This window comes from Dryas octopetala, chromosome 2 (genome assembly GCF_963921425.1).
Source record: "Dryas octopetala chromosome 2, drDryOcto1.1, whole genome shotgun sequence".
In the NCBI taxonomy this organism is placed as follows: Eukaryota; Viridiplantae; Streptophyta; class Magnoliopsida; order Rosales; family Rosaceae; genus Dryas; species Dryas octopetala.
This window is the reverse complement of record NC_141367.1, coordinates 15,017,865-15,139,849: the sequence shown is the minus strand read 5'-3', so window position 1 is coordinate 15,139,849 and position 121,985 is coordinate 15,017,865. Positions and strand designations below refer to the sequence as shown.

The following is a 121,985-nucleotide window of genomic DNA, read 5'->3' as shown; positions in this document are numbered from 1 at the left end:
AAGGGGATTTGGGTTCTGGGTTCTGGGTTCCTTTTCACATTAAGGGGTTCTAGAACTCTTTTTTTTTTTTTCCTTTAATTTACTTTATTAAATTAAATAGGTATATGTTTAGTTGGTGGGTTTAACAAATTGATGGGCATATTTCAATTGGGTTATTTTTACTTTTGTATTGGAACTTTTCAAAAAAAAAAAAATATATATATATATATTACTTGGAGGCACATATTAAATTTTTTTAATATATATTATGTAAAGGGTTATAAAATTTTGGGGCCCTTGAGATTGGGGTCTTGAGGTTACGGCTTACTCGGCCTCCCCTCAGGGCCGACTCTGATGTGTTCTTATTTCACATAAAATTTACAATTTTTTAAAACAAATAAAACACATGATGCAAAAATACTGGGTGATCGTACCATACATATGGTCAAACGTCCCATTCAAAACATTTTCCTTACATGTAGTACATATTGATCTTTGTGTCCTTAACCCATCGTATCTCATTCTAGATTCAATAATTATGTGAGTTTTGTAGATGATTGGTCTAAGTTTTGTTCCACCTATCTAATTTCTAAAATGAGAGACTTTTATTTTATCTTTGTTAGACTTAAAACTCAATTTGAAAATTGTGGCTTGAAAGTTGAAACCAAAAATTAAAATCCCAAGGTCAGATATTCAAAACTCCTTTCCACTTTTCTTTCTGAGAATGGCATTCAACATCAATTTAGTTGCCCCCACACTCAGACCAAAATGAAGTAGTGGAAAAGAAACATGTATAGACACATGATTGACAAATTAAGGCATGCTCTCTTCACTATATATATATATATATATCATGGCATGTTATGTTCAATGAAGAAGAGGTTCAAATTAATTTCCAAATAGCACTTCCTTTTTATTTTTTCTAATAATATGATCTTTACCTTTCTAACCACAAATTTTATAAAACAATTTTGAAAGAATTGGAAATTGAGAGTGATGCCCAAGATGTTATATGGGTCTTTAATGCTGAAAAGAAATTAGAGAATGATCTAAGTACGGAAGGCATGATGATTGAGGAGATCAAGCATGTCTTTTACTCACTGTATGATGTTTGTTGGTTTTATACTCCACGTATTTGTGGTAATGTGGCACATGTACGTACACCAGCTTGCTAGAAAAGCTCTTAGTTTGCCTCATGCTTTGTTTTGGCTAGAAGATGAGCCTTCTTGGCTCCATGAACATCTTATTGCTGATGTAACTTCTACTTCTTAAGTAATGAAAGTCTCATTTTGATTAAAAAAATAAAATTGGAAAGCCTTAAAAAAGAGTTGAAAACCTTAGTTTATTTTAAAGAGTGTTGTAAGGAACATTTGTTACAATAGAGATTACATTTATTGAGCTAATGTCACATTTATTAAACATTTAACCATACAATTTTGCTACAACAATGGATGATATTGGATTTTTTTTTCTGTATCATGCTTGCACGTGTCTATCCTGATTTGCACCTTCCTGTGAGTTCTCATTCTCTCCCCATGTTGCAGCATGCTGCTCCAAGTATTCTTTGCTATTCATCTCTGTTAATCTGCATCCATCAGTGCTTTGCGATCAGAACTTGCAATAGAAAGAAATAAAACCGAAACACCCAAATTCACTGCTCTCATACAACACTACAACAGGAAAGAAAGAATAGCATAGGTGTCAAGACACATTCTTACGCCACCAGTTTCTAGGACAAAACCAAGGTTTCAGGAAGGATGAAAAGTTAAGTACTCGTACAACCAAGTACAAAATGCTAATTCGACTTATTCTTCATTTATTTCCTTCTTTTCCTTTCCTAATTTTCTCGGCCGTGACTTTTTATATGGAAGATTATAGAAGTAGTAAGTCTGTCATGATACTATTTATGACACTCAGTATACATCCCCAAAATAATGGATTAGAGAATTCTGGCTCGATGTCCAAAACCTTAGGCAACTTATTTTCAATTACAATTATACCTAGCTGCATGAAGATTGAAGAGTGCCCATAGGGGGGCAAGTAGTTACATGCCAAGGTGAGCATCAATACAGTCCGATCAGAAATCACAGGTTGTATAAGGTTTTTTTTTTTTTTTTGGCCACTTCACAGGTTGTATAAGGTTTGAATGGGGGAAAAGCATGCCAAAAGAGATCAAGAAAAAATCAACCCAAAATGATGTATTTTTGTGACCCAAAGTTTCCAAACACATAAGACACACCAGACTTTCTTCCATGTCCTTCAACCCAAACTAACAGAATTTATTGAAAACTTACCTGGACAATTCAATCCAATTGAAGCATTCATATTTATCAGAAAATATTTAGAGTTTTCATTTACTTGAAAGGAAATGTTAATGTGCAGTATAAGGAAATGAGACTAGAAGAAAGAAAGAAAGAAACAATAGAATTCTAAACTCATTGCTAGCAGATTAAGAATCATATATCCTATATTGCATTCAATAATATTTCATACTACTGATTCTGCAGAGGAGCATACCTACTAATGGTGCGGTCTTTAGCAAAACCCAATTCATTATCCACACAGAGATCAGAAACATCATTTTTCCTTGACCTCGAAGACGTTCTAGGTGCCATTTGTTGGGCATCCGAGATTGTCACTATCCTATCAAAAAGTTCAAGCGGAGTCCCCTCAGCTGTACACAACAGTCTGGCCTTGTTCTCGTACATCACCTGTGACCACATTGGTGTATAGCATTAATACTGTTTTGACTTCTCAAAGAGAGGAGGGAAGAATGAAAAACGAATGACAGCATAATCACAAATGTGTATTTAATGCACTTGTTGAGGAATGCTCATAGCATTATGTCTTGTTTCAAATTAAATAAACTCCTGCTGGCAAATGAAAATACAGTATGATTCTTTTGATAAGAAACATTAATGAAAATATAGTATCAAAAAATAAAAAGGAAAATATAGCATTCCAAATTGCCAAATGAAACACAATCAAATGTGTCAATTCAAATTTTTCTACTAAGGGTTTAGCAGGAACTCTTCAAATGTTGGTGGCAGAGAATGGTTGCTCTCTTACACACATGGGAAGAACCAAATCAGGGAAAAATAACTTCTGCTTGCTTATATAGAGCGATTGTTGTTTGGCTACATGGTGCGTAGTTTACTTTTCCACGGCTTACAAAAGTCAAAGGTATAGTTAATTTACTTTGAAACTCTAAGAACCAGAGAGGAGGGGATAAAGGAACATTTTACAAAGCAAAATGATATAACTTTAGCCTTTAGGAGATTTTTGATACAAGAATGGTGATAAAGCCATAATTCAAATCTTCTTTTATCACTGCTTCATTTCAAATTTCACAGATGACAGTGCAATACCAATTAAATGAGTATACAAGAGATAGGGACAAGAGACAACCACAGTTAGAACAATATCCTGAGAATGACCAAAGCTATGATAAATCCTTTTTCCAAATATTTTGGTTCCAGAAGTATGAAGTCCAAAAGCAAGTTGTAACGAAAACCAGTCGAGCTAATTATGAAGAAAAGGGACATACATCAACTAAAGTGACAAACCGATATGCTGCTGTCCTATTGTGGAGTCCGAAGATTGGGACCCCGTCCAATGCCAGGGTATGGAAGTTCTCTGTAAAGGAAAATGAAAAACCTTTATAAGAAATTATTCTTGACATACCAAAACGGACATTAGGGTGTTTGCCAGTAACAAAGGCAAGATAAATCCACAATTCGGGCAGCTCCTGTCCTATGTCATGTTAGCAGTTTTTCAAAAGCATAAGACCAATATTTTTAAGGGAAAGATGATTTCAATCCAAATCCTTGTGCAGCCAAATAAAATTTTCTAAAGGTTCACAAAATTAGAAATGCACTATCATCCAGATTTGTCTTGTCAGCTCCTATTGTTAATTATAGGATTGTAGGAGAACTGAATACAAATTTGCACCCCAAACTCAACCCAACAATGCCATATGCCAAATATCTAAAATTAATTTAATATCCTAATATGCATGTCAAAATCCACTCTGATAGATTTTACTTACTGCACAATCCCATATAATCTGCAGCTCCCAGAGGTCTGTCACAGAGTTCTTCAAAAGGAAAATATGCACATCCATTAGCACCTAACGGAACCTGATAGGATTAAATATATAATCTCAGATTCAAAAAAGAATACGACTCTGCACATGTCTCACCAAAGGATAACCAAGAAAATACCCTTAATATCCTTCCCATTATTACTTCTGCCTCTAGTGGACCAGCTTTGTGTTCCCCAATCAATTGTTGAAACTTTTCCATAAGAAAGCCTGATAAATCTTTTCCAATAAAGTAGAAACCTTGCTGAGCCTGTGGTTCAGGTGCAAACATGAAATAAGAAACTTATAAACATAAGGTAATATCACCTAAATATGTCGAGGTAACAAATCTAAGTGGATTTGATATCTTACCGAAGTCAATCTCCGATAGTCTACTGACGAACCAATTTCATGAACTACACATCTTTCCTACAACCAAAAGGTTTCCTAGTTATGAAGTGCAGAATACATAACAAACTAGCAGGGCATGATAATTTTTTTTTTGAATACGAGTATTGGAGTCAGATGCAGTGCTCCAAAAAATTCCTCACACGAGACAAAGGTTTGATAGCACCAAATAAAAACCAATAAAAGGTAGGTCACATGAGAAATGTCTTGGCCACATCTTATCTTGTTTTTTGCCAAACATATACTAAAATCACAGGGTTGAGCCAATCTAATCAACCAGATATCATATCCAGATACATACCTTCAAAGTGGCTATGAAAGGAAGAAAAAGATCTCTCTGCAATCCACCTTCATAGAGGTTATCTGGAGCACGATTGGAGGTGGAAACAAGAATCTATACTTGTGTCACACCACAAAAACAAAGCAAATAGTATGATTCTCAGTATAAATTGCAAAAAATCATAATGTATAAAAGGCTAGTAACACAAGAAAGTAAATGAAAATAAACTACGTACAACACCGTTGCTAAATAGATGCCCAAATAGACGGTTTAACATTAATGCATCAGCAACATCAGTCACCTACGATAGACCACAAGGAAATCAGTACAAAAAAAAGTACAAGAAATCAGAGGATTTCTAATCAAAGATATAAATACTAGTGCTCTACCATGAATTCATCCAGACATAACAAGATTGCCTCGTCAGATATCTCTCCTGCAACCACTTCAAGCGGGTCTGACACACCCTTGTGCTTCTGAAAAATTATACAGCATCCATGCTAACCTTAATCTGATATTTCTATAAGACCTAGTATGGTATTTTTCAGTCCATGACAAATGGAAGTAAATTCATAAAGAATTGCATTCTTACTCGCAAGCACCTATGGACATTCAACATAAAGTCATGAAAATGAATCCTCTTTTTCCTCCAATTGCATTGCCTGAGAAATGAATCAAAGTATTATTAGGAAGGAGATAAAAAAGCAATGTATGGTAAAAGAAAAGTTGAAAATCTAGAACAGAAATAAAATTAAAATTTTGATAAACGCCAATTATTTTTTGTATCTAGTAGAATATTAAATTTACAAGGAATGTATCCCAAGAATCCCAATGACAGCATGGAATATCTGGAAATCAAACAATAACCGAATAAACAAACATGCATTTCAGACTTACAGTTGATCGAAAAACAAGTCCATCAACATTGTTTTTCCGGTACCCACCCCTCCATAAAGATAAAGACCTTTGACGGGTGAGAATGAAGACTGTGGTATGAAACGAGACCACAGCCACCTACTCCTGCACACAGAAAATGGGTGACCAAATTGGTAACTACTCCTACATGGAAAGTAAAAATTCAACACCAAGAAAATGACCTGATGTATCAGCATACAATTTGAAATTAGATCACAAGTGAATGAAAAACCATATGAAAGGTTACCTTCCAGCTTTTGCAGAAGTTGTATACCTATCCAACCGGCAGGCATGAGCCGACTGAACAAGTTCATCATAGAGCCGTTGAAGTTCTCGTATGGTGTCTACCTGCAATATTTTGTCAGAATACCTTCCAAAAAAAAAAAAAAAACCAAAGCAGACAGGCATCGCATAAGAATTGCCTTATCAGTAATATAGTTCATTCAGCTGTTATCCATTCAGTGTACCACACATTTAGCACTGGATTTACTAAACAAGACATGAATTGTGGAAACCAAATCAAGGGTGAATTCAAACTAAGCGAAGTTTCAGGTAACAAACACTATATGAAAACGTAAAGCTGAATTGCAAGGTTAGCATTAATGCACCATTACTGGGCCATTTAGCATTATCAGGAATGAAACCAAGACGCCCAATAAGCTTTCATTCCAATTTTTCCTCATTTACTTCTATGAAAACTGATAAGCATGCACCCGCTGATGTCATACCTGGCAGGCATCACCATCAAAAAGTTCACCTGCAGCAATTCTTCGTTCATACTCAACAAGTGGCCCTGCTCTGTTCACATCTGCCATTGAACCCAGAACCAGAAAAACTGAGGAAACTATGCTCCTTTATAAACTAATTACTAAAGAAAGATATAGAGGACAACACAAAATAGAAGACTTACCTCCATTAGTATCTTGAACAGCATCTATTGATAGAGCTCTTGAGACCATAAACGTGGGGTGTTGAAATCTATCCAATTCGGCATTGTTAGCGAATTTATAAGCAAACCCAGAATAGGTGTTTATCAAAAGATTTCGCCTTCTCACAAAACTGCTAGAGTAATTACATGTTTGATGCCACAAAGCTGATTTGCATTGGCGAAGAGACCGAGCAATTGCTCTCATTTTCAATCCAGGACTCCAACAGAGATTTCAAGAAGCTTAAACAATCAAAAATTATACAGAGCCCTGAAACAATGGCATCAAAAAATTAATATGTGAAGTCGAATATATTCTTGATTGTGAAAAGAAATTATATAACAATAATAATTACAACATAATAAATCAATATCGTTCAAAAGGTATAGAATAACATGACACGATTGCAATCTTCAAAATTGATTAAAATCTAATAAACATAGGTCCTTTTAAAGATGATGTTTGAATCTAAGAAAATTCACAGCACTAAGAATGGCATAAATTACAAAACCCATTTCAATTTACCAAAAGTTATTTGTAAAGAAAAAAAAAAGGACACCATAACATCATCATCTTGTAATCTGCATGAAACCCAGTTCATTCCAAAATTGTCATAAAAATTAACAAAAGAATACATTAGAAGAAAACGAAACGAAATTTCATACAAAAAAGCAATGAGTCTATAAACTGAAATAAAGTGAAAACAAAAACGCACCTGAATATTAAATTTTACAAAGAAAAATTGCCCAAGAACTGAAAATCCCAGAATGGCGGAAATTCAAAGAGAGCAAGCTGACCCTTCACTAGGAGGTGAAAAAGAATTGGAGATCGACTGCAGCTCTGGTTTGAGCAAAAAATTAAGAAAGCAAAACAGATTTGAATATGTATTAATCGTAGAACACAAAAGACAGAGGTCTTATGATTCAGGGGGGACCTAGAAAACTGAGAGAGACTCCGATTTCTTTTGAGGCTTTGAGGTTTGGCTTTGTTGGGTTCAGCACGTTGGCTTTGGCCTGTGTGCTGTTTGACTCGCAATGCAATAATACAAATGTGAGTCATCTCAACGTCATCATCATTATCATTCCCAAGTGTTCCTTAAACTCTTCTGTTCAGATATAATTCGGAAAAAGTTTTTTTTTTTTTTTTTTCCTTTTTCTTTTTCTCTAAAAAATCGGAAATATTCGATTGATTTTCCCGGGAATAAAAGAGCATGGGATGTGGGGCCAACTAATAAAACCCCATGCCTCTCCCCATAGCCGATAGCATGTCGCCACAATTTTTAGTTTTCTGAAATATGTGGGTCCCTTTGATATGAAAAACAAACCTGTGGGACCCACCCAACTATAAAAAATACGTGAGGACCCTAAGCCGTATGGTTCTTTTTTTGTTTTTAAAGCCTCGTGGGTTTTAACTTTTTTTTTTTTAACTTTCTTTCTGGAATGATGATCCGCTGGTCCGCTAAACAGCCTAAACCCCCTCTGGATTTCCTTTGTTGTGCACAATTATATGAATGGTTAGGATAAACTGGATTAACGCAAGAGGAAATTATAAATTTGATCATCTTATTTTATATCTAGCTTAATTTTGGTTTATAATTTTTTTTTAAATTTAATTTTGGTTCATTTATTTTATACCTAATTTAATTTTGATCAACGATTTTTTTTTTAAATTATGATTTTAAATCTTTTTTGTTGTGTTTTCTTTAATTATAATTGAAGTATAAGTTATATTTCATCATTTCTTAGTCATAAGAACTAATTTAGAGTATTATAATCAAAGAAAATTGAAGTTTGGTGAAGTTTGAAAAATCTGAAAATTTTCTAAGAAAAATTGGTAGTTTCGGGTACCCTACTTTGGGGTCAATTATCCTGAATTTTAGAACTCCGATTTTATTGATCTTTATATGGTTGTAAAAAAGAGATGCATAGCTTTAAAACAAATATATATTTACAGAATTTGGCTGAAATTTGATAGGTTAAAAAATATGACAAATTTAAGAAAACAAATCTGAACCTTTAAGTAGAACAATTAGTAGACCAAAACGGAACTTAAAAAAATCGTGTACCAAAATTGAACTAGGTATAAACTAAGTGGACTAAATATGTAATTTCCTCTTAACGTAATGTTAGATTATCAATTAATTATTGATTTAGTTTAGTAATAATTCTCTTTACAATGTTTAAAGAGATTTAAAATTTTTTATCTCTCTTCTTCAAATTACAAAATAAAACATAATAAGAGATTAAAAAGTTTGACCTAATTAGCTAAGTGAATGGGGTAAGTGTTAGAATTAGGTTAGGTCAAGAGTTCGAATTCCTCCAATGTAACAAAAAAAAAAGGTTGGACCTAATTCTTTTTTAGGTCAGGAACGTTAGACTAATTAAATAATATTATATGTGTTTTGTGTACAATAGAATTAGATTAAATCGAACCAGATGTTGAAGCCGTATACCCCACCCTCAAAACTAAACTTATGATCCCAAACTAAAATTTGGAAGTGCGATTAAGATCGAAACCTAAGACCTAAGACCCAAACCTAAACCTTGGACACTGGATCTTAAATTACAAACCGGGACTCGAACACCAAATGCAAACCCCAGATTCCTAGCCCCAAACTTCAAACCTAGAACCCTAGACTGGGAGCTTGAACCCAAGCACCGGATCATAAATCTAAGACCTATGACACAAGAATCAGACCCCAAAACCCAAACATTGGATTCCATACCTAGGATCCCGAACCCTAAATCCAACCCCAAACTCAAGACCATAACTCCGAACTCTTAACACGAGACTCAAAACTAGGAACTAATCACCTTAGACTATGAACTCATATCAAAACCCCAACACCAGACGTTAGGTTACGAGTCTAGGGTTTGGGGGTCTCTAGTCTGCCTCTTGAATCTCGAGTATGGGTTTCAAATGTAGAAGTAGAAGTTTGAGCATGAGGTATAAGTCTAGAGTTAATTTGATTTATGAGACACATGATTTTAATTTATCTTGGGTTAAGTTATCCCAACCTTTTTGTTGCTACAAAAAAATAATAGGCTGAGTTATTTACTCTCACATGTTATTCTACCTAACAAACATGGCCTAGTAGATAATCATGAAGATTACGTATTTCTTTGATGCACATTTAATGGTCCAAGTTTCTTTAACTAATTAGGCTATTGGCCAAATAACACTTTTAGTCTGTGTAGATTTATGGATTTTCAATTTCATCCCCAATAGTTTAAAAATGTACAATCATACAGATGTAGTTCACATTAGGTTGCAATCAAGTCTAAATCCCTAACTCTATCTATGGAATTATGAAATGGTCATCATATGCGTGCCACGAGTAAGGATATTTTTACCATTTAGTGTGCTTTTAAAACCCCTCAATCTGCCATAAACATGGATTTTAAAGGATGTCTTTTAGATAATTCAAGGAAGGCCAAGTCATGATTTGGTCCATTCCATTGACATAGTTCAAGATTTGAGCTTGATTGCAACCTAATATGAACTACACGAGTATAAGTGTATGTTTTTAACCTATAAAGATGAAATAGCACACTATAGGAACTAAAAATGTAATTTAGGCTAAGGTATTTGCTGACGCTAATTAAATTATGTGTTGGCTGAAGCGTATAACGTAAAATCTCCACCTTGATGATAAGACATGGGAAAAACCTTGGAGGTTAGGGGGCATTGGTTTGGTGCCGACCCTATGGGTTGTTCTAACTCATTCAGACTTTCTTATGAGGCTAGGATTCATTATAATTAAAATCGGTCACCCATGTGCCCAGGACGTTCTCACTTGCATCTTTCATCTTTTTCGTCGCGGCAAATAACGTACCTCTGACTATTCGAGACTCCACACTTATGCACACCTCTGACAAATGTTTATTCAGCGGACCTCTAGAACCTTCCTATGTCTGTTATGAAGATTTTCTTGATGCTTAGCAATTCCAGGGGTCCTGGTCTTTGTTTCTTTGCGATCCCAATGATGCAAAATCAAGGGTCCCACATTGTCCATTTATGTATTGGATGACTTATTTTCTTACAATTTAAATATCATGAATGTTTGTAATCATAATTTTCTCAATAAGAAAAAATCAATTGGGTTTGGAATTTTTCACAAATGGATAAATATATAGTCAATTAATTCATCATATAGGTTCACAAAGTAGTTAGAATGGTTATAACATATGATAACGTCACAATCAATTCAAGGTAGGACAATAATTAGATGTCATCATGAATGTCCATGATTATAATTAAAAATCTTGTCACAATTCAAAGTTGTCACTTTTGCTACATGTCATCTTTTTTTATCGTTTAATTATAAGTCTCTAGCATATAGTTTTCTTATATGAATGATATTACATTAGTATAAAATGTACCACTGAATGACGGTTATACTTGAGTGTTGTCATCGCCGAGTGCAGGCTTCTGGTATTGTTTATTATCACTAGTACCATTGAACTAGAACGAGATGATCTATGAAATCAATTCATCATTGAGATCAATCGGCATCGAAATTAATAATAGTAACACGTGCCATTGATAAAACCCACTTCTTCTATGATCACCGGTCTCCATCATCATGCCTCACTATCCTTCACCACTGGCACCAATGAACTCAAAAATAGCCAATCTACAAGTTATGCCAATCTCTAAAGGCTAAGTTGGGGTAAACTTTAAAACAAATTTGCAATGGAAGCCTATAGAACTCAACCATAGCAGAAAATCTCTATAATAATGGGTGTTGTACATGTAAATAAGCCAAATCCTTGCACTATGGCCGACCACCACTAGAAATCCTCGTGATTTGGTTTTTCCACTCTTATTATAAATATGATTGTTATCCATTTACTTAAGTAAAAGAGTGGTGTAAGTTTGGGTGGGTTATTCCTACTACGTTCTGAAAGTTTAATTTAGGTGATCTATTCACTCAATTAACTTGATTAATTTCACTTTCAGTGATCGGACCCCAATTTTTGGTTTATGTGATCACTCACGAACTAGTCAACCAAACACAACTCTGACGGTCCTGTAACAAAAATGTGAAACTCCACATTGACTTCTAAAAACCAAAAATCACTTCAGTAAACAACACAAATCAAACACACCAAGGATCAAGTGACATCCTATACACTCAGAGGATCCATCACAATAGGCATCCCAGTGTTATCCACAACTACAGTGGTGTGTGATTAGCTAGACAATTAAATAAGGCATATATCAATTTCCAGCATATAGCTACAGTACCGATTTGTGTTTAGATGTTGAGTGAATCAGTAATCATAACAACACAAACAAGGAAGACAAATGCACACAAGATGTTCACCCAGAAAAACCACAAAGGGTAAAAACTGGGGGTCTATCCAGCTGACCAAGCAATCCACTAAATCAGAAGTTCAATACAAAAGGGAGCACTCAGCACACAAGCTCAATCACTAAGTCCTAGACTAAGTGGCAGCTATCTTACCCCTTTGTGCAACTTCCATTAGCAAGGCAATCGGTCATTCATGAAGAAGGCAGCTCCACTCCAAGCTCATCAACCCATGGCACCAATTCGCACCAAGCTCAGTGGTATCATCAATGCATGAACATGATATGCAAATGTAGGATTCACAAACAAAGATCAACCTTCTCAAGCTATCGGCATGAAAAGATCAATATTGAATCCTTCAACTTAAATCTAAAATAAATGTGTTTGAAGAATGTATGAAGACATTTTAGCACTCAAACCCATATAGAATTTTAGATTTAACAAAACAAGTTCAGAAAATCTCTTTGTGATTTTTCAAGAATTAAAAGACCATTTTCTGAAAAATGTTGAAGATGAGCACTTCACATGAGAAATACCCAGACGTGAAAAACCAAGAATGCACGCTCAAAATTGCTCATCAACCCACCAAAAAGATCTGACCAGCCAGCCACTTAACCCCGTACACACTCACGCAAGAAGCATGTTCGCCCATGCCACGTGGAAGCCAATCAATGGCTGTCCACAAGAGACGGATGAAGGGCATATTCTCTTTGTCCTAGAGGGGTATCCTAGTATTACTAAGGATAGGAATAATCAGCTGTAAAAAGGAATTTTTCTTTAAAAATCAGAAATGTGAGGAAGATGATGAATAGTGCTGATGTGTGAAGGTGTGTGCGTGAATGGCAAAGATGCAATCAGATCTGATTGCTACAGTAGGGGAAACAAGTCATGTGCAATGCACATGCATGTCTAGTACTAAACAGAACATGGGCTTTCAAGAAATGGGCTTAAAAAGCAAAGACCCGAAATGGACCCACTGTAGCAACTGTGACTTAAGTAACAGTCACTGTACGTGAAAAACAGTGTTCTTTATGATCAGTGAACGACTAGTCAAATAGACAAAAATCTGTTAATTTCATGAAATGAATGAAGTGCAGTATACCTTGTGTCTTTGATCATTCTTGACTTCTTCAAAGCAGTAGAACTTGTCCTAAATCTAGCCTAGAGCTTGTGAGTGATTAAATACAAATTAATACAATTGTTTTGACAAGGAACATAGCCAATATAACAAATCCTAAGAACTAACACGTTCTTTTGAGTCTTGGGAGAGTTGAAAGAGCCGAAAAATAAAACACACCCATACCCAATATTGTTGTCATCGGCCATAGCTAGTGAGAGAGAAAGATGTCTTGATCGTTGCTAGCACTTCCGATCATCACTCACATATTCTTACTTGATTCACATTTGTTGTGGAACATTTTTAAAGGCATTACAATTGTAGTGCTAATGTGAATTGTAAAAGGAGAATTAGAAGCCGTCATCAACTATGAACAATAATAGCTCCATAGAAGAACAGAAGAAGGTAACTTTCTTATTTGTTCTTATGTTGAATTTCATATATGTGTATGATCGGGTCCTTGGTTGGGTTTGATTGAAGACAAATTTTAAAAACTAGTTATGTTGCATTTATGTGATAAATATATTTTCTTATTATCATACCTGTAATTTCCAACACTACCATGATTTTCTATTCATGCTCATGAATAATAATATTAAAATTTATTTATTTAATTAATATTATGAAAAATTATTCTTGAAGACTAATATTTCAACAATTAACCGATCTGAGATTTATTATTATAAAAAATAGTTAAATGTCCATGGCCTTTTCACAAGTAGAAACTGTCTAGTTGTTTAGAATCTCGTCTTAGATGGAAATATGTCTTAGCCTAGCTTGTAATGACATAACTACTTTCTATATTGGTTCTTCGGCTTTAATAAAATTATACATTAAGCTTAATTATTTGGAATGCTGCGATTATGAAACTTATATAATTTAAGGTTTCATCAATAAAGACAGTACTCCTAAATATGGGGTGTCTTGAACTATAGGTGGATATGGTTGCAACTATATTCGATCTAAAAAACTAGGAGCCTTTGATGGTCTTGAAGGATGACCATGCTATCGTCATCGTTAATGATTAGAGGAATTGGACTATGAGTTCCATTCTTCTACTTCGGTCTAACTTACGACAATAAGAAAGAGAGGATGGAGAATCATGGGTTTAAGTTCATAAAATCAGACAATCAAATCAGTATTGATGAGGTGGTGTAGTTGACACTGGAATCTAAGCTAGTTGCGAGTGAAACCTTGCCACCATTGGAATCCGCTATGTTATATTTTGTGTGGTACTTTCTAGAACTAATCGAATACCAAAGGACGTAGAATTGGAGCTTATATTGGCTTTCTTAAAATCAAGAAATTGATAAATTATTTGAATATCGTAAAAACTTATTCTACATAATTGAAGATAATGAAGCCTGGTTTGCCTGGATATGATCGATCCAAACTCGTGACAATGCCACAAGCTTGAATACTAGAAAATTGTATCTACTCTACAATATTTTCATTAGGTGGTTTGATAGGGTACTCACATCATTTTCCACGATTGATTTTTGCTATTGATTTTACACAATTGATTTGGTAGGTTTTCACTATTGATTTTTGCTTGCTTTGTCCTCACTCAACATAATTTCTTTATTATTTTTTTGTAAATTTTTTATATTTTTAGTAGATTAATTTGCTAGATTTTCACCCCTCAACATACTAGAAACTACAAATTCAGTATTAACAAAAAATGGTATTGTCATTCTATCAAAATTAATTAATATTAACATATATAATTGTACTAATTAATCAAAGTGAAGCAACCTAAATGCATAAGTTTAAGGACAAATCATTTGATATTCTAAGACTTCTTAAAAACAAAACAATATACTTTAAACAATAATCGGAAGTTAGAGATATTAAGGGTGGGCCACCCCTATTTGGTAGGGTTGGTCCTTAATGTTGAGGCTTGCCTCTTTTCATAACCAGTTTCCAATTTTTGAATTTATCAAAATAAATTGTAAATAATTGAATTCAATTTTTATTTTATTTCATTATGAATTAATTTTCTTATTGTGGGTTCTTTTTTTTTTTTTATGAGTTAAATTTGTTTTATTGTTTTCTTTCATTGGAGCAAGCAAAAAATGACAAAAAGGGGCCACTTAAAGAAATCTACCCAAGCAAAGAAATCTTGAGTAAATCTCGCGAATACCCTTCTAGTATATGCTCGATGTCCTGCACCACATAATCTCGGGGATTATATTGCTGCATGTATTAGAAATTCTTACACATCCAAGACATGCAGGAGCAGCTCCTCAAACATCTTCTATAACACATGCATACACTTCCTTTGTAAATGTAGTAGGACATGCACAAGCTCCACTTCGGCGATTGTGGTGAAAGTAAACGACGACGAAAGGTAGAGTAGATAATGACGGTGATCAAAGTTAAATATGAAAAGACTATAAAGATAATAAGAATAAACTTTTATGGATATTATGAGAATAAAGTTACAATGATGGTCCAAGTTTAAACGAAAAGATAGCAATTGTGGTGACTGTTGTGGTGAATGCGAATAATGGATCAAATAATATTTGAAGGGGGAGAATAATGTATCGAATGCGAAGTTAAGTTTTAAAAAGTTAAGGTCTTTTAAGTCTATCATTTAGGATGTTTAGCTAAAACATGTCTTTAAAATAAGATTAAAAGAAGACTTTTAGAAAATATACCATCCTTACTAGCAAGGCTTTAGGATGGAAGAAATTCTTTACGTCATAAAAAGAGTATTTATGACACAATTAATGGTTAAAAAACCATCATAATTATTTTTTTCTATGCGTCTTTTAAGTGTTAATTTTGAGTAGTGCATACACATACGATTTCTATCTAGAAGCATTTCAAGTCGATCGAGTATGTAGGCGCTCTAAAAACCAAACTTAGTACATATCCTGTGGAGCTAAAAATTTGCTTAACTATAGGTGATTTCTTGTTTGTGTTTGACGATAAGTATATATTTTTCTTAATTGCTCTTATATTATTTTGGTTTAAGTTATTTATCAAATATGTTATGTACTGATTTAAGTTATTCATCTTTTCTATGTTTGATCAGTTTGAAAGAAACAAGTAATTATTCAGAAGTTTTGTTTATTCTAAACTCCATTATGTGAAGTGTGTCTATTGTTAAGGTCATATAACAAGAATGAGAATATAACACAATTACCATATCATTCAATTCTTGCTTTCGTGTGAGAGTTGAGACACGAGATCCTATATATGCTCGTTATAGTATCCTTTTGAATCCATCATACATTAACTCGCCGAAAAGTTTGTAAAATGTGCTTTATGTAAAACTCTTAATTCTTTTTTAATGCTCGTTATAGTCTCATTTTGAAGCAAATACTTTGCGATACAATAAATATTGCACTTAAACACTATATTTTGAATCAATAATGCTAGGGATCCCAAATGATGTGTCGTTATACATGTCAGTGTTTTGCTTGTTATAAAATAAATAATTCTTAGGGTGAGCCATATATAAATTAATAAAATACTAACATATCATTTGAGATACAAATTTGGTATCCTTACACTACTACAAAAACTGTCCATTGTGGCGGACAATGCTGGCGGATTAGTTTTATCCGACGCGAATACTACTCTATTCCTGGCGGACACATAAAACCGCCAGCAATACTCATACGTGGCGGTTATATCCGCCAGGATTAATTCAGAACGCGTGTTGAGAGTCGAACTCAATCCTGGCGGAAGGGACCGCCAGGATTACTCAATTGTGGCGGATTAAACCGCCAAGATTACTCATGCCTGGCGGTTGTATCCGCCAGGATTAAACAAGCGGGAAAATTCCCGCGTTCAGAAGACCCGTTGACGGTCAAACTCAATCCTGGCGGATTGGACCGCCATCATATTTAATCCTGGCGTTCCAAACCGCCAGGATTGCTCTAACCTACTTACGCTGTGCAGCCTCCCCCCTTCATTTCTCCTTCTCCTTCGCATTTTCTCTCCTTCTTCGCCGCGCGCCTCCTTCATTTCAGTTCACAGTAATCTTCTTCTTCACAGTGATCTTCTTCTTCATTTCTTTTTCTTCTTTTCTTCTTCTTCCCTTCTTCTTCTTCGTAATATATTCTTTTTTTCTTTATTTTCAGGTGCATCCTTTGGAACTCGATCGGCTGGGGTTTGATTTGGGTCTTCCTTTGTTTGAACACGATTTCAGGTTGATTGGAGTTTGATTTTGGGTATTTTTGTGTTGATTTTGGGTCTTCCTTCTTTGATTTGAGTTTCTGATTTATTAGATTTTGGGTTTCAAACAGATCTGATTTTGGGTTTTATTTTCTCTTTTTTTTTTTTTCAGGTTCGATCGGCAAAGGTGTAACAAAGATCGATTTGTGTTTCATTTTGTGCATCCTTGGATTTTTAGGTTGAGTTTTCAGTTTTGCCTTAGATTTGGGTCTGATTTTTTGTGTTTGATTTGGATCTAAACTATGATTTTTTGTGTTTTATTTTGCAGGCCTACCATTTGGTGCAGCAAGGTTTGGGTGGAGATTTTGATTTGGCAACAAGGTTTTTCTGTCTTGGATATTTGTTTTTTGTGGTTGTATGTTGATGTGTTGTAGTTAAAAATTTGTTAGAGCTAAAAATATGTTAAAAATTATTTATGTTTAATTTAATTGATATATATGTATGTGTTAGATTTGTGTTTATTTTGTCATATATTGCATGTTAGTGTTAATATATTATTAGGGTAGTATGAAAATATTAGTTATTTAGCTAACATACTATTTAACTTTAAAAATTCATGTACCAACCTTAAAAATAAAAATTATAAGAAAAATTAATTTATTAATTTGATCATCCTAATTTATTAATTTGTGAATTTAATTTATTAATTTCTTCTTGCTAATTTGTGAATTTAATTTATTAATTTGTTGCTCCTAATTTATTAATGTGTGAATTTAATTTATTAATTTGTTCCTTCTAATATATTGAATGTTTTTTGAATTTAATCTAATAGGTATGGATATGTACGCCTACATAATAGGGATTGAAAGATTGTAGGCGTTAGAGTCTAGAGTTTTCATCTAAGAGTCGCGTAATATATTTTGATTATTAGGAGGTAAAGCATGGATAGGAGTTGGTTGACGATACCGCGACAGTTAGAGGCATACGTAGATGGAATCAATTTGTTTTTGGATCAAGCGGTTGCGAATGGTGTTGGGCCAGATAAGTTCAAATGTCCTTGTAAAAAATGTTGCAATCGATATACCTTTGGAAGACAAACTATTGTGGATCATCTTGTTTGGCATGATATGGATAAAGATTATAAAAAAGCTTGGTGGCGTCATCATGGAGAGCCTAACATTGGAGAGCCAATTTTAAGGATGATAGAAGATGATGTAGGAGGGGAGATGGATGGTATGCACGATTTTCTTAATGACATATTTGTTCAACCAGTAACGGGAGAAGAGGTCGGGTCGTCGACACAACCCCCTATTGTGGATGGGCGTCCAGCAGAGGCTGAAAGTTTTTTCAAGTTGCTTGAAGAGACAGATCAAGAGTTGTATCCTGGTTGTAAAGAATTTAAGAAATTGGAGGCTGTTGTAAGATTGTACCAGATTAAGTGTTTAGGGAGTTTGCCAGATAGTTTATTCACTACGTTACTAGAATTGGTAAAAAGAATGTTGCCTGATGAAGATTGTTTGCCTGAATCTTGTTATAAGGCAAAAAAACTTATAAATGGGTTAGGTCTCACGTATGAGAAGATTGATGCATGTCCTAATGATTGCATGATATATTGGAAAGAAACCTCAAAATTGACTGCATGTTCGGTGTGTGGCAAATCAAGATATAAAGATAACAAGGAAGATGATACTTCTGGAAAGAAAGTCTCAGCTAAGGTTATGTGGTACTTCCCTCTAAAGTCGAGATTGAAGAGGTTTTATATGTCGAAGCATATTGCCGAACATATGAGGTGACATGCAACTGAATGTCCCAAGGATGGGTTTATGAGGCATCCATCAGATTCTCCGGCATGGAAGCATTTAGATACTTTGTACTCTGAGTTTGCGTCAGAAATTCGAAATGTGCGTTTAGGGATGGCAAGTGATGGATTTAATCCTTTTGGCCATATGAGCAATGCCCATAGCACATGGCCTGTGGTGCTTTCTGTTTACAATTTGCCTCCATGGATGTGTATGAAGCAACCAAATTTATTATTGTCCTTATTGATTCCAGGACCGAGAAGTCCTGGAAATGATATTGATGTGTATTTGCGACCATTAATTGATGAGTTGAATGAGTTGTGGAGGTTGGCTCTACCACGTATGATGTGTTTTCAAACCAAACTTTTACGATGAAGGCTGCTGTGTTATGGACCATTAGTGATTTTTCAGCTTATGGAATGTTGTCTGGATGGAGTACTAAAGGATATAAAGCATGTCCGCATTGCATGGATGATAATGTATTAGAACATTTTCCTGTGAGTCGTAAGATTTGTTATTTGGGGCATCGAAGATTTTTACCCATTGGGCATAGGTTTTGAAGGGAACAAGCAGCATTTAATGGTCATCGAGAAGATCGTCATGCACCAAGACAGTTGAATGGGTTACAATGTCTTGAACAACTATCTAATTTGAGGTTCACTTTTGGAAAGCATGACCAAAATGCTCTTGTTGGACAAAGAAGACGCAGACCTTCAATTTCTAGAAGTAATTACGGTCAGTGGAGAAAGAAAAGCATAGTTTTTGAACTACCCTATTGGAGGCATCTTTTGATTAGACACAATCTCGATGTCATGCATATTGAGAAGAATGTATGTGATAATGTGGTTGGAACATTGTTGGATATTGCGAAGAGGACAAAGGATGGATTGGCTGCACGTGCAGATCTTGAAGTTTTGAATATAAGACATAGTCAACATCCTCGCAGAGAAGGTGATAAAACATTTTTGCCCCCGGCAATATTCACATTGAGCAAAGAAGAAAAAATCTCATTTTGCAAAGTGTTGTCTACTATTCGAGTTCCTGATGGATATTCAGCAAATTTGTCTCGATGTGTGAATGCGAATGAGAGAAAAATAAATGGGTTGAAAAGTCACGATTGCCATGTTTTAATGCAACAATTACTTCCGCTTGCAATACGTGGTGTGTTACCCAAATCTGTCACAATGGTTTTACTAGAGTTGAGTGCAATCTTTAGACAGTTGTGTAGCAAGAAGGAAACTGAGGCATCATTCAATCAACTGAACTCTAGAATTGCATTAACCTTATGTCAGATGGAGAAGATTTTCCCTCCTTCATTTTTTGATGTCATGGTGCATCTCCCAATTCACTTGGCAAATGAAGCTGCCATTGCAGGACCAGTTCAATATAGATGGATGTATCCCATTGAACGGTAATGGTCTTTCCTTATGCTTAATTTGCATTCATTTTAGTTTTGATTTTCTAATTTATTTTTGTCATGTTAAATATTGAAGGTATTTGCAAACACTGAAGCGGTATGTGCGAAATAAGAGTCGTCCTGAAGGTTCTATTGCTGAAGGGTATTTGGTTGATGAGGGTTTGTCTTTTTGTTCCATGTACCTTAGAGATGTTGATACTCGTCGTACTCGTAAGGGTCGAAATGCAGATGGTATTGGACGTGGAATATGTGGTGGGTTATCAATTTTTGACTCCACAGGTCAATATTTAGGTTCAGGTGAAAATGTGGAGCTTGATCTAAATGATAGGAATCGATGCCACAGTTACATTCTTGATAATTGTGATGAAGTAATCCCTTTTAGAAGGCAACATGAGGACTTTTTGAGAGATAAACATCGAAGGGAAAAGTTCACTAGGAGACAAATCATGGAGATAAGCAAGAAGGAATTTCCTGAATGGTTCAAGAAACATGTAAGAATTCAATTACTAAGTTTTTACATCATGTCTGTAATATTAATTTTTACCTAATGTTTCTACATCATCTTTTTCCCAGATTAATGCAAGGTTTTATGCTAATGATCCGTTGATATCCGATGACTTGCATTGGCTTGCTAATCCTCCTCGCACACTTGTGACGAAATACAAAAGTCACGCTATTAATGGTTTTAGATTTCGAATAAAATCAGTGGATGATAAGCATAAGAATCAAAATTATGGTGTATTTGTACCTGCAAATATTCCGGGTGGTGTTGGACAAGTTAATTGCTATGGTGTTGTCACAGATACGTTTTTGGTTAGATATTGTGGTCCCACTGAGGCAGAAGATATGGGTCGTTGTGTGATGTTGTTTAAGTGTGATTGGGTTGATAGTGGAAGTCCTAGGGGTATGAAGACAGATCAATATGGTTTTACCTTGGTGAACTTCAATCGATTGGGATTTAGGGATGACCCTTTCATACTAGCTTCACAAGCAATGCAAGTATTTTATGTTGCAGATTCGATTGAAAAAGATTGGCATGTAGTGGTCCGAACGCATCCGAGGGATTTTTTTGATGTATTAGAAGATAAAGATACAATTGATGATTATGCCATACCAAATCTAGATGATCGGGTACTTGACAATGAAGATATGCAAACAAGGGTTGGCGTGGAAGAGACACCTTTTGATGAAGCATTACCTTTGCCTACTGAGCTGGTTAATTCAATTGCTGACGATGAGCTTGATGATGATATGGATGTTTAAATTAATTTTTTTTTTTGTTTTGTAATTAAAAACTCTTATGTAATACTTTTTTATTAGTGAATTTTTTTTTTGTGCTGGACTAGGTCCCGTGGTTTTTACCTTTCGAGGGTTTTCCACGTTAAAATATATTTGTGTGTTTATATATTGGTTTCATTGCAATTTAGTTTAATTTAATTAATTAATATTTATGTAGTATGTATTTGATGGTGTATATATATGTATATATATATAATTTATTTAGATGAGTAATAATGAAGAACATATGGACGAGCACCACGATGAGCAGGTTGAGGCTAGTTCAAATGGTAAGCTATAGTTTGTTTATATAAAGTTTTTATTTATTCTATTATTTACAATATTTTTGTCATTTATGTATATTAATTTGGATTAATATGTAGAAATGCCCCAAAGGAGAAGACGTGGTCCTGGAAAGATTAAGTGGGCTGGTAAAGATCATAGGGGGAAAGAGTATTGTGAATTCAGTCCGAGCGGGAAGTGTATTTCCCAGAACAGTATAGAGTTTTCGAAGTTTATATCTTCTGAAGTAAAAGATCCCAATAATGTTCCTCTAGTGCATGATTGGAGATTGGTTGACGAAGAGACAAAGAACACTTTGTGGGACAGAATACGGGTATCAATTTATTTTTTTGAAATAATCTTAAAAGTAAAATACTTGCAAATATTTACTTATAATTTTTTTTTTTTTTTATGGATGTAGGGCATTATCACTTTTCGTGATGAAGATTTGGAAAAAATGCCCGTGATTAAGACCATGACCTTGGCAATTGCTGAACATGCTTATAAAGAATATAGAGCATATTTGAAAGGGAAGTACTACACTGGCAGGACAGGTCAGCGGCGGTTGAGATGTCCCAATAATATAGATCCTGTGCAGTGGGCGAAAATGGTGGAACATTGGGATAACCCGAAAACTCAGGTGACACTCTTTAATCAAATATTTAATAATACTAGTATGTGTAATTATGACTAATTTATATTATGTTTGACTTTTTAGGAGATAGCTAAGAAAAATAAAGCTAATCGTTCTCAACAAACGATGAGCCATACATCAGGATCGTGGACATTTGAACGTCTTCGTGAAGATTATGTGAGTATAGTTAATTTTTTTCATCATATTGAGATACAATTTTATTTAATTAGAGCACATAAATATGTTCTAAATTATTTTTTTTTATGGTTTAAATTTTTAGAAGAAGAAGCATAGAGTTGAACCCGATCCTGTTACTTTCTTTCGTGTCACCCACACACGCAAAGACAATAGTTGGATTGATGTGCCATCGGAGCAGAGAGGGGTATATATTTATATATATATATATATTTTTTCCATAATGTGTATTTTATGTTCTTACATTTTACTTACAAATTTATCTAAATATTTGTTTATTAGATGTCCATGGAGAGTTCCGTTGACTCACGAGTTGAGTCAGGAGCGGATGACACTTCTGAACTTCGTACAGAAGTGTATGTTGAGGAGATGGGTCCTGAGAGGAAAAATAGAGTTCGGCTCTATGGACATGGGGTGACACCTGAAATGGTGCCTTATGCTAGGGCTCAATCTAGTACTTCTTCTTGGAGATCATCGAAGATGAGAGAAGCTCTTTTGGAGGCACAGTGCCTTGAATGGTAGAAGAAGCATGAGGCTGTGCAGGCTAAGCAGGATGCCCAAGATGAGGCAATTGAGCTGTTAAAGACTCAGCTATAGCAGCAGCAACAACATATGATGATGTTTATGCAGCAACAACAGCCAGTGATGCCGTTTATGCCTCAGACACACCCGCAGAGCTCGCATCAACAACAACCTTCTAGCCAGAGTCAGCCTCCACATTCTCCCTATGGAATGTTCCCGATGCATCCTATGTACCAGATGCCGTTTATGCCGCAGTCACCTTTGCAGATGCCTATGTATCGGCTAGAGGTACCTTCTCAGCCATCTCCTGGTGGGTCACATCATTCTACGGGTGTTGGATTTTCCGGATTGCTTTCCGGCAATTTAGGTGATGATGAATTTATGAGACAGTTTGGTCCGCAGGGAGGATCAGGGTCACATTCAGCTTCTGGTTCGGGTTCTGTTGCTGGACTTGAGTAGATTATTTTTATTTGCCTACTTTATCTTATCTCTATTGATGAAACAATATTATTTGACATGTATTGTTAGTTGAAGGATTTTATCTTTATTAGTATATAATTATTATTTGAAATGTTTTATATTAATTAATTAATTTTATATTAATTATTTCAAATATAATTTTATTTATTTATATTCAATATTCCTGGCGGTTGTATCCGCCAGGAAAGAATTTTTCTAATATATTTTATTATCAAAGCCGGCGGATATATCCGCCACGAATTAATTAATGCCGGCGGATATATCCGCTAGGAAAAATTGAATGCCTTGTCAGCGTGAAATGGTATTCCTGGCGGATTTGGACATCTGTCCGCCAGGAAAAGTGAGCCTGCGGTTTTAATCCTGGCGGAGACCCTATCCGCTATTGTTGTATAATTCTGGCGGATTTAGCTATTTGTCCGCCAGCAAATTCTTATTCCTGGCGATTTAGTTCCGCCAGGAATAAGTGATTTTGTAGTAGTGTTAGCACTGCTCATTTTGAATATATATAACACAAACACTATAAATAACAAAAAAATGAGCCACTATGAAGAAGATGACGACAAAGAACTATTTCGTTACGTCTTTAACAACATACGAAAAAAATGAGTCACTATAAACAACACCTAACTGCCTAACATTGGTGGAAATTTCGGTAAGTAACCACCGAATGGAAATGAAAAAGACATTTGGCATATATTCGGCTGTAAGCTGTCGAACTCTTTAGTATATTTCGATGGTATGCTGTTAAATGGGTCTGGGTGATTACATAATTTTTACAAGAAAAGGTAAAATAGGGAAAATTTGTCCAAAATATGTTAGGGTGGTCAACTCAGCAATAGAGAGTGGTCGGAATAGTCTCCGCCATAAAAATATTTGGGCCCCCCTTGAAGATGGGCCTTAGGCGGTTGCCCCTCCAGCCCATGCTCAGGGACGGCTTTGTTCCCTCCCCTTCCAGCCCTGACCCCTTCCACCACCACCCAACCCCGTCCACCCACCTCGTCCCCCCCGAGACCACCACCGCCGATGTCGAGAAACTCGAGAAGCTCTTCTCCAAGCTCCCCGTCTTTGACTTCTTCACCAACCCCACCATCGACCTCGACCAAAAACGCCAAGTCCTTGACGACATCGCCAAGTCCTCCACCCTGTTGTTGCTGGAGAGAGGAGCAGAGATGGAGGTGGTCGGTGCCGGCATGGAATGTGCGAAGGAGTGGGGAGCGTGGTTGGTTGCAGTCGTAACTGGGTTGTGGTGGTGGAGTCACGTGAGGGCCATGGGAGGTGGTTGTGAGAGAAAGGGAGAAGGAAGAGAAGAGAGACGAGGGCTCGTGGGGTGGGGGGGTAGACGGAGGTGGGGGAACGAGTTGAGTGCGTTTTTTTTTTTTTAAATTATTATAGTTATATTAATTTTGGTTATTTAAATATTAATTAAATATTGATTGTGGATGAAATGACAAAATTACCCTTCTAATATTTGATAGATGGGTCATTTTGCATGCTTTCGTTTAGTTTATGTGTTCATTTAAAATATTTGATAGTACATGGACCAATTTGAAATAGACCCTATAGTTCATTGATGAAGATGTACTTGAGCCAAAGAAAAATATGCTAGGGCAAAACATCTTAATAGGCATGAAATGTTGATCACCTTATTAACATGTCACTAATGAAGCAATAAATTAAGAAACATCTTATTTATGACTTATGTGTCGCATGCAAGGTTAATTAATCAGTATTTCGTCAGCTTTCCTTATAACGGAATTTAGTTTTTTCTGTATATATGCCCTTAATTACTACTCTTATTAATTACTTGTCATTATATCTCCAAATGGCACAATATAGCCCCTTTTTCTTCTTCTTCTAGTATTGGACTTATTAGTGAGATATATATTTTTTTTGGCCAAGTTATTAGTGAGATATATATAGAACAACAAAGCATGCGTGATACTGGTCATATATATACGCTAGTGCTTTATACGTACCTTATAGTTTGCGAGTTAGGAACTTATAAATTGCTATAAAATAAAGAAATTAGTTGAATTTTTTATGTATAGTGATCTATACTATTGTTAGAAAAAATCTTATTCTTTTCCAATTGAAAAATACAAATAAAATACAAAAAAACAAGTTTAATAATTAAGGATAGGATATATATTAAAGAATGGTTCTCGAGTACGCCTTTAAAGAGAGCTGCAAAGTTTCACCCATTTTTACACAAATGATCATGATCGAATAATTAGTCAAGGTCTCTTAAGTTTGAAGTTGAGATAAGCTGTTTGTTACTTCTTTTGCATTCGTATCAACACTATAAAATAATCTTATTAATTATTACTTCTGGACCTTCTAGTTGGGTGTACGTGCAACTTTGCTCATTCTTTCCTCTTGATTGTGTGAAGTCGTTTAAAAAGACTACGTACGTATTTATTATTGCAAACTGATGATCATTAAGCTAGTAAATATTTGCAACAGGCACTTAAATTACATAGAAATATAAAGAAAACCTTAGATAGCAAGATAAATATCTAGCTTATTAAGCCTAAACAAAGCAAAAACAAACGATAAATAAATGAACTAATTAAGCAAGCTAGCTTTGGAAGGCGGGCGGCTTCCACAAAGAGATGGAGCTAAGCTGACTAATTAATTAACCACACTGTTGTCTGATGGCTTGAAAGTCAAGACGAGCATCATATTGAGGATCAAAGACGTTGCCATAACACTCGTGAATCTTAACACAACAATCTTCGTTAACATTGCTAAAATCATTCTTGAAAAATGAGTTAACGAGGGTGAGAACACACGTGGGAATGGATGCCCAACATTCATCTGAAGGTGCATTCCAAGTCAAAGCTGGCGGCGATGATGATTGGTTTGGGGCGCTTGGTGGTGTTGGCGATGATCCAAACGGCCACCATGGTTGAAAATGAAAATCAAACCAGAAAGCTTGAGTAAAACCTACTTGGAACAATAATGTTGAGCACAATAAAAGCAACACAACGGAATTGCCACTCCTCATATTTATGATATATGATGATCACTCTTCTAAATTCTTAATTCCAGTACTAAATTAATGTTGTTTCCTTTTTATAGCTATATATAGCTGCTCAGAGAAGTAGAGTCGGATTGAAAAACAACCTACAGATTTGAGGGGAGAATTCAAAAATTAAAGATACTCCTAAAAACTAAACTCAACCAGAACATTATTTGAATGTGTACTTACTTATCACTTAACATTAGTTATCTATCTTTATGGTAGTCCGATTATATACTTCACTTTTATCATCCATTTTAAATTATGCTATATTGTTACGTTTGAATCACAGCATAGTAGATATTCGGGGTTTGTTTTTGCTGTTTCACACACCTATATACTGGTGTTGTACTTATCTTTTTATTTCTTTTTTCAAAATTATTATTTTAAATTGCAAATTTGAAAATAGCATGAAAGAACATTCCTATTTCAGTTTTCCAATTTTGCTGGGCCTTGCTCCTAAGTCGGTCCACATCGGCCATCATTGGTATCTTTTTCAAGGTCTGGGGAATCTAGAAATTGGGCCTAAGCTGTAAACAGTGTGTAAGCTAACTAGTATACGTATATATTATTCTATATATATTGAAGTTTGCAGTTTGTATTAATTAAGTAGTCAACTTTAATCATGACCATTTACTTCATCAAAGAAAATATCATGACCATTTACTTGATAAATTATTATTATTATTAATTTTTTTTTCCATTTTAGGGTCATAATTGAAAAGTTCATAATGTTGTCTTAGGTGCTAAGTGCATTCCTCAAATTTTAGGGTGTATTTAGAAGTTCCTTTTATATCTAAATGAGCCCATCCGTCATTCCCAGCCCACACACAGCCAATCTTCCGGCCCAATTTCCAGCCCATTACCCGCCCACAAAGCACACACCCGTCCTCTCCACTCCTTCACTCGAAACTCATCAGTCTCAGTATAGCCTATTCATTCATTTCTCCAATCTCTAACTGGACAGCCAAGCGACCAAGTGAGTGCTCTTCTTTCTCTGACTCTTTTCTTTGTTGTTTCTCTCTTGCTTTTCCTTGATTATTATTTGTTAAATTCTTATTCATGATGAAGATTGAAGATGATTTATTCAATTTAGGTAATTTTCTTAGATTCTGTTAGTTGGTGGTGATGATGATTTTTGGAGCCTTTATAAAATTGAATTGGGTGGAGGGTGTGGGTTAGTTGAATTGTAAAAAATTAAAGGGTGAGTTGGGTTGCTGGGGTTAAGCATGGGCTTTTTTGTTTTTGGTCAGGAGAAACTTCATTAAACAAACGGAAAAGATACAGCAAGCTGAGCAAAAGAGCCAGCAAAGAGAAACAAACTTACTGAACTAGAAACTACTAGGAAAATAGACGAAGGCAGACTGCCAATGTCACCCAAATGGCGTCTGGCTCACAATATGGTTTAATGAAGCAATACTTCAGAAGTATTCATTGCTTGATGAAATATTATTTTCCTTGTCCTAATATGTTGCATTGTGTTCTGAAATATTATTTTCCTTATCCTGGTTTGTACGATGTATGATTATGCAAGTACCGATTGCACCAATATGAATCAAACTTTGCAGTCAAAAGAAGAATGGTCTGCTTCGTCCTGCTTGAAAATCTCTGTACAGCTGATTGGTTAAGCTTATTAAAATATTTTCGTCTGGTTCATCATATTGTTGTCTAAAGGCAATAAGTGAGAAGTATTCTTGTTACATAAAAGAAAGTAGCTCAACAATTTACCATAAGAAACTATTTAGAAGGTGGGCAGGTTGGACATTAGTTCAGAAAGATGAGGGCCTCTGGGCTCAACTTCTGCTGGACAAATGCATCGCTTTTTGGTTTTTTGTTTTGTTTGGTCGATACAAATGTATGTCTCAAGCAAAATGATTTACCAATGATGGCAATAATCTTGGTGATGAATGAAGTTAATTAGATTAGGAACATGGGATATGTTTTATGAGTTTTCTTGTGTTCTATTTGGAACATGGTTTATGTTAGTTTCTAATTGGAACATGTTTTATGTTATGTATTTTGGATATTTAGATTTTTTATATGAATTTTTTTAAGGATAAATATATATATGTATATATTATTTTATTTGAATTGTTGGAGCTGTGTCGTTTCCTAATCTTTGGGAACTTTGTCATATCATCGTGTCATGTTGTGTCCCGGTGTCCGGGTCTGTGTTCGTGTTTGTGTCTGTCTGTGTCTGTGCTTCCTAGGTCACACCCCTGCTTTCTACTCTGCAGAGTCATTTGGGTGGTTTTGTTTTAACCCCTTATTTGCTTAGTTTGCCCCCTCCTTTTTTGTAATTTTTCAAATTTTAATAAAATAAAATAAAAAGAATGAGGGTAAAGTAATAAGTTTATTAAGTTTTTCTTAAAGGGGATAAAGTGAGCAAATAAGAGGTTCAAATAGAATCAGCCAAGAAACAGAGCCTTTATAAAATGTAAATTAAGGCCCAATCTGTGGAGGGTGTGGGTTAGTTGAATTGTAGAAAATTAAAGCTCATTTCTTAAGAAAAATTGTTGTCATGATAGGGTGAGTTGGGTTGCTGGGGTTAAGCATGAGCCTTGAGTTGATCTACTTTCAAAATGATTTTCTATGGACCTGTCCATCCAACTTGTTAAGGGTTAAGTCGTCCATTTAATATTGTCTTCCTTCCTCTTCTTCTTCAGATAGGATTTTGCTAGGGTTACAGTCTTCCAGAGGTTGGATTAGAGAGAGATGGCAAATCAAGGAGCAAAGAAGCGCAAGGAAGAAAATTCCCGACACATGGCGAATCTCCGTCGCCTGATCATGGCCTGTAATGTAGGCTTTTAGTGGGTATTGATAATTTTCTTCAAAGCTTATGTTGAGCAAAGTGATGCTGATGTTCTGCTGATGACTTGATGCAGGTTATTTATGTGTTGGTAAGGATGCTGGTCTTCCATTCTACTTTCACTTGGAAAAATTGGGTCGGGTTGCTTCTCACATCACTGGCGTATTACTTTCCCTATCAACAACTTGTTCAAATGGCAAATCCTGCTTATGCTGATAATGGGGAACTTCTAGATGGCGGCTTTGATATGTCTACTGGTGGAATGTGTGGGTATGTCTATATTATAAATGATGTTTCTTATTATTTACTAGACCTTTTCTTGTTCATTTTTTTGTAAACAATACTATAGGAGATAGGTTAGAACCAAGGGTTTGGAGGTGTATCATGTTATAGGCATACTTTGTTACCATGTTGACTTTGGTTATGCTCTTCTCTCTTTGGGCCCTTGATTAAGTATGGTACTCAATTATGTAATTTATGTTCATGTTAACTTCCCAAAGTGAAAAATCAATTTGTTTCAACATTAAGAGCAAGTAGGTATTATTTGGAAGTTATAGAATTTGAAGTGAGGCAACAGTTGGAATACAGTGTGTTTTCTCTTCAGTGGGAAGGCAGACATCAGATCAACAAGTAAAACCCATATAATTCAGTGTTTCATCAACTGTCTCTGTCCTATGCCACTAATTGACATCTAAACAGTCCAGGCACTTTTACATGAGGTAGAAATGTGACATGTATTTAGCATATTGTAATAGACTACAGAGGACAATAATGTTGTCGTTGAATGTTGGCCATTATGTCCATATAGTATGTTTGTTTGATTGTGGTGTCAACCTACACAGGCGCATTTACACGTGCACAGAAGCACACTCATATACACACTAACACATTTGGTTTATGGTAATATCTTGACTTTTCGTTGGTCATGCTTTTCAGCTATTTACATGATGTAATCTACATTACGTGCTTCGTGCAAGTCATGTCCATAATCTCTGGAAAATTTTGGTACACGTATCTGGTGGTAAGATCTGATTAACCATTTTGCTTGTAATCATCCATTCACATGCTTGTATATTTTCCAAAGAGGTTGGTGCTTATCACCTAGTAAGGGAGGCTACCTATATATACCTTAATATGACGTAAAATCTTCTTGGTAAAAGGCATCAGAAAGAAAGATTAGTTGCTATACTAGCTTCGACTTAAATAGGAAATTACTTGGTTTAATTAGTCATATCTCTCATCTGGTACTGACGCACTTTGGTCCATGAGGGTTTAAAATGGCTCATGAAACAGATTATTTAACACAAAACTAGGGCCTTGATGTTTGCCCTTGACAACTTTATTGTTGTAGGATCTTCATCTGATGGGTTTAGAGTCTTCAGACAGTGTCCTTAGAACATTCTAATTATTTAAGTACTAGAAATATGTATAAGAACATTTTAGGCTTGAAGAAGTTACACTAATAAATGCCTATAGGATGAGGATACCCTTTTTTTTTTTGTCGAAAATTTTCAGATTAACTTTCTTAGATGTGACAGAAATAGGTGGTAGTGCTACTTTGTTTTGTTGGTTTTCAGATACCAGCTTTTGGAGGATACAAATCATTTGGTTTCATTAAAGGATTTATGTCACAAGGTTCAGAGGTACCCTCTCTTGCTTCTCTGTATTTGCATGGCAGTATACAGTTTTAATATTCTCTGTATGATTTGGTATGTGGTTGTGTATAAATTAGGGAGGCGTTGATGATGAAAAGACTCGGAAGAAGAGGGAAAAGATGGAGAAGAAGGCTTCAAGAGGTCAGTTTGTCAAGGCAAGAAATAGATAATCTACTTTCACAACGAAACAACCACCTGTTGTTGAAAACAAAGCTCTCTTGAAATAGAAATGGGCTGTTCAAACCCAGGAAAGAGGTGACTAAGGTGCACTCATGTTTGAGTACTGCTAATAGCTAGGGATTGGATTGTCTGGTCTGAGTACAGGAACCGTATAATACTGTTTTGGATAGCCAAGATTTATTGTTCCTTTGCACCCAAGAAAAAATTTGTTACCTTTCTATGTATTCAAAATGAGATTTGTTTTAGCTGATGGATACAGATACGACTTCACAATATTTGGGCTAGACTGCTGCAAATCAATTGGAGAATAGGGTTCTGCTGTGGGTTATTTATTATTATTTTTTTTCTCAGTACTTTGCAGTGCCGATCTTGCTTCAACGTTGATATAAATATTGACACGCACAAGATGAAAAATAACTAAAATGTTGGCATTTCACCAGGAATGTGATAGCTGCCCCAAACGTTGTATGGGTGCAAAATGTCAAAATGGTTTATTAAGTTTCTTCTCTTTTGTGCCGTTTGCCTTCATAATTAACTTGCTCGTAGCTATCTACTTCTTAGTTCTTATCTCTCTCTGCCTATAAAAGATCTAAACAATATACAGGTAAATTGATATTCTTTTTTTCTAAATATCTGACATGGTATGCTATTAGACTTTGAATTGGGATTGCACGTTCAGGTATGATTATGCATAATCTGTTGTAAACAATCGTGAGGTGGCTCCCAATAGCTAGTGAGGTGGCTGTCCACCATTTCACTTATCATGTTTCATGTACAAGTGTCTTTACCATGTACATGTGTTTTTACCATGGTCTTTACTTACTAATGTAAACAAGGTAAATGTACACCACCGCCAAGTCTACTTTGCCTATAAATAAGCTCCTCATTGGTTGAAATAATGATAGCTTACTCAAGCTTTATACTGCCTAAATTCTCTCTCTCTCTGTTTAGTTTTATACTTAATATATCAAACATAATCAATAGTTTTGATTCACAATCGGACGGTTGGACAAAAGAAAACTTTGTACAACATACATTATTTTGCTTGGTAAGAAAAGCTACTATATACACCCATCATGCATATATGCTTATATAGAGAAAATTCTGATACTAATATATATGTAATTGGCAGCAGAGGTGCATGTACTCATAAAACTCTAAATATCACATCACTTATATATATATAATATAATATGAGGAGTGCTCTAAAGCTAACTAGTTAGCAAGTTAATACGAAGCTAACCATGCTTTTGGGTCCACCACATCACTAATCTCATAATCCGAACCATTAATTATTTAGGCTCTACTTCAAAGATCATCATTGCAAAAAATCAACTAAATTGAAAATCATGTAGTCATCTAATTGAGATCAAATAAATAGACGATCAGTATTTTCGATAAAAGCATAGAAATAGTTGTTATTATAATCAAATGGCTAAATGACTTCCAATTTTGAAGATTTTTTACAGGAATGATCTTTGAAGTAGGGTCTAAAAAATAAACGATTCGGATTTTGAAATTACATTGTGCAGTGGGCCCAACATGGTAGTTAGTTTTGTATTAACTTACTAATTAATTAGTTTTAGAGCATTCTTGTATATATATATATATATATATATAAGATTTGAAATATATCAACAACAATTTATTAAGGATTTTGAAACTGATTAATGAATAAACAAATATAATCACAATATTACATAAAAATTAAACACTTGACTGGAAGATTAAAGATTCTGATACAATTAATTAATTAATGTAAAAACCTCTAATCTTTTCTAAAATTAGCCCGAACAGAGACCACTATATTGGTAATTAATGTAATTACCAATATATATATATATATATATATACTTTTTATGTTAGGGCCATTATAACATATATATATTTTTTATATATTATAAATATATATTTTTGCAAGGTTGATTTTTTAAAAAATAAACGGTGCAACTTTGACATCAAGAAAATATTTTAGTGGTCCGAGATCCTGAATCCGAAATTGACCATTAAGGAACTGCTTAAGATCATTGATAGCCTTGTCATTGTTCCATGTGATGATCATATCATCAACATAAAGCAACACAATTGTAAATGAATTTCCACGAACCTGTGTGAACAAAGAATAATCAGCCCGAGATTGAGTGAAACCAATGTCACATATAGCGGATGAAAATTTCTGAAACCAACTCCGGGAAGCTTGCTTGAGGCCGTATAGAGATTTGTTGAGTCGACATACAACACGCTCCCCCTGTCGACGATAACCAGGAGGCGGGAGCATGTAAACCTCCTCATGGAGGTCACCATGGAGGAAGGCATGCATTTTGCACATCCATTTGATGTAAAGGCCACTGACGAACAGCAGAAACGGACAACAAGCAACGCACAGTGATAAGTTTAGCAACGGTAGCAAAAGTTTCTTTGTAATCGATACCTTCGCGTTGAGTAAATCCCCGAGCAACAAGGCGAGCTTTATGACGTTCAAGAGACCCATCCGATCGATACTTGAGTTTGAAGACCCATTTGCAGCCAATGGGATGATGACCAGAAGGCAGAGGGACCATCTGCCATGTATTGTTGGCTTCAAGAGCCTGTATCTCAGAGTCCATGGCTGCAACCCAATTCGGATCATGTCGAGCTTGCTCATAGGAGTGGGGTTCAAGCAGAGCAGAAACATTGTGAATAAAAGTCTGATGAGCAAGAGATAAATTGGAGTAGGAGACGTACCGATGCAAAGGATACCGAGTCCCAGACGTGGAAGAAAAGGCCACGGCATGAGGACTGAGCAAGGTAGCATGATGAGCCGTATAATCTTGAAAATGGGCTGGAGACCGGGAAAGCCGTTCAGATCGGCGAGGCGGTGGTGTCGGTGGGGATGGGGGAAAGTATGGGGAGGCTGAATCGGGAGATGGCGAGGAAGAAGAAGATGTTGGGGTGCGAAGTACGCAACCTGGAGAGGAAGGTGCTGAAGTAGGTGAGGAAGTTGGGATAGCAGATAGGGTCGGGGGGCTATGGTTAGATGGTGATGGAGCTGGGCCAAGAGAGTGGGTCGGTGGGTTGGGAGTAGATGATGATGGACTGGGTCCAGGGAATCTATGCGAGGAATGGGGTCGGTTGGTGGTATGGGTAGGACAGGAAAATCATTTTGATGTTCTTGGGGTAAAGTAGCAAATGGAAAGGTGTTTTCGTGAAAGATGACATCACGGGAAGAGAAAAAATGATGAGTGTCAAGATCATACACAGAATATCCCTTTTGGCCAAGAGGATAACCAAGAAAAAGACATCGTCGAGCCCGTGTGTCAAACTTATGTGCGGGAAGAAGATTGGTGGCATAACAAAGGTATCCAAAAACTCTTAAGTGAGAATAAATAGGCGGCCGTGTGCCATGGAGGGGTTCATAAGGAGATTTATGAGACAATAAAGGCGTAGGAAGACGATTGATGAGATAGCAAGTGGTTTGAACACTCTCCCCCCAAAATTTTAAGGGCAAATTGGCTTGAAATCGTAAAGCATGACCAACAATGAGAAGATGTCTATGTTTGTGTTCGACAACCCCATTTTGTTGGGGAGTGTAAGGGCAAGAATGTTGGAAAACAGTGCCATGAGAATCCAAGAAAGAACGTAAGGAGAGAAATTCACTACCATTGTCGGCACATAAAGCCTTAATGTCTCTGTGAAACTGTGTTTTGACCCAAGAAAAAAATGATTTTAATAAAGATTGTGTATCTGATTTAAAATGCATAAGATGCACCCACGTAAAGCGAGTGAAATCATCTACAATGGTGAGAAAATAATGTGCTCCTGAATGTGTATGAACTTTCTGAGGCCCCCAAATATCATAGTGGATTAAATCAAAAGGTGCAACAAATTTAATTGAACTAGAAGGAAAAAACAATCGAGTCTGTTTAGCTAAAGGACAAATGTCGCAAAAATGTTTGGAATCAAACATTATTTATGGAATAGTTTAAGATAACAAGTGAAGAGGTGCAAATGATGGATGCCCAAGACGTTGGTGCCACATATTGGAGGTACGGCTTACATGATTGGCGACATGAGGGTTTTGGCTTGGTGTAAGATAATAAAGCCCATCAAACTACTTGCCCAGGCCAATCATCCTCTTCGTATCCACGTCCTGCACAACACAAAAATCCGAATAAAATGTCACTATGCAGCTCAAGGCTCGAGTCAACTTACTCACATATAACAAGTTCACACGAAATTTTCGGACATAAAGGACCCCATCAAGGGGCAAGTCATGTGTCAATTTTACTGAACCAATGGTCTTGATTTCTGCTTGACCTCTATTAGGTAAACCAACAAAATTATTCTAAGCATCAATTTTGCTATGTGTGAGTGGAGAACAAGATATATGATTTGTTGCTCCACTATCAACAATCCAATATAGTGTGGAATGTGGAGCATGCTGTACTGTGTTGCATTGAGATATATAAATACCTATCGCATTTTCCAGTGATTGATCATTACCGTTCCTGTTGCGAAGCAGCATTAGAAGTTCATTGTATTCCTCAGTAGTGAATGTGGGACTTGCTGAAGTCATCTTGTGGACTGAATCTGCATTGTGGGCTGCGGTAACGATCTTGGTGGGTGCCTCTACATTGTGGACTGTGGCTGCCGTCTTGCCTTTGGGTTTAACATTCTTGCCATGCCATTTATGGCCCACTGGAAACCCAATAATGAAATAGCATCGGTCCTTGGTGTGTCCATCGCCATCATAATGTGTACATTTCAAAAGTTTGCGCTGGTTCCAAGTGCTCGGACCTCCTTTCGCTGCTGAAAAATGGGAGGCTTGCATGGCGTGCGAGTTGATCTGATTATCTCGCCGTCCTGCAACTTCCATCTGCCTCTCGTGTTGAAGAATCAAACCGTGGACCTTGCGTGTGTCAGGAAGAGGATTCATCATCAAAATGGATCCTCGCACAGTCGAATAGGAATCATTCAACCCCATCAAAAATTGCATCACTTTCTCCTTTTCTTCTCGACTTGCAAGCTTCTGCAGTCCTTCACAGTCATAGACAAGAGGCTCTTGATAGGATGACAACTCATCCCATAACACCTTCAATTTGGTGTAGTAGGCAGAAATAGATTGCTGCCCTTGTCGATGCTCGACAAACTCCTGACGAATTTGGTAAATCTGAGAATCGTTGCCTTGAGAAAACCGATCTTCAAGGTCTTTCCACACGGCATAAGCCGTTGTGCAGTAGAGTACACTCCCTACTATGTCTGGGTGAATTGAGTTCAAGATCCATGATAGGACCATGTCATTGCATCTCTGCCAAAAAGGAAATTTTGCATCGGTTGACAGAGGTGCCTTGATTGATCCATTGACCAATCCAAGTTTGTTTTCGGTGCTGAGGCTAAGATTCATAGATCGGCTTCATTGGCCATAGTTGTGGCCTTCGAGTTTTATGTTAACCAGGGAAAGTCCTGGTGTGTCAGAATTGTGCAAAGCAAGTGGGTCAGAGAAGGTGAGAGTCGTCTCTGTGGATTTTCGTTCAGCCATAGTGGCCATTCAGATGATAACTAATATGTGTATTGTGTGTTTGGTGTTTGAACGTATGTGTAGCGGAAGGTGTTTGAGCAGAGTCACCAAGATCGGTGCTCTGATACCATGAAAAAACTGTATAAATATATTGATATATTGATCCTGTACAATCAACTGATACAGAGTCTTATACACAAGTCTGAGGCTATTCTAAGTAAATTGGAAGCTAATTCCTATAATTACTCTTGATCCTACAATTACTCTAAACCATATCATTGACTTATTTTCTTTCCTTTAACGTTTTCAACAGCTTCAACTTTAGCCACACTCGGAATATAAGATAATAGCATAGGTGGTGGTCACCCATAAACAACCTCAAAAGGAGTGGTTTTGATTGTGGAGTGCCAGCTTGTGTTGTAACAATACTCAGCCCATGATAGCCACTTACATCATGCTTTTGGCTGTGAATGGGGGTGATAGGCTAAACTTTAGTTGAAACTAGTGCCATTCAGACGAAATAATTCCGCCCAAAAAAGACTTGTAAATGTTGGATCTCGATCGCAAACAATCAACCTAGGCATGCCATTAGGGATGGTCATTTTACTCGTGGCCATTTTACCCACGGCTACCTACTCTATTAGGGTAGTGTGGGTATGGGTAATTGGGTAATGGGACGGGTATGGGTATACTTGTTAATACTCGTATAAAAACTGGGCGGGTATGGATAATACCCGTGGTTTATCCAAACCCTCTATTTTAAAATTTTAATTTTTTTTTTTCATTAAATTCAAGTATAATGAACTTGAAATTTAAATTTAAATTGCAACTAAACTAATAAATGAATAAAAATAGGAAAACGGAGAAATCAGATGGATCAATTAAACTGAAAAACATAAACTACTGGATCAATTCTTTTTTTTTGGTCGAAAACTAATGGATCAATTAAACTGTTGCAATATTTGATATATTGCAACATGATTGAAGTAGGGAACGGAGAGAGGAGAGAGATACGTTATATAATTGTAATGAACTCGGTTGTTCATATAATAACATGTAAGAATTGATCTTTATAAAAAAAAAAACTGGAATAGTGGGTTTTTGGGTTAGGTTTGGATAACCCATTACTTTGGTGGGGTGGGTAAGGGATTAACCCATTATACTATGGGGTGGGTATGGGTTTGACAAATTTTTTGCGGAATGGGTTTGGTTTTGTGGTATCTGCCCGCTGGGTCAAATGGTCATCCCTACATGCCAAGCAACCTGAAAACATTGTCAAAGAAAATTTGTGCAACTCCAACAGCAGTATAAGGATGAGATATTGAAATGAAGTGTGCATATTTGGAGAGCCTATCCACCACCACAAAGATTGTTGTCTTGCCATTTGACACTGGTAACCCATCAATAAAGTCCATTGAAATATCTTCCCACACTTGTGAAGGAACCAAAAGTGGTTGAAGTAAGCCAAAAGGAGCAAGTTGTTCAGATTTGTGTTGCTGGAAAATATCACAGGCTGCAATGAATTCACAAACTCTTCTACACATTCCCACCCAAAAGGAGCAAGTTGTTCTTATTTGTGTTGTTGGAGTGTTTTTTAGTATCCTTCATAGGTACTAGAGTTGTCAAACGGGCTGGCTCGACCCATTTAAGTTGAGCCCATCGTGCTTTCATGCCGTGCTTGGGCCGGCCCATATAGTTAAGACCTAAGCCCGACACGGCCCATGCCCCGCGGGCCATTCGTGCTTGTGTCGTGCCTTAAACGGGCCGACCCACAAACTTTTTTTTTTTTTTAGGGTGATAAAACTAATCTCATGATATTTTTTTTCTTATTTATAATTAAATATTAACATTATTTTTCATGAAAATTGAATATTTTTGTTGAAAAGTTATTTAAAAATGAAAAGAATAATATTAAAATAGTCGTACCTAATTCGGGCTCATTTGGTGCCCATGCTCGTGCCGTCCTTGGCCCATGTCGTGCTCGTGTCATGCTGTACCTGATGGGCTAAAAACTTCGGCCCGGACCGGCCCATTTAATCGTGCCGTGCCGTGTCGTGCTCGAGCCGGCCCGACCCGTTTAACACCTTTAATGGGTACTGTGTGGAACTGCCCAATGATGTCATTAATAAAGGGAGAATTTTCTCCAAGATAAATGCGAGCCTTGAAATAAATAATTCCATATTTGAAGTCCCATGGTCCCATAACTTCTCCCTTTTTAATACGTTGGATTAGCTCTTGCAAATCTAAAGAAGTTCTTACTAGCTTCCTCCTTGGCAGCTTTTACCCAATATGGAATTGGTTGACTTATAGCAGCAAGGTGACCCATATCACTTGATATTTTGCCCGCTTCTTCTCTCTTTGAAAGCACATCAGCCACAATGTTTTCTTTTCCTCTCTTATACAGTTATACTCAATAACAAAGTCAAACCCCATGAGCTTATAAAGCCATCTTTGTTGAGCTATAGTTAAGATTCGCTGGTCCCATAAGTATTTCAAACTTCGTTGGTCAGTCCGTACCAAAAATTTTCGCCCCAATAAATAAGGACGCCATTTTTGCACAGCTAACACAAGTGCTAATATCTCCTTCTCATATGTCGAAAGCAGTAGATTTTTTCCTTGTAATACTTGACTGAAAAAAGCTATTGGCCTTTCTTGCATTAAGACTGCTCCTACACCTGAACCGCTGACATCATACTCCACAATAAACATCTTCGTGAAGGCAGGTAGAGCTAGCACCAGGGCATTTATCATGGCTTCCTTCAATTGGAGAAATGCTGCCTCAGCTCCTGGAGTCCAAATGAATGAATCTTTTTTCAACATTTTTGTGAGCGGAGCTATTATCTTTCCATAATTTTGAATAAGGGTGGACATGGTTTGATTTGGTTTTGGGTCAAAACCATCACTAAACCGCTATGGCCGGTTTGAGAAGTGAGTTTTTAATGTAAGTTTAAGACATTATACATGATTGTATATGGTGCATACTACCATATAAATTAATTTTGTTCCAATTATATAATGCCACATGTAAAAAAATTATTATTAATTCATATAATTAGTTGGTTTGGTTTGGTTTAATCTGTGGTTTAGGATAACAAAATCGTAACCAATCCAAAATTTACTGTTTGATTTGGTTTTCAAACCATTCAATTAAAAAAACCAATCAATTAAACCCGTCAGTTGAACCGAATGCTCAGGTAATTGGAAAAATAATATTTAATCTCAACAAGTGTTTTAATATTCTTAGGGGTTAGCAAACGATTTTAGCTTTCTTTAAATGTTTACTAGTTCCTACTTTGCCTTTTTGATTTAGGAACTACCTTTTTTTTTTTTTGGAGAATCCACTTAGGAACAAGTAATGTAAGAGGCTGTACTATTTATTGTTAATTTTAGAAAAAAGAAAAAGAGGCCAAGATCGAGTTAAAATATTGACGCAAGTAATTAATGTATTGGGAAAAGATTATAATTTTTTTCCTAAAAGAAAGAGGAATCCCTCTTCGATTGGGAAATTAATTAATTAAAATCAAAGTAGAATTCCCAAACAAGGTAGGCATCACTACTAGTAGTACCAATATATATGTGACCCGCCCTCAGGTTTTGTTTTAGAAAAAAAACTCCACTTACAATACTCGACTAGCTAGCTTTGGCTTAATCTTCTTTCACTCCTCTCCAATTAATGGCTTCCAAGTTTGCACTTTGTTCTCTTCTTCTTCTTCTCTCTTCAAGTCTGCTTACTGTTCAAGCTGCCCAAACATATGACGAAACAAACAAACCTAGAATCAACGTTGGTTTGATATCAAGCACACTTTCTGACAAAGGCTATAACGCCATGGCCCTTACCCTAGAGACAATTCTCAAGGCTATAACCCACAACACTACCACCCTTACCCTCTTTTGCCCACAAGACCAAGCTTTCTTTTCCCCCAAGTTTCCACAGCCTCCATTGACTCTCCTTAAGTACCATGCTGTGCCATTCAAGCTCGACAGAAACACTTTTGAGGCATCTTTTTCTCATGGTTCCAAGGTTGACACTCTTCTTCCCGGTCATCCTCTCGCTGTTACCGGACACGATTCTCTTAACCAAGTCAAAGTCAATGATTGGGATCTCTACAACAATGGACGAGTGATCATTCATGGGGTGGAGGACTTCTTCGATCCGGCTTTCCAAACCCTCAGGTATCCACAGTACGACGCCGTTGCGTCTGTGAAGGAGGACTCCATTAACAAAGAGAATAAGAAAGAATTGGTTGGTGGATTTTCTTGGGTGAAGGAGTTAACAGGGATTTGGTTTCTTCTGTTAGCTCTGGCGGCAGCTTCCATTTGTCTGCTAATTCTTTTCTTTATTTTTTGTCATGGGGATAGTGTTGAATATTCTCCTTTGCAAAATTATTAGGTTCATGGTGGGCGTTTGAGTTGAGCTTAATTAAGGTTTAGGTAATATTATGTACTTGATGTGATCCTTTTGTTTTCAATTTCTTTATTTGTGGAAGGTTGTACGTAACTAGCTAGCAAGTGGTACATGACTCCTTTGTTTACAAAAACAAAAACCTTTAAATCAATAAAATTGCAACATTAACTGTTTTCTTTGGATAATAAGCAATTTTGTACATACTAATGATCTTTCTTAGCATATTAGACCATAAAAAAATAAAATAAAATAAAATATAAAAAAAAAAAGAGAGAATCGTGGGCTCTAACACCGCCTACTCTCGTATTAGACCATATATATAACTTAATATGGAACTCGAGTACAAGATTTCAACTTTCCTTCCCACGTTATGGAGCTTCATACAGACAATCATGGTGCTAACATAATAATGCTATTGAATACATATCATGTTATGAACCTTAATGCAATATATAACTGCTGGAACACAAAGTGATTGCTCTTGATCAGATAAAAGAAATTATGACCGACCAAACAATTAGCTTCTTTTATTCATAAGCTATACCCATCCACTGTGTTCAATTCAGATATATACATACTTTAGGGAGGGTCCAGCTCTTGATCCTATTCATATATGTACATAAGTAGAAATCTCCACATTTATGAACACTACACAAACTGTATATTAATCATGCTACATCACAATACGATTCCGCATGATATGCCTAATACTAACAGACTAATTTCGTGTCGGTATCAATTTGTGTTATCGTGTCATGTCAACAATCAATACTCCTATCCTAGTTTGAATGCTAACAGAACAGAGATTAGTTTAACTGGATTGATTCTCTGCTGCTGGAGAGCAAGCGGCTTAAAGCCTTAAACAATAGGTTATAGAGACTTTTTTGGTTGAAAGGTTTTAGAGATTATACATTCAACATTTTCTAATTGAGTGGATGGCATCATCTGAGATGACAGTCAGTAGTTTGAATTCGCGCTCCAAACTCCACAAGAAATCATTCTGATTGTTGATGCTTAAGTTGTACTCCTGGAAGTACCCATTGTAGGTTATGATGGAAATAGTTGCCCTGAAAACAAAAATCCAAATTGGAAGAACTTAAGCCAACAGAAAGGTAAATAGAAAAATTTCTAAAATTATGATAATAAAAACTAGAAGTAGGCAAACTTCAGTAAACCAAACATTACCAAAAGAGGAGTTATTCAAACAGTAACAAAAACCTACATCACTCGACAAAGGCATGAGGAATTTGTTATCTCTATATGTTTCCCAAGCGTGCATATTGGCAAATGATGTATGTTTACTTAAAACTCAGAGAGATGGCACCTCAAATTTATTTGGTCATTCACCGTAAATGGATCACAAACTAGACATATAAACATGAGAGGTGGCATCTCAAATTTATATAATCATCCATGGAAACCTGGTGGTATTTAATCATTCACGTGAAAAATGTTTTACATAAAATACTTGTACATTTAACTATTGTTGAAAACTCTATTCAAGTGGCTAATTCAGAACTCAATATTGTAGAAAGGGATTGAGAATGGGGAGGGAAACAAAGGAAGACTAAAGAAGAGAATTAACTTTATAAGACCACACACACCTCCAGAAACTTACCTACAAGCCACAATTTCTGAAGTTGATGTATCAGCAACCTTGTCAACCTTTCGAACCACTGCATAGCTGCAAAACAAAAAAGAAAATTAAATAAAAATATAAACTACACTAAAACTAAACTAAACTGATTTTGTGAATTAACAAGCTAAAGAGAAAATAATAGCAAGAATGAATTTTATATCAGAAGTGATATTTGAATTACCATGTGTCCACAACCCAAGTTTGGTCTCTACCAACAAAATGAATTTTATATCAGAAGTGTTATATGGATTTATATCATGTATGACTGAAAGATTTAATATAACAAAACTTGATCTTTATGAAACTTAGAATAAGAAACAAAAGACAAGGCTGGCCAGGGACTAAGGGTGCTGATCCAGACTATTGTGTGGGCAAACCGACTGGAGCACCTATATCATATATTAAAGATGTTTTAGTTGCCAAAATTTTAGGTCACACATAGATTAAGGGAAAATTGGAAAATTATAAATGCAATATACTTTCCCCTACAAGGCTAAAAGTAGAAAATAAAGTTTGATATCAAACAGAATTCAACTGATTTATCAGGATCTGAGCCATGGAAATGCCCAGATAGGTCTCAAACCATCCATACATCCATACTGTATATGCTACATACATAATGTCATGTTGTCAGTATACTGGTAGTAAAAATCTACTAATAGATACAGTATACGTTTCAAGCTGGTTCACCTTTTAACTCCTGCGGGTGCAGCATTATGAAGTACATCATGATGTGCCGGATCCAGTGCATCAGTAACAGAGTCAGGTATAATTGATCCAAGAAAACTTCCTGTTCTTTTGGTTCTTCTAAGAGAGAGAAAAATAACAACAGATAACTTTGTAAATCCTTCATTTGATTTACAAATGTAAATAAGGATGAAACTTACTCTCACCTATTGGAAAAATCTTTCATGAACTCCGTGAACATTGCGTATACAAAAAAAAAAATGTAACTTCATGAACACAAGGAATTCCGTAGGTCTAGAATTTTGAAGGTTCATAGCAGGAAAAAGAAGCCCTATGATATAATAATTTACCTCTATAAGGAGTTTCCTTTAGTTAATTTGTTCTGTCAAAAGATGATGACAAACTAATCCTATACCATTAAGTGGGCATAGAGTTTCTACATACAACAATTTGAAGTTTCAATACTTATTCTTCTCCTAATAAAAAATACAACCGGTGCTTGCATTTATTCAAGAAATAGGAGCAGTGTTTGGTCCACATGCCATTTTGTAGTTTGCAGAACATAATTTTAGTTTTCCTTTCTCTTTCAGGTCAACTTCGATTGCAACTAGAAGAAAGAAGATAAATGCCAAACAAAAGAAGTAGAGCTTTAGAGTTGTCTAAAGACATGGGAAAAGTATGCTGTAATGCAAAATAAATGCCAAAGGAAAGAATGATGCTACAAATGACAAACTAACAGCATGTTTTTCTTTTAAATAGTTGGGTAGGCATAGGTCCATGATTAACACTTTCTTCCTTTTCTTATTTTTTTTTTTTTACAAAAGAAAAACATTTTGCTTTTGGATCAGGTCCTTGAGCTAGTTGACTAACCAGTCCTCAATAAAATGTGATTTGTCCAGTTTAAATGGGATTTTAATTATTGTGTAACGTAAGTTCTCAAAATGCTCTTACCGACAATTAACGGTTATTAAGCTCAAATTTACATGTTCATTTTTCATAAAATGAGTATTTTCAGAAAGCATTCGTCGATTTTTATCAAGAACAATGATGAATATAAAAGGAAAAGTAAGGATAATGTATATGTGGAACAAATACATGACCCTGATGTGAGAACAAGTGAATTATGTTGCATCATGGCATTATGTCTGTGATCAAGATAATGTATCTATGAAAGTCATGATATTTTAAAGTCCTTTAAGAAAAGATCAATGGCATGTTAGTAATTTTTATTGTCTTTTGGGTAGTAATATAAGTTAGTGTTTGACTTTTCTACTAAGATTACATTTAAAAAAAAATTAAACATTATTAGCCCCTGACTAATAAAAAATATCTATTGGTGATACGGATCTAATAATCGTTTCCTTTTTAAATGAAAAAAAAAAAAACAATGAATAAGGGAGAAGGGAAAAGAACAAAGAAAAAGGATTGTAAAAAGATAAGAGACCCAGATGACCACTTCATGGTATAAATGAAGATTATGGTGTGCAATATCATAGGAAAGTAGGATTTATTTGAGTCTGTAAGATATAAGGAAGCAATATTTCACATGTTCAACATAAAGCGTGCTACAAGTGAGTGAGTTTCCGTATATACTAGGCTTAATAAGCATATGCACTTAGTGTGATGAGTTAGGTAGTATTATTAACAATATATGTTGTTCAGTTGTATTGCTCACCTTTGATGAATAGAAAACCCCAGAGAGAAAGCATGAACTGAACCTGAAGAACTTGTGCCCACAAGAATATCTGGTAATTGCATAGATGGTCCAAATGACAAGGAAAATATAGTTGATGGGTATGTCCCTCTTCGAAAGCTATAAGACTGCCAAGAAATATTAGTTAGAGTTGCACTTTTTTGTAAAATATTACAGTCAATTCGAGGTAGTGCCACTTCTTGCTTCAGCGGATGTAGCTTATTATGAGTCAGAAAAGAAGATTATGTCTAGCGCAGCAACTATTATGCTGTGTGTGTGTGTGTGGTATGTTAGCTGATTGCATTGTTCTTAACAAATATTTTTTTTTATGAGAAGCAAAATCACATTAAATGAAAATAACAGTGCAATACAGTGAACATGATATCTACTGAGCTTAAAGAACTAAAACCCTGCTTGCACCAACTAACTAAACCAGATACAGCATCAGATACAACATCAGATATAAGCAGTTACTCAGTACAATAAGACTAATAAACAGCCGCATTCCAATTGAGAATATTGCAGAAAAAAGAACTGTCCCTAAATTCTGAATAAACTGAAGCCCAAGCCCAAAAGCAAAACCTCTCCCACAAGTAGTCCAGATCCTCTCCCCTCACATTTTTAAATATTCTTCTGTTCCTCTCATCCAAATTACCCAGAACATAGACATCAATGCAGTCCTCATCACCCCAGCACCAGGCCCCTCCAAGATCTCGACTACAAATATCTCTCCATCACTGCTTAAAAAATATTATTTCATACAACTATTTTGACTGGGTGGAAAGGGGGGGAGGGGGGGGGGGGTGTGGGGGGGAATGCTATGAAAAAGCAACTGAGCTAGTGATTCTCAGGAATTTAAAAATGAGGACCACAACAGACAGCACACATTCCTTTTCTTCTTCTCTTTTTTGTGCTATAAAAATGTGTGATCGTTGAAATCAAGATTCTTAGTAGGGTTCAGGATCAGATACACTTTGTAAAGTTCTAAAAACAATGGGGAAAAGAAAGCTACTAATAAATGGTACACACTAAAAGCAAGCCCAAATATTATTATAGAACAAACATAAAACTTAAAAAAGGAATTACTGTAGCATAATGAATTATATTAGCAAATCTTTCGCTTAACTTATTGCAGTTTCAACTCTAAATACTGTTAAGCCCATGGTTAAACCTCATCCTTGAAAATCAGCTTACAAGGAAAGGATGCTCATGTGTTCATACTTTCTACACCACACATCCCAAAGGTGCTCAGGCAATGTAAACTATCCTAACAAACATCCTTTCTTAGAGGTGATAATTACAAATTATAAGGTAAATGCAAAAATAAGATCCTTGCATCACTATAATCAACAGTGGTCACAAATGAATAGGTCTATGTTTCCTATCACCGATATTATATTTATACACATAATACATATCACTTTCTTTTCTCCAAAACTATTACATTCACAGACACAATAACACCAACAAGTACCAAAAATCCTGACAATTTATGAGGTTGATATAGGAGATTAACTGCATATTTACAATCTTGTGGAATCCAACATTATAGGTGTAATTCTATGAGACTGCAATTTTTTGGCTGACTACAAATAGATAATCTGTCAGACTTGAACTTGTTGAACCATATGATCATATGACCCATACCACAACATTAAGTATGCTCTATTTGCTGTGTCATTGACAACTTACTTTAAACAATTAAAAACCATATAACTCAACATAGAAAATCCCATTCATGTATAATTTGCTATTCTTCACCTTAGTTGCTTCCGAGACTAAATGGACTCTGATAATGGTTCCCTGTTCAGATGCTGTTGCTATGTACATCCCATTGGAAGAAAGGGCAATTGCAGCAAGTGGGGCACGATGAGCATCAATCTGTAATTAAATTTCAAGAGATATAAATAAAATGAGTAGAAGATGGAAAGAGAAGTATCATTTACTCCGTATCTGGTATAACTAAATAGAGGCAAAATTCATTAATATTCATCCTTTATGATAAAAATAAAATTCCAATTCAAACAATTGCTCTGTAAATATGACCACAGATTTTCCAATTGCAATTGCAAAGCATTGTGATTCTTGAGGCTTTAAAATGAAAAATGCATCGCATATCACATGCAACTTATGTAATTAGTTTTTTAGTTTCTGAAAAAAAAAAAAAAAAAAAAAAAAAAAATCCTTTGTTCTAATCTGTGTGTTTCCTGTACTGCATACTTTTGGGTATACAAATGAAACAGAGCCATGACAATTGATCAACAAGATAGAAGAGGAACAGAACCATGAATCTTTCCATTACTAGTAAAAAAGTACACTCCCCGACATATGTACACAAAAGCTCTCAATTCACTTTGAAAAAACATGTTTCAGAATCTAGTTAGACAACAAATGACGTGATGTAATAAACTTTATCATCTTTATGAGAATAAGAATATATTATGCCATAACCTCACAATGTAAATGCAGGTCCATGACATTGTACAATAACACAGATCCTTTGGAGATGCTAGCAGGAAGAGCCAAGAAACAACCCTCCAAACTTGGAGAGAATGCACAAAGCCCTGAGGAGAAGAAAAAAAAAGAAAAAGAAAAAGATAATGATGTTATGAGACTAGATTTTGTGACGAATTGTTCGTCGAACAGATTGTGAATGCTGGTATAGGTACAATAAAATGTGAGCCAATTTCACCTTTTATATTTGGTACAGTATCAATAGTGTCCAAGATTGCAAGACTATTTATGTCATATACATATGTTTTGTCCTGTAAAATGACAACAAGTCTGCATTTTCCAAGAAAGCATATCATCATCAACAAGGAGAAAGAATTGAAGTTTTTATGGATTAATAACCATATCTAATGTGCTGAGTGAATTCTGCATCACTTAAATTATTTTGCCACAGTATCAAGAACATAAAAAGCTTTTATATTTCTTATTAATGTAACAATGTCAATAGACATAGGAACATCAAAATCTATGCACTTCTCAGTATTTGCACATACTTTTTGGCATGCAAAGACATAACTATATGTTTACATATGTTTGCATAGATGCATGTACAAGAACCATAAAGGGCTACAAAATGTAGAAATAAGAACTTCGAACAATTCTTTATATTAACAAAGGGGAGCATGATAACAATATTCCTGAAAAAGAAAAATGTATACAGTCTGGAACACAATAAATGTTTAACCAGCGTCAACAGGTGCCAAACATGGCAATTGTCTTCACTATCATATATAGACTCGGAAATTATATTTTGTTAACAATAAAAGCATAGATTAGCTTGGAACATAATAAAAAAATAATAATAATAATAAAAATAAAAGATTACTATGACAACCAAGACAAATTGGTAGCAAAAGCTCATGATCAGTCATCAGTGTATAATACATGGTTTACCTTTTCTTATTCATGCGAACCGCAAGTATTGAAGTTAAGAAATTTAATTCTCGAAGAGCAGTTCCAGTTGTTGTATTGAACAAACAGAGACGCCGTGGGGATAGAGATGGCTGTGGCAGTCAGAATGTCACATAGAAATGAAATGGGTGAAATGGTAAATAATCAGCAAATATTTCATGGTAGAATGCAGGAGTAACTACTATAAGTACATACATACCTCTTCACCAGCTCCAACAATGGCAAGAAGACTAGAGCTAAATAGCATTTCAACAATAACGAAAGCTCCAATGGCTAACCAAAAAATAAAACAAAACAAAATTCAATAACATAGAAGATTTGAGAACAACCCATTAAAGAATTAGCTACAGAAACCCTTTCTACATTATTCTCCATATAAAAAAATTAAAACAGAAATCGAAAAATCAAGTTTTCTACTTCTTCATTTTCTTAACTCGATTCATTACAATTTACAAGCAAGAAATTATTTCGATGACTTGCCTCGTTCATAACAGAGTCTCCCTGTATTGGAATCGAATATTTTGAAGCCATCCTTTGTGCCAATTGCAAAGCAACTGCCAAACTCGAAAGAATTACACACTTCCACGAAAAGAAAAAGATAAAGAAAATCTTCAAGATTGAGAAAGTGAATTTTTTTGGGTACCTGGTGTCTTGGTTGAAGGAGGCACAGAGTATTGGGTAAGATGAGGAGGAGTGATTGGCCATTAGTGGAATTACTGCTGGGATTTTGGAGCTTCAAAGCTCAAAGCTTCAAAATTCAATTGAATTTGTAAGAAGCTTTGAGAACTCTTGGATTGAAAGACACGCGAAAATTGAAGTTGAAGAAAGCGAACGTTGGAGGAAGAAAGCATAGGTGAAGACGGTCCCACTGTGACCCGCATGGGCCATACTGATTGAGCCCATCAATAAGAAAATGGGAATATAATTATTTATTGGACTGGGCCTACAATTTGATCTAAAGAAAAAACAAAACAAAAAGTCAATTCAGTTTTTTATTTGTTAAAAATTATGAAAATTTATAAATTGGATTCTATGCCTTGCTTCCCTGAAAGGCTGGTATTGGGCTCAAATCTGAGCTTTTGAAGACAATTTCTTTCTTCCTACTCTTTCTTTTTCTACTTTGTCTTCAAATGCTCATATTTTGTTGTTAGATTTGGCCGCGGAGAGATAGGATGGAAGCCAATCTCTATCATGGGTCTGCTTGTGTTCTTCCTAAACGCACATTGGGAACTGATGTTACGCCCCGAGACTGGTCAATCACATCAGCACCCATTCTAAAGATCCCAAGAATATAATTAATGCTCAGACCTTGAGCATCATAGCCCCAAGTCTCTTAAAACAAATTAAGCCCTTCTTGTTAGAGTCGAGTTGGACCATAGTCAAAGTTTACAGCGAGGGTCATTAGTTCAACACATATAACTCGAAGAAATAAACATAAAAAAGATGGTGTTTATAAACACGAAACAAAGATAACCTATCTATGTCAATAGTGATTCAGTTAAAGTTATGCAATAAATTGGATACCCATGTAACTATGCTAAACTGAACCACCTATAAGAAGACAAGGAAACACCACCACCAGCTCAAATATAGGATCTAAACCATATGGCAAAATGCTAAAGCTGACAAGATACAGATATCGCGCCCACTTGATCTCAGCCCAGATCATTAACCACGGGATTATCTGCACTCACAGAGTATAGTAAGGAATAAGTATTACATAACTTTATAGTTTCCCTTTAGGGATTAATATATTTAAGGTTTGTTTTAGTTTTTTATTGTCACTTAAAAGTTTTTTTATTTCAAGTTATCACCTGTAACTTACATCCGTGTCCCAATTTACTTTGTTTCGTCAATAATTTCGTAAAAAATGCTGACGTGACCGTTAATGCTGATGTGGCTCGCTGGATGTGTGCCACGTGTCACATCTTTTCTTTTATTTTCTTATTTTTATCAATTTTAAAAATTAATTAAAAATAACTTCAAACTTAGCAAAATATACGAAAAATTCTTACTAATCGGTCTTGACCAAAACTAATTTACTATAGGGTCAAAATATCAATTTTCCCTCGAAGTACTACTTCACTTCAAGAGCTCACTGCGAAGTCATGCTTTTGCTGCTGATGATAATGTTGATTTGGTTTGAATCATGCAAGTTGTGATTTTGTGACTAAGAGGGAGTTTAACTGTAAAAAAAAAATTAGTTTTTTGGGGGGAGGGGCAAAGTGTGAACCCCTAATAGTTTGGGGGATGAATTATAATTAACCCCTTTTTCTAAGCAAGTGAGACTCCTCAGACCGCTCACCTAAAATTTTCTCACCCACCCTCAGACCGCTCTCACTCTCAGACCCTCAGAGCCTCTGACCTCTCACTCTCGCTATTTCTCAGTTTTTAGTCGATGATTTTGTGATTTTCAGGTATGGTTACTCCTTTAAGTTTTTCGACTTTGTTCCTATATTTGATTCTGCGATGTCTATTTTGGTTTTGCCATTTGATAATTTGGCTTTAACGTTTCAATTTGTGATTTTTTGTTGCTTTTCTTTCTTTCTGCTTAAGTCCATATTAAAAATGGTGTTGATTGATTGACAAATTCTCTTTGTTCAAGTAGTTGCTTGATTAGAAGTGGCTACGCCGCTACCACATTATTGAAAATGCAAAAGGGTTGTTTGATATTTATAATGATGCACCGGAATATAATTTTTTGAACATACTCATGGACTGGGAATTTTACTTATTGAGAGAGGCGAAAGGTTTAGGAAGTTAATTTCTTATAACCTGTTATATATCTGAAATTTGTTGTCTAATCCTAATTTTGATAATTTCAGACATGAAGTAATTGTTTTTTGTGTTTTGACATAAGGCGGTATAGAGATGCAGAAATTGGGTGATTTCAAGCTGCCCCACTTCTTCAACTATCCGCCATACTTCACGTAATTTCCTGCACTCTTTGCACCTTGTTTGCTTATCATTTATCTTTTGTTAGATTTTGAGATTGGAATATGAACAGCAACACATTAGAGTACTATTCTTTTAACCCTCATTTGGTGCATAGGATTGGATTGGATTGGATAGGATAAATGACTAGATTAGTGTGTATTCAAGGAAGAAGATGGAGGGGGTCTTCTAACTTGTAGGAAAAATATGAGAAGAAGATGGATTAGCCATAAGGGGAAATTTATCCCCACTAATCCCACCATTTTTGTGGGGATTGGAAGGAATAAGTTTCCCCTTATGAGTAATCCATCTTCTTCCCATCTTCTTCCTTCAAGTATAAGCTTCTTCCTTCAATACACATGAATCTAGCCATTTAACCTATCCAACCCAATCCTATGAATCAAACAAGGCCTTAGTGTTGTTTGTGTATAAGTTCTTTTGCCCTTGTTCAGTCTCAAATTTAAATATATCTTCTCTTGTCAATATCTATATCTTTCAAAAGGAACAATACTCTTTATGGAAGTTTGCTTCCATGTGTATTCTATAGTGAATGGGGGGTGCCAAGGGGGTGCTTTTAACAACTCTAGCATTTCTAGGACCATGTTACACTGTGAAGTGGAATGGTTAAGCCCTTCTAAGGTTTTATTTTATCTTAATTTTTTGGGGATGGGGTCCACACCAGAAGTATCTGTGTCTTGTTCACAGTCAGTACTCTTTTTCAGCCAACGTCTTCAATTTGACAATGACTCGTCTAATCTGTTCCATCTATTCGATGCCTCTTAGACAGTGACTTTAGTCTAGTAGCTCGAAAAGGAAAGGGTGGAGAGGGAGGGTAAGATCTTTGGTCATCTTACTGAACCGTTACAATTCCTTATAAAGTTATAACTTCTCTTCATTTCTAAATAAGGTAGAATCCATTTACATACCCATAGCCTGATATATTATGTGTGGATCAAGCAATTACAGAATCTATTTTTTAATAATCATGGTACCAAACTGCTGGGTGTTGTCCCCCAAAATGTTTTGGAATTAACTCCTATATTGATGCAAGCAAAAGTAATACTCATTTTCCTCCCAATATGATATTTTATTGAAAAGGGAATAACGTTTATGGTTGAAGGAATTATACATATCCTCTTATGCTTATAAAGTTATAATTACCTTTTGGTCTTGCTTTGTATAACTATTTTTTTTTCTATTCCTGATTCCTTATTTTCATTTGGTAACTTGTGATTCATTTTGTTACAAAATTTGGTGTATATTTTCAGATTACAACCAGTAAGGGATACCCGTGAGAAGCAAGTACAACTTTGGAAGGAGCTTATTATTGATTACTGTAGGACACATAACATCTTTGTGATTGGACTGGAAGAAGAATTTCCCCTGTTCTCAAATCCTGTGATTGAAAGTAAGCTTAATGTGCTTGTGGTTCTAAATAACATCAAATATTGTGATTGACTGTTTAAATTGCTTGACATGCTTGTGTCAATCCCATTGTGCTTTTAACTGAGCTTCATGAGTGGTGCAAAAATAACAGTCAAATGTCTTTCTAATCGTAACTGCAGGTGCATTATAATTGCAAGAATAACCTTCCTTTTAGTGGCATATTAATATTCAGGACCTTTATGTGCCCATGCATTTATGCATCTATTGTGTGCATTTAAACTATTGGTACTTTCATAACTATTTTTCACTGTCTAACCTTATAATGTAATACCTCTCTATATACTAAGGTCCTTCAGTTTAAAGAACATTTATGGACATCGGAAATGTTCAAACTGATTACATGAAGATGAGACTGAATGTTAGGGCCAATATTTGAGCTATGAGATTACTCCATCTGGTAGTATATCGATTATGAGTCATTTAATGAAGGTTCTCCGCATTTTATAATTTTTATTAAGGGGCATTAGTTTTTGGTCTGCAAATCATTCTTCTAACATAACTAAAGATTATTTTTATGCTTAAAATGTTGACTTCAGCATATTTAAGTTACTGTTGATATCGAAAGGTTAAGCTATTAGCAGATAGGCTCAACAATATATTTTAAGCTTAACAACACACACATATACTCCTCACGTGTAGGACCATGCCACAACTGAACCCAATTGGGCCTTACACATGCACAACTGAAGTTGCAAGAAATGGGAGTAACCTTGACTCAAACAAACAATCTAATGGACAACCATGGCACCATTGTCTGTACCATACTAAGTTATCGTTGATTCTCTAACTTTAGGATTTTTCGGAAACGAGCCAAACTATGCATATTAAGCTCAACTCAACAACATATATAACATATTCAATCTTTTTTGAAAGGTGAAGGAATGCATATAATTTAGAAAGGTTGTAGATTTTAGTCTGACTTTTGAATCCAACTAGGTTAGACATCAACTGATAAGCTCAAATTTTAGTGGTTATTCTATTATATAATAAAAGGAAAATCAGTTTAGTATTACTCGTCGTCTAATTCTCGATTTCTTTGGATCTTGTTACGTTGTAAATTATGAGAAATCGAAAGCCTACTGAATGATTTTTTAATAAACAAAGTTGTAACTACTAATGTGTAAAAGTTCTGAACAAACGTTATTTTTTCTTAGGGTTATATATTCTCTGTTTCTCACCAGTGTATACCTTCCAGCTTAACCAGGGAACATCATTTTAGGACATATTTTTCCTCTTTCTTGTCAATTTGTTGTCTAAGATAATAGAATCATTCATCTGTTAATGTGGAAGGTTTACCGCACCATTTATATTATAAGTGATCAAATGAAGCCCTTAAGTATCATGTTGTTTTCTGTTTATAACTGTGAAGTGCAGGATCTCTCAGTCATGAAGCTAGAGAAGCATTCCTCTCAGCTTTAGTTTCAGAAGGTTTGTTTTGGTTTCTCTAATTTGGATTCTGTGTTACTTTTTTCTCTCATCCTTGGCATGCTGTTGATCAAATTTTGTTTTTCTCTAACAGGACGTGCAGAATGGTTAGATAAAAGACACAGAAAATGTCTTATCCTCTGGCATCGGATTCAAGAGTGGGCTAACATTATTCTAAACTTTGTGAGTTAAAAATGAGGTTTTTATAATACAATTGGAAACTAGCAGTTATTAATCACTTATTTATTCTTAGTTCATTTTTCTTTATATTTGGTTAGGTAAAAGAAACTGGGTTGGAGGACAGTGTTATGACGGTTGAGGAAATACGTTCCGGGACTGAATCAAGAGGAACAGGTACATTATATATATATTTTTTTTGGTGCTTAAATGAATCCTGGAATCGATTGAAGAAATTGCTGCTTCATGATGTAACCAATTTAGGAGTGGGAGAGAATCTGATAACTCCATAATTTGGAAAGTGATATGTGGAGAGACTAGTAAGATGAATGATAAGACGACTTTCTTTAATTTGGATTGTATAAGAATTGACCTTTTTGAAGGTTTAACCTCTGCTTCAAATACTGTAGCAGTGGGGGGAATCAAGGAATAGCCGTGGAACTAGAACTCTATTTTACTTGCATTCAAAAGATGAAAGTATCTAGGACTAGCAGTGGAACTGGAACTCTATTTCCAAACTTTACTCTACTTACATTCAAAAGATGAAAGTACTGTTGATTCTAAGACTAGAAAATAATGCTTTAAGACCAATTACTTCTGCTATTCAGCTCTTTGCTGGAACCAAGGTTTTATAAAGTGTTTATCGGCAAGCCTGTCCTACTTTGCTTTGTAGCTTTAAGAATCTAGCTTTGGGACATACAGTTTTTGTCTCAACCCATGAGCTGGAAGCATGATATGGACGCAGATATGGGACACAACATGATAGGATACATGGATACAGAAAATTTCTAAAAGCTAGGATACAAGCATGGCAAGGATACGTCATTAAAATATTATTTATATATATATATGCATATTTATGATTAAAATATATATATGTAAAATATAGTTTAAATAACAAACACAACATATATCAGGACCACTGCTTTATTTCTCCACTGACTAGTGACTTTTAGATTTCAATCAAACTATTCACTAGACCACTACTTTATAACATAATAAGGGAAAGCAAATGAATATTAGGATTATAGGATACTGCATTTCCCCAATTGGTGAAGTACCCGTGCTTCCTAGCCCATGAGTCATACACATATGGAAAGTAGCATTACTTTTTGAATTGTGAAAGTAATCATTAACAGTTACAGGAATAGTACTTTTTAATTGATAGAATATAACATAAAATTAGGTCATTTTGTGGTTCTTCATAGGAGAGCATGTTGTTGCTCTAGGGAGAGGTGAATGAAAGCTATTAAAAATTTAAAACAGACAATGATTTTTTTTTTTTTTTATTTGGACATTTTAAGAACTGATTTTCATGAAGCTCAAGAACAGTTGTAGTGAGAGAAATTAAGGACTGTCAGTGGAAGTGAATTCACTACTTACATTCAGAAGATAAAGTTAAATGGTGCTAAGGTCACTGAAAACGATGCTTCATTAGAAATTTATTTCTGCTGTTATTATTATTATTTTTTATTATCAAGAATAGGGTTTATGAAGTTATTTTGAGGCAAGCCGTGAATATCTCAATTCCTTTTTTCCTTTGTGTTGGGATACTGGTTTCCACAGAAATTTAAACAACTTTGGAGTTGATGAGCTTTCCTTATTACTTCCCTTGTTTGCAAATTTTACGTTGATTTCATCTTGACTGAATAGGAGAACTTAGCAATCGGAGTCCTTAGGGGCCTTTTCTTGTAAATCTTATGCAAGGCAGTGTTTGACAATCAATCTCTTTCTTTTTTCCATTATCTTCTATGATTTAAAAGGTTGAAGTGTCATCCAAAGTATGAGTAGTAGCTTGGGTTATTGCTTATGGTAGAGTTAATCCTTGTGATATGATTCAGAGAAGACGACCTTTTGTTTGCCTTTCATCACAATGGTATATAATGTATAAATGAGGGGCCGAAAGTGCTGATCACTTGTTTTTTCATTGCCCAATTGCATTATACTAATGGTTAAGGCTGCTTAGGGAGGCTGATTTGAGTTGGGTTATTCCAGCATCATGTTCTGCTTCATTTTGTGAAAGGATCAAGTTTTTAGGTGGTGGGAATAAGGAAGAAGTTTTAAGAGAGATGATGATTATATTTCTGGTAGTATGGTTCAAGAGAAATAGGAGAATATCTAATAACCTTGGGGTTAGGGGATAGGAGGTTGAGTTTTGTTTTTGGGCATGATTATGGGTTTCAATTTCTTCAAAATATCGGAAATAAATTAGAGTTTTTTGATTCCCTTTGTACTTTCATATCCAAATATATGAAGGACATTCCCCTTAGTATGCTGTTTGAGTTTTGGGTGTGGGTTGTTACGCCTTTTTTTGGGTTCTGTGGTTGTTCTGGGTTGCTGCTTTGTTGGGGTTGTTCTTGGTTGTTTGGCATATGTTCAATTCTTTTTTTCTCATTAATAAGTTCCTACTTCTTATAAAAAAAAAGTAACTATTAAAAAATAATTTATCATCAAATGATGCTTTGGATTAAATTAATTGAATTGAATTCAACAGTGGTTGACCGCAAAAATCCTTGGTCCATGATGACCAAGAAAAAATTACTCAATACATACGTACATACATATATACTGTTATGTCATAAAATAAATTATGTTTGTCGTGTTGGAAAAAAAAAAAAGAAGATGATAGTTCAATCGAAGTGATGCAGACAAATGATAATATTTATTTATTTTTTGTTTGGTCTGAAATGATAATAGTAATAATATAGAAAAATGATCATATTTCATAATATAGATAATGATATCAAAATGTGGCGTTTTCAATCCTTGTTCATTCTGTTTTCACACAGGAATGCCTGTATGAATTGTACATTTGGAATTATAGTTGCATGTGTGGCTAATCTTTTGAACTTTATATAAGTACTGGATAGAACCCATTATTATGTTTTACATGCCAAATTCTTACAAATTGTGATTAAGAATCTAAGATCTCACATTCCCTCCCCCTCTGTGTATGCCTCAGAGCTTCATGGTATTGACCGCACAGTTCTGATGCGTGCTCTGAAACTACTAGAACAAAAAGGGAAGCTTGCAATCTTCAAGGGGACTACAGCTGATGATGAGGGTGTGAAATTCTCCATTTGACCCTTTGACTCATAATCCAGGATAACTGATCTGTACTGTATTTAAGTTTTTCTGTTTTTTTTTTTTTTTTTTCTTTTCATATTTTGCTTGTTTTGCTTGAATGATAATGCTTATCATAATAATTATACACTAGTAGTCTATGGAGGCTGGCTGTCACTAATGTTTGATTTTATCATTGACATTCTGCCTGCAAATTCAAATGCAGTCACTTACTCTTTAATTTCATGTTTTAAGATCTTGTGAATTAGTTCAATGTTGTTAAATATCGCACTTTGTTCTTTATTGTTGGTGTATGGTAAAAATGCGGCCACTTTGTAAGCCACTTAACATGCTGCCACTTAACAATGCATTTGGCGAATAAATTGAACCGGTATTTGATTAAAAATCAAAATTTGATAAGTGATAATCCTCAAATCCCTTGTTCGGTATATGTGTGGGAAACATTATGAAATTTAAAAGTCATAAATTTTGATTTTAAATTTCAATATGATAGAATTTTAAGAGATGAGCTTTTAAAGTCAATACAATTTGTAAAATTTCATGTGTGGCTGATGAATTACAGCATATTGGAATTTAAATGTGGCACGGGTAGTGATGGTGGTGGCTGTAGTGATAATGAAAGCGGGAATAGTGGTGGTGGCCACAGTGGTATGATGGTGGTAATGGTGGTGGTCATCAAGATCCAGATCAATCTTCTTTCCATAGAAATCGATAAATGAAGGTAGCACATCGGACTCCAAGGAGAAGGAGACAAACCCAACATCTCAAACTAGTTTCAAACCGTGGCAAAAAGCCATAGCTTCAGCTTGTTGAGGGGGGGAATGCCGGAAAGGGGAAGGGCAATATCCGCCATGACTTCACCTTCGCTATTACGAATAACAGCCCCAACACCACCCACCCCATCATCAGATGAAAAAGCACCAACAGTACTAACAAAACCCGAAGTGACAATCGTCCCACAAGAAAGGCCCAAAACTTCGAACAAAAGCAAAACCCAACAAAAACACCACGAAGAGGCAAACCCTGCACGCTAAAGTAATTCAGATAATACAAAAAAGTCACGTATTAGCAGGCATATCGCATTTTTAACAAAGATTCAATACAATCAAATTTGCAGTTAAAGATTCCCTAAATCCCCCTACCTCAAGCTTGGGCTTAAACCTCCTTTAGAAATTGTCACGTGCCTCCTGGTCGTCCTTCGAGCTTACTCGCGTCATAAAAATAACAAAAAAAACCTACAATTAAATAATGAACAAAAGTTATTCACTCTCTAATTCTAGTGTGTAAAGTTAAAACGCTAAGTTAGGAGTCTCATATCGCAAAATGGAGGCCACTAACGGACTTGGAATTGAAAAATCAGTGGGGAGGGACTTTTCCTCGGTGATCAGAGCCGCCAGAAGCTGCCACACTCGCAGATGGTGCGAGTGGGGGAGGCCGGAGACACTGTTCATCATCTTCAACCTTTTTTCCCTATTTTTTCCAAAATTTCTAGAAACTTTTTCTCAACTTTGTCTCGTTGTTTACCCTATCACACCTCCACCAAATCTAGCAAACGTATACTCATTTTCAAGTTATGTATTGGTTCTTTACAACTATATAAAAATCACTTAAAATGAATGGGTAAAACGCCAGATAATTTGCCCCAAAGTAGGGTACTCGAAAATTGTCAACTTTCCCAGAAAATTTCTAGATTTTCCAAACTTCATCCAACTTCAATTCTCGTTGATTTTAACACTTCAAAACAGTTCATATAACTAAGTAATGATGAAATATAACTTATACTTCAACTAAACTAGAAGAAAACACAACCAAATGAATTAAAATTATAAATAAATTATAAATTATAAATTAAAAAAAAAAAAAAAAAACCAAAATCTGAAAATTACTCTCCACACCCAACCTGAAAATCATTTCAATTTTCCTTCAATTCCTATGGTGTTTGAGTATCAACCTCTCTAATCACTAAGTGAACTCACCAAAATCAGAAATGAACATCAAATTTAAAGTCTAAGAAAAACATAGTGTATGAGTTTAGCCCTCCCTCCCTCCCTCCCTCCCTCCCTCTGCTAACTAACCCAGCCTTCTAACACACTCACACACACACACACACACCACCTCCCTCCCTCTCCTTATTAACCCAGCCTTCTAACACACCCACACACACACACACACTCTCCACCGCCACCGAACACACACACACACACACACACATTCTGCACCCCCCAGCCACCCTTCAATCCAATTAAAAGCTTTCCTCCTGCTGGAGGAAAGTTAAGTTAAAATAATTTTTTTTTTTAACTAAATAAATATAAAACTGAAAATAAAAATAAAAATAAATTTAAATATAATTACATAATTAATTACTATATAATAACTTAATAAGCATAGTATAAATATAAATAAATGTTAATAAACAAAAATTTTTATTTTTTTTTTAAATCTAGGTTATTACAGTTTGAGTATTTAAAATGATTAAATATTGTGACTTAATAATACTAAAATTCAACGTATCTTTAAAAATAATCTTTTTTTTTTTATTAACAAAGCATGATAATAAAAATATGAGCTAATTAGAGATACATTCATTTCTGAGGCCCAATTTAATATTACTTCATCTTTTTGATATACACCCATTTTTTAATTTGCCACGTAGGATTATTTATTTTTTGCAGAAAATTCATTTTGTGAATTCCACTTTTACCCTTTGAGTTGAAAATAGGTATATTTTAATTTTGACAATTAATGTCTTATTTCAAGGTATTGTCATTTAAAAATGTTGTAATTAATTGCTATTAATTTCTGAAGTTGAATATTATGACTAACGTTAATTCAAAATTAAGAAGAAACGTCATTTATGTTTTTGAAACATCATTAAGCTTCCATCTTCACATGTTCTCTAGTAACGTATTATTTTGTTTTGATTGTGTTTGTGGTTTCTTTGATCTTCTTTTTCTTCTTTTTCTTTTATTTTCTTCTTCTTTGATCTTTATTTTCTTTGATTTTTCTTCATCATCAATCTTCCATCTTCTTCTTCTTCCTTCCATCTTTTTCTTTGATCTTCTTCTTTTTTTTCAACACCAAGCCCTCCATAATTGTTGGTTTTATTTTTCTTTCACATTTTTCTACCTGAGTAAGAGGTGACGAAACCATTAGTATATATACCTCAAAAAGAGGTTGGATTTGGGGGGATAAGTATCTTCTTCTTGACCTGAGTGATAGGTATCTTTTTTTTTTTTTTTTTTTTATGTACCTGAGTCCAATGTATTAGTATTTGTATTTATATATCTTAGTGTTATATTTGTATTGTGATGGATTTGTTATATTTGTATTACATATTTCTATTTTTTTTTTTAACCCAAAGTGGAGACTTATTGTATTCATTTTTTTAATCTATATTATAGGTATATTATATGTATATTGGGTGTTTAATCTTTTTATATTTAAGTGTTTATATATTGATGTGAATTGGTAACAAATGTTTTTTGAATTAGAAGCATGAATCATGAAATTTCATCAATAAAAACATTCAAAATTAGTAGTAATAAATGCCTTAAATCATGGATCTTTAAATATTGGTCAAATTGGAGCAATGTCTTTTTGTAAATATCCACAAATTCATGTCTAAACCATTATCTGACGTGGAAAAAAACCTCACACACGTTTATTTACCTACTGGCCACCTACTCTAAAATGAAGTATTGAAAATGAAAGTATATCTAAAGGACCCAAAAAATATTTAAATTTAAGTAAAAGCATAATAAAAGGAATTATTGAGCCAAAAACTGTTGGAAAATCATCTCAGGTGCATCCAATGTAGTAGGGTGATTTATGATTTAATTTAATTATGAATCAACACTTGTCATTGGTTTATGAGATTTAACTCAAGACCTTCTCTCACAAAGAAAATACTATGTGCCACCATCTTGTGTATTTTATGTTTTTGGACTCATAATGAGATGGGTTATATTTTGGAGTACATATATGTGGAAGTACTCACTCTTACGGTCTTACCCATAGATAGGTGTTATCATTATGTGGATTGTTTAGCTAGAGAGTAGTCTCTCTACATGCACAAACTTTCTCTCGTGTTGTTGGCAGCCACCATTGACAGGATTTGGAAGCTCAACCATTCAACCATACGCTATGAAATGATGCGATATATTGTTTATTATTTGGGTTTTATTTCGGATTATAATTCGTGTGAAATATGGAAAAATGAATCGAAAATTATATATTGATTAATTAACTATCATATATACAAGAACCAAGAATATATTGATGGCATTCCAAACAGGTTTAGCACCAACAAAACAATTAGGACGAAACTCAATTTTCCACATTACCAGTTTAGCACAATCAATAATGATTCTTGCACACTTAAGGAACTTTTAACTCCACTGTTATTGGCAAAAAAAAAAAACTCAAGTGTTGATCAAAATAAAAAATTTAACTCAAGTGACATTGAGAGCGATGAATAGACGTCTAAGTTGTTTGATAAAAAAAAAAAAGTCTAGTTGTAAATTGGAGTATATATGTAAAGAACAATGTTTGGGTCCTCAAGTTTGAGGACCAACCTTGTCCTCATAGCTAATGTCTACCATGATGAGATCCACTATGAAAGAGAAGATAGTGGACCCCATTATGAACTCATTTGATTGGTCATGAGAACAAAATTGGTCCTCAAACTTGAGGACCTAAGCATTTTCCATATGTAAATTAGAGAAAAAACCTCTTGTTGAAAAAAAACTTTGGTGCGGACATGCATGGCATGCAAACACATTTGTAACTTTTAGATTCGATGGGTTCACTTTTTTCAATTTTAGGCCTTCTACAATTGTGAGAGCCAAAATTTGTGATCCAAACTCATTTTAGGCCTAGTGTCAAAATTTAGGGTTTGAGCTTTTGCAACACCAATGGTAATGAGGCTCAAATTTGGGTATCAGACTTTTATACCCAAATATGAGACTAATATTAAATATATTTAATGAGGTATATATAGAGTTTTGAGTTTTCTAGCAGATAGAAATTTGGGGGATTTTTTAAAAAAAAATTCTGTAATTTTTTGGAATCTTCTGATATATATTTTTTTTTTTTTGAATTTTTTATGATTAAAAAAAATAATAATAATACATACGAGATTTGGGCGTTGATTTGCAACGGTCCACACCGGCCCGTTGGTGTTTGTTGATACCCAAATGTAGCCCAAAAATGGGTATGGACAACATTTCAGGCAACCATGGTAGAAGGCCTTAAGATATAGTTTTTTTGTCGTCGGATATGTCCGCACCGCCCCAAAGACTGTCTTCTTGTTGAAAATAATGATTTTACCCCAGTAAACAACGAAGACGGTCTCCATGTGACATTGAAAGCAATGGGTATACATTTAAGTTGTAAATTTGAGTATTGATGTAATCAAAATGAATATAATGACCTCTTTCGTTGGTTGAAAATTTTGACCGGCTACAGATGGAAATTATGAACTGTCAAATTCAAGGGTAAAAATGCGTCTGCATGTTAGCATTTCCATTGAAAATACACCAGAAACAAAGTATAAAACTGAAAATATCCATTTGAAATTTCTCACTTAACTTAGTGGGGGTTGGGGTTAGGGATGAAGTTAGCGAAAGCCTGAGGGACCAGTGGAATCAAAAGAAGGAACACTGTAGGTGTGTGATACTGCAAAAGCTTCAGAAAGAAAACGACCCCTGAACAGTGAACAGCTCATCACACTTTACTTTAAACACTCTTACTTTGACAGTTTTCTTTCACCATCATAAATAGCTAGAAATTATTTCTGGGGAGGTCTCTGTCTGGCACTAGGGAGCAGCATAGCAGAGCATCTGATGATGTTCTCCTATATATCTATACAAAACCCACTGTGCATACTGTGCCTCCCCCTGCTTCTTTTCACTCTCCTAACACCAAACTAGAGCATACAAAAAACAAAATTAAAAGGGTACAAACTACAAAGTCATATTTACATAACCCACAAAGCTGGAATAAGAAAAGTTGGCTTCCCAAACAGAACCGCCTATCTTTCTTGGGAGCTAACTTCCATTTTGTCTTGTAAAGAATTCAGGGAAAAAAAAAAATTTCAATTTTTTGTTTCTTCTATTCTCTCTTTTTACTTTCTTTTCTATCTTGGACCAGAGAGTTCCATGGCATAGGAATCCAAGGAATGCTCATCATCATCCTCATCCATAGATGTGCCAAACATGCTTGCACGATCTCGTTCACTGCCATCATGTTTTGATGCATTGCAGGTGGAGTGGGACGTGCTTCTGTTACTGCTGTGAGTATGGAAGAAGTCCATACTGGAAGTACTATGATTATGTGAGGCTGCCCACTTCTCGGCTAGGCCATCGCCTGCGAGCATCCGGACCACTTCCGACATCTTGGGGCGGTGGGCTGGTAGGTATTGAGTGCACAGCAGAGCCACTTGCAGCATTTCCCCCACCTCAATCCGGTCATAATTGTTCCCCAGCTCTCTGTCCACCAAGACTTCCACTTTCTTTTCTTGTTGTATTTTCTTCACCTGTGACCAGCAGCATGGATAAACTTGCTCACTAGCTTTTAAACATGCAAATGCTATGCTTCTTATTTGGGCTTACTCAGATAGTTGTCTTGATAAACATTGTAAAACTGTTGTTCTTTTGATTTGGGCTTACTCTTTAATTATAATGATATAGGAAAAGAGAAAACTGACGCCAAAAATTATGACTGCACAAACTATGACTGAGTGGTAAGTGGGTGCTCTCAATCAATATAGATAGTTCTTAGTGATGTAATTGATGATCAGAAATGGTACATTGTTTATTTGCTTGTATAACCATAAAATAATAATAATAAGACAAAAAAAAAAAAAAAACTTCTCTTCATCATCAATAAATTCGTAAAAAACTATATGAAATGCTACTAGATTAGAAACATATATATATATATATATATATAGCTTATCCTAGTCACAGAAAAACTTACCCACTCAAGCATGGCTCCCTTCTGATTAACTGTTTTGCCAAATTCAAGAGCTCTCATTCCAGTTATGAGCTCTATCAAGAGAATGCCAAATCCGAAAACATCAGTTTTTTCAGATGATTGACCAGTGGAAAGGTATTCTGGTGCAATGTGCCCGACAGTCCCACGGACGGCAGTGGTGACATGAGAATCAGCATGGTCAAGGAGCTTTGCCAGGCCAAAATCACCAACAATAGCCTCACAGTCGTCATCCAGGAGCACATTTGCAGCCTTCACATCTCTGTGTATTATCTTTGGATCGCATTGCTCGTGTAGATACAGTAGACCTCTCGCAGCTCCAATTGCTATTCTCTTCCTAGTGTTCCAATCTAGTGCTGGTTTTCCTGTTGTGATCAGATCATATCCAGATCAGATCAGTGATTCAATATATTATGACTTCACTGAGATGGATGTATTAATTTTATTGTATAAAGTGTAAATTTGATGTACTAATTTCTTTCAAACAAAAACAATTGGATGTAATTTTCAAACAATTTCTAGTATATAAATCATTCTGCAAATTTTATCTTTTTCTCTCTGACGACTAAGATGTTTCAGGTTTCACCAAAAGCAGAATGTATCAACTTTAGACAATCAAGCTATGACCATAAACACATAATTCCAATCAATAAACTTATTCGAGATGAGTGCACTTTGAAAAATCAAGAAAATCAACCAAGAAAAATCTGAAAAATAGATTACATGGTTTCAATATTTGTTTCAATTTATCTTTTAAATATATTCTCAAAGAAATTATTTGTGAAGCCTAATTATTAAAATTATAAATATTCAAGGTATTAAAAAGTGCACTAAACATTGATGGTCCCGACCTAAAAATGTTTTAAAGTTTAAATTATTATCTACAAACCTCCCAACCGATTGTGGTCCAGGCCAAGATCAAATCTAGGTAAGTACTATATTTTGGTGGTTAGTGTATCTCCTCAACAAAATCACACAGGAAACAAACACGCCTACCCCCACCATGCAATGTGAGTGATTTGTAGCAAATATGGACCAACCTCTAAGCCTGGAGGCTACACTTCCATTTGACATGTAAGGGTACACCAGAAGCCTCTCATTAGAGGTAGCACAATATCCAATTAACCGAAGCAAATTCCGATGTACTGCTAGGCTTATCATCTCCAATTCTGTCCGAAATTGTGATTCCCCAGCTGTTCCTGAAACATCCTTCAACCGTTTCACTGCCACGGTAGTCCCATCTCCTAGCTTTCCCTTGTACACATTGCCAAAACCTCCAGCACCAAGTATGTGCTTGGAGCTAAAATGGTCTGTTGCAAGTTGGAGCTCTTTGAAAGTGAAGTTTCTGAGGTTGCCTAAGCTCAGGAGTCCCTCTTCTTGAATGTCTGCAATAAAGATGAACACCCATTTGACATCCGTTATATACATCTTCATCTACAATGTTGATTTATGAAATAGGGTCATGATGTTACTGACCACTGATATTTAGAATGGTTTGACTTCTTTGCTTCTTTCTGTACCAGATGATTCCAAGTGATAGGAGTATGAGAAAGGTACAACTGAGGCTGACCCCAAGTGCAATTGCTACTGTCTTGGTCTTGTGTTTTCCTTAGAAGAGGAAAAACCAAAAAATGAGAGAGAGAGAGAGAGAGAGAGAGATGGGTTTATAGGAATGAAAGGAGAGGTTTAAATAGTTACCAGATGATGGTTTTAGAGATAATGAAAGAGGGATAGGGGTGGCTGATCCAGAGCATCCTTCAGTGGAGCTGCTTCCACAAATTAGTGGGTTTCCCACAACACTAGCATAAGAACAAAACAGAAAACCATAAGGAAGAAAAAAACAATGACCACACATACAGAGAGAGAGGGAGGGAGAGAGGAGAGAGAGAGAGAGAGAGAGAGAGAGAGAGAGAGAGAGAGAGCATATATACTTGAATGTTCTGGCTGGGAATTTGGGTATTGGTCCTCTAAGATTGTTATAAGACAAGTCCCTGAATGACAAGATTTATCATAAACAGAACCCATTGATCAGATTTTGAGAAAACTGTTTACAAATCAGAAATTCCTCAACATGTTTCAACTTTCAAGTAGTCTCAGTTTTCAAGACACCGAGACACAAAAAACAAAATAATTAAGAAAGAGAAACTGTGGAAATCCATACTCACAAGAAAGCAAGCTCGGGGATTTTGGCTAAAGACACAGGGAAAGGCCCAGACAAGCTATTGTTGTTCAGCCTCCTGTTCTCATTACATGACACAAAACACACAGTAAAAGAATTATATAAATAATTTGCAATGGAGAAAATAATAAACAAAAAACCCCATTAACTATTTGGTAGCTTTACTGAAGCTATTAATTATCATGAACAAAAATAAAATAAGACATAACCAATTCCAATTTTCTTGTCCTCCTCTTTCTTGGCACCCAAACAAAGTCTGACAAGCAAATTACAAACACAAAAGGAAACACTTACAGGTATTGGAGAGTATTCAACTGACCCAGAGAGTCTGGGACAACACCGGAGAATCGGTTATTGGAGAGATCCAAAGTCTGAAGCTTTGGAAGCCTACCAAGCTCCGGTGGGAGTTTGCCAGATATATTGTTGTTCTGCATCAGCCTTCAAATTCACAATGAAAGAAATCATAAGCAAATAAAAAAGAAAATGATTAAGAAAAAAATGGGTTGTATTAAAAAGCCTAATCCTTTTGGTTGGTTGGTTGCAGAGAAAATTTAAGAAAAAAAAAATAGTTTTTAAACCAACATTAACATTAGGCTTCACCCTTTATTTACCTCTCATTTTTTTCTCAGGAAACAAACGGAAAGCTAAAGCAAAATAAATAAGAATTGAAGGAAGAACATATATGGGGTTGTGGCCTTGTGGGAAATTTGCATTTAAAGGGCTGAAAAGGCTCAGTTTTCTTACACTTGTCGAAGATTTGTGAGATTTCCAATAGCCCCAGATAAAGTTCCAGAGAGAGATTGGCTTGGAGCTCCCCTACAACAAAACCAAGAGAAGGTCAGGCCTCAGTAAAGCTTGAAACCAATTTCAACGAAGCCAAAAATATCCCCAAAAGAATGATGAAAAAACTCACAGGCCTATAACAAAATTCTCAGAGGAGCAAGTGATCATAGCCCAGCTACATGGGTCCACAGAGTCCTCATCCCAGTTGTTCAAAACACCATGGGGGTCATTCAAAGCTACCCTTAAACTTATCAAAGCCTCCACTGCAAGAATACCACAAAAAATTTAAAATAACCCAAATAACAGAGTCAAAAACTTGTATGAAAAAAGGCTATGGCAATGGTGATGAGGAGCAGAGGAGTGTACTACCTTCATGGTTGCGAGGTTCATAGGAGAGACAGAGTGGAGAAAAAGAGAGAAAGAAGAAGAGGGTAATTGAGAAATTGAGAGGAGGAGCCATGGTTATGGAATGGTGATGATGATGAGAAACATGTAATGCTTCACACAAAGACCATGAGAATGTGAAGTTGAGGCAATTTCAATCTTGCTCTCTCTGTCTCTCTCTCTCTCTCTCTCTCACACACACAACAATGAGTTGATGGAGCTGATGGAGTTGATGGAGTTGATGGGCCTCTCTGTCTCTCTCTCTTTTCTTGGTACTCTCTTTTTCAGTCTCTCACCACCCTCTCTTTTCCAACTTTACAAATATTCAGGGCAAAAAGAAAAAGAAAAAGAAACTGTGTGAGAGAGAGTTTTAATTGTTTTTTATTTTTTATTTTTTATTTTTTAGAGAGAGAAAAGAATTACGTGGGTTATACGAGTTGTCAGGAGAGGGAGGGGAGATGTGTGCGAGTTGTGCAGGAACTGAAAGATGGGAGTGGGTAGAGGCCACTAGACCAGAGAGGGTGTAATTGTACGACCAAACCAGTAGGCTAGCTGGACTGGACTGGACTCTGGACTGGCTCAGTGGGACTATGACTAAGAGGACAAAACAAGACTGGGGGCTAACATGCGCTCTCTCTCTCTCTCTCTCTCTCTCTCTCTCTCTCTCTCTCTCTCTCTCTCTGTTTTTTTGCTTGTTCCAGACAAAAAGCATGGAGATGGTGAGGGCTTAAGAGGATCAAAGCACCAAAAATGGAGGGGATTGATTTCGTGAGAGGTTACACTTCACACACTCTTGTCTTTTATTAGATCCCTGCTTATGATGCCCTACTACTAGTACTAGCAACTAGCTAGGTGCTCATATGAACCAGCCACCTCATTACACATTTACACTGCATTTCTTTTTAGTTTTTCTTTTTTTCAAACAATTCATATTGTCCTGTCAAAAAAAAAAAAAAAAGCTTTGTAGTTTTAACTTTTATTCAATTTTTCAATCAATATTTTGAAGAGAAAATGGACAACTGATTTTCTTGGGTGTTTTTTTACATATATTATGTAGTTTCAATTTTTCAATCAAACTTATGTAGTTACAACTTACATTATTTGAAAAAAAAAAAAAAGTTGTTATCTTATGTTTACAAGTAAAGACAAAGATCATTAAATAATTTGTCAATTAGAGATGGAAATGTAATGTAAGACGTAGGTGCTCAAAGTTAAAAAAAAGACAGACTAAAAACTGAAACTTAATTACATGAGCCTATGAATCTGATAAGTACCAAATCACAATATTTTATATTTTAACTTATAAAATTTCATGTCATTTTAGTTTTGATATTCAATTAATAGTTGTCATTTAATTTAGATACCAACTTTTAATATGAATTTATGATCTAAACTAAAATTTCTTTGATTCATGTTATAGATACACTAAAAGAAATTAGTCATTTACTATTTTGTTGAAATGTTATTGTAAGTTAGTATTTAATCCTCTTTTTCTTTTTTTAAGTTCCATTTAACTAATAGACAGATAATAATATTTAATTGTAGACGAAGCTCCTTAATTGAGAAAATCAACATTGTAAGAATATAATTGAAAAAATGCTCATGCTTTAGGGACCAAATTGGTCACTCTCTCATATTTAATATTTTATTTTCTGTTTTTTACTTTAATTCTTTTTTTTTTTTGGTCTGACCGTCTGAGTGTTTTTACTTTATTTCGTTGGAGGGGAGGATTCTGTTGTTGGATGGCGAAAAAGGGGCTTAGCTGCATAGAATACTTTTGGACCATAAAATGTTATTGCGTGTGTATGGTCAAAGGTGTCTAATGGGAAGGGCAAATGAGTAACAAACATATGTGACAATTTTGAATATGACATCATATAGTACAACCCAAACTTGGCATACACTTTTCGTGAACAACCTTAACCATTACTTGAAAATTGAAATCAATCACATTATATTTTATAAATTTTCCATTTCTAACATAATATTCTAAATTCTATAGTTTGATCCATAAGTTCATTTTTTAGTGTTCTTATTAAATCAATCCTACTAATGTTTGTTATGTTAAAAAAAAGTTCATTCTAATCTCAATGACTATTTAATCTAGTACATAAAATTCAGGCTGAAGGTTGCAAATTCAAAAATCATAGACCAATTTTTTTCTTTTTGTTCAATCTATTATCTTACGTGGTGGCGTATTTTAGGGTATAATTTTTTTTTAACTTAACATTTAAAATTTAGCTTCAATTTATTTTTTATAAGTGATGAGTGAGTGTCAATTTCTAAAATTTAGTTTGGTAGATCAATTTCAAATAAACTAAGAATGGACACACTTTTAAAAGAACTAGCTAGCCTCTCACACCTGGCTACTAACAGTACAATCTCGAATAGCATGCAATGGTGTCTGACCAAGTTATTTACTCCAAAATTATACCTCATATTTCACAAAATTTCCTACGAAACAAAGCTTGAAAAGTTGCAATAATATTAGAGTCTGTTAATTTCAAAGTATTGATAATTAACTCAAAAAATTAATTAAAAGTACCCAAGCTCACAAATTTAGCTTGCAAGTAATATTCAAGCCAACAAATTTAACTTCTAGATAAAATTCTAGTAAGCCCAACATCCGCGCCACCAACAACGACAAAACACCACATGCCAAAATAAATGTTCATATTTCACTTTACCTCGCAAAGACATTGCTATAGTTAACCGAAAATTTCAAAAAATCATAACATCATCGACACAAAATATGCAAAAATCGACTCAAGGTAACCCTAAACTCATAATCATCTACTTCTAAATTTGCAAAAAAAACATGAAATTTATGGGTTTTCTATTCTAATTTTCTTCTCTGTTATTTTTACAATAAACTGAAACTACGAACTGAAATTAAAACTGCGCCAGACAACTGAAATTGCCATAAATGTAGTACTTTCCAGCAAACCAATTAAGCATTACTCCCTCTTCACCATAACTGCATCTAGCATACTTCATGTCTTCCATACCTAGAAAACCAAAAATTAAACAAAATAACTAGAAAAACAAAGCATAAAAGTTAACTGAAACTGCACAAAAACAAAAACTGAAAAGCATAGAGCAAATCTCAATCAACTGAAAAGCTTACAAGTCACCTACTGCATGTGCTCCCTCTCCTTTTTCCCAATTTCATCTTCTCTCAGTCTCAAACCTTACTAGAGTGAGGTAGAGAGAGATAGAGAGAAAAAGAGGAGAAGAAGAAGAGAAGAAGAAGAAGAAGAAGGGGAAGAGTAGAGCATGCGACGGTGCAAAGTAGAGTTTGTTAGCAGGTTGGGGTTCGCCGTCGATGGTAGAGAGAGAGAGAGAGAGAGAAAGAGGAGGGCTAAGACTAAGAAGACTAAGATGATGTGGATTATGAGGTTCTCTGACTTCTTCTCCGTTGCAATGCTCATGACAAAGTGGACAGATTGCATTTACTTAGGTGATCTGGAGGTTACAAAAGTAACCTTATTGTTAAATTTTAAAAATAGATGTAGCGCAACTTAATTAGGATATTTATCATGCATCCTAGAGTAGTTAATTCATCCGTAATTTATGAGACAATTTCCACATGAAGTGAATCACTTTAGGAGGAAGCTAGAGTTTTAATTATGTGGACAATTTACACATGTAACTGTGAAATAATTAGGGTTAATTTGTAATTATTTTATCAACATTATGAGTTGGAATAAAATACAAAAAAAAAAAAAGTCATGGAAGGAAAAAAAAGATTAGGAACAGAAAAAAAAATGGAAAAGAAATTAGGAGTGATTAAAAAAATCTAAAAGATTTTAAGAAGTTATGAATTATCGTCCCAAAAAGAATGCCAAACTCAAAAGCTTATATGGGTTGTGAAACAAGAAAAAGTAAAAAAAAAAAAATTTTGAAATAAGAAGATTATAGTAGACCGAAAGTATAAAGCAATGATTATAGAACGAAAGCAACTAATAAACAAATAAATTGATTGAAAGATTCTGATTTGTTCAGGGAGTCCTGAATTGCCAACTTTTCCAAGGAAAATTCTAATTCATCATCTCTGGGCCACTTCTCTATCCACAATCCAGCAGATAAAGTCGACTGCCTCATCTCGATCGTCTCCACCTTCTCAGAGTTTCAAATAACAAACAGTTGCAATGGATGACTTCATTATCATACCACTGCCATATGATTCTAGTTTATTAAGAAGAAAGAAAGACAAGAACCAAACTCATTGTTGCTGTGAATGTAGGGATAATATAAATGCCTCCATTAATGCCTGGGAAACATTCATTTTGCAATGAAGGTCAAATTTGTAAATTTATTTAAAAAATTGACAGTATTTGTTTTATTTAAGAAAGAGAAGTCGAGCTTAGAATTTCTTTCAACATTGAACAGAAAAATACTATTTAACTAAGATTTTAGAGAAACAAAATTAGCACATATTTATGATCTATTTTCAATGTAGCCACACAACTAAGACTCTATTTATCCCCTTTTTTTTAGTCTTTGTCTCTTCAGTAAACTTATTTTTGTTTTTGGGCAAAAGAGAAAACTTATTTTTGTTTGTGTATATTTAATATGTATTTATCTATGTTAGGTTTTGTTGAAAATGATTTAATTGTCTAGTTTGGTTTATAAGATTTTAGTTAGATCTTCATTTCTAGACATATTATAGCATAATTTGTACGTAGATACAAAAAGAAATAGTCATTAGGATTTAAACTAATATTATAACTAAAAGTTATGATATTAGCTATAGAAATAAAATAACTAGTTGTTAGTTAACTTAGTTTAGTGATAATTCTCTCTCTATATAAGAACATATCTCAATTCAAAATTTTCTTCTCTAAATAAAATAAAAAACTACAGAAATTTGATTAAAATACTTTAAAGCACAGAGATTGAAGTGTAAAATGATCCATACAATATGGACTAAAAGTGTATTGGGCCCTGTTCAATATTTCCTTTGTCCTCATCTCAAGACCAGTACCCCTATCAAAAATTAACTTGTTTGGGAATTCTTGTCATGCCTTGTTTTATTCAAATCCCATTTTCCCCTACCCATACATGATTCATTTGAATTGACAGTTGTTTTTCTTTAAACAAAAACCACTACATTTTTATTTTACAAATTTTCAAACAACCCCTTCTTTGTAATTTTTTTGATCAATTTGAGAGAAGCCAAATGGGCCAATTGGCATGTCACATGTGTGTATGGAATATTTAATAACACCCACATCCCCAAAAAGAAGCAAAAATAAAGCAAGAAAAGGAAGGAAAACAAAACATGGATGAAGAAGCTTTGCATTTCCAAAATCCATGCCTTTACATACTTATATATCCATAATCCCATAGAGAAGAGTGTACCCAACTCAACCCACTCTAAAATTTGAACGAATGAATGAATATATATGATGTGGGAATCTGCACCCTCAAAAATCTTTGTTGGAGTGAGCGTTTATTCTTTCATGCGATTTGGAATTGATGCTTCCACGAGGGTTGTCTTTGTTTATTTTTGCTCTTTCATTCATGAATCATGACCTCAGTGAGTCCCATATGTAAAAGTGGCCAAAAACCCACATTAAATTGCATTACATTTATAAACATTACACACAGCCTTTCCTTTTGAGAAATGGGAACCAAAAGCAAAAGGTGACACCACCCGTGCCTTACCCTTCCTCAGCTTTTGGTGCCTCACAATATGTGTGTGTGTGTGTGCATGGAAGCTAATACATACATAAAGGAATACTCTATTCTTAAAGGTAATGGGTTTGCCATGTGTATGTCTGCTTGCACAAAAACTATGCCATTTGATTCTGATGTGAAGCCCAAAGCTTCAGAAAGGTAGGGGGTATGAAGAGCATGATGAGATTAAGTTGGCCAAGGTTTAAGTTGGATGGTACATCCAATATATATGGGTGCACAGAAGCTAATACATGTAGAGGGATTCTATGGACACCCACCCACTCATATCACTTGTTTTGAAGGAAAAGGCCTCAGGCCAAATTATCCCATTCATATCACTTATGATCTCTGGACACTCCATTCTCAAATTTTGTTCCAAAATTTTTAAGTTTACCCCATAAATTAAACAAGCTAAAAGAATTCAAACATGGATTGTAATTAAGACTGCAATTCCCCATATTCTCATTTTAGCAAGTTGTGTTTGTGTCACGTTATTTTGTGTATTGTATCAAATACTAGTCAATTTTAAATCAATTTGTTTAATTGATCATGCTAAATAATTTAACATTAACCCAATTCGTTTATAAGGAGGTTCTCTCTCTCTCTCTCTCTCTCTTCAATTTTATGCCTGTTTGCACACATAGAGCACACAATCTATGTCATATTGTCATCTGATTCTGATGAAGAGCATGATGAGTTCCCTCAAAATAAAGAACATGATAGGGCCGATAGGCAGGGGATGGAGGGCATGATGGGGCTGGCCAGGGAAGACATGGGCCAGGGCATTAGTGGGCCAGGGCACTAGTGGGCCAAGGATTAAGTTAGATGATACAACAGTGACATGGGTCTCTCTGAGTCCATCCCTCTAAAGAGAAAGGGTATTAGACCCACAGAAAAAGTCTAAACAAAAGCAACCCAAAGTACTCTGCACCCATCCAGACCCAAAGTACCATCAAGTGATCAAATTCTACACATCAGCGGGAGACATAAGTGATGAGTCACATGATACATGACAAATTACAAACTCAATTCTATTTTGGAAGTGTGCTTGCATTATGCATAGATGTGTACAATGGGCCGAGCCGGCCCGAATTCGGCCTTTTAAAGTCAGCCCAGCCCAATCCGTTAATAAGTGGGCTGGGCTGGGCCAATATTTTTTATCATGTTGGGTTGGCTCAGCCCAAGCGCGTTTTGTGTTAGGCCGGCCCAAACACATTACAAGCCGGCTCGTTTATATTAGTAATTTTTTAATTTTTTTTTAAAATTTACTATTAGTCCAAGCCATTTCTCGCCTCAACCCGCTAGATAGGAAGATGGTACTTTACAAATAGGGGGTAATTGCTTCGCACCTGACTACGATAGCCCTCTTGATACCTTATTGGAGCTTTGTAACTAGTGGCCGGTCTCAAATCATTTAGAGGAATTCGTCTAATATAGGAGGGGTGAAATGAAGTGAATACATAGAGCCAAGTTCTAGCTTCTAGAGTCATGATCAATTAAAGAGCTGACAAGATTAGGAACCAAATCTGGTCTACAAAGCAATCGCACTTCAAAAGTTCCTAATTAAATCCTAAGTAAATAATAATAAAGGGTGTGAATAAATGTAGGTATAATTATTGGACTAATTTAATTCTTTATACGAAAGAGTAGTTCTAATCCGAAATTATATATTTTGAAATAATTACAGATCTATTAATTAATAGATTTTCAATACAAAATTAAGATGTGATTCTTACCACCCAACCAATAGTTGGGATTTGTAGTTATTGACCAAACAAAACGAAATAAACCATATTCTTTTATATTAGATCAAAATTGAACCTTAGTATTAATAAAGTAATTGGAAATTATTCTTTAATAAGAGATTTACTTATTTTTTATTTGAGACGAATTTAAAATAGTTCGAATTGTATAGTCGTCAATTACTGACATTGGTAAACGACCCAAAGCAATTTGATTATAATTCAATTGTTTCAATTTTTAATTTTAATTTTGGTGGTGAAATTGGAATGTCAACAGTAAAAAATTTAAAAATTTGATAGAAAATAAAATGACATTAAAGACTATTTGATCTATTAAACAATAATAGAAACTTAAAACAATTAAAATAATTAATCGGCACACATCACTATTTATTTGACACATCAAATTAATATTATTATTGTTAAAATATCATCTAAATTAGGTTTTACTTGTCAATCATTGGATGGGTCTCCCCATTAGAGATGCTCAATGTCCCAAACCAAAGATAAGATTTACCAATAATTTTCGTTCTCTCTTCATTATTAATTTTTTCCTCGCTCCATTGAAAATAAGACTTTACATCATTTTAGTTTGGCGGAGAAAATTGACAACCTTAGTACACAAACATATTAAATTGGCCAAATCAAATCTCACTATGTGAATTTGGCCGACAACATACCTAATACAAGTGGATCCAAGATTTGATTTGGTTGCCTCAACATATAATATGCTTTATTTGACCAACACTTTCCCATATTGTAGCAATAGGATGCTCCTATGGCCAAGAAAATCAGCTCGATCATTCTGTTTTTTTACTTTTCCTTCTCATTCTTCTTGGACATGTGCACACCACAAGCATTGAAACTAAAACATATGGTCATTGGGAAACCTATCTATTCATGTTATTTTTTTGGTTGTTGTTGTTTAGATTTGCAAATCATGAAAAATCATTCAAAGGTACAACTAAATCCAATCATGTCCATATCATTATCCCATTTGTGGCAGGATCAGGTGCCTTTGTTATTTCATTTCAAAGTGAAAATGATTTGTCAAAAAGCATTCCATTATGTCTTCAAGATATTAACTTTTTAATCTACTTATAATTATACAAAAGCTTTCTTCCATTAAAAAAAAAAAAAAGAAGGGCAAAAGCTTTCTAAATTCACTTCCAAGTAAATTGGCAAAACTCAAATAAAGCAATAAGGTCCACAACTCATCAAATAACATCTCAAGTTACTTATGAAAATTAGCCAAATCATAAATCTGGATTTGGGTTCAAGATTCCAATATCATATCCAAATTATGATGAACTACTCTCTCTCTCTCTCTCTCTCTCTCTCTCTCTCTCTCTCTCTCTCTCCCTCTCTCTCCCACTGCAGTGACTGCACTAAAGAATATCTGCCTCCAAAAACAAATTCTTCATGTCTGGTTAAACTCTACCTCTACTATGGAATCCACCTACAATCTCCATAGTATATTCGAATAATTGGGGCACAATAACATTGCCCCTACAAGATAGAATGGGCAACTTGGACACTTCCAAGTATCAAGTATCAAATTAGCTCTACTGATTCTCTCATAATAATCAATTTGCTTTGGAATGTTACATCACCCTAAGGGGGGGGGGAGGATTTAATTTGGGGTCCATGCTACCTTCTATCCCTTAAATGCTTTGACTCTTTGTCCCAACTCGGCCAACTCCCAACAATTTGCCACATAGTGCGCACTATATTTATCCAAGGCTGCTATTCGCAAACCTTTTTTTTTTTTTTACTTATCTTTTTCTTTTAAAAAAAAAAAATCAAAAGAAAAGGTCTTATACCCTATCTCTTTTTCTTTTTGCACACCCCTCCTTAAAAAAAAAAACAAAAACAAACACCCAACACTTAGTCACTTACACACCCCGACCACCTCCCTCCCCACCTCTCCTCTCTCCGGCACACGCCCCATCCTCGACCACTCCGAGTAGTCCACCACCGTTGGCGACCACCCCACCCCATCCCTGCCCCTCTCTCCCTTTGTCTCTTTTTCTCTCCTTCCCCCTCTCCTCTCTCCCTTTGTCTGTTTGTCTAGCACTACAATTTTTTTTATATGCACAAAGCTTGGATGGTGCCCCTGCAATTTTTTTTGGATCTGCACAGAGCTTGGATGGTGCAAAATGTGAGAGAGAAAGAGGAGAGGGAGAGAAAGAGGAGGGGGAGGAGGGACTGGGAGGCGCGGGGAGAGAGGAGCCAGAGAAGAAGGGAAGGCTGGGGGGGAGGTGGTCGGGGTGGGGGAAGAAGAAGAAGAAAAAGAAGATGGGGAGGGGGAGGGGGGGTTGTGTGTACGGGGATGGGGTGTGTGTGGGTAAGGGAAGAAGGCAAGGAGAGGGAAAACTAAGGCTTAGCATATGTGCTTATAAGTCTTGGACTTCTCCACCCATTGTCAATTGGTTTTGGGTTGGATGCTCTAATTCTATCATGGTATCAGAGCTTGGTTATCCGCGTGTAAGGCCCAACGGCCACACGTGCTCCCACGTCACCCAATACAATTTGTTCACGTGTAAGGCTCAAAAATCTTGCCACACGTGCGGGGGCATGTTGAGAGTAATGTGAAGCAATGTCCCACATCGGAAAACTAGAGTTTAATATATGTGCTTATAAGTCTTGGGCATCTCCACCTATTGCCAATTGGTTTTGGGTTGGATGCTCTAATTCTATCAGGAGTAAGGTGGTACTTTATTTTGGGGTTTTTTTTTTAAATGATGTGCAAAAAGAAAAAAATAGTGTGTAAATAGCAGCACTCTTTATCAAGAGCGCCTGTCCAAATAATTTGATAGTTCTCATCCTAGTTGCAAACTATTAATGGATGTGAGGGAAAGTTCTATAGAAGTTCTTATGTCATACGAACATTCTTTTAATTCTTGGATCCACGGATTCAATTTTTTATAGTAAGGTTTAAATTTGTAAACTATTGTTGTATATGTTCTTACGATAAATAAACTCAAATGTTATATATATATGTGTGTGTGTGTGTGTTAGTCAAGCTAAACTCAAGATGAATCAAATGAGAACTTAATAATTAACATCCTTAATGCTAAAATTTTATATCTTACTCTTATAAAATCAGAAGAAGGATTTAGCGTTACATGCTTCACCAAATGAGATTGTCCAAAATATATTTCATTCAACAAAACAGTCACATAAAAATAACCTAGTAAATGAGGGTATGGTTATAAAATACAACCATTAAAATAAAATTTAAAAAATGAAAAAAGCCACCCCACTGCCTTAAAATGTAGATAGAGTGGTAAAAAATTATAAAACACTGAGAACAAAAAAAAAATGTCAATTAACACGTGAAAAGCGCGTACCAAGAGACTAATTTTTAATGAAGCAATAGAATAAAAGAGTTTGTAATAATGGGGTGATGGTTTTGACAGTTGTGAATTCTATCATCGTCACTATCAAGACCATATTGAACTCCTTACCTTCTTCTGCTAACAAAACGTTGTTCTTCTTGAATGGGTTATCTATTGAAAGTGTATTTGGGATAATATTTTTTGACGGCTCTTTTCTACATTAGGGCTTGTTGTTTTCTCTATTCTAATGGAATCGCATCAACTCTAATTTTAATAGTAACCAATGGCGGAGCCAACATCTGATTTGTGCATTACAAAAAATATGAGCAAAGCCCATTAATGATTGGCAGCTACAAAAGGGGTGGAAATTTAAAACTTTAGTGCATATTGCCCAATTGCCATCCATTTTTGTTAAAATAGAGGCACTTTAGTCTCTATTGCTAATTGCCACCCATTTTATAGCCGCCAATCATTAGTGGACTTTGGTCATATTTTTTGTAGTGGTGGGAGGGCCAATCAACATAATTGTTCAACGAAAATTTGAACTACTACATCTAGTTCTTAAAACCAAAGAAGTTGCATCATGGCTCCCACTTCAGGCCTTGACATAGCTTCCCCTTAACAGTAACAATGGTTGTTACTCTCACTGTCAAACAATGACAACTATTGTTATTATTTAAATGAGGCAATCCTAGAAAAAAAAAAAATAGAGCATGCCGAAGGCTTGACACTGTAGAATCAGTGTCATTCCTCTACGTTATAATATGAGCTTCTTTATTATTTGTACATTGCAAATATTAAGTATTATTAAAAGAGGTACAATTTGTACATATACATTATTATTTGAAAAAGTTTAGGAGGTATGGTGAGCAAATTAAGTGGTATAAGTAGACTTTCCTTTGCCGGACATGTGAAAAAATAGATAACAAATTACATTTAAATCAACAAAATATTTCAATATTATATAATTGTCAATGTAAATTTTATTTTCCCACAAAATTCAATGAGTTTTGAAATTATATCCCATTTTAGTCACTAAGTTTAATCCACTTGATGATGTGATGTATTTTGGTGCATTGGAAATACCAATTTGCCCATCCTTTTTTTTATTACTTATAAGTGTAAAATTGCGACATTGCCTGTGATTTAGTTTAGAGTATAGAAATGAGGTGCAATGTATATAAATGGTTTGAGGTTCTAGAGCTTATACCCAAAATTCGGGAGCTAAACCCTAAGTCATTTTACTGCGTATCAGTCAAACACAAACGTAATATAATTCTAAATCTGAATAGTAATATATATGTTTATTAATGTACTGTACTTTATATATTTTTATTTAATTTGATTAATAGTGACTAAAATAAAATTATGAAAAAGTGCATTAATTAATATGTAATTGTAAAAATTTTTAGGGTTTTTTTTTTAAGTCCAATTTTAAAAATACACTGTTCATCCGCCCACCCACTACAGTAAATACTGTAGCAGCCCACTTTTTAACAGCCCAGCACTACAGTATTTTTTTTTTTTTTTTTTTTCTTCATTTTAGTGCCAATTGATACACAAACTATAAAAAAAATCGTAATTTAGGTATTTTTTATTTCATAAAGATGTTAAATAAGAACTAACATATAACACAAAAAATCAAGATGAGGGAATCACATCCATAATTTAATCTTTCGCATTTTAATAGTAAATATAATTGATACTATTGAATGGTAACAATTCATAACATAATTGTCCTAGCTATATAGTTACTACTCGCCAATAACAATTGCCCTAACTATACTTTGCGCCCACATTAACAATAATTGTCACTGTATGATAGTAACTATCATTCAAGATAGTTACTATTCGACAATAACAATCGTCTTCCAAGCAAAAGAATAAGAATCTGACAATTAACTGTCAATTCTTTACAATTAATTTGAGGAATGAAAGGAAATTAAAGTGCAACAAACAAGCCATCAAGGCATGCTTCATCAACCGACTTGACATCTCTGCAGGTGGCAATATAAAACCAACATTTCTAGTATTGAGCATCACTTTCTGTTCCACCACCTAATGAAAATAAAAGTTGTCTTCTTTTCCTTTCAATGTCAATTGGACAAAAAAAGGTGTAATGTAATGAGTGTGCATTATTATACAAGAGTAGCAATAATCAATATGCATAAAACATCTAGTTTAAACATGGAAGTTATGAAAAATGACTCCTAAGGATTTCTCTTTAGACATTAAATTGAAGCCATAAATGTCCATATAGACAAATAATTAGCTAGACAAAACATGCTATACAGCTAGTGGTAACAATCATAACCCCATTTACATATTGTTATTGACAAACAGTAACAACTATAGCCTCACTTATATATTGTTATTGACAAGTAGTAACAACCATATATTGTTACATATCATAGCCCTACTTACATATTGTTATTGTTTGCCCACTAACATATTGTTACTACTTATCAGTAACACTCCTAGCCCCACTTATATATTGTTACTGATAAGTAGTAATAACCATAGCCTCACTTACATATTGTTACTGACAAACAGTAACAATCATAACCCCCACTTATATATTGTTACTGACAAGTAGTAACAACTCTAACCTCACTTACATATTGTTACTGCTTGTCAGTAACATTAATCATATCCCACTTACATATTGTAACTATGTCCCAAAAGCAGGTCCAATGAATCCAATTATTGTACCAACTATAATTTTTCAGCCAAATTCCATTTCCTGCATATCCAATTTCACCACATCAACAGTGCACCAATAACAATTAAAAAATATGCTTAATTATCGATTTACCACCCAAAACTGTAACTCATTCCCACTTTACCACCTGAAAGTTTTTTTGTCTCAGATTACCACCTGTAACTTACATCCGTGTCCCATTTTACCTTGTTCCGTCAATAATTCCGTTAAAAATAATAACCTGGCCGTTAATGCTGACGTGGCGCGCTAGATGTGCGCCACGTGTCACATCTTTTCTATTATTTTCAGATTTTTTATTCTTATATTTTTATAAACTTTGAAAATTAATTAAAAATAGCTTCGAACTTAGAAAAATACACGGAAAATTTCTACGGACTCGTCTTGACTAGCACTAATTTAATATAAGGTTAAATTACCAATTTGCCCTCTAAAAATTTCCAAAAAAAATTAGAAAGTCCAAATTTATTTCTAAAAAATTAAAATAAATTTCCCTCTATTAAATAAATTCTAGAATTTTCGTAAACTCTTGGAAAAATTCTCAAAAATATTTTGAAAATTACCAAAAGCCTGTTTTAGAGAATTATTTCGAGACTTTACGAAAATTCTAGAATTTTTCTAGAATTTATTTTATAGGGAAATTTATTTTCCTCTAAGATCGAAAGGTCTTTTGGGTAGCAAGTGTTCACGAGAAATATATTGTTAGTTTTTAGAAGATTAACGGTGCAGACCTCATATTTTTTGGAGTTCGGGAGATTATCCTATGAATTTCCAAAGAGTCTAGAGTATTTTAATTTTCTAGAAATAAATTTGGACTTTCCAAATTTTCTGAAAAATATTTTAGTGGGAAACTTGGCATTTTGACCCCATAATAAATTAGTACTAGTCAAGACAAGTTAGTAGGAATTTTGCGTGTATTTTTCTAAGTTTGGAGCTATTTTTAATTAATTTTCAAAGTTTATAAAAATAGAAAAATAAAAAAAATCAGAAAATACAAGAAAATATGTGACACGTGGCGCACATCCAGCGCACCACGTCAGCATTAACGACCATGTCATCATTTTTAACGAAATTGTTAACGAAACAAGGTAAAATGAGACACAGATGTAAGTTACATGTGGTAATCTGAGACAAAAAAACTTTCAGGTGATAAAATGAGAATGGGTTACAGTTTTGGGTGGTAAATCGATAATTAAGCCTAAAAAATATAAAAGAGAAAAACTAATCAAGAAGGGAATGAAAAGTAGACTTACAGGCCAAACATGCTCATAAGTCATAACCCAATTGACCCGATTGCCATAGAAAGAAATTTAATAATACCTATAAAGTGGATAGACACCCATCTTGTTTATAAATATAAGCACCTGATATATCGTCCCAGTCATAATGTTGTTGTCCCTTAGTAAGAGTCACATCTAGGAATCGTTCATAGTCATAATGTTGTTGTCCCTTAGTAAGAGTCACATCTAGGAATCGTTCATAGTTACCCAAGTCTAAATCACATCTCTTCAAAGTCCAATTTCTTAGTTAAAAACATTCTCTTTTTTTCTGCCAATTGTTAAAACCATTCTTAACCTAAATATTAATGTAATCACAAACAGCTCATGAATAATCTTTTTTAAAAATAAAAAGAAAACAATCAAGTATACAAATAATGTTTGGCCCATTGATTACTACCTCTACCTTGGAGATGCTACAGTAAAGCAATGGTTCATTTTGGTGCTTGTCATCCCATTTTCCCAATCAGATTACCAATGGGAAGAAGGCACAGGCCCAATATGAAGAATACTACAAGTATTTTACGAAGACCTAAAAGCTTAATGGGTTAAGACAAAAAGAAAAACCTTAATGGCTGGACTCATACCAATGGACCATTGCAAAGAAATGTCTCTGCCTTCTCACTTCCACTTGCTTATGTCAAGAAGAAAACAAAAAAAGACAGATATGAAATTGGAAAAACAAGAATACTAAACCCTAAACTGGTTACGATTGAAGTTTAAACTAAGCATTAGTACAATTTTCCAGCCAAAATCCATTTCTTGCATATCCAATTTCACCACATCAAAAGTGCACCAATAACAATTAAAAAAATATAAAAGTGAAAAACTAATCAAGAAGGGAATGAAAAGTAGACTTATAGACCAAACATGCTCATAAGCCAATTGACCCGGTTGCCATAGAAAGAGATTAAATAAGCCTGATAAAAAACAGGAGAAACACATACTTTATAGAAACTCAAGAAATGGATACAGTTTGTGAAGGTCAATACCTAAAAAAACAGCCATGAAAAGTTAGAACATGAATACAGACCTGGCTAAAATAGCTCAACTGTTCGCATGCCAATCTTCTTTTAACTGATAAAGTGGCCTTCTGACAATCAACAACTAAACCAAGCTGAATTTCTGTACCCTGAATTTTTCATCAAGATGAGTATATTTTTGTTAAAACAAAAATTTCTAGATAATATAAAGATGAAGTACATTAAACATCTACTAACTTAGGGATTAAAAGGTTTCCCATTTTGAGGGGGGTGACTTATTGTGTCTAGTCATTGTGCTCATAATGTAATAGTGGGTGAAAACAATGACTACAAAGAAAGTATCAAAATAGAGCAAATTAATTGTCGAGACTTTGAGAAGACTAGTTATCTGGCCCTTATGGAATATTACTTATTTCAAGTTTTTCCTCTAAGCACAAATCGAAATCTATAGCTCACGTCAATAACAAGGACAACAACATTAGGGGTAGTGATCTTAAGTGAGAGAGTACCTGGCCTAGAGTTTGAAAGGAAATGGCCTCCATAAGCCTATTTTTAGCACAAGATGCAGATTTGATTGAAATTGAACAAGGAAAAATTGAATCGCAGATCAAAACGAGTAAATCAACAACAGAAATAGAGAATCGAAGCTAGAGAGAGAGAGAGAGAGAGAGAGAGAGAGAGAGAGAGATGGATACCTGGATACCATGCTCGATGACCGGTCCACCACCAGCCCCATCGACGCCATCGACGATTCGAAGCCTACTCCGCCAAAGACGATTCGATTCCCAAGGTTTGCATCAAGACTGTCTTCGCTAGCACGAAGAAGCTCTGCGAGCAAATCTTCCAGGGCATCGACACATCCATTCAACAATGAGCTCTGAGCCAACGAGGTGGGAGAGAGAGAGAGAGAGAGCACTACTACAATGAAGTTAATAGACAACGGTAAAAAACCGTTGTCTATTCCTCCAAAATTTCGTCGTCTAGGCGTGTGACATCTATAGTCTATTCAGACAACGGTTTTTAACTGTTGTCTGAGTTAGTACATACAACAGTTATAATTTAAAACTGTTGTATAAAGTCCATCAAAAACCTTGATTTTCGTCCAAACAGTTGTCTCGCAATAGAATACACAACGTTTATAGATATAAAACTATTGTAGTAGCTAATGTCTAACAATAGTTATATACTATAAATGTTGTCCAATGTATCTTTAAACATCATTTTTTATAAAAACCGTTACATAATTCAGGTTAAATTTGGTAGGAATGTTGTTAGTAGAGGCACTCAACAACAGTCTTGGCTAAAAAATGTTGTTAGTAAAGCATATACACATCTGTTGATAATCTAAAACCGTTGTGTAATTAATATGCCAACAACAGATTTAACTAAAACATGTTGTTTTAATCACATATACACATCCGTTTATAACCTAAAACCGTTGTGTTATTTCATTATCCACAACTTGTTTTCCTCTTAAACCGTTGTCTAGGTTTGACCAACACAATGGTTATTCAACTAAAATCGTTGTCTAGGTTTGACTAACACAATATTTTTAAATTGACAACTGTTGTTTGTTTGATTCAAAATTTAACAACTCTGCTTGCATCCAATTGAAATTAAATCTCACTAAATCCCTGCTTGCATCCAATTAAATCCACAACTATGGACAGCTCAAAAAGATCCATGAATTCATTAAATTGGAATTGGAGTTTACAAAGTCATAGCAAACTCATTCACACATCCCTTGCTAATATTAACACCCTAAAAATTAATTGAAAGTAGCTTGATAGCTATACATATAAAAAAAGTACTTGTACAATTACACAAACTATAATGTCACTCAAACACTACAAGGAAACTAAAGATAGAAAAAGACAAAGTAAGAAATGATAGATTATTGGTTGCCTGACTTGTTCTTCTTTCCTGCTCATCTTGCATCATAAAATGACTCCATTTTGAAGTGTCCTTGGCAATTCTAAACTAGCACTTCCTCTCCTCCTCATCTGCAATTCAAAATACATACAAGCATGTCTATCATTAATCAAGTTTCTTCCAGATCTTCTATAGCTATATTCAGCATGAAAACCAGATTTTAAACTCAATAAAAGCCATGGCATGGTCCAAGCTAAGTAATCGTGCAAAGTCAGCCATATACATACCAAAATAACTGAATTTGCAAGATTAGTCGATAAACTGCCCCTAGCATATATGTACCAAAAATAATATATATCTACACAACCTAGTTAGCTTATCACTAGCAGCAAGGCAAATGACAACCACACATCGAGCTATTGAATACAAAGCTTATTTTGCAACCCTTGTACTTCCTCTCCTCCTCATCTACAATTAAAAATACATACAACTTAATTACAATCTAATGGAAGTCAATGTACTTAATCGAAGCTGCAACTTAATTTGCGTACCAAATGAGTAACTCAAGGGTAAAAAGATCCTAATAAACTTTAGATGAACCTTAGGGAATGTTTACAAAGATGCAAATTGCTCAACTGATCGAATGGGAGAGTTTTAAAAAAATGAAAAGATTAATGAATTGCTGACTGCCAGCAAATAGATTCATCAGAAAATTTCAGATGCAAAGACAATTAAAACCGTAGAGCGATAAGATAATATTCTATACTATTTATGTTTTGAAGTGTCTGACCTAGAAGAAAGATCACAGATTCTTCTTTGGCCAGCTTGAAGTGTCTGACCTATAAAAACAAATGAGCTTCTTTTTCAGGGAGGCATTATCAAGGAATACTCATTAAGCTTAGGATATTAGTCAAATGGGTCTGAAGATTTAGACTTGAAATATATTAGTCAAGTGATATTAATGAATAGAAAGTGATAGTGATAGCCACAACTTCAGGAAAAAAAAAAAGGCCGCTAGTCTGATGCTTTGGCTGCCAGTAAATAGCGAAAACTTAGAACCCATGCTCACAACTTAAGTTGCTACTAACAAAATGAAGAACTCTCAAGCTTAAGTGAAATGGCAGTGAACACAAATGAAAGATGGCAAGATGGAAACAAACTTAGTCTTTGGGTTATCACAAATAAAAACCATGAAAATTTGGAAATTCTTTATACGATGCAATATAGAACAATCAATATCATTGTTATTGAGCAAGCAAGCTGTCCAAGTAAGACAGGGGATGTGAAAATTAATTAGACCACCATTTCCTTCTTATCCTCTCTGTTCAGTAATTGTTTCTTCTTTACTTTCATATCTTCCATTTTCAGACTTGACTCTCTCAACTACAGCAAGTTCACATCAAAACTACAACATAAACAAGCAGATGGCCATAGCCAGCCATCAGAGCAAATGAAAATCATGAAACACATGAAAGCTTGCCTACCCAAATAAGCTACTGAGATGCTAAATTACATATCGATCCTAGTTGCAAAACCAATCATACATAACCAACTCAAAAATTCAAAACGACAAACACACAGATATAAGAGATGCTCATAAATTGTAAGAACTACCCAGATATTCCTACCTGAGAAAATAAAAATAGCTCAGGGAATCATATATACCTGCTCATGATCAATCCTTGATTCAATCTCAAACATAGGCCTTGATTCAACACCTCTTAGCCTCCCACAAATGATTCTAGTGCAAACAAATATGATAAATGTTGCACTCATACCAAAGCCAATAACAGTAGTAATCAAGTTCATACCCGAACCCATCATCTTGAAATTCCTACTTCTCACCTAATTTCCACACCCACAAGTCCCAAAACCAAAACAAAGACTCACAAGTCCACAAATGATGAGCAATTTAAAGATGATATTGGTAGCGAATCAATATTGCAAAAATGATTTGCACAAATTATTTATATTAATAGTCAATACTTAAAGCTTAATGAGAACAAAGAAAATAGATAAATTCACTATCAGCTGCCATGCTAGAAAAAGCAAAAAAGACATACCACACCCTTCAGTACAATATCTGTTTCAGAGTCGCTGCTTTGATGGACAACTCCAAGGCAATCAATCAAAAAGATCCTCTTAGTGAATGCTATACTTTAGTTTCACATGAAATAGGAGCTACCTTGCAAACCTATGGAGAAAGAAACACAAATATATGTCAGCTTTATCAGTACCATAGTTAGAATAGAATGTAATATAAGTAGAACACTATGAACCAGTGGTCCTGTAAAGGCACACAGAACCTTAAACATATAACTACCAGACAGCTAGCAATAAAGCTAACGTTTCAAAGCATAACTAACAAAATAGTGGCATGTCAATCTAATTTAATCGCAATGAAAGCACTACAACACCAAAAGCAGAAAGGGAAGAAATATTACATTTTTTGTTCGCAATGTGTTGATAACAGATCGAGAAAATAAACAGACAACTGAGACAAGGCAAAAAAGAATTATCACCTTAAGGGAAGCTCCACAAACCAAAAATCCATCCACATCTGGCTGTATTGCCAATTCTTGCAGTTTGCTCCATTTACAGAACCTAAAGAAGATTGCGTGTGTTTAGAACATAACTTTACATGGGGTAACTATATAAATATATATATTTATATATTTACAACTAGAAAATATATATATTTATAGCTAGAAAATTGTCAAACCACATCTAGCAAAATGAACATATCTAAAAGTACTTTGATGAAAACCAGCACACAGAGCTTAACAACAAAGAAAATCGATCAGTAGAACCTACAAAGAATAAATAAAGATAGAATATATTATAAACATTAGAATTGATTCTTTACCCAATTTTATATTTCCTCGGCTAGCAGATAAATGCAAGCCCAACTAAAAAATAACATCAAATTAGATAAAGTTAGGGCCACAAATACAGAAAATTACCATAAAATAAGAAACCCCCAAATTTCACGAACTAGTGTATATAAACCCTAGAAAATGGGAATTAAAATTTAGCAAAAGGGGATCGAGGGTAAGGTTGTACGAATTACTTGAGGTCTAACTGGGAGTTGTTTCTTAAAAGAATAATTAAAGAAAATATACAGAGAGAAAGAAAAAGGAGAAAAAGAGTACCTGACATAAATTATAGCATAATGTTGATAAATTTGTTTTCGATTTAGGATATAGAGAGAAAAATAAGTTAGGGTTTGCTGAAATCAAAGAGAAATTTATGAATTCATACATTGATTTACCTAAGAAAGAAATGGGGAGTTACCTCATAACTTTAGAACAAACACGAGAAGGAAGGGTATTAAAACCATATCAGATTCCACAGATCCAGTCGCTTTGGTCTGGTCCTATCCGACCCAACCCAGGAACGAGTGTTTTAGAGTTCTTCAAGTCGAAGTGGATAACATAGATTCTCTACCCCATTTTGAGTTTAAGGTGAAAGGGCGAGGGAGAGGTCAGAGAGCGAGGGCGAGGGCGAGGGCGAGGGCGAGGTCAGAGAGCGAGGGAGAGGGCGAGGGAGTTTGAGCGGGAGGCTGTGAGAGAGATAGAGAGACTGAGGAGAATAGAAGAGGAAGTTTGAAAGTGAGAGAGAGATCGAGAGGGCAGATCGAGAGGGAGAGGGAGAAAGAGAAAGAGCGGATCGAGGGAGCTGAGAGAGAAAGAAGGTTTGTATGTGTGATAAAGGAGGATTAATGAAGATACTGTAGCACCGGTTTTTTTCATTTCCTTTCACATACATAACGGTTGCAGCTAGTAAGTGTTGTTTAGGCAATTTCATAAACTCTACTCTGCCAAAAACTATTGGATTTCATGCATTCATACAACGGCTTTTTAAAAACTGTTGTGTGTTAAAATTACACAACAGTTTTTAACAAACTGTTGTGTAGGTAGTGTCGTCTATTAACATTATTGTAGTAGTGGAGAGAGTGAGGTCAGACAGAGAGTGAGGCCAGACAAAGAGAGACGGAAAAGAGAAGAATGTTAGAATGTGGACCGGGTTAAGTGTTATTAGACCTCCTTAAAAAAAAAAAAAAACATATGGATCTTAAAGGTATAAAGAGCCCAAATTTGAGTTTTATAATCATTTACTTAAATTTTTATTGATTTATTTGTAGTTAGCCCAAAAGTAGAAAGAACAAGAGTCATATCATGTAGCGTGCTTGGGCATGGCCCAATTATGGTACAGAGGACTTGGGCTAAAATCTTTTTTCAAGATTTGTCAGTTGTTAACATTGATGGGCTCAAGTTTTATTTTCAAGGCTGGGCGTAAATGTAGATTTTCTATATGGTTAGATGGTTTAGGCCCAGTTAACTAACCTAACTATGAATTGACAAAGGAAGCTTCTTTCTTTCTTGAGGGAAGTTTCTTACTAATTTGAAGGAAGCTTCTTTTAAAACCAATTTGAAGCTTCCGAAAAGAGTGAATAATATTGGCAATTTGGCAGCTTCGATCCTTCCACCTATTTTGAACACCAGGCCCACCACTAGAAGCTGCATATATTTTCTTTAGTTATAACTTATAAAAGATTTGGTGTTGCGGCCCCCAAAAAATAAAAAAAAGGAGGACAACTCCAACTCTTGTGGATGTACCAAAACTTACTTATACTAAGAGTGTATATATTTTATATATTTATCTATGTTATTATGTATTATATTAGAGATAAAATATAATGATATAGAGTTAATAAATATATACATCGATTATATGAAAGTTTCACTTGTAAATGTACATACATGAATGATGTAGTAGAGTTAATTACCATATTAATGATTATATATGTATTATACTTTAGTGGATTTGTAACACCACATCAATATATCATATAGTGTTACCGATGTGGTGTTATTGTCACAAACAATAAATTGACATATGTTAATCTTTTTAATGCCCATTTTATCCTTGTAAGTTAACAACACTTGTTACCTGGTAAATGACTTGTATGGAGCCATGGAGGAATAGCTAGGAGCCAAGTAATTTTTTTTCAAATAATATTATTTCTAAAACTTAGCAATTGGGGCTAGTGATCAAATTTACAAAATGGGCTCAAACCCTGTTGATAATCAGTGGGCCTCAGAAATGAGCACCAAATTTCTGGACATAAATAGAATAAAAATGTGAGTGCCCAGATGAGTTGATTCAGTTGTCACCTCTCCACTGAGTTGCAAGTGTCTCTCTTCCACAGTTGCTACAGCACTGAAGCAAAAACATCTCACAATATGAGTGGTACTCTCTCTTTACTCTAATCTCACACTCTACATTCTGTTTGGTTGCTGAGAAAATCTAATCTAATTCACTTCAAAAAATTTATTTCCTTGTATGCACATTTTCTCAGCAACCAAACAACACAACACAACACAACACAACACAACACACATACAATCTCAGAGATCCCCTAATCTCTCTCTCTCTCTCTCTCTCTTCAGAATCCATTTCCCCTCCGTTCCTCTCCGACAAATCGGCGAAGATCTTCGTAGCCGGGCACCGCGGTCTCGTCGGCTCCGCCATCGTCCGCAAGCTCCAAGCTTTGGGCTTCACCAACCTCGTCCTCCGCACCCACGCCGAGCTCGATCTCTCGCGCCAAAACGACGTCGAGTCCTTCTTCGCCGCCGAGAAGCCCCAATTTGTAATCCTCGCCGCCGCGAAAGTCGGCGGCATCCACGCCAACAACACCTACCCCGCCGATTTCATCGCCGTCAACCTCCAAATCCAGACCAACGTCATCGACGCCTCGTACCGATTCGGAGTCAAGAAGCTCCTGTTTCTCGGCTCCTCTTGCATTTACCCGAAATTTGCTCCGCAGCCGATTCCCGAAAACGCTTTGTTAACGGGTCCTCTAGAGCCCACTAACGAGTGGTATGCGATTGCCAAGATCGCTGGGATCAAAATGTGCCAGGCGTACCGGATTCAGTACAATTGGGATGCGATTTCGGGGATGCCAACGAATTTATATGGACCGAATGACAACTTTCACCCCGAAAATTCGCATGTTTTGCCGGCATTGATGAGGCGGTTTCACGAGGCGAAGGTGAAGAATGCGGAGGAGGTGGTGGTGTGGGGGTCTGGGAGTCCATTGAGGGAGTTTTTGCACGTGGACGATTTGGCGGACGCGGTGGTGTTCTTGTTGGAGAGGTATAGTGGGTTGGAGCATGTCAATGTGGGGAGTGGCAAGGAGGTGACTATCAAGGAGTTGGCTGAGTTGGTCAAGGAGGTGGTGGGGTTCGAGGGCAGGCTTGTTTGGGACTCGGCCAAGCCCGATGGGACTCCGAGGAAGCTCATGGATAGCTCGAAGCTCGCGGGGTTGGGTTGGACGCCCAAGGTCTCGCTCAAGGAGGGTCTTGTTGATACCTACAAGTGGTACTTGGAGAATGTCAAGCAATGATAATGCAGGTGATTGCATTGAATGTGTTCTTTTATAATGCGCTATCAATTCTTATTATGTCGTCCTTAATTCATCATCATTGTTGTTGCATTTGATATCAGGAGCCTCTACTACATGGATATTGATTGTGTATCAATTATGTGGAATAAGTTATCTGTGAATTTGTTGTTTGTGATACATCTTGAAAGAGAGTACTAGAACCGAGTGAGTTGTTGTTGTAGGAGTTAAAACACTCTAAACAGAGCAAGGCATTTTAGACTATGTTTCTTTTGGTCAACATTTTATACTATTGAATATTACGTTTTAGTACTTTTATTATATGAAATTGGTGTTGTTTAACCCTTGCTCCTTGCTTGTTTTCACTTTTCACAAGAGGGTGACTGACAATAACTAATTTTGTATGGTTTAATGCTGATTTCAAGTTAGCATGGTTATATACTTTGAAGGTCTAACTTTATACCAATTGTTGTGTATATTGCTCATATGAATGGCACAGAAGGTGATGAATGAATTTTGTGAGGAGAAAAGATAGGGCAGGGGATTGGATGAGTTAATGTCAAGTTAGTTTAGAAAAAGCTAAGCAGGGTTAAATGTCTAAGAAAAAAAATCTACTTGCATTTTCACATGCTTCAAATTATATGTTGTCCTTTGCCTTTTTCTTTTCTTTTGTTTTTTCCCGAATTTCCATGTTGGCTGATATACATGTGGAGTAAATTTCTATGGAAATCTTTGATGCCATGCTATGTTTGGGATTGTTTCATAACATAAATTTAGGCTCATGATTCTCTTAACTGCTATTTGGATACCATCCAATCATTCACTTATAACTCATCCACTCCTTGGGCCTTTGGCTGTGTGGTCTAAGAACACGTCAAGATGGTTTCTTCTGTCATCAACCTTATTTTTGTTTACTTAATATCATTTGCTTTATAATGTTCGGTCTTGTGCTACTTTGGAGTGGAATATGGTGAAACCTATCTCATCCCTGTTCATGTTTTCCACGTCTGCGAAATATTTTCTTATTGGTTTTCTTAGTGTTCAATAATTAGAATCCCTTGTCTGCTTATTCACTTCCTCTCCATTGACTTGAAGGATGGTCATTTTTATATCAAGTTATATGCTAGATTAGTGTATAACAGTGGAACAATTGTTTCTATCTAACCTATGTGTTCAACTTTTTTTTTTTTTTTTTTAATCTTGAAAAACTTTCTTTTGAATTCTTTGTTTCTATTAGGATGTGAGGCTTGTGTTTCAGCCTCAATGGGTATCCCCTTTTTTTTTTTTTTTTGTCAAAGTTATGAGAAAAGCATCACCACATTGTATACCCATTCTAATATGTAGCTTTAGGTATTAATTTGGGTATTTGTACTCATATAAATGAGTCTAGTTATATAGATCCAAAAGAGGGAACTCAAGTAAGGTGGGGGAGTTTACAAGAACTGTGGTTTATAATTTTTCCTAGTGTGAAATCATTAGATGGAAAGGATTCTGGCATTTGTTTTTGAGACATGATCTCTTGGGATTTGTAGGAGATTTAGGTTCGCTGTATAGAGATTAAAAGTCTGCTTCATTTGACACCCAGGCACTGTGAGGAGTAAAAATCCATTAAAAAAGGGGTGGGGTGAAATTAAAAATACTGTTGTTTAAGTGAGTGTAAAAATCCATATATAAGGCTCTAGGAATTTTAAAGCCTGGGTCTTTTTGTTGTATATGAGCTCTGGCTTCAGGAAACCTAATTGACCTGTCTCTACAATGTCCAAAGATGTGATGCTAGGCAGCAAGGTGTAACGGTGTTGGAGATAAAAGAACCACCAACACTACTCTTTTTATTGCATGTACAAATGGAATCTTATTTAGTAAAAGAACCTGGTATGGTATTGTGATAACTAAATAGGGGTTGGCTCTTCCACAATACGATTGGTGCACCTTGTCTTTTGGAATCTTAACGGGTTGGAATCCGAAGTAGGAAAGCTTAACTTTTCCTGATGTTTCTCATGGTTCGGGTGAGATTATTTGCCTATAGTCTTGTTGGACCATTAGAGCTCTGGCTGTTCTGCACTGCACAGTCCCGATAATCGTAATGGAGCAAAGGGGCGCTTAGCAGATATCTCAAATTTAAGCGTAAACATTATTGTCTTGAAAGAGACCCAATAGTCATTCAATTCACAGAGATATGAGCAGTAACTTTCATTAGAAGCACAACTAATTTAATGACTTCATTAGATCACTAGATTTATGATTACCTCATCGGTTAAACTGTCAAGTAGTTCCTGAGTGTCTGAGTTTGATCAATGCTCACTTAAAGGTTGGATTTTTATCATCTTATCAAGGAGTCCAATTCTTTTAAAGTTAGTGTTAATTTGTGGCATGTGAGATCTATGTTCATCTCTCTCACACGCTCTGTGCATGTTCCACGGTTTCTACTAGTGTTTGCCCAAACCCTAGTGGCCCAATCGTTATTCAGAATGAATTACACATTTGATGCATAGTTTTTCATTTTACAGTCGAGTTCCATTCCTTTGCTCAAAGTTAAGATTTTTAGAACCGAAAGTCAATTATTGTCTACAAACTGAAAATTATCTCCAACGTGAGGAAGCGATGGTAAATTTGTGAAAGTGATAGAAAATAGAGACATGTACAACATCTAAACCTAGGGAATTGTTTTCTTGCAAAATTATTTTAAGGGATGGATTAGATCCTAATGTGGGTCTCACTAACGAAAATAAAAATAGTTTTCTTTTCTTTCAAAATTCTGAGTCTCTAGACTCTCTACAAAACCCTAAGTTTTGACATTACATTTCAAAACGAGAAGGACATTACATTTCAAAAGAAAGAATTTAATGTTGAAATATTAAATTTTCAAACAGATATTACATTTGTAATTAATGCAAACCAATTAATTTGTATCACACACTAGTAGAATTGAGCAAGAAAGCTTGTGATTTTCTCTCATAATAATAGTTATTGGCAGAAGAAGCATCAGCTGAGAAGATCATGACCCCATTGATTTGCAACCCATTTGTCTGGAGCAGACTCAAAGCATCAAAGAAGGCATCACCTTGAATGCCTCTTCCACTGACTTCATAGCTAGGCAACAACTTATCCTTCCCAAATTGCTTGGCTCGAAGCCTAAAGGCATCCAAATACCCTTTTGGGGTGATCACCTTATCAGTGTAGAACTGGTGGTTGACATAGTCTATGACATCCCCAAAGCCATCAAAGAGCTCAACATAAAAAGGTGCAGCCGTAGCGTAAAACGGCGCAATGGTGGCTATGGAAATGAGGCCTTGGTTCTTCAAACGGGTGATGAGTTGGCCAATGCAGTAGGCGAAAGACGTTGAAGATGAATTGACCATGCGACCTTTGGGGAAGTTTTCGTAGTCTATGTCAATGCCATCAAGATGGTACGTGGTGAGAATGGAGCCAAGAGATGAGACAGCATTGGAAATCCAGAGCTTGGGGTCCGCCGGGGTGTACCAGCGAAGGACTTTGGAGCCCAAGCTCCAACCCGAGAGGCTTGCCAAGGCTTTCACGTTGGGGTGGCGTTTCTTTATGGCTGCAACGGACCCTGCAGTTAATCCAGAATCCCAATATGGCCAAAACTTTCCGTTTTGAAACAATAGGAAATTACAAATTTGGTATACTTATTTTAATACTTAATTCAATTTGTTTAAGTTTAATTTTGGTCCACGATCTTTTTTAAGTTATGATTTTAAATTCTTTTGGTTGTGTTTTCCTCAAGTATATCTATTTCATCATTTTTTAGTCATAGGAACCAATTTGGAGTATTAGAATCAAAGAGAATTAAAGTTTGGTGAAGATTGAAAAATCTGAAAATTTTTCTAAGAAAAATTAATAATTTCGAGTACCCTACTTTAGGCTAATTATCTTAAGTTTTAGAACTCCGATTTGAATGATCTTTATATGGTTGTAAATGAGAGATGCATAACTTTAAAACAAATATATAGTTGCTGAATTTGGCTGATATTTGATAGTGTAAAAGGCGAGACAAATTTGAGAAAACAAATTTGAACGTTTATTGAAAGAGTACGTAGAACAATTAGTGAACTAAAACAGAACTAATTAAAAAACATTATGGACCAAAATTGAACTAGGTATAAAATAAGTGTACCAAATCTGTAATTTTCTCCTTGAAACAAATACATATACAGAACTTATCTCTCTTGTTGGGTAGCCCTTTTAAATGACTAACTACTGAGTATTGAATCCTTTACTATAAGATAGATATCTCAGGTGAAACAAAATAAAGAAGTAAATAATTGGACTACATACCACAAAATTGTTGAAAGATGAAGGCAATTCCGGCAACATAAAGGAGAGAGAGCTGATGAAGCTGAATCATCCTGCTCATTAAGTTTGGTTGTTAGCTTGAATGAATTAATTAGATGAAGAGGGAATAAGTAGTAAAGCTTTTATAAATTTATTGAAGTTGTCATTAAGCCGGCCAGTCATTTGAGTTTGCACAATTGGAATATTTAAGAAAGTTTACAAGAATTTCATCTATATATATAAATATATATATTTGTTTATTATAACTAAGGATGAAGGAATTAGTCAAATAATTTGTTTGTTTACATTTGATGACACAATCAAGGTTCAAGACATTGTTCCAGTTGTTAGTTTCTAACAAATAACAGCATTTTATCGCCGTCCATAATACCAATCGACATTGTTATTGGGGGCTCACATGACAGTGGTATTGGTCATTTGGGTTTGAATTTGGCTGTGGGACCAAGTACGAAGATTTTTATTGTACAGCCTCATTTCATGTTTTTTTTATGCTTCTAAGTTCTAGGCTTCTAGCTAGTTAACTTCTCATTACCAAAAAGAGAAAAAAGACAATTAATCACTTCACTTGATATTTTGGATGTATAGTACTGGTAGTTTGCAGAATTTGGTTCGTCTGCTTGTTTTGTTTTTCTCTGTTTTAATTCTAACGCTATAATATAAATTTAAAGGTTATGTAACTTCATTTATACTCAAAGAGTATTACGAATTCATTTCATCTTTGACTTTCTATCCTTGAGTAATACATACATAACTAAAATTAAAAGTCAAGTAAACACATGTAAGAAGATATGGATTCGTGCTAGTGCCATTTTCGGTCCATTAATTCAATTATTATTTCGGAATTAGGGGAACTTAGCTCTATGAAACAATAATCTCCCACCAACCTCACCCAAGCAATGGGATAAAAGTAGCAGCTGACACCAGCAAAGTTAGAGGAGGGTCTGTCCCTCTTGAGACTTTTTGGTAACTCGGGACCTGAAAGGGAAAAATTTGAGCAACAATTCTCCCCCCAAAAAGATCGAGCATCTAATCCAAAAGACTGTAACAGATGGTTGAACCATCAACCATGTGGACTGTGACTGTCATCATTCTTGAAAGTCACTGCCACAATGGGGTTTAATACTGTTCCCAACAAGCTATTAACTGTCATATTGAAAAACTGGTGTAAATTTGTAACAAACCAACTATTTAATTGTGAAAAATACTCATTTTAAAAAGAAAAAGAATGTCAAACTACTTTGAATGGAACCTGAGCTTCTTCCAACCAACTAGTTGCCGTTTTGCCAACCGTAATTGAACTGGCTAAGGTTGTAAAGTAACTGATAGATTTGGTCATGCGGAGTTGCGGACTTATCAGTTTGGAACGATTTAGTTTCAATTTTAACCGGTCCTATTAAATTTTATCAAAAACAAATGTAAAAGGCTCAAATTTCAAAAGGTTTTGAGGCCCAAAACTTTTTGAAGAATTGATTTTAGCAAAAAATAGTTAGGATCTAAACAAAGGCCCAAGTTTTTGGGCTTTTAACACACAAAGACCAATCCTTAATAACTTAGCCCAAATATTAAAAAATATAAAATTTATTTATATTATTAAGTTAATTTGGTTCGGTTTATCCATCAATTTTGATAATTCAAACCGGCTGACTTGGTTTTGTTAGATTATTTTAACCTAGACAGGAACAAGAAAAAACAACCAAACGAAATCAAACCTTAAATTTCGATTCAGTTGATTTTTTGATTAGGAATACCCACCCCTAAGCCCACCAAGTCTAGTCAGTCACCATTTTTATTGAGGGCTGCTATTCTCACACCGCTTTCCTTCTCACCTGACACCCTTTTCCTTTAATTTGTGAAAAGACAAATCAAACCCAATAAAAATACCATTAAAGACACAATTAAAAAAAAAAAAAAAAAACCAAAGATCCTAACCCCATTGAACCCCGCCATAGCTGGCGGTCCAATCCGTAGGCCTCCCTTCAATTCTCTCTCCCTTTATCTCTCTGTACCTACTGGCGATAGTGGCGGTGGGGTTAGGGTCGAGGGTTGGGGCTGTGCTGGTTTCATTTTTTTCTTGTTTAACGAAGATATTTTTGAAAATTTTATAAAATGTGTATTGAGAAATGGAAGAAATAATAATAAAAAAAAAAAAGTGTGAGGTGTGGATAGTAGCAGTCTTTCCATTTGTCACCACCAGTGACCTCCCTCATCCTTTTCTCACTCTCCAGTCTCTTTCTCTGTCCCTAAATTTCCACGAAATTACGTAATTCTAAGGTCCCGCTGAAGATTTGAAAGCCTAGACAATAAACTGCATTTTACAGAACAAGTTTTAAGACAGATTTCACGTGCATACAAATACAAAAACCAAAACCAAGAAGGGAACCCAAATTGCAGTGCACAATTGATAGGACACTTCCATGGACTATGACTATGAGGCCTTTCGTCACTCAGACCTCAACGTTCTTTGTCTTTGCCTCTGTTTTTTCTCTCTCACTCTCTTTGCCTACAACACACATATATCATAGTGCCCAACTCTAGGATCCCCCTAGACCCCAGTTTCAGTGTTTCCCTCGACTCTACTTGTTGCATTGTCACCTCACTATCCAACCCCGAAAAGACAGACTTTAAAAACACCATTTACAAAGCATTGAAGCAACTTGAATCAAGACATAAATAGATTTAAGGATGGAAATATGTATACCTAGCTTAATAATAAAAAAATGAAATGTATAAATTTTTTTTTTTTTATGTTAGGGGAGGAAAGACCTATTTCAACATTACCACCATAATTAGTAAATTTGTGTATAATACGCATACGTACATATTTTTTTTACAAAAACTTTGTTTTTTGTATTCTTAAAAGATACAAAAAAAAAGTATAAATATTTTTCAATTATACACATATCAATCCCATATTAAATATGTATTATTCTCGTATTATCACATATTATTTCATATTTTTCACATATTATTCACATTTTTTTATAAAAAATAAAAAAGGTACATAATATTTAAATGAGAATTCAAACACAAACTTAATAAGTACTTATCATAATTGAATATTTAAGAAGATGATGGTCCAAGACCAAATTTCCCAATTAATGGATTTTTACATGTGAACATACACTATCAACTCCACACATCCCAAGAAAAAACCCAATAAATTAAATACAGTGGCAGAGGCAAAGACTGACAGACAGCAATTTTGAATTGGTAATAAACTGGTGGAGCATTGAAGTTTCTGCATATTACTATGTCTAATGTACATCAGCATCATCATCATAAATTAAAACTTTACTCACCTTCACCAACCTAAACCTGCTTCCCAGTTTACTCAATCACACAATATACATATATTTCTTCCATAACATATGCAGCTTGCTCCAAGAAGAAGAAAGGCACAAATGAAAAACAAATAGCAGTATCATTATGAAGAAATCAAAAGAGGCTAGCCCTGTTGGAGAAGAACATTTCCATATGACCACAATGACCAGCCAAAAACTTGAAATAATGAGTGAAAAAAAAAAAATGAAAAAACCAAATTATATCCTAAAAACAGAAAGATTGAGCCGTCCAGCCAATATCACCACCACCAACACCACCATCAAAAGCCAAAGATGCAGATGAGGAAGAAGGAGATCAATTGCTGCAACAAAAAGTAATGGACTTTGGAAATGGCATTGTGATTGTTACCTCTACCAGTCCACCCCTCACATTGTGATTGTGAGTCCAGGATAAGAATCACTTTCTCCACAAACTTACTCAGGAAAATCACAGAGCATTCTTCTTCTTCAACTTTCCAGGAAATTGCAGCCTCAGCCCCCACCATGTTCCACCCACCAAACTTGTTGTCAATATTCCCAAAGCTGTATCCACCACCACCACCACCAGCAGCAGAAGAACCCTAAGATCACAGACACATACAACAACACAATGAGATAAAAAGGTGGTTAATTTTCACTATGGCCAAAATTAAAAGTTGGGTTTCTCACTATCTTCAAAAAGAACTTGTGGGTTGGTGAAAACTAGTCAAAATGAACATGAATTGAAATCAAAGAAGAGAGAGAGAGTTGTACTAGTTTTTTTTTTTTTTTTGGTTTCTGCTACTTTTTTCTTTGCTTTGACAAGGCTTGTTTGATGGGTCTTCTGGTGCTAATGAAATTGCAAATGCGCTGCAAGATAGTAGAGAACATGATGAGGGATTTTGGTTTTGGGCCTTTTGGCTTGTGTTTGTGTAATTTTTTGCGCTGCTGCTTCTGCTGCTGCTGTGGCTGTGTCTGTCTGTCTAAACATAATGAGGTCAAATAAATGTGGGAAAGAAAGAAGTGAAAGGAGGAAGGCATGTGTTTTGTACGATAACATGGGGAGATGGATGTTGTTTTCCCTATGCCTCAAAACCCTCTCTTCTGCCCTCGACTCCCTCCTCTGCTTTGCTTGCCCCAGAAGCCCAGATTAGCTAGATTTGCGCAAGCAACCTCTGTCCTCTTCTTGTTTCCATGCATACCCTTCATCAATTCCCGAACCCCACCTACACCTACCACTCTACTAATTTAGAATTCTACTTATTAAATTTTATTCACCCATCACGAGTAAAACTTTTGTGTAACAACGGTAGATACTAATTCTCTCTAAAAATTACACACAGTGTACACACATTTGATATGAAAGTTTTTCTTAGCAAATCAAAATTGTCTAATATAAAAACTGTCCTACAAAAAAACAACTTTAAAGGTGAAAAATACTAAACATGAATAATGAAAACGTAATCCGTTAAAATCTGAAAATTAAAAATGTGTATAGGAATCATACATGTCTGTATGTTAAAATTTCATCAAATAATGCAATAACGTTTCATTTATTTCTAACACAAGATACAGTTATTAGTGAATTAATTTAGTGATTTAGCTGGAAAAAGTCCAACAATTAATATCATCTTTCCAAATTGAAATTGTTTGAATTTTAATACAAGTTTTAATTTATGCTATGAGGCAGAGTCTGCCTGACCAAACAAGCAGCAAGTCCAAGGCTAAATTCATCGAGAAGGCCAATATCAAAGCCTAGCCATAACAGTGATTCTTGGCCTAACATTCATTTGTGGATTCTAGGGTGTGTGTGTGTCGCTGTTGAGACCAAAGACCAAAGCAGCTAAAAAAGCCTAAGCACTAGTGGTGGCCCAAAGTGCTACATAGCTAGCCTACAACACTATACATAGCCACCTCTTTGTTCAAGTAAAAGGGGTTTGACCCTATGGTCATAGGCTCATATCAAAAAATAAATATATACAATACACTTATATTTATCACTACTGATTTTGCGGGACCCTTATGGGTATTTTGGTCATTTTTGTCATAAAAGGGTAAAAGTACCCCCGGATTTTACGTATCAATTGTATCATGTTAACGGAAAGTGTCTTGCTGTGGCCGAGAAAATGTGGTGTGAATTTTCCTCTGTGGGTTTGCAGTTTGCATGGTTTGCTTGAACAAAATTTATTTAAGGGATAAATTCAATTTAGACACATAACTATATATGCTATTTTAATAAAGTTCACGAACTTTTAAATATTTTAAATATACACCTGATTTATTATGTAAATTAAAAAATGAAATTCCGTCCATCAATTTATTGAGAGATCAATTAAATGTCAGCTTTACTTTTGCTAATGGGGATTAATTGGCAACGTGGCACCAACTCAGCATACATTTCCCGCCAAATGAGCAACACATGTCCACTTGACACGGACCCACACACCCATCACCTCTTTCCTGCTCGTCAAACGCTCTCATGACCATTTAGTCTCCAAAAAACATCACGTTTCCCCCAAATTCGAATATAAATCTCTCACTTGTGTTCAAAACGAGCGAGAAAGAGATAATGACTTTGTGGACCCGTGTCAGGGATTAGGTGGACCTGTGTCGCTCATTTGGCGGGAAATGGGCGACACGGGTCCACCTAACCCCTGACACGGGCCCACAAACTCTCACTCTCTCTATTATTATTAAATTGTGGGCCCGTGTCGCTCATTTGGCGGGAAATGTTTGCTGAGATAGCGTCACGTAGTCAAGTAATCCCGGTCAGCAAAAACCAAGTTGTCATTTAACTGATCTCTCAACAAATCAATGGACATAAATTCATTTTTCAATTTAGATAATAAATCGGGTGTATATTTGAAATATTTTAAAGTTCATGGACCCCGTTGAAATAGCTTATATAATTATGTGTCTAAATTAAATTTATGCCTTTATTTAAATATGCTAGTTCCTCCTCAACCAACTTATGTTGAGGCTTTAACTTTGAGGCTGGGAACAAATTTAGGTGGCAGTAGTACTGCCCTTCAAAGGCACATGCTTGAAGACCATAGGATGGCTTTTTGGCGGTCTCAAAGGTTTACAAAGTGAAAACGGTGGGGCATTGCAGAGTGCTACAGAGGAGTTCAATTAGTCTATGTAAGTTATTAAAATTTAAATGTTAAAAATGTATTTGGATTACATGTGTTCGTATTATAGAATTGTCTATCATTGAGGAAAAATCATGTGTAAACTATCTTATTCATTATGCTAACCTGAAAGGGTTAACCAGAAAGTATTTGTAGAAAAAATTTCATTTTTAACACATAACATATTAAAAATAAAAGTTAAAACTTTAAAAATGTGTTTACATGTTATACGAGACCGAATTATATCATTTTCTACCTTGAGGAAAAACTTGGCTTCCTACATATGTGCATTCAACCAATCACATTACTACACGCATGATGATAATGTGGTATGAAAGTCTCATCTAAATTGTTCCATTGCTAGTGGACAAGAAAAAATCTTGGCTTATGGAAGTAGCTAGGGTGCATAATTGGCAATGCAGCTGAGGGGTAGCTGATGAGTGTTCTTAAGCTATCAAAATCCAGGTTCGATACTATCATAATAGAGAACAGCAAGGGACAGAATGTCTGAGGAAAAGTCAGATATCAGAGAAAGAGCAATGGATTTTCAGTGCTAAGAAAGAAAGAAAAAACTTGGAGAGAGAGAGAGAGAGAGAGAGAGAGAGAGAGAGAGAGAGAGAGAGAGAGAGAGAGAGAGAGAGAGAGAGAGAGAGAGAGAGAGAGAGAAGGGCTAGCTAAACTGAAGAGAAAGTAAGGGGAGCTCTTAGACCAAGACAAAAATGAATCAAGAATCTCTCATCAGACAGCCCTGATTCAAAGTTCTTTATCAAGAGAAAAAAAATAAAAACAAATATTTGTGACTAGCTACTAGTACTATTTCATAAACTCAATAAAAACAAGGAAAAAAACAGTGTCATTTTTGGAGCTATATATATATATATATATATATAGACTAGCTTTTAAGATCTCTCTCTCTTTCATGAAATAATGATGATTTTGGGTGTCCTTATGGGAAAATCTCCTAGAGAAAAAAGAGCACAAAATTAGAAATGTTTCAGCTCTGATCAAATGGAGAAGAAAAAGCTAGAGTACTACAAAGATATATATATCTCAATCGATCGTTTTCGACCCACATCCTCATGATCATCAAAACTGGGGGTAAGAATAAAACATTGACAGTGACACATATATAAATTATATATATTGGTGTGTGCAACAAAATAAGCTTAATTCATTGTTATTGAACAGGCCATAGAGATAAGTGAACATTCCAACATACCTTATTTTCTCCGAGAAAAAAAAAAGCAAAGAAAATTGTGCTTCAAGAGCTCAGAATCTTGGTTTTCAGAGGCTGCATTTGTGACCAAGAAGTAGAGAAGTACCAGAGATAGAGAGAGGGTTAAAAACTGTGATAGTTGGAGGAGAGTAGAGGTTAGGGAAGAGTATTATTGTATGTAATAGTTATACAATAGGGATTAATATATACTTTCTTTTTCAAAGTTTTAAAATGAAAAAGAAAAGGGTAGAAAGGCAAAAAGCTAAAGAGGTCTCTAGCTGCTCTTTACAGTGGCAATCAAAATTGTGGGATGTGCATCAAATGTTTTTAATATACATTCGCAGTTATCTTTTTTGTTTTTTTGTGTGTACACTGTAAAATCATTTCAGAAACGGTAAGGTTTTACGGAAAGCGCGCAGGTGAGCCTGTTGCTTTATCCACCTAGCTATATTCAAAAACATTGATTGAATCAAAATGAATAGACCCTTGTTTTGGCATAAACTCCCAAGAATGCCATCATATCCATGGGACTATGGGAGATTGTGGAAGCCCTATTTCATGGCAGGCTGTACTGGACTAACATTGTGGACTAATCTATCTGAGCCTATCTTATGCAAAAATGGGATGGCCCAATGTTGGGATATGCTACGAGGTTATGACCAAACAAATTAAGGAAGTTGTAGCATACTCTATCAAATGAGTTCAATAATAATATAGTCACCAACTATTATCCTAATTTTTGTTGACTAAGATGATATTGTAGTTTTCTTATGAGAAAATTTTAGCCGAAGGAGTTCAACTATATCCTATATCTCTATTCAGGACATGAATTTTACTTTGTGTCAACTGGGGACTGAAATTTTCATTTTGTGCAATACAGGACCTTTTTTTTTTTTTTTTTTCAATTTTTATCTCAACTTTGACCCGACATTAGACCCATTAAACTTGCACCAAATTCAAAAAAATTATATTGAGTTTAAAGATATGCATCTTCTTTTTACAATCATATAAAGATCACTCAAATCAGACCTCTACAACTCTAGATAATCGGCCTCAAACTAGGGTACCCGAAATTATCTAATTTTCCAGATATTTTCCTAGAGGTCCGATTGGACAGTTTCGGGTACTCTACTTTGGGACCGATTATCTAATTATAAATGTCCGATTTGAGTGATCTTTATATGTTTGTAAAGGGGAAATATATAGCTTTAAACTTATTATAAGTTTGCTGAATTTGATGGAGGTTTGATGGGTTTAACGCTAGGCCAAAATTGAAATAAAAATTGAAAAAAAAAAAAGATCCTTAATTGACACAAAATGAAAGTTTCAGTCCTCAGTTGACACAAAGTGATATTCATATCCTAAATAGAGACATTGGGTATAGTTTGAGTCATTTAGCTAAAATTTTTCCTTTTCTTGTCTGCTTTAAATAAATAAAATTTAGATCGGACACAATTATTGAACAAATAAAATACTATCACATTACTTGAGATCCAAAAAATTAGGATAATATATAGTTAGTACTTCTAGAACTACTCTATCTAATTAATGAACACTTGAAAAAAAATAATGTTATATAGAGTTCTTTCAATGAGGTATACCTCATTTTTGGCATAATGAGGGTATGACTTGTGGAATCCACTTTTCATTATAGTTTGATGATCAAAACCGTTTATTTTCTATAAATCTCAATTTAAGGATCATCTTTGCAAAAAGTTAGACAAATCGGAAATTATTTAATCATTAGATTAAAAAGTGATCATTTCAAATGTTTACTGAATCACCATGTTCATCTATTTATTCAATCACAATTAAATGTTTTAATGATTTCCGATTTATTTTTTTTTTTTTTTTGCAAGAATAATCATTGGGACTTAAAAAGTAGATGGTTTCACTTATCAAATTATAATACGGAGTGGATCCCATAAGTAATACATCATTATGTCTAAAATGAGGTATACCTCAACAAAATGACTGTTATGTTATATATATTTGAGACATATCTATACAACTATACAAGCATGCTGGAGGCCCACATGTAATTTATTTGGAATGGCAGAGGCAATTTTGTTCATGCAAAGATAAATAATAATAAGCTCTCCTACAATTCTACTTTCTAAGGAAGCACCGAAGCAGAAAATGAGGATAAGGGTACTAATGTGTGAATGGGACCAAGAGGTCATAACCAACTACTCTTTTTGGGAAGAAACCAGCACAGTTTTTTAAATCAATGAAATTGAGCGGCCTTGTAAAAAGTATAAGAAAACAATATCTACCGTGAAAAAGAAAAAAGTAAATGAGGGGGGACCAGCTCAGCCGTATATTTCTGACCAATAATGCTAATTGTCTCGACTTAATTATTATTTTTTTAATATTTGTATTTTATTTTATGTATTATTATTTTATTAGATAGAGTTTTTTTTTTTAAGATTTTTTTTTATTTTTTTAATGTTTAATGCATAAATATTATGTAAGTTGGAAAAAAAAAATTGAGAAAAAAATATAGAATGTCTAGTATTACAGTATTACTGATTTCTGACTGAGGCTGACAGAACAAAAATGAAAAAGAGAAATAAAAAAAGAATAAAAAAGAAGACGATTTTGATATGATGAGACCACGTTGTATGAAAAAATTGGGGTCCCTTTTCTTTCTGCGCTATATTACTTTTCTATTGTTACTATGTGTCAACTATATATTCTAGGAGGTCCTTTTTATGGGTTGAGGGCTAATGCATTGAAAGGGAGGCTGTTGTATTGTCATACTACGTATGAGTGGCAGCCACATACTCATATGCATCTTAAAAAATTACATTTAATTAGAAGTTTAAAATGAGAATGAAAGTTAAAGTTAAATTTCAACTGGTTAAAAGCTTAAGTAGAAACCGAAACTGTCTACCAACCGCTCGACAAGACCCACTGAGCACTCGGTAGGTCTTGATGAGCGCTTGGCAGCTTACAAATGTGAGTGCATTTTATTGTGCATCTGCAAGCAAAATCATGCATCTGCAAGCAAAAAATATGTATCTCCAAGCAAAAAAAATATGCATATGCAAGCAAAAGAGATATACCTGCAAACAAAAAAATGCATGTGCAAGAAAAAAAAGGTGCATCTGCAAGCAACTATATTTACATGCATCGAGCTCTCGGTAGGCTGCTGAACTCGCATACACAAATAGATTGGGTTGAAACTTAAATTTTTATTTGGGTGAGTTTTTGTAACATCCTGAATTTCGGCTTATGCTAATTTCGTTACTTAAGCCATAAACCGTGTTCTTAAAGTTTGTTCAAAGGAATTAAAGTTTTCTTCAATTTTGTTTTAACTAACTTAGATCCTTGATTGTGGTTTTGGAGTTTAGTTGTGTAAAAGTGAATTCTTGAAAAATAAAATTTAAGAGTTTGGTGATTATTTAATTTGTTTTCATTTTTTAGAATTAAATTATGAGATGAGAAATTTTCATAATTTTTTTGGAAGTGATTTGACTATTTAGAGGCAATAGAAAATTAGTCCTCGTCTCTACGAGTCTGTAGGATTTTTCGAGAAATTATTTGAAGTTCCGAACTATTTTTGGTGATTTAACGAAATTTGAGAAAATAGGAAAAATAAGAAAAACAAAAGAACTGGAAATAGGCTGACGCGGCGCGACACCATTTGTCCCGATGCGCTGACTGGGCGTAAGCTGGTAGCAGGCAGGGCGAGCTCACACGGGCTCCGTGGGTTGCGTCGTAGCGACTCCCTTACTCTGTTTTAATCTCAGCCACTTATGCTTATTAATTGAGCTTGATTTGAGCCGTCCATTGCACAAAGAACTGGTCAGCTCCCTCTAATCCGCGTGAAGAATAACGGGCCGACCCGGCTCCGTTTCCTCTCTCTATCTGGGTGACCCACCAGGTAATTCCAATCCAGTTAGACTTTATAAGTGTTTTTCCCTTGTTTTTGACACTTTTGAGCATCATATTCCACATTGGAAACTCACAACTTTTTCCCACCCTTGGTGCTTATAAATAAAGATCTTTGTACCTCAATTTCACTTGCACTACCAAATATAATTTAAAAGCTTCTCACTCTAACTTTGGTTTCTCTTTCTCTCTTTAGAAAGATTATTATTCTTTCTATTATGAAGTAAGCTCATATTTTTTAGAAGCTTCTTTCTAGTAAAATATTTTGAGGCCTTTTCTTGGAGGAGAAGACCCAAGTTTGGAGAAGTCCCTTAGGAGAGGAGTCTAGCTTTTATTTATTTTTCAACCTTATTTATTTTTCTTAAACTTTAATATTAGGTTGTATTCTTAGATTAATTAAGTAAGATTTATTTGATTGATTAAGCATAATTAGTTGTAACCTTATTTTGGAGATTTATTTAAAGGTTATCAACTTATAGAGATTAAATTAGATTTAAACTATTATTCAAACTTAATTAATTAGTGGAATATTTTGGAGAAATACTAATTAATTAAATACTTGAATAATACTTAGGTTTGATTTATTCTAACATAAATTAATTTGTGAAATTGCTTTAAACCAAGGCAATTAGTCAAGTTGTCGTATTGTCGGATACTAGGAACACCAGTTATTGAAAAAAAATTTTTGTGACGTGACAAAAAGGCGATGGATTCGAGACGGATGGGAACACATATGCTATGTAAGAAAATTACGTGAAGAGCATTGGATTCCAGGTAGAGGGATTTATCCTACATTCCTGGCTATGGACTTTGTGTGTGTTTGTGTTTTTAAATTATTATAACATGCTATATTTGTATGATTGGTCTGAGAGTTCGGGTAGCGTAGTGCGTGACCTTGGGTTCAAATCTCTAAACCTTCTAGAAGAATTAATCAGTATATAATGGGGAGCTTAGTCAAGCCAATACGTGGCTACTTGTGCTTGTGCGAAGCGGAGACCCATGATTGATCAGATAGTAATTAATACGGTTTCTCAATTATGAGTTCATATTTCTGTTTACCAGGGCACTCTTGCTATGGATGCTATACTCTTTGATTATAGCTGGCCATAGTCGTACCTAATGTGTATCGACCATCTGTATTATTGTTATCTATGGATTTTTATGCATGTTTGCCATATTGTTGTATAGTCGAGTCATAAATGTTTTGTAAATGATTTTAAAGGAAATGTTAGAAGAAATTGTTTTAGATGATGTAAGAATCCAATGGAAAAGGATTTTCAGGATGTTTTTCACTAGGAAAGGTTTTGTGGTTTTCAAACCTGGCAGGGTTCCTTGAGGGAAGCTATGATCGTATGAGACGCTTATCTTTTACATTGTTTTTGTTGTTCCTTGTTTATTGGATGTTTTTATAGGTACGAGCATGGTAAATAGATGAGCTTGGACGAGGGTCGAGCAGAGTAGCATCTTGAGACTTGTCAACTATCTGGATTTATTTGGTGATGGATTTGACTGTTTTCTCGTATCGAATATGTTTTGATTAATTTTACCTCCATTATTTGGAGATAGTTTTTGAGTTATTTACTTCGACTATATGTTTGTATAGTTTTAAAACCTTTATTCTATGCTTGTTATGTATTTTGAATTTACGTAATTCTTCGAGGTTGCAACGAACTACCGTAACCTTGGGAGTTGGTTTTATTTTATTTTTACTTTACATGTTTTTCGCTATTTATTATCTCTAATATATCTAACCCGGTGCATTAATTTTAAAATGCTCAACCTATATCTTGGGTATCTTGGGGGATTAATGCTTGGTTAGTGACATTAATCTTTTGGGACATTCAAGATAAGTGCATCTGTTGCATACTTGGGGTTCGGGATGTGATAGTTTTGAGTTAAAAATCTTTCAAAAACTGGGTTTATAAGTAATTTATTAATTTTTGATGGGTTAAACTTAAAGGCTATAAAGACGGCAAGGAAGTTGCTTTCCACACCCATCTTATTTTAGAGTTTAGACTTTAAAAATAAAGTCAAAACTACATTTCTAATTAAAAAAAAAAAAAATTCTAATCACTTTAGTTTGGACGAAGCTTTAGTAAAATTTTCAATTTTGCCAAAGTTATCCATATATGATTTTCTAACAATTGCAATTTTACTCATAATATTCTCTAGACTGATAATATAAAAGGCTAATGATTGATAAGGATAAATAGAATGGATCATAGACCAGACAAGCCAACACTTTAAAAAAAATCAACCTGGTCCACTTTTAAATGCGAAAACAAATTTGCATCTTTGAACACTCAACGTTTGTATTCGAACTCTAAACTTGTAACTGATGGTCAATTACAACCAACAATTATATATTAAAAAAAAAAAGTAACTGACATAGTCTTTTGTTCCATATTACTTGTGGACACTATAAAAAATTACTTGTGTAGTGTATTTGGAGGTGAGTTCATGAGTAAATTAAGGACTAGTTCATTTGATACTGTTTATAGAATTGTTAAAAGTGCTTTTGGTAGCGTTTGACAGAAATATATATATATATATATAAGTGCTTATAAGTTATAAAAGCGTTTTTAAGAAATTTTTTGAAAAGCACCTGACATGTGTTTTCATCAGAAAACACCTGACATGTGTTTTTATCAGAAAGCACTTCAAGTGGTTTTGCATGAACCATTTAGAATTTTTATAAAAATTTGTATGTGCTTCTTAACAGAACCGCTTTCAGCAAAAGTGCTACTAAATAAAAGTGTTTCTAAGAAGCAGTACCAAACGGGCCCTAAAAATGGGAGTAGAATAGCTTGACTCTAATTTAAATTCCTTACTTTCATTTGCCAAAAAACAAATTTTACTTTCAAGTATGAGACCACCGCATAATGGGTTTGGATTAGGCCTCCAGCCCAGTAAGTTGTAAGCTGTGTGACCAGCTAACTAGTGACCGATTATGGGCTGCAGCCCAAGTAATTAAACCCAGCCTTGTTTTTCATATGATGATTGTATATATAGAGTTTGCAAGCTGATTGATTATGACTTATGAGAAGGCATAAGAGTTATTCCAAGCCTTCAATGCAACCCTGTTGTATAAAATGCTAAACGGAAGAATCACTCCCAACTTTGAGATACAGTAGTAAGTAAACAAGATATATTAATATATTCAACAAAGAAACATGTTGTAGATGAGAACATATAAATAGAACGTACTGATCATGGACAGAATGTCTGCCTATGTAGAGACTATAACAGTATAAGAACATAAATAGAAAAGTCTGCTGAATAATATCATATTCCTTGAAGAATCAAATCATGATATGAGTAGAATGAATATGGACACGTACTCTTGCTTCATCATGTTACATTTGAAACTTTAAGCCAACATTGATCCCACTTGTCGGCCTCCCCCTTCAGATGCCCTAATATAAGTTTCTTAAGTTATACATATATTACTACTTTTCTGGGTCCAACGTTGATCGATATATAGAATCATCTTTAATCAATTCCATATGCATGCATACCAATTTTGAGGTTATATTCATTACGCAATTTGACTAGCTAAAAATAACTCTCCATTTAAAAAATCAATGATCATGATAATGATAAGAGAGACGATTAAAGGAGAAGGTAATTAGTATTCTTCTATTTGTAAATTACATTTATAAAGTAAATCGATCTACATATTTTTACGCCCATAAAAGTTCAAACTTAAAAACGTTGTTTAAGTTTGTACCTTACCTCATGTTTACCATTTTATCACTAGACCACCGGTACGGGTAAAAAGAAGGAAAATCTCTTGCATATTCTAATGAAGAGAATGATGTTTCCATTAATTACAAGTTAAATAGTCGATTTAAATACACTATAATATAATAATTGGAACTATTTATGGAAACAATTAAAAAAGCTAGCTAAAGTACATTAGTACAAACTCATCGCAAATTTCCAAGACCTAGGGGTTTATGCTTAATTATCTTGGAAATTTCAATTTCAGCACAAGGTGATAACTGTTGGAGCAAATTGCTTAAGGAATCAGCATTATAAAGAAACTATTCCAAAATTATATATACTATTGTATACAGATCCAATTAGTTAGAATCCAAGTACAATAACGAATCAGAATCAAATGCTTATGGATTATTTCAGCATATAGACTTATAGAGCATCCTCAAAACCCCAATGTGATAGATTGGCACAAAGATAATTAGTCTCTGTTTCGGTGAATCATGCATGTCATATATCAGCTGCTTCTTTGAATTATAAATCATGAAAAGATCAAGAAAAGTTGGTTTTAGATGGATGCTCAAGATTCCATCTTCTTCCGTCATTGCTTATCCAATTTTGTGGAACCAAACCTAGGAAGAGGACTAAATACAATGATAAGTTTATATGTAAATAATTATAAACCCCCTAGTTAGAGAAAAAATCTTTCATAACCCCCACCCAAAATCTATCTCTCCCATAACCCCCAATCTTACACTTAATATTTTCCTAAACTCCCTAGTCAACTAATATCCAGCTAAGTTTGACTCCCTATCTTTTAATTTTCCAGTTTTACCCCTTTTATTTACTTTTAATTTTTATAAAATTTTAATTATGTTTTTTTTGATACCCGCTTCCTTCCCTTGCCCTCCACTTTCCACGAAACCCAACAACAGCAACGGATCAACCCAGGCAGACCCAAGCTCCTCTGTCGGTGATCTCCATTTTCCGGTAGCGTCGCGTCTAACTTTGGCACCAATAGCTTCCTCTCCTCGCGACGAACACGGTGGTGCCCACCGATCATCCAACCGACCCTCGACGGCGATGGAACGACGCCAAACAGTAGCGAAGCCTCCGCCGGCGATCTCTCTTTTCCGGCAGCATCGCAACCTAGCTCTGGCACCAATATCTTCCTCTCTTCACGCTGAGTCTCTCCATGCCATTTCCTCACTCCGACCACCACTGGGCACGGCTTTTGCGAAGCTACAAAGCTGCGGCTTCTCCGACGGTTTTTGTGCCGATTCCGGTGGTGTTTTCTGTCGATCCAGGTATCAATCTTTGTCCCCTCGACCTGCTCTTGCTATTGGTTGGGTTGTTTTAACTCAAATCTTGGTTTTCAGGTTGGTTTGCCGCTGCAACCGCTAGATCCGCCACTTGTGGCGGCGGGTTGGGTGTTTTTTTTTGCTGTTCAGCCTCCCCCGAATCCTAAAAGCTCAATTCGAGGTCCGAAAATATTTTTGGGTGAGTTCTGTAATTTTCGGTGTGTTGATTGGGGCTGGGCAGCCACCGTGTGTGGTGGTCACCGCCCGACTCGGCCGTTGAACGATCAATTTTATGAACCCTGTTTGATTTGTTGAACTGTCTGGTCTTAAACAGGTACCTCGGCGATTAAAAAGTGCAACTGAATTCAACAAATTCAGTTTCAGTTTCTAGCTTAATTAGTGTAACTGTGTAAATTCAGTTTCAGTTCTAGAAAATTTAGTTTCACTTTCTGAAAATTCAGTTTCACCCCAAATTCAGTTCTAGCTTAATTATGTTAATCGGATAGAAATGTGGGTTTTTTAATTGATTTATAAGTATATACAAATTTACTTAATTTATTGATTAAACAGTTTCAGTTCGTGAAACAGTTTCAGTTCTTGAAACAGTTTCAGTTCTGAAATAGTTTCAGTTCGTGAAACATGAGTTTTAAATGAACTTTGAATGAAATTATGGTTCTGAAATATGATGAATCAAATTTGCAGGTAGAAACAGATTGAGGCAGTGGCGACTGTCGTGTACTCGTCGCGCGTGAGGTGATCGGACGACGTTGTATTGTTGGCTACTCCTCTCATCTCAATGACTTGTTGTATTGTTGGTTTTTTTTTTTTGATAAGGTTGCTGTGTTCTTTTTAGTGAAACGGAATTCAATAAAGGTGTAACTGTTTTAGTGAAGTGTAATTGTTTTAGTAAAGGTGTAATTGTTTTTTAATTAAGGTGTAATTGCATTTTAGTCGAGGTGTAATTGTTTCATCACTTTATTCAGTTTCAGTAAGTGAATTCATAACTGAATTCTTCAATTTAGTGTAACTGAATTTCTGAAATTCAGTTTCAGTGTAATTGAATTCTTGAAATTCAGTTTCAGTGTAACTGAATTTTTGAAATTTAGTTTCAGTGTAACTGAATTTTTGAAATTCAATTTTAGTTTAATGAAATTCAATTTCAGTGTTTGATTTTAGTTTTAGTGAAATATTAAGTTTTAGCAAAAACTTCAATTCAAAAAAAAAAAAAAAAAAAACTGTTTCACCAAAATACAGTTACAGTGACGTCAGCATGTGTCAGCATGCGTTAGCGCGCGTCAGAAGGGTAATTTAGGATTATAAGTTTTAGGGGGTTTTGAAAGAGTTTCTAGATAGGTGGGGGTTTAGACAAATTTTTTTAGTGAGTAGGGTGTTTAAAATTAGGCACTATAAGTTTATTAGATATATACCATCGCTCTCAAAATGAGTTCTTAATTAGAATATGGACTAATAGATACTTTATATTTAATTTAACACTTTTCTTCACTTGTGAGGAGTTAAATTTAATGGAAGAGAGAATAGAATAATGTCAGGGACTGCTAGGCTTCTCTTTATATACCTCACGGGAAATCCTACTTCATGTAAATCCTTCCTCAATCAAAAGTCTGATTGTTTTAAATCTTGAGATAAATACGCAACCAGCTAGCATGCACTTACTAATTTCTTTTCATCAACTTCCACTTGTATTAGGAGAAAAGAATGGGTCCCAGTTGGGAAAACAACACTGCCACATCCACACTGCCTTCCCCTAATTTCTTTATGTTTCATCATCCTTATTCCTATATAAATAGAAGGCCGGCCTAAGCCCACTTAATTAATGCAACCATAGAGCACGGGCTCACCACTTCAGTTCTTTCACAGGCCCATTAATTTTCTCTCCTCTCTTAAACTAATACCTTACTAAGGTCAAAAAAATATTGTTGAGATGTTTTTAATTTAAAAAATGTCTAATATTATTCTAAAATTAATGATATTTAAATTTTAATATTATCCTAGTTTCATATTATCTTAATATTATAATATTATTCTAAAATTAATTGTGGAATTTAAATTATATAAATGTAATAAAATGCATTAGCCCACAAAATAGAAAATAATCAAACAAGGACAAAAAATTTTTATGGGTACATTTTAATTGTACCAATCGATCAATGGTTTGTCGGCGTTTATGTTATGGTTTAGCTTCGAGATTTTTGGCTGCCCAAAATCCTAGAGCTAAATCCTAAAATAACGCCTTCACCAAACCCATTCTATATCGTAGGAGGTGATAAGGTGAAAAGATGAGAATTTACCCTCAAAACTCGAGGAAGGAAACAACATGGCAAAGCGATCAGAGGTAGAAACCGAGCGTTCGGATCAGGTGCGCATGTTCGTTGGTGTGCGCCTAATCGAATATATATATATACCAACACATATATTGGTACAATTGAAATGACATGACTAAATTTGAATCTCAAATGATATGATAGTGTTTCATTGATTCATATCTAACTCCGCTTTTAGACTAATTTATAACAACGTTTTTGAGCTCATTTATTTATAACAAGTAAAATATTAACAAGTACATTGACACATTTAAGATCCGAATTTAGTACACAAATTTGAAATCTCTAGCATTATTCATATATATACCCCAAACTCTTACCCATAGCCTTCACATCGAGGAATGACTTTATTATAAATTAAAAGGATTTTCTTCTAAATTATTATGAATTAAAAGAATTTTCTTATAAATTTTAAAATACCCCCGATCTCCATCTAAAAATTATTTTTCTAAAGGAGCCTAATTATCTCTCATTTTTTTCAATTTTTCCTATTATAAAGAGTTCATTCGTTGTTGCAGTGTGATATATATTTATATTCTTACTCCAAATTTTTTCACGATCTGAAATATGCATTATGAAATAAAGTCCACTTAAGTCTCTCACCTTTCTCCCCTTCTCACTTTATCTTCTAAAACACACCGTTCCTAAAAAATGTCTAGCTCCATTCTTATATGGTCCCACCACATATAATTGTGTCTGGACTACTGTTTCTATCACATTCCACCCCCCTCCCCCTCCCCCTCCCCCTCCCCCTCCCCCTCCCCTTCCCCCTCTTTTTTTGATAAGTTCATCACATTCCCTTTAAATGAGTAAGGCCTTCTACTATCGGAAGATCCAAATTTTGTGACCCAAAACCCATTTTAGATCTCAAATAGTGTTGAGATTCATTTCTCACTGCAATGGTGTTGAGATCTATAATGGGCCTCAATGTTTTATATATATATTTAAAATATGACTAATATTGATTAAGTCATGTTTAATTTATAATTTAAAACTCAAATAATTATAAAAATTATATCACTGGTTTTATTTTAATAAGATCTTTAAAATAAGGTCAATATCAAATATATTTAAAATGATGATGACAATCTTGATATGAACGACGACAAATATTTAAAAGAAACCACACTAAACCAATTAAATGCTAGAATGATTACATGAAATTAACAACAACAACACCCGACAACTGTCGAGACTCCTCTCTAGCCAAGCCATCACTAAGGCTTCATCTTCAGCTACCACTCACGCATTTCCTCTAGGAGCCATGACAAAGAAAGTATTTTTTTGTGCAAATTATGAGTGTTGTATAGACCCATTTGAGAATATAGCCGTTGGAGGGTTTGAGAAATTTTTTAGATTTTTTTCAATTTTTTAATGATTTATTAATTATTTGTTTTCAAAAAATAAAGGTGGTGTGATTTGGACCGTTGATTATCAACGGTCCTTTAATCTGGGCGGTCCGTTCAAAACATGCATTTAAAAAAAAAAACAAACATCATTTAATGGTAGTCGTTGATCACTAACGGTCCTTTAATCGGGGCCGTTGGTGAAACACACGCATGGGGAGGGCACATGCGTCAGTCCGGCCTCCCATAGACTCTCTCGTCCTGAAGCTGTCACGTGGGTGGGCCATTTTCATTTTGGCTCTCACACAAAATGGGTCACAGTGTGACCCATATCTATGTTACACTTTGGGTTTTAAGGGATTTTGGGTTACATTTTCCGTTCCATAGTGGCAAATTGTGACCCATTTAAGACCCAAAATAGGTTTTGGGTCACAAAATCTGGTGGCATGGTGGCATAGTAGAAGGCCTCACCATTTCCTTATAAGGAAGCCAATCATACATATCTTCATCATTATATATAAATTTAACGGACAAATTTTTATCCATGAATGAAATTAAAATGTATAATCACAAATTCACAATTGAATTAAATTTGTAAGTCTTAGAATTAATAACGTAATTCATTATATTAAATTCAACCATTAAATTGAATAAGTGTCGGTAATACTTAAATTTATTTCTTAGGAAAACGGTACTCATTTTCTACCGTGTTCACTCAATTTCTTTTTTTAATTTTTTTTTTATAAATTTCATTTGATTATCATATCAATAAAAGAATGTTTTTAGTTCAAGTATCACAAGATGATGGGATGAGGATCAAGATTTCAAGTTCAAGGATTTGTGTGTATAAATGCATATGAATCCTAGCTTCTCAATAATTACTACAGCAGATTCTAAAGACAAGCATAAAACAAAGCCTGTGTTTTTTATTTGGCATACTTCCACATTCTAAATGCGAATTGGATTTCCATCACATCGAAATTTCCACGTCACTTCTCCCTTACAAATGGGCCCCACCAAGCCCCTTATATAAAGGGCCATTTGCTCATTTCTTTCACATACCAATCTCCATAATCCTTTCCAATTGTTACTCACACAGTCACACATATTGTGTTCCATATTCAGTTACAAGAATTCCCAGTTCGGATTCTCTGAATTGGCTTCTTGCTCATACAATTAATTCTCAATTAGCTTTCTTGTTGGTTTGAGATGAAGGTTGAGAGAGAAAGGAGATATGCACTTCTGCTAGCAGCAAGGGACTCAGAGTATGTGGAGAAAGTGTATGGTGGTTACTTCCATGTGTTTCTTGCAGCTTTTGGGGCAGAAGGAGAGAGGTGGGACTTGTTCAGGGTTGTGGATGGGGAGTTTCCTGACATGAATGATCTTCAAAACTATGATGGCTTTGTGGTCAGTGGCAGCCCTTATGATGCTTATGGCAATGACTACTGGATCATCAAACTCTGCTTTCTCTTGCAAACTTTGGATTCCATGGAGAAGAAAGTCCTCGGGATTTGCTTCGGGCATCAGGTACATCTAATACGTCGAAATATTCTTTTATCAGACAGTTTGACAGTTTAATTTTTTAAGATATATACGTACATAGAAAATGTTATGTTATTAGACAATTTGATAGTCAGATTGTCAATTTGAACTACTAATCATATGAAATTTTGTTTGACTTTGTATATAAAATATCTGGCAATAGAACATTATGCAAGTATATATTACTTATTTAATCTAAATTTGAGTGCTTGCTAATGGTTTCTATTCATGGCTACTTGATGTATAGGTGTTGTGCAGAGCATTGGGAGGAAAAGTTGGGAAGGCTTATACTGGATGGGATATTGGGCTGAGGAAAGTGGAGATAGTGAAGGACTTGGCCCCATTCAGCTTCCTTGATGAGGTGGATGAAATCCCACCTACCCTTTCCATCATTGAGTGCCACCAAGATGAGGTTTGGGAGGTTCCTTTGGGTGCTGAGGTGATTGCATTCTCAGACAAAACTGGGGTGGAGATGTTCACCATTGGAGGCCACATTCTGGGCATTCAAGGCCATCCTGAGTACACAAAAGACATCCTTTCTAATCTCATCGATCGCCTTCTCAATAATAACTCCATAGAGGTATGTAACTATTTTTTTATTTATTAAAATATAGGAGTTCATTCTAAATGTCATTTATTTTTAACAAGTAAGATATTTATATATTATTTAATAAATAAATTTTGGTGAACAATTTATAATTTTTACACGGTGATTAACATTTGGATTTTGATGTTACAGAGAGGGTTTGCTGAAAATGCAAAGCTTGGACTGCAAATAGCTGAACCAGATAGGAAGTGCTGGGAGAAGATCTGCAAGATTTTTCTCAAACGATGATAAATTGACCAACTCAAAAATTCAGTTTTTCTTCTGTTATATATGTAACTTGAATTTTAACCCAACATATGTATGGTGAGTATAAACATGCCAATTAACACAGTCCATGGAATTTTACTAAAAGTGTAATATATCAGTGAACAGGAAAAATTGTAAGGGCATGAAAAAATTTCCAGTTGGTCAAAGCAACGACTCTATTTCGATATGCGCGTTGAAACTTTTGACCATTTTTTTTTCTTTTAATCGGAATGTTCGGAAACCTTCTAAGCCATGAATAAAGAAACACAGATTCCAATAATCCAATTAGCCCAGTTGGCACTTGGAAGCTTGGAATTTTTTTTAGATGGACATGTTGGGGTCAGGTTGGCCAGTCGTGGCCTGAGTGGGACAATTGAGTTTGTACCAAAAGTATCTTATTCTGATTTTGCAGGTTGGGTTTTTTTTTTTTTTTTTTTTTTGTCGAAATAGCAATGCATTAAAACAACCCGAAAGACATAAAATACAAAGCTAGAGTCCAAAGACTCACAACAAAAACAAAATAAAAAACTTAACAAAAACAAAATAAAAAACTTAACAAAAACCCAAACAAGTAAGCCTAATTAACAAAACAAAAGCTCAAAACAAAGCAAAAGCCCAATCAAATAGACTTGACAAAATAAAAGTTCTAACCCTAGGCATAAGGGGTACGTGGTTCAATTCAGGGGAATCATGCTGCCCAGAATCGGAAGAAAAGACCACTGTGGGGTGGAAGGGAGCAGAGAAGCCCACAAAAGCGCCAACATCTCATCACAGTGTGGCTCCGAGCATAAACTACAACTACCAAAAGGAGCTAGTGAGGCATCAAAGAACAAAAGGGAGCCGAGGAAGATGGGGAGGTTGGTTCTTAAAACCATAAAAATAATTAAGGAATTAAACAAGGGTAAAGTACTAATGCTGAATTTTGACCTACAATGTATATTGATTTTTTATTTTTTATATTTTGAATCATTTATTTAGTAAGAATAAATTCCAAATTTAATTTGTCATTAACCACTTTAGAAGTTTGCACGGTCTGGCTGAATTACTTTGGTTTTTCCCTCAAACTCCAAATCGATCGAGCTGATCTATCGGTTTGAAACTTTCCCAACTCGAAATCATCTGATCCATTGGCTAAGCCTAACCGAATCCAATTATTCATTCATTAGTCGATTTGTGAGGTTTGGGGACAAAAAAAAAAGAAATAAAAAAGAAGATGATGGAGATATGAAGATGAAGATGAAGATGAAGATGAAAGGAGGGGGGTGGGGGAAATGAAATGTAGAAGTATATATGAATATCCAACTCAAAGCTAATAAATAATGAATGGAGAGACTCATGACATTATATATATTGTAAGACAAACTTTTGCATTGCCTAATCCCTATTCCCTAGCTATTTGGATACTCTCAACATGCCATCTTCTGTGTGGTATGACTTAGCTAAATACGTGAACAATTTATATTAGGTGATCATTTGAGAATATGTGTGGTTGTTGAGCCTGTACACAAATTGATCGATACTATAAAGAAAAAGAAATAGAGTATTCAACTCAAAACTCATTGGCAATAATTGGTGAAGCCATGACATTTATCATAAGACAAAACTTTAAGAAAGAGAAAAAGTTAAGAAGATGACATGACATTATACATTACCTCATATCTAGCTAGATATGTAATTCTACCCAAGGAGTAAAATTTCGGTTTCGAGGAAATTTTCGATGGAAATTTCGACGGAAATTTTCGTGGAAATTTCGATTAAAATTTCGATTTCGACAAAATTAGATAAAAACGACAGAAATTACTATCAAAATACGGAAATTTTTAATGAAACTTGACCATATGCTTATTTAACATATTATCTACTATATTGATAAAAAATATTGAAGAAACTAAATTATATAGTAGATTTTATGTGATATAAGGTGAATATAATACGCGCTGGTGGTAAATACTGTTAAAAAAATGGGTCACTAATTAATAATTATATAACTAACACCTCAAATTTATTTATATTACAATTTTAAATCATGAATTAAATAAATATTCAATAACTTGTACGGCAATTAAAAATATATATTAATATATAATAATAAAAATATGAATAGTTTAAAACATATTTTAAATAACATAAAAATTTAAATTCATCATCTAAATTTAAATTCAAACTCTAAAGACTTAAAAAAATCATCCAAATTTTACACATATATTGCATAATTCATCTAAAAGACTAAAACATATTACAAACAAAACATATATATTATTATCTAATATTACACATGGTACTGGACTACTGGCTGGGTAACTAATATTATATATTAACTAATATTATACATTGTACTGGCTGCTAGGTAAAATATATATTATTAACTAATTGTTTATTGACTCTTTCTACACAAGCTTTAATAATATAATATTATATTATATTACGAATTTGCAATCAATGAACCAGAATACCACTTTTCAAGTTTTCAGATTAATCTCAATTCTCAACCAATACAGACTAAAAGTCTAAAACTGGGGATGCAACACCCAAAGAGAAAACAGTATCACATAAAATCAATATCAAGAAAAGCAGCAAGCCCACAAGAAATGGATGATGCAGAAGATGCTCACGGCGGCCTCTCCGAGCTGGCTCTTCGCCGCTTCGGCCTTCGATATCAGCTCCCTCCCGACCTCCTCTGGATACGAGCTCTTCATCGCCGGGATCTGATCGCGCAGCGTCTCGTACATGTCCAGTATCTTGAACAGCTTCTCCGCCGACCGCTTCGTCAGCACCACGGCGTCGGCGAAGTTGAACAGCTGGATCACCACGGCGCGCGCCAGGTTGCAGAAC

The 121,985-nt window shown here is 35.0% G+C and overlaps 12 protein-coding genes and 1 long non-coding RNA gene across 17 annotated transcripts; 7 read left to right on the top strand and 6 right to left on the bottom strand.

Annotated features, from left to right (window-relative positions):
- Nucleotides 1–1,304: 1,304 nt before the first annotated feature.
- On the bottom strand, nucleotides 1,305–7,596 carry LOC147293381 (uncharacterized). Of its 2 annotated transcripts, XM_086231909.1 has the most exons (16): nucleotides 7,305–7,596; nucleotides 6,739–6,859; nucleotides 6,574–6,641; nucleotides 6,392–6,471; nucleotides 5,911–6,011; nucleotides 5,646–5,768; nucleotides 5,341–5,410; nucleotides 5,138–5,224; nucleotides 4,984–5,049; nucleotides 4,770–4,862; nucleotides 4,433–4,489; nucleotides 4,203–4,331; nucleotides 4,028–4,118; nucleotides 3,527–3,615; nucleotides 2,497–2,690; nucleotides 1,305–1,564 (listed from the first exon to the last, which is right to left on the bottom strand). In XM_086231909.1, exons 2-16 carry the CDS (start codon nucleotides 6,765–6,767, stop codon nucleotides 1,456–1,458), a joined length of 1,386 nt encoding a protein of 461 aa, XP_086088035.1. In that variant the 5' UTR covers nucleotides 6,768–6,859; nucleotides 7,305–7,596; the 3' UTR covers nucleotides 1,305–1,455. The 2 variants fall into 2 exon arrangements, with proteins under 2 accessions (XP_086088035.1, XP_086088034.1); XM_086231908.1 differs by having other exon boundaries at nucleotides 6,574–6,859.
- Nucleotides 7,597–18,089: 10,493 nt separating this feature from the next.
- LOC147293380 (uncharacterized) lies at nucleotides 18,090–18,941 on the top strand. Its single transcript, XM_086231060.1, has one exon. It carries the CDS (start codon nucleotides 18,090–18,092, stop codon nucleotides 18,939–18,941), a length of 852 nt encoding a protein of 283 aa, XP_086087186.1.
- Nucleotides 18,942–20,116: 1,175 nt separating this feature from the next.
- On the top strand, nucleotides 20,117–21,627 carry LOC147293379 (uncharacterized). Its single transcript, XM_086231059.1, has 3 exons — nucleotides 20,117–20,358; nucleotides 20,441–20,855; nucleotides 20,938–21,627. Exons 1-3 carry the CDS (start codon nucleotides 20,132–20,134, stop codon nucleotides 21,625–21,627), a joined length of 1,332 nt encoding a protein of 443 aa, XP_086087185.1. The 5' UTR covers nucleotides 20,117–20,131.
- A 262-nt stretch (nucleotides 21,628–21,889) lies between these two features.
- On the top strand, nucleotides 21,890–23,275 carry LOC147293378 (uncharacterized). Its single transcript, XM_086231058.1, has 6 exons — nucleotides 21,890–21,932; nucleotides 22,026–22,258; nucleotides 22,346–22,564; nucleotides 22,643–22,735; nucleotides 22,839–22,940; nucleotides 23,036–23,275. Exons 1-6 carry the CDS (start codon nucleotides 21,890–21,892, stop codon nucleotides 23,273–23,275), a joined length of 930 nt encoding a protein of 309 aa, XP_086087184.1.
- Nucleotides 23,276–27,682: 4,407 nt separating this feature from the next.
- On the top strand, nucleotides 27,683–31,774 carry LOC147293377 (uncharacterized). The gene is made up of 6 exons (XM_086232720.1): nucleotides 27,683–27,756; nucleotides 29,444–29,576; nucleotides 29,663–29,856; nucleotides 30,523–30,607; nucleotides 31,164–31,229; nucleotides 31,319–31,774. The coding sequence occupies exons 2-6, from the start codon at nucleotides 29,493–29,495 to the stop codon at nucleotides 31,409–31,411; spliced, it is 522 nt and encodes a 173-aa protein (XP_086088846.1). The 5' UTR covers nucleotides 27,683–27,756; nucleotides 29,444–29,492; the 3' UTR covers nucleotides 31,412–31,774.
- Nucleotides 31,775–33,718: 1,944 nt separating this feature from the next.
- Nucleotides 33,719–36,939, bottom strand: LOC147293376 (uncharacterized). Its single transcript, XM_086231057.1, has 3 exons — nucleotides 35,874–36,939; nucleotides 35,520–35,550; nucleotides 33,719–34,511 (listed from the first exon to the last, which is right to left on the bottom strand). The coding sequence occupies exons 1-3, from the start codon at nucleotides 36,802–36,804 to the stop codon at nucleotides 33,719–33,721; spliced, it is 1,755 nt and encodes a 584-aa protein (XP_086087183.1). The 5' UTR covers nucleotides 36,805–36,939.
- Nucleotides 36,940–41,809: 4,870 nt separating this feature from the next.
- Nucleotides 41,810–49,592, bottom strand: ATG18B (autophagy 18 B-like protein). Of its 3 annotated transcripts, XR_015120721.1 has the most exons (12): nucleotides 49,409–49,592; nucleotides 49,246–49,319; nucleotides 48,965–49,038; nucleotides 48,748–48,857; nucleotides 48,035–48,126; nucleotides 47,794–47,906; nucleotides 47,104–47,223; nucleotides 45,325–45,470; nucleotides 43,653–43,769; nucleotides 43,144–43,351; nucleotides 42,942–43,007; nucleotides 42,323–42,390 (listed from the first exon to the last, which is right to left on the bottom strand). XR_015120721.1 is itself a non-coding variant. In XM_086234165.1 (11 exons), exons 1-11 carry the CDS (start codon nucleotides 49,468–49,470, stop codon nucleotides 42,237–42,239), a joined length of 1,125 nt encoding a protein of 374 aa, XP_086090291.1. In that variant the 5' UTR covers nucleotides 49,471–49,591; the 3' UTR covers nucleotides 41,810–42,236. The 3 variants fall into 3 exon arrangements, 2 of the variants coding, with proteins under 2 accessions (XP_086090291.1, XP_086090290.1); XM_086234165.1 differs by lacking the exon at nucleotides 43,144–43,351 and having other exon boundaries at nucleotides 41,810–42,390; nucleotides 43,653–43,766; nucleotides 49,409–49,591; XM_086234164.1 differs by lacking the exon at nucleotides 43,144–43,351 and having other exon boundaries at nucleotides 41,811–42,390; nucleotides 49,409–49,589.
- Nucleotides 49,593–50,952: 1,360 nt separating this feature from the next.
- LOC147293374 (vacuolar protein sorting-associated protein 25) lies at nucleotides 50,953–58,094 on the top strand. 2 transcript variants are annotated; one of them, XM_086231956.1, is made up of 7 exons: nucleotides 50,953–51,182; nucleotides 51,591–51,695; nucleotides 52,968–53,107; nucleotides 54,520–54,573; nucleotides 54,665–54,753; nucleotides 54,849–54,924; nucleotides 57,710–58,094. In XM_086231956.1, exons 2-7 carry the CDS (start codon nucleotides 51,637–51,639, stop codon nucleotides 57,829–57,831), a joined length of 540 nt encoding a protein of 179 aa, XP_086088082.1. In that variant the 5' UTR covers nucleotides 50,953–51,182; nucleotides 51,591–51,636; the 3' UTR covers nucleotides 57,832–58,094. The 2 variants fall into 2 exon arrangements, with proteins under 2 accessions (XP_086088082.1, XP_086088081.1); XM_086231955.1 differs by having other exon boundaries at nucleotides 50,968–51,182; nucleotides 51,626–51,695.
- Nucleotides 58,095–63,537: 5,443 nt separating this feature from the next.
- LOC147293373 (protein CLAVATA3 INSENSITIVE RECEPTOR KINASE 3-like) lies at nucleotides 63,538–68,764 on the bottom strand. The gene is made up of 11 exons (XM_086230448.1): nucleotides 68,156–68,764; nucleotides 67,917–68,049; nucleotides 67,748–67,819; nucleotides 67,298–67,441; nucleotides 66,990–67,061; nucleotides 66,756–66,815; nucleotides 66,523–66,623; nucleotides 66,301–66,432; nucleotides 65,865–66,209; nucleotides 64,810–65,189; nucleotides 63,538–64,366 (listed from the first exon to the last, which is right to left on the bottom strand). The coding sequence occupies exons 1-11, from the start codon at nucleotides 68,244–68,246 to the stop codon at nucleotides 63,968–63,970; spliced, it is 1,929 nt and encodes a 642-aa protein (XP_086086574.1). The 5' UTR covers nucleotides 68,247–68,764; the 3' UTR covers nucleotides 63,538–63,967.
- Nucleotides 68,765–85,620: 16,856 nt separating this feature from the next.
- LOC147293372 (uncharacterized) lies at nucleotides 85,621–87,846 on the bottom strand. The gene is made up of 3 exons (XR_015120780.1): nucleotides 87,452–87,846; nucleotides 86,577–86,625; nucleotides 85,621–85,917 (listed from the first exon to the last, which is right to left on the bottom strand). It is a non-coding gene; the product is annotated as an uncharacterized LOC147293372 (long non-coding RNA).
- Nucleotides 87,847–90,924: 3,078 nt separating this feature from the next.
- On the top strand, nucleotides 90,925–92,374 carry LOC147293371 (putative GDP-L-fucose synthase 2). Its single transcript, XM_086232936.1, has 2 exons — nucleotides 90,925–91,039; nucleotides 91,240–92,374. Exons 1-2 carry the CDS (start codon nucleotides 91,033–91,035, stop codon nucleotides 92,193–92,195), a joined length of 963 nt encoding a protein of 320 aa, XP_086089062.1. The 5' UTR covers nucleotides 90,925–91,032; the 3' UTR covers nucleotides 92,196–92,374.
- Nucleotides 92,375–95,101: 2,727 nt separating this feature from the next.
- LOC147293370 (chitinase 2-like) lies at nucleotides 95,102–96,558 on the bottom strand. Its single transcript, XM_086231055.1, has 2 exons — nucleotides 96,489–96,558; nucleotides 95,102–95,838 (listed from the first exon to the last, which is right to left on the bottom strand). The coding sequence occupies exons 1-2, from the start codon at nucleotides 96,556–96,558 to the stop codon at nucleotides 95,102–95,104; spliced, it is 807 nt and encodes a 268-aa protein (XP_086087181.1).
- Nucleotides 96,559–117,829: 21,271 nt separating this feature from the next.
- LOC147293369 (gamma-glutamyl peptidase 3-like) lies at nucleotides 117,830–119,423 on the top strand. Its single transcript, XM_086233487.1, has 3 exons — nucleotides 117,830–118,285; nucleotides 118,548–118,880; nucleotides 119,040–119,423. The coding sequence occupies exons 1-3, from the start codon at nucleotides 117,968–117,970 to the stop codon at nucleotides 119,133–119,135; spliced, it is 747 nt and encodes a 248-aa protein (XP_086089613.1). The 5' UTR covers nucleotides 117,830–117,967; the 3' UTR covers nucleotides 119,136–119,423.
- The last annotated feature ends 2,562 nt before the right edge of the window (nucleotides 119,424–121,985 follow it).

Bases quoted from the DNA above. Each gene is read 5' to 3' on its own strand.
- LOC147293381 (XM_086231908.1), bottom strand. From the start codon at position 6,796: ATGAGAGCAATTGCTCGGTCTCTTCGCCAATGCAAATCAGCTTTGTGG. The intron at 4,490-4,769 runs GTATGTATCTGG...TTTTGGTTGTAG, and splicing joins CTTTCATAGCCACTTTGAAG to GAAAGATGTGTAGTTCATGA. The intron at 4,119-4,202 runs GTATTTTCTTGG...TAATCCTATCAG, and splicing joins TAATGGGAAGGATATTAAGG to GTTCCGTTAGGTGCTAATGG.
- LOC147293380 (XM_086231060.1), top strand. From the start codon at position 18,090: ATGGATAGGAGTTGGTTGACGATACCGCGACAGTTAGAGGCATACGTA.
- LOC147293379 (XM_086231059.1), top strand. From the start codon at position 20,132: ATGGTTTTACTAGAGTTGAGTGCAATCTTTAGACAGTTGTGTAGCAAG. The intron at 20,359-20,440 runs GTAATGGTCTTT...TAAATATTGAAG, and splicing joins TGGATGTATCCCATTGAACG to GTATTTGCAAACACTGAAGC. The intron at 20,856-20,937 runs GTAAGAATTCAA...TCTTTTTCCCAG, and splicing joins CTGAATGGTTCAAGAAACAT to ATTAATGCAAGGTTTTATGC.
- LOC147293378 (XM_086231058.1), top strand. From the start codon at position 21,890: ATGGACGAGCACCACGATGAGCAGGTTGAGGCTAGTTCAAATG. The intron at 22,259-22,345 runs GTATCAATTTAT...TTATGGATGTAG, and splicing joins CTTTGTGGGACAGAATACGG to GGCATTATCACTTTTCGTGA. The intron at 22,736-22,838 runs GTGAGTATAGTT...TTAAATTTTTAG, and splicing joins AACGTCTTCGTGAAGATTAT to AAGAAGAAGCATAGAGTTGA.
- LOC147293377 (XM_086232720.1), top strand. From the start codon at position 29,493: ATGGCAAATCAAGGAGCAAAGAAGCGCAAGGAAGAAAATTCCCGACAC. The intron at 29,857-30,522 runs GTATGTCTATAT...CATGCTTTTCAG, and splicing joins TCTACTGGTGGAATGTGTGG to CTATTTACATGATGTAATCT. The intron at 30,608-31,163 runs GTAAGATCTGAT...GTTGGTTTTCAG, and splicing joins TTTGGTACACGTATCTGGTG to ATACCAGCTTTTGGAGGATA.
- LOC147293376 (XM_086231057.1), bottom strand. From the start codon at position 36,804: ATGAATCTTAGCCTCAGCACCGAAAACAAACTTGGATTGGTCAATGGA. The intron at 35,551-35,873 runs GTATTTATATAT...TGTGTTGTGCAG, and splicing joins ATCACTGGAAAATGCGATAG to GACGTGGATACGAAGAGGAT. The intron at 34,512-35,519 runs GCAAGTAGTTTG...TTCCTCGCATAG, and splicing joins GAAGAGGATGATTGGCCTGG to ATTCCCTGGACCCAGTCCAT.
- ATG18B (XM_086234164.1), bottom strand. From the start codon at position 49,470: ATGGCCAATCACTCCTCCTCATCTTACCCAATACTCTGTGCCTCCTTC. The intron at 47,224-47,793 runs GTTATGGCATAA...ATTTAATTACAG, and splicing joins ACCTGCATTTACATTGTGAG to ATTGATGCTCATCGTGCCCC. The intron at 43,008-43,652 runs GTGAACCAGCTT...TTTGTTTTGCAG, and splicing joins GCACCCGCAGGAGTTAAAAG to CTATGCAGTGGTTCGAAAGG.
- LOC147293374 (XM_086231956.1), top strand. From the start codon at position 51,637: ATGCAGAAATTGGGTGATTTCAAGCTGCCCCACTTCTTCAACTATCCG. The intron at 51,696-52,967 runs GTAATTTCCTGC...GTATATTTTCAG, and splicing joins AACTATCCGCCATACTTCAC to ATTACAACCAGTAAGGGATA. The intron at 53,108-54,519 runs GTAAGCTTAATG...TGTGAAGTGCAG, and splicing joins CTCAAATCCTGTGATTGAAA to GATCTCTCAGTCATGAAGCT.
- LOC147293373 (XM_086230448.1), bottom strand. From the start codon at position 68,246: ATGGCTCCTCCTCTCAATTTCTCAATTACCCTCTTCTTCTTTCTCTCT. The intron at 66,624-66,755 runs GTATATATGCTC...TTCTTATGCTAG, and splicing joins TTCCCAGCCAGAACATTCAA to TGTTGTGGGAAACCCACTAA. The intron at 65,190-65,864 runs GTTGGTCCATAT...TGATCACAACAG, and splicing joins TGTAGCCTCCAGGCTTAGAG to GAAAACCAGCACTAGATTGG.
- LOC147293370 (XM_086231055.1), bottom strand. From the start codon at position 96,558: ATGATTCAGCTTCATCAGCTCTCTCTCCTTTATGTTGCCGGAATTGCC. The intron at 95,839-96,488 runs GTATGTAGTCCA...TATTAAAATAAG, and splicing joins CATCTTTCAACAATTTTGTG to TATACCAAATTTGTAATTTC.
- LOC147293369 (XM_086233487.1), top strand. From the start codon at position 117,968: ATGAAGGTTGAGAGAGAAAGGAGATATGCACTTCTGCTAGCAGCAAGG. The intron at 118,286-118,547 runs GTACATCTAATA...CTTGATGTATAG, and splicing joins GGATTTGCTTCGGGCATCAG to GTGTTGTGCAGAGCATTGGG. The intron at 118,881-119,039 runs GTATGTAACTAT...TTGATGTTACAG, and splicing joins TCAATAATAACTCCATAGAG to AGAGGGTTTGCTGAAAATGC.